Source organism: Misgurnus anguillicaudatus, chromosome 1, assembly GCF_027580225.2.
Source record: "Misgurnus anguillicaudatus chromosome 1, ASM2758022v2, whole genome shotgun sequence".
Lineage (NCBI taxonomy): Eukaryota > Metazoa > Chordata > Actinopteri > Cypriniformes > Cobitidae > Misgurnus > Misgurnus anguillicaudatus.
Window position 1 is genome coordinate 28,240,137 of NC_073337.2, and position 114,558 is coordinate 28,354,694.

The window sequence follows — 114,558 nt, forward strand, 5'->3', positions numbered from 1 at the left end:
CCTTCGCAATTTATCATCTACAATGTCTCGGCATCATGTTGACCACTTCTGGTGTCAATCGCATGAATCCCATACGAGGAGTATTTAAAGGTTCACAGCATGTAACTGTCAGCCTTAAATATGTGTAAAAATGAAAGTAAAGTTTGATGCATTGCCATGGGAACAGCGTTTGAGATATCAAAAATCCCTTCGCAATTTATCATCTACAATGTCTCGGCATCATGTTGACCACTTCTCGTGTCAATCGCATGAAAATCCTAGAAGGAGTATTGAAAAGTTAACTGTATGCAACTGAAAGGCTTAAATATGCCTTTAAAATGAAAGTAAAGTTTGACAGGTTGCCATGGGAATACCGTTTGAGATATCAAAAATCCCTTCGCAATTTATCATCTACAGTGTCTCGGCATTATGTTGACCACTTATGGTGTCAATCGCATGAAAATCCTAGAAGGAGTATTTAAAAGTTAACTGTATAAAACTGAAAGGCTTAAATATGCCTTTAAAATGAAAGTAAAGTTTGACGCGTTGCCATGGGAATACCGTTTGAGATATCAAAAATCCCTTCGCAATTTATCATCTACAATGTCTCGGCATCATGGTGACCACTTTTGGTGTCAATCGTATGAAAATCCTAGAAGGAGTATTTAAAAGAACATTGCATGGAACTTTCAAAAAAATCCAGCTTTGTGACTGACACACTTCCTGGCGCCTGCTGGTGGCGCTATACCCGGGAGTCACAATAGGCACATCGATGCGATCGGAATCTTCAGATGAACAAACACCCCGCGTGTCATTACAATAAGACATTTTTTGCCTTAGATATTAGACACTTCCTGTTTCTCTGATTTCGCCACAACTTTGTCGGCTCGCCATGGCAGAACCGTTTGAGATATCAAAAATCCCTTCGCAATTTAGCAAGTCCAATGTCTCGACATCATGTTCACCACGTTTGGTGTCAATCGCATGAATCCCCTGGGAGGAGTATATAAAAGTTCAACGCATGCATTTTTTAAACAATCCAAAATAGCCGACTTCCTGTTGGGTGGAGCTTAAATGTTAGAGGGCGAAAGTTGTTCGGGTCGATAAGATCTATAAGCGTACCAAGTCTCGTACATGTGCGTACATTTTTGCCCGATCTGTGCATCAATGGTTTTTTTTGCATTACAGGGGGCGCTACAGAGCCCCCGTGCCACGCCCGTGTTCCAGCCTTTGTCCGTTCGCAATGACGGACGACTCTGGCGTTTGTGCCAAATTTCAAGAGTTTTCGAGTATGTTAAGGCACCCAAAATGCCCAAAAGTGTTAAAAAAAAATAAAATTAAAAAAAAAAAATAATAAATTCGAGCAAAACCAATAGGGCTTCGCACCTTTCGGTGCAGGCCATTCTGGCCTGCTCCTCGGTGCTCGGGCCCTAAAAATATAGCTGCAAGCAGCGATGGCGGGCCCTCGCACGTTTATGTACCGCTACACGGTGCCTTCGAGGAAAACGATGCATGGTGGGCAAGTGCATCAAGTGGGTAAATATCTGTGGAGTATTTCATGTTGCTACTGACCTATTTAGGTACTGTAGGTAAAAGAAACCCCACATTTTAGACAATCGGGGGCGCTAGTGAGCCACTAAATAGACACGCCTTTATCTGACCTTTTTGTCAACACTTAACAGCCGACAACTCTGATGTGTGTGCCAAATTTAAAGTTAATCTAAGCAGGCCAAGAGCCTTAAATATGCCTGAAATAAAAGTAAAATTTGACGCGTTGCCATGGGAACAACGTTTGAGATATTAAAAATTCCTTCGCAATTTATCATCTACAATGTCTCAGCATCATGTTGACCAATTTTGGTGTCAATCTGATAAAAATCCTAGAAGGAGTATTTAAAAGAACATCGCATGGAACTGTCAAAAAATCCACCTTTGTGACTGACACACTTCCTGGCGCCTGGTGGTGGCGCTATACACGAGACTCACAATAGGCACATTGATGCGATCGGAATCTTCAGACAAACAAACAACCCGCGTGTCATCACAATAAGACATTCTTTGGCTTAGATATTACACACTTCCTGTTTCTTTGATTTTCCATGAATTTGTTGCTTCACCATGGCAGAATCGTTCGAGATATCAAAAATCCCTTCGCAATTTAGCAAGTCCAATGTCTCGGCATAATGATCACCACGTTTGGTGTCATTCGCATGAATCCCCTAGGAGGAGTATTTAAAAGTTCATTGCATGCATTTTTGAAACAATCCAAAATGGCTGACTTCCTGTTGGGCGGAGCTAATATGTTTGAGTGCGAAAGATGTTTGGGTCGATGAGATCTATATGTGTACCAACTTTCATACATGTGTGTACATGTTTGCCCGATCTGTGCCCCAATGTTTGTTTTTGCATTACAGGGGGCGCTACAGAGCTCCCTTGCCACGCATGTGGTCCAGCCTTTGCCCAGTCCTAATGGCCGATGACTCTGATATCTGTGCCAAATTTCAAGAGTTTTCGAGTATATTAAGGCACCCAAAGTGCATGACAAGAGCTTAAATATGCCTGAAAATGAAAGTAAAGTTTTACGTGTTTTCATGGGAGCAGCATTCGAGATATCAAAAATCCCTTCGCAATTTATCATCTACAATGCCTCAGCATCATGTTGACCACTTTTGGTGTCAATCGCATGAAAATCCTAGGAGGAGTATTTAAAAGAACATCGAATGGAACTGTCAAAAAATCCACCTTTTGTGACTGCCACACTTCCTGGTGCCTGTTGGTGGCGCTATACCCGTTACTCACAATAGGCACATCGATGCGATCGGAATCCTTGGCCGAACATACACACTGCGTTTCATCCCAATAAGACATTTTTTGCTTTAGATATTAGACATTTCTTGTTTCTCTGAATTCACCATAAATTTGTCGCTTCACCATGGCAACACCGTTCGAGATATCAAAAATCCCTTCGCAATTTAGCAAGTCCAATGTCTCAGCATCATGTTCACCACTTTTGGTGTCAATTGTATGAATTTCCTAGGAGAAGTATTTAAAAGTTCATGACTGACACATTTCCTGGCACCTGGTGGTGGCGCTACCCGGGAGTCACAATAGGCACATCGATGCGATCGGAATCTTCAGACAAACAATCACCCCGCATGGCATCCCAATAAGACATTTTTTGCCTTAGATATTAGACACTTCCTGTTTCTCTGATTTCGCCACAACTTTGTCGCCTCGCCATGGCAGAACCGTTCGAGATATCAAAAATCCCTTCGCAATTTAGCAAGTCCAATGTCTTGACATCATGATCACCACGTTTGGTGTCAATCCCATGAATCCCCTAGAAGGAGTATTTAAAAGTTCACTGCATGCATTTTTTAAACAATCCAAAATGGCTGACTTCCTGTTGGGCGGAGCTAATAGGTTTGAGTGCAAAAGTTGTTCGGATCGATGAGATCTATATGCGTACCAACTCTCGTACATGTGCGTACATGTTTGCACGATCTGTGCACCAATGTTTTTTCTTGCATTACAGGGGGCGCTACAGAACTCTGACGTCTGTGCCAAATTTCAAGAGTTTTCGAGTATGTTAAGGCACCCAAAATGCCCAAAACTGTTAAAAAAAAAAAATAAAAAAAATAATAATAATAATAAATTCGAGCAAAAACAATAGGGCTTCGCACCTTTCGGTGCAGGCCATTCTGGCCTGCTCCTCGGTGCTCGGGCCCTAATTAAAGCTGCAAGCAGCGATGGAAGGGCCCTCGCACGCATGTGCACCGCCGCCCTATGACATTAGTAAAGCAGTGAACCAGGGGGATATGAATTAAAGTGGGTAAATATAGGTGGATATTCAAAGGGAAACTGTTGTGCCACACCGCCTGTGTGCAGCAGGTGGCGCTATGACTGTAACTGATTGTTGTTATATTGATGTGTTCAGGCCAGGACCCTTGTAAAACATATGAAGTCTGTGACAGGTCGGACAGTGCATGCCTGAGTTACAACAGCTTTCTCATAGTGAAACATCAAACTTTGCCAGGCCGCTACTGACACGCCCTTTAATGAAAAATCCAGATCTTCACAATTTATCATTTTAAAGTCCTTAAGTTCAGACTGACCAAATATAATGATGATCTTAATATATTTTAATGAGCAGCCAGTAATTGTTAAACATGGCAATTCCTGCTGCCAGCAGGTGGCGCTATTGCCATGTTGATGTGTTCAGGCCAGGACACTTATCAAACATGTGAAGCGAGGGTCAGATTGGACGGTTTAAGCCTGAGTTAGAACAACATCCTGTTTCATTGTGAAATACAGAATTTGGCAGGGAACCACAGACACACTCTCCAACAAAAACTCAAGATCTCCGCAATTTAGCATCGCAAAGGCCTTTACATGACACACACCAAATATGGTGATGATCTGATTAAATTTCTAGGAGGAGTTTGTTAAAGTATGAAGGCCAGAAATGACAAAATTTGCCCTCAAATTTCAGAGAAAATTCAAAATGGCTGACTTTCTGTCGGGTTTAGAGCTTTGCTCCAAGATACTTTTTTGTAGGTCTTGGGGCGCTACATGATCCTACCGCATTTTGTATCTGTTCGTTTAATGTAGCTGGCGGGCTGCTGTTTTGAATTTTTGAAGGTGGTGCTATTGAGCCTTTTTTACACCCCCAGGTCTGAAGCCTATATCAAATGAAAATATTCACCACATTTGACACGTGTGCACATGTGTCATGACTTTTTAAGCTTGTGTAGGCTGTCAAATTTGCAATTAGTTTAGCCATACTTTGCCAGGCCGCCATGGGCACGCCCTTTAACGAAAAGTCAAGGTTGTCGCTATTTCTCATAACAAAAGGCCTCAAGATTAGTCTGACCAAATATGACGTTTATATAGTTAAATCTCTAAGAGCCGTAAATCACAACTTAAAACATGGTATTTCCTGCTGCCACTAGGTGGCGCTATGGCTGCTACTGAATATAATCATGGAAATGTGTTTAGGCCACGACCCTTATCAAATGTGTGAAGTCTGGGGCAGATCGGACAATGTATGCCTGAATTGCAACCGATTCCTGTTTCATGGCAAAACATCACACTTTGCCAGGCCGCCACGGACACACCCTTCAACGAAAAGTCAAGATCTTTGCAATTTATCACCGCAAAGGGCTTAACATCAGTCTGACAAAATATGATGATGATTTGATTAAATCTCTAAGAGCAGTAAATCACAGCGTAAAACATGGCATTTCCTGCTACCTCTAGGTGGCGCTATGACTGAAGCTGAATTTTGACATTGAAATCTGTTCAGGCAAAGACCCTTTTCAAATATGTGATGCATGGGGCACATTGAACATTGTATGCCTGAATTATAACAACTTCCTGTTTCATGCGAAAATGGTGAAATTTGTCAGGCCGCCATGGACACACCCTCCAACGAAAAGTCAAAAGCTCCGCAATTTAACATCGCAACGGTCTTTAGATGATACTGACCAAATATGATGATGTTCTGATTAAATCTCTAGGAGGAGTTTGTTAAAGTCCGAAGCCTGAAAATGCCAAAATTTGCCCAGAAATCACAGCGAAAATTCAAAATGGCAGACTTCCTGTGGGGTTTAGAGCTTGGTTCCAAGGGACTTTTTTGTAGGTCTTGGGGTGATAGATGACCCAACCAAATTTCATATCTGTACGTTTTTCGTAGCGGGAAAGCTGTTCTCTTGAAATTTTGCAGGTGGCGCTGTAGAGTAATTTCTACATGCCCACTTCTGACACCTGCACCACATGTAAATTTTCGTCACTTCTGACGCGTGTGCAAAGTTTCATGAGTTTTCGAGCATGTTTAAGCCCTCAAAAATGCGATTCATTTTGGAGAAGAAAAGAAAAAGAAACTGAGCAAAAACAATAGGGCTTTGCACCCACGGTGCAGGCCATTCTGGCCTGCTCCTTGGTGCTCGGGCCCTAATAATAATCCGAGCAAAAACAATAGGGCTTCGCACCTTTCGGTGCAGGCCATTCTGGCCTGCTCCTCGGTGCTCGGGCCCTAATAATGTAATACTTCATTCATCCTCTAGATGGCAGAGTTGTCAATCAAATCATCAGTAAATGTTGTCATATATGAAGACTCTTCACTGTGCTTTAGTTTATGTTTTGACTTTGTTCCCAATGTAAAAATTAAAGTCTGAATTCACTGCACTTTTATTTTGAGGTCAAATTATTCTCACTGAACACAACACTGACCTACAATACTCACAACCTTCCTCAGACTTTGGTTTTAACTCAATTTCTTAAATCCAGAAGAAAGCACAGGGGCTCACTTTACTATAATAATTGCACGAGGAGACAAATCTCACCACAATCACCTCAATATATTTTAACATCTTACCTGTTTGACTGCATGGTCAAACTCATCGACCTGATACTGCACTCGTGCTTCTGTCCTAATCACAGCCAATCCGACAGAGAGCCATAATACACTCCGATATTACTTATATAACATCTACGACATAACATAAATCAGTGTGAGATTGATTTATCCTCTACTGCCACCATGCGGTCATGACTGAAATAACAGCAAACACTCCTCTGATCTCACACATGAGCGCGCTCCAAACATCACGCGCGCGTCAAAGACCACTGTGTGTTTAAATATAACTGTTTATTAAAACAGAATATAGGAAAATGTTGTGTTTTTGAAGCGAAGTCATTGATTGTTGACATATATTGTGAATTTAAGACGTGAGGAGTTAAATCGATGTTTAATTTTGATTATTAATGCCTGAAGTCACTCTTACGTCATCATTAGTGGTCCATTACTAGTCAGACGGCTCTGTTGTTGTTGTGGGAGCTCAACTGAGGTAAATCTTAAATAATTCTTTAAAAAATTTAATTAAACTTAACGTCCGATGAAAGTAAACATGTTTAAAGTGATGCTGCATATGAGGGTTCATCATATAATGTTCAAAGATGTTTCTGTTAATAGTTAAAGAGGGTGGGTAACGTTAGACGATTGCTTGTTTTTGTGCTTCAAATACTAAAAACATTAATATCAGGAATATATTAATATTCCATAAAACAAGATTACGAAATAAGCCAGACTTACAGTCGATTCGGTTCCATTAAGCAAACTTGACAAAGTTGGAACTCAGGTACTATGGCAACTTATACTTGGAAACTAGCCTGGTCCAGGGAAGGCTAACTGCCAGGCTAAGCATCAGTTGTTGCTAAACTAGACTTCCACTAACACTGAACTGTAAGTGCCATGATATTACCGCTAACTCTCTGACAATTTATTTGACTTTATAAATCAGTGTAAAAATTAACTTATATACTAAATTTAACACAATTTGTTAAAAAATAATAATTAATATAATATAGACAGTGTTTAACTATATGATATGTGATAGGCCTCTCAAATGTTTAGACCAATGCATTATACATTTTATTATAATTAGTTTTCTGTACGTTGTATTTATTTTCTCCTTTATGTGAAGCACTTTGGCTCCAAGCCTTCGTCAGGGAGTAAACACATTAAAAACAATCTCTTCCTGTTTTTTGATATGTGTTTGCTCCCTGATGAAGGCTTGTTCGTCAAAACGCGTTGGATTTACCATGTCCGAAGTTTTTAATTAGGTTTATTATGACCAATCCATATCAATAAAGTTTTTTACTTTTTTAAGAGAGTGCCTTTTAGTTTTTTGGTTTGTTAAACTTTATATATAAAAAACAGCTAATAAATGAAACATCTGCATTGTACAATGTTGTTAACAGAAACGAGTGTATTTGAATCAGTTCTGCTTAAATCTTCTCTAATATCTGTCTCATATTTCCTCAGGAGATTTACTTTACAAGACGAAGAGATAAAACATGAATATGACAAACTACTTTACAAGAAAAGACGGATTTGTAACAATCAACAGTTCAGTTAGAGGAAAATCCCGAGCATCCGAAACATCTTTACCTGACTGAAAATAAACGATTAGATGAAGAAGAAGAGATGAAAAGAGAGAGCAGTGAATGAAGAGAAGAAACTCAAACACAACACCTGACATCTCTGCTGACCAAACTCATTCATGTCATGAAGCAGAAATCACAACACAATCTGAAAGATAAACCTCACAAAATTATGACTGTTTATTATCATCTGTTTTTCATTTGTATTGTTTTAAAATTGTGTTTTGTGTTTTATTGTTGTGTAGCTTTATTGAATGAACACACAGAAGATAATGAGAAGATAAAGGAGGAGCTGAGAGGATAAAGAGAGGTGAGGAGAGAAGAAACTGACCATGATAACATCCAGTAGATGTGTGATATAACAAAGATATTACATTATAATAACACACAGACAGATTCATCACACAACTGCACAGAAATACATGTTATTAAGATGAAGTTGTGTTATTTGTTTTCTGTAGTTTCCTCAATCCTTTAATTTTATGATGAATCTTTTATGTCAGACATAAATCACTGATGTTTGATTTATTTTACCTGCAGAAATTCAAGACAAAACTCCAAGAAGAGTGAACTCGAGCTCAATCTACAGATGAATCTGTTACTGCAGAAGATCCAAACTCAACACAAATCATTCAATAGCAGTAAGACTCAAAACCCTCAGCTTTAAATTGTTTAAAACATTGTGATGTTGAAATGCACTTTCAGGGCCGGCCCGAGGCATAAGCGAACCAAGCGGCTGCTTAGGGCCCCGCTGGCCACCAGGGGGCCCCCGCCCCAATCGTTTTTTTAATTTTTTTTTTTATACAATTAAATAACTTAAACAGGTAATATAAATGGATAAATGAATGAATACGAATTTATAAATGAATAATTAAAGACAAGAAAATTTTGATTTGCAGACAACTATGTGTCTGCAGTGCTAGCGTTTTAGTCAGGCGCAACATAGACACCTGCGCCACCTGCGCCACCTGCGCGTCGGCGCGCAAGTGCACTACGTCGTCACTCACTGTAAACAATGATGAGCCATTTGGCATGTCACAAAAAAGGATATATCCCTCTGGGGCCGAAAAGAGAACAAAGAAAAGGACCGAGGATGAGAAAAAAGAGCAAGATAAAGGTATGTTTGCATGATTATATACAGTATGTTTAATTTGTGTTAGTGGTGTGACAGATCGACGTTAATCCGTGACCGTGATCGACCCACGGTTCGGCTCGTATGCGCTTAAATAGTGAAAGTTTATCATTTGCACGTGTTTCAAAGGCTTGCAAAAGTTAACATTTCAAGTGATTTTAAACAATTTATCCCGCAAAAAGGCGCTAAAGTGAGCAGTATTCTGCATGCCCATGCGGTTTAAATTGTCCAGCCCAGCTCCCTTCAGAGATCAGAACACTAACACTTGATGTTTAAACTTTAGAGAGAGTTACGCTATTTTGTGTCATACTGTAGTCCATTAACATATTTGAGGAATAGAGCACTGAAAACAACTTTATGCTCTGCCGTCTGTATTTCCGTCTGTGTGAGCGCGCCGCGTATAAGTGCACTTAGTAGGGCACACATGGAGAGACGAACATAAAATCTTTCTGTTCTTGACAGGGCACATACAAACAAAATGATCTCCACAGTACTCTTTTCCAATAAAAACATTTGTTTATGTCTTTGGACGGTTTATGTATAGATTAGGCAGAAACCAGGTCCGTGCTTCTCTTAAAGAGACAGCAACCTTAATTAACCTACTTAAGTCTGTGTCATTAATGTTAATCAAACCTTCCAAGACAAAGAGAAAATCACTTCTGTAGCTCTAAAAAAAAAAGAATTATATTTAATTCATACAATAAAGTGTTATGATTCATTTGATTTGATTTCTGTACCTAATGCTAATATTAGCCCTTACTTAATGTGCAACTTTGTTCTTTTTATAAATGTTTGTAAGTAATTTCCTCATTTTTTATTAGTTTTTCCAACCCCTTATTCTGCTGATTCGAAAAATTATCAGATCTGTGCCTCAAAAACCATAATGTGATCAGAACCGTGAGTTTTGTGATCCATCACACCCCTAGCTAGCATTGCTGTATGTGTTGAAGTGAACGTTCCAACATCGGTAATGTTCCAGCTTCATAGGCAAAGCACATGCGCTCTCTGTCTAAGATCTTTGGTAAGAGATGGTATTGGACTTTATGAGAATATATACCAATACCATGTTGGGTAGGGAGATTTTTGTGATGAAAATAGACTTCAATCTTATTTATATGGTGGGTAGTGATGTAACAGTGCTATCCTCATATTTATTTATTTATTGCTTGTTGTGTAAGTAATAAAAAATTAGCAAAATAAACTAATTCTACTCGCTCAACTATGCACTTATCCAATGCTATTTTTTTCAGGAACACTGTTGAAGTACTTTGGAGCACAACCAACTCTACCCGCCCCTGATGTTTCATCAAGTGTCAGTGCCTCCACAGCTGATGATGCAGCAGATGAGGTTTTTCTTGTTGGCCAATGTTAACATTCCATAGCCTGTTAATATGACATGACACATTGAAGAATAAAGTCTTTTATTTAAGTATAGATTTTTTTCATTATTTAACCTCACTGTATTCATTTATAATGTAACATTAGAGCATGACATTTGTGTCCGCGTGGTGGGAGGGGGGCCCCCAAACACATTCTGCTTAGGGCCCCGAAGAGGCTCAGGCCGGCACTGTGCACCTTCACACAAGAAACTGTGCTGTTTAGATGGCCGTTTAAATAAAACCACATTGTACAGTATGATGCTCTCTGATATTTTATTTATACTCTTGTCCAACCAGCCATAAAAATAAAGTACATTTCTACCTTTTCTATAAAAGCAAAGCATGTTATATTCAATAAAAAACTATTTGAAATATTAATAAAACATTAGACACTGTAGTTTTAGTAGCAAAACTATTACTATCACTTATATGATTGTAAGTTGTAATATGATTTCATGACATGAGACAGTGGGTGTGTTCTGTTCTTAACAATAAGAATAGAAACAAGAAAAATATAAATAAGCATAGTTTAGTTTCAGAATATAAACATGCTTCCTTTACTCAGCATTTCTTCATTCTAAAATGTTCTAGGAATATGCATTTCCTTTTGTTTATATTTAGGTCATGAACCATGGTCATTTTAAGATCGCGCTGTTCTTTTTGTCCTATTGCGTGATCCGTAGTTGAGAAGTAATCTCTCATGCTTTCATTTGCGTTCCCGCAGTTCTCCTCTAGTGCGTTACATTCACGGTGCTTCTTTCTTGTCTATCCTCTTCTCATGTCTGACGTAGCATCGTCGGTATGTATCATTTGTTTTGTGACATTATTCCGGAAGTATTATGTTGTTTTTGATGATAATTTACGTGTGTAAAGTGTAATCTGAGGATGTTTTGAAAGTGCGTGAATTACGTATACGCTAGCTCTCACGTGTTTATTTGTTAACGAGCTGCACGGTAAAGATGTTATAATGTCGTGAATGTAGTTCACGTTAGTATTTATTTTAGTACTTCGTTTAGTATTTTCATATGTATCTCTTTTTAGTTTTAAAATGAGTACAAACGGAAAAACAACAGTTATTGTGCAATTTGCTTTTATTTTTGGGTAATTTGTCATTGCTTTTTTGTGTGTTGCAGTTTTACTATTTTCCTTGTAACTCCATTAAACCTGTGGAATTAAATCAAGCTTCAGAGTCATGGGGTTGGGAAAAAGTTTAGCTGGCTGTCAAGATATAAAGTAGACATATCGAGGACGGCACAGTAAAACGACGTCTATCAAGCAAGCGAGGTGAAAGATATCAAGTTGGAAGCTAGCCAAACATGTCTTCTCACGCATCCAGGGGACGGTCAACAGACCATACTCTACAGCCAAGTGCTACTGCAGCAACGCACGCCACAGAGCTACACGCTGCAGAACAGAGTCTGCATGGAAATATAGCAGCACAAGAGAACCCATACAGTGCATCAATAAGGACACGCTCACAAGCATGTTGTTCAGTGAGATCCAGTTCATCATCAGTGGGGTCTGCAGCAGTCAGAGCAAGAGCGAAGGCTGAGGCAGCAAAGGCACGCCTATGCTATGCTGAAGAGGAAGCAAATCTGAGGCTACAACAAGCTAAGTTGGAAGTGTCTATAGAAATGCTAAAACATAAAAAAGAGACTGCAGCAGCCATTGCTGAAGCAGAGGCATTCGAAGCAGCTGCTGATGTAAAGAGTGAGAAACATAGTTGTGACCTGAACAAAGACTCTGTTCCTTTAGAAGCCTCACAACGTACAAAGCAGTATGTGCTTGATCAACTAAAAGAAAGGGATTCAGAACTTAAGTCATGTGAAAACGGTGACGCATCAGCAAAGAGAGAGTCGGTCACTAACCACAACGTGTCACCTCCACCACTAAAGCCTGAATCCAGTCCCTTCTATCCGCAACAGAACAATACTGCTTCTCATCATCTCACCTCACAGCAGCCTTACATCAGCACATACGAGGGCAGTCACAAGCCATTTAACAGGACTCCTGAAGACGTTCGTCTATCTCACATCAAGTCCAGTGGTGAGCATGCTTCTCCTACACACCACTTTAGAAAACAAAATCACGACATCCAGCCTCCTTCCGCACAACATGCCATACGGACAGATTTCTATGACTGCAGCTCATACATAAATGATGGCGGCTCACACGTAAATGACTTTGTCAGGTATCTAGCTCGCCGTGAGCTTGTGGCTACAGGCCTGCTTCAATTCAATGACAAACCCCAAAATTACAGAGCATGGAAGCGTTCCTTTTTGACTGCCGTCAGAGGCCTTAACCTGGAGCCGAGTGAGGAGATGGATCTTCTGTTAAAGTGGCTTGGAAAGGAGTCAGCAGAACATATTGAGCAGATAAGAGCAATACATGTTAATCGGCCAGAAGCAGGACTTGCCATGGCATGGGAAAGACTAGACCTTACGTATGGCTCAGCTGAAGCAGTAGAAAATGCTCTGTTCAAACGCATTGACAGTTTTCCAAAAATAATAAACCGAGATGGACCTAAGCTGACAAAGCTGGGTGATCTACTAATGGAACTGCAGGCCGCTAAGGCTGAAGGGGACTTACCAGGCCTGGCTTTCCTTGACACAGCAAGAGGTGTCAACCCGATCGTACAGAAACTCCCGTTTCGTCTACAGGAAAAGTGGGTGGTAGCTGGTGCAGCATACAAGCATCAAAACCAGGTGAACTATCCTCCCTTTTGCTTCTTTGTCGATTTTGTCATCCAGCAGGCTCGTATTGCCAATGATCCAAGCTTTAGCCTCAGCACCAATACAGACATAGCCCCCAGGACAGAGAGGATAGCGTGGAAGCCGAACAGGCAACGGGAGGTCGCCGTCCACAAGACAGAGGTATCACCCAGAGCCACATTTGACACGGGTGAGTCTCCAACAAAACCTGACGGCAGCGAAAAACTGTGTTTGTTACATAAAAAGCCACACCCTCTTCGGAAGTGCCGGGCGTTCAGAGAGAAGCCCATTGACGAGCGCAAAACACTCCTCAAAGAAAACAACGTGTGCTTTAAATGTCTGTCTTCCTCGTCTCACATAGCAAAGAACTGCAAACTCAATGTCCAGTGTTTCGAATGTAAAAGCAACAGGCACAACACCGCGCTCCACCCTGGTCCCGCGCCCTGGCAGCAGGAAGCTGGCCCTGCTTCTGAGCACGGCGGGGAGGGAGATGAAGCTTCAGCGCAGTCTCAGGTCACCAACAAATGCACAAAAGTCTGCGGAGGTGAACTCACAGATCGCTCCTGCTCGAAAATATGCCTTGTTAAGGTGTTCCCAGCTGGCCACAGAGAAAAAGCCATGACGTTGTATGCAGTTATGGACGAGCAAAGCAATAGGTCACTGGTTCGCTCACAGTTCTTCGAAATGTTCCATGACCAAAGCCCAAGTGCTCCTTACACACTGAGAACATGCGCTGGAGTGAAGCAATCAGCAGGGAGAAGGGCCAGTGGCTATGAGGTGGAGTCTCTAGATGGAGCTGTTCGCATCCCATTGCCAAGCCTCATAGAATGTAACGACATACCGAACAACAGAGAGGAGATACCAACCCCCGAAGTAGCTCTTCATCACGTTCATCTAAGGTCAGTTGCACACCTCATCCCAGACATTGATCCGCAAGCCCCTATCATGCTTCTCTTAGGACGGGACATTATCAGAGTGCACAAAGTCCGCAAACAGGTGAATGGCCCTCACAACCTGCCTTACGCACAGAAGTTAGACCTGGGGTGGGTCATTGTTGGAAATGTATGCCTAGGTAATGTTCACAGGCCACTGACAATTAGCACGTTCCACACAAACATTACAGAGCGGCAACGACCCACTCTCTTTAATGCATGCCCCAATGTGTTCCATGTGAAGGAGAGGTTCAGTGACACCCAAGCCACCAGTGATCCCTCAGCATATCTTGCGGACCAGCCTATCTGCGAAACCGACCACCTTGGATGCACAGTGTTCAGGCGGAACAAGGACGACAACCAGGTGGCTCCCTCCATTCAAGATACAAAGTTCATGGAGATAATGGATGAGGGACTGCAAAAAGACTCAAATAACAGTTGGGTGGCTCCATTACCCTTTAAGAACCCACGTCCACGGCTCCCAGACAACAGACAACAGGCGCTGAGGCGTCTCATGTCTCTGAAACGTAACTTTGATAAAAAGCCTGAGATGAGAGACCACTTTCTCTCCTTCATGGACAACATGTTTCGGAACGGTCATGCAGAGTTGGCCCCCCCTCTCAGCTCGGATGAAGAAAGGTGGTACTTACCAACATTTGGGGTGTATCATCCGAAAAAGCCTAAGAAAATCCGTGTGGTGTTCGATTCCAGCGCCCAATACAATGGCGTATCACTCAACAACGTGTTGTTAACTGGACCTGACCTCAATAACACACTACTGGGAGTGCTGATGCGGTTCAGAAGAGAGGCCATCGCAGTCACAGCCGACATAGAACAGATGTTCTATTGCTTCCGGGTAAGAGAAAAGGACCGTAACTTCTTACGTTTTCTTTGGTTCGAGAACAACGACCTCTCAAAAGCCATCGTGGATTACCGCATGAATGTCCACGTCTTTGGCAATAGCCCGTCACCAGCAGTGGCTATTCATGGTCTACACAAGTCTGTCCAAGGAAACGAATTCCATGTCGACCCAGATGTGCAGCACTTTGTGTTGCATGACTTCTATGTCGATGATGGGCTGAAGTCCCTGCCCACTGCTCAAGCTGCTATCAGCCTGTTAAAAAGGACACAGGATGTGCTCTCTAAATCAAATCTGAGACTTCACAAGATTGCAGCGAACAACAAAGAGGTCATGGACTCCTTTCCATCCAGTGACCACGCGAGTGACCTCAAAGACCTTGACCTCGATGCAGACGCACTGCCATTGCAGCGCAGCCTCGGGCTTGATTGGAATCTCAAGACAGACTGTTTCCTTTTTAATGTCTCAAGTGAAATCAAGCCCTACACACGGCGGGGTGTCCTGTCCACGATCAATAGTCTCTATGACCCGCTAGGATTCGTTGCGCCCGTCACAGTCCAAGGCAAGGCTATCCTGCGAGAGCTCACGACGGAGAACGGTGACTGGGACGCACCCTTACCTCCTGCAATGAAAGATGCCTGGACGTCATGGAGAGCCTCTCTGTCTGAGCTTGCCAAGCTTTCCATTCCAAGGTGCTACACAGAAGCCTCACCATCAGCAGCGGTAAGAAGAGAACTGTGTGTGTTCTGTGATGCGTCAGTCAAAGCTATCGGTGCTGTGTGCTATCTAAAAGTGACAGACAGTAATGGCAACAACCAGATTGGATTTGTAATGGGGAAAGCCAAGCTGGCCCCCCGCCCTGAACACACAGTGCCAAGACTTGAACTCTGCGCTGCAGTGCTTGCTGTTGAGTTAGCAGACCTGGTCTCAACAGAACTAGATCTACAGCTTGATGCTGTAACCTACTACTCGGACAGTAAAGTAGTCCTGGGCTATATTTGCAATGAGACTAGGCGCTTTTATGTCTATGTCAGCAACCGAGTGTTACGCATCCGAAGATCATGCCGTCCAGACCAGTGGCGTTACGTGCCTACAGACATGAACCCTGCAGATCACGCAACACGTTCCGTCCCTGCTAGCCAATTGAAACACACCAACTGGTTAAGTGGGCCCAAATTTCTCTCCAAGCCAGAGCCCAGCATTTCTGAGAGCACTTATGACCTTGTGGACCCAAGCTCAGACCCAGAAATCCGCCCCCTGGTGTCTGCCTTAAGCACTGCAGCCTCAAACCAGCAACTGGATTCACAACGCTTTGCAAAGTTCTCTACCTGGAAGTCATTAACTCGTGCATTCACTCGCCTCATTCACATAGTTTGTCATTTCAAGACAGCTCACAGAGAGAACACAGCATGCAAAGGCTGGCATTACTGCAAAGCTGAATTTACAGTTGAGGAATCTGAGAAAGCGTCAGCTGTAATCATCCAAGCAGTTCAAAAGGAAGTCTACAGCCAAGAGATAAAGTGCATTCAAAAACATGAAAGGATGCCAAAAACAAGCCCTCTCAGAAATCTGGATCCGTTCATTGACACACTTGGCTTTCTCAGAGTTGGAGGCCGGCTTCATTATTCAAGTGTTGATCAGGGTGAAAAGACTCCTCTTATTATTCCTGGCCAGCATCACATCGCCACTTTGCTTATCAAACACCACCACAAACAAGTCCAGCATCAAGGCCGTCACTTCACTGAAGGGGCAGTCCGTTCTGCTGGCCTTTGGATAGTTGGAGGAAAGAAAAAAGTAAGCAGCATCATTCACCACTGTATAACATGCAGAAGGCTCAGAGCTCCTCTCGGTATCCAGAAAATGGCTAATATGCCAGCTGATCGTCTTTCAACAGATCCTCCATTCTCTAATGTAGGTCTTGATGTGTTCGGCCCATGGATTGTCTCCTCGCGGAAAACCAGAGGCGGCTGCGCTCAAAGTAAAAGGTGGGCAGTGATTTTTACGTGCATGAGCATAAGAGCTGTGCACATTGAAGTCATAGAATCCCTCGACACATCTAGCTTCATCAACGCGCTACGGCGTTTCCTTTCAGTGCGTGGGCCGGTCAAAAACATTCGTTCCGACCGCGGCACGAACTTTATTGGTGCCTGTAAGGAACTGAAGATAACCTCAAACATTGACAGCACTGCCGTAAAGACTTTTCTCTCAGACAAGGGTTGCATCTGGTCTTTTAATCCCCCACATGCATCCCATTGGGGTGGATCATGGGAGAGAATGATAGGGCTGGCAAGAAGGATTCTGGATGCAATGTTTCTCCAGCTGAAAGACAAGCTCACCCACGAGGTGCTAGTGACTTTCATGGCAGAAGTCGCAGCGATCATCAACGCCAGGCCACTTGTTCCAGTGACTATGGACCCTGATGACTCGTTTGTTCTCACGCCAGCTGCTCTTCTCACACAAAAGACAAACAGTGTGCCTGCTCCTGCTGGTGAGTTTGGAGTTTCAGACCTCTACAAGTCCCAGTGGAGGCAGGTTCAGCAGCTCTCCAACACCTTCTGGGACCGTTGGAGGAAACAATTCCTCCCAACACTGCAGGCCCGCAAGAAATGGCAGTCCACTCAGCCAAACATTCAGCCTGGAAGCGTTGTTCTCCTTAAGAACATTCAAGCACCTAGGAATGAATGGCCTCTTGGACTGATTACTCAGGCCTTCCCTAGCAAGGATGGAAAAGTACGCCAGGTTGAGGTAAAGATTATCAAACCAGGAGGGTCTAGCCTCTTTCTCAGGCCAGTCAATGAAATTGTTCTCCTTCTGCCTCCAGAGGCACAGTAAATGGACTGTTTAGTAAATGGACTGTTTAAAAAAAAAAAAAAACTGTGCATGGACTGTTGGGTGACGTGTGTCCACGTCAGACGGGGAGTGTTCTGTTCTTAACAATAAGAATAGAAACAAGAAAAATATAAATAAGCATAGTTTAGTTTCAGAATATAAACATGCTTCCTTTACTCAGCATTTCTTCATTCTAAAATGTTCTAGGAATATGCATTTCCTTTTGTTTATATTTAGGTCATGAACCATGGTCATTTTAAGATCGCGCTGTTCTTTTTGTCCTATTGCGTGATCCGTAGTTGAGAAGTAATCTCTCATGCTTTCATTTGCGTTCCCGCAGTTCTCCTCTAGTGCGTTACATTCACGGTGCTTCTTTCTTGTCTATCCTCTTCTCATGTCTGACGTAGCATCGTCGGTATGTATCATTTGTTTTGTGACATTATTCCGGAAGTATTATGTTGTTTTTGATGATAATTTACGTGTGTAAAGTGTAATCTGAGGATGTTTTGAAAGTGCGTGAATTACGTATACGCTAGCTCTCACGTGTTTATTTGTTAACGAGCTGCACGGTAAAGATGTTATAATGTCGTGAATGTAGTTCACGTTAGTATTTATTTTAGTACTTCGTTTAGTATTTTCATATGTATCTCTTTTTAGTTTTAAAATGAGTACAAACGGAAAAACAACAGTTATTGTGCAATTTGCTTTTATTTTTGGGTAATTTGTCATTGCTTTTTTGTGTGTTGCAGTTTTACTATTTTCCTTGTAACTCCATTAAACCTGTGGAATTAAATCAAGCTTCAGAGTCATGGGGTTGGGAAAAAGTTTAGCTGGCTGTCAAGATATAAAGTAGACATATCGAGGACGGCACAGGGTGTGATTATTGAGTCACACAGTCCCTCCCACTTTGTTTGGCTCCTCCCCCACATCATCATAATCTGTTGTGTAAAACAAAAGCACATTCATATTCTTTTATTAATTGTATGAAGCTTTTAAACTGAACTATTTAAATAGATAATATATAAAGATCAAATATATTATAATATACATCTTTAAATGAGATCTAGAGGTTAATAATCTACCTAACAGGTTTGTCACATCTTCACTGTCATTCTTCACATCATCATACTCCTCCTGAACTCTCTCTGATGAAGTCACATGACAAACAACTCATATTGTGATTTGTAATACATCATGTCTCATGTCATAGACACATTTCTCTTTCTGACACTAACTGATAACAGCTGATAAAGTCACAATAACTGGATTAATGCTATAATAGACATAAATAAGAAACTTAGATGTACTGCTTGATAAATGTGCACTTCTGTGTAACTCACCTATTACACCTTTAAAGTTCTGTCCATTGATGATGACATCATCATAACTCTCTGTTGTGTTCACATACATAAGAGATAAACAACAAATCGCATCAGAATGACAAAGAGTCAGTAAACTTACATTTATCTGTACTGAGCGTCACTTTAAATAGATGTTACGTTACAAAAACAGACTAGAAATGAAGTAAAATCACCCTTTAGAAGATCAGAGTTTTGTCCTGTGGTGATGATGACATCATCATACTTCTCAAGTGTGTCTTCTACAAATATAACATGAGACACACGTCATCACACTCATAGACATATAAAGTATATTTTCTCTTCATGTACAGATCTTATATTTCATCTTAATACAGAATAACAGAAGTGCACCTGTCTCACTGTCTGCTTTTAGTCCATCAGTGATGACATCATCATAATATTCTGCTGGGACTTTATTCACCATCTCTTCTACATCAACACATAACATGTTTGAAACAAAATACAAAATATCTGTCTGTACATTATGACACCATGAAGTCTGATCAGTCAATAAAGTCACAAACCTTTCAGGTCACTGCCATTAGAGACATCATCATAATATTCAATCTTGTAGTCTTTTGCTATAAAGATAAGAGATTCAGAAACTTTAGTGTTGTGAATTGTAATGTGTATATTTGTCAAGTTTGTCAAAAATTATCAAATAATTTGTCTTAATTTGCTTCAAATCCTAAATATTGATTTCAGTCCTCTAACCTGAGAGAAGCTCATCAGCATCTTCATATCCAGAATGCTGTTCTTCAGAGATGAGACTCGCTGTTAAAGTGAAGCAGAAGATTCAGAAACATGTTGATCATTACAAACAACCTGAACCTACATTTACATCACAGAGCACAAAAATATCACATCAAGCTATTTTATCTAGATTTATATTAAAACATTATTTAGACATTAAAAATATAAGTTAACTTCATTCTGCAAACACGCACCTGTATCCTGACATGAACTCATCTCTCACCGGATTCAAGACAAACAGACAGGAAGAAGCGCACACACACACACACACCTGCATATAAACTTACAAGCATATGAACCCCCCTCCCCATTAACCTCCAAAAAATAATAACACACACACACACACACACACACACACACACACACAGCTCTGTGGAGGAATTGTGTGGTTTGAAGCCGGAGTTTTAACAGGACTAATAATAGACGAACATCAGCTCAACTCACAAACATCAGACTGACTTTAATATTTCTACATCTGATTTGATTGAATAAGACAGAAGTCTCACCTCTCTGAGTGAAGTGTTTGTGTGTGTTTGTGTGTCTGTGATCAATCTCTTCATAAACTGCTTCAGTCTGAGTCCTGTGTCTCCTCTTAGAGAGAGCTGTGAGTGTAGACACACAAACACAACACATGACTGATGATACACTGAACAAGAGTGTAGTAAGATTGATGTTGATGTAGTTCAATATGTCAGATGTGTACTTGTATGTGATGTGTGGATCTCTGTACCTCTCCTCATCTCTCTGTTGTGTTGAATCAGTATCAGCAGCGGCACTAAGAGCAGTAAGAGCAAAACTCCCAGTACAATCACAACCACTGGAGGATTGAAGAGAGGAGGAGTTTGTGGAGGAGTCACTGATCTCCTGTTTGTCTGAGAAACTGAAGGAGAAGCTGATGTTGTTGTGGCAGGAGTTGTAGACACTGACAAGTCTGTAAAATAAAACACACATATTAAAGAAAGTGCTGAAATGATAATGAATTGATCTCTTAGTGTTTCTCTCTCACTTGCACAGATGAGTCTAACTTGTTCTTTGTGTGAGCAGTCAGTGTGATTTTTCAGGACATGAGGACAGTCCCACAGGTGAATCTCAGTCCCTCTGCACTCGACTCTGTTCATCCACACAACACCTTCACCAGCACCAAACGCTTCATTCCCATCAACACTCAATGCTGCTCCACAACCCAGCTGCCTGCAGACCACCTGAGCATCTCTGATGTCCCACAGATCATCACAGACTGAACCCCACACAGAGTTATGATAAACCTCCAGTCTCCCCGAACACAAACCCTTCCCTCCACTCAGTCTGAGAGGAAGATGATCTACATCACACACATCAAACAACATTTACAACAACACACTCAAACACAAACTGTGATTTAAATGTTGAGTACACATAGATGGAACATGTCTTTATACAATTTTATACAGATGTAATTGTTTTATATGTAAGGAATAATTGACAACGGGTCGTTAAATTATTTAAAAATAATGCACACCTAAGCTGGTAATGTGGCACAACGCGAAGTCAGTTATTCCACTTATACCTTGGTCACCACAAACATTGCTCTGGTGCCTTTTTTTAAGACATTTTGACAGGTTAGGTGTGCGGTTACAGAAAAATAATCAACATCCATGGAACATTTCTCAGCCAATCAAAATAAAGCATTCAACAGCCCTGTATAAACATACTTGAACATTGTCTCTGATGAGGAGATGGTGAGGTAGAACATGACAGATGACTCCGAGGAACTTCATTAATCATTGTCTCTGAAATCATTAATAAATATATTCACATAATATATCTATCAATGAGAAAATGTCAAATATATATATTTTTTTAAATTTCAGCAATGTACTCTTAAAAACCCTTTAGATAATACATACAAACTGTACCCAAAATACTTAGAAATATCATAAGACTGTTATTTTAATTTTATCTCACCAGAGCAGATAATGTTGGCCACTTCATCTCTACTATAGTAATTCTGTCCCCAAGGTGAAGATGGACACTGCCAGATAGTGAAGTCATGTGATCGACAATTAAAGTAATCCAACCAATTCTGAGACCTCAGTCCATCTGAAGAAACGGGTTCACTGGCAGATCTTCCACAGTTCAGCTCTTGACAGATCAGACTCGCTGTGTCTCTGTTCATCTGATTGTAGCAAACATTACCCCAGGATCCATTGTAGAAAACCTCCACATTCCCTTTACAGCCTTCAGTTAACCTGAACTCTTTAAACTCTAGATTGAAAAGACAACTTACAACAATCACAGTCAGTACTTTAAATTTGCTAATTAAACATTTTACAATGAATGTATCTGATCAAAACATTTAAATATATTTAACCACAATCACTTCATACAGTAAATACAGCTTTCTGTTTACCTGAGCACACGACTCCTACATCCTCCTTGTGTTTACAGTCATGATCTCCCCAGACCCGTGAAGAGCAGCTCCACAGTGACGTCTCATTCCCCTCACAGTTCACATCATCCAGCCATATGGGTCCAGAACCAGGACCAAACCAGGCTGATACTGGTTGATTACTGAGAGCCACTCCACACTGCAGCTGTCTACACACCACATGAGCATCTTTAATATCCCAGAAGTCATCACACACTGTACCCCATGAGCCTTTGTGAAAAACCTCCAGCCTCCCTGCACAATCTCCACCAGAACCCACCAACCTGATGGACCTCTGACCTGTGAGTTCAAATATACAAGGAGAAAACAATGCTTGTACAAATACAGTATTGACTACTGACAAATGATGAATACGGTCAGTTATGCTCACTTTGGCAGGTGATTTTCAGCTGTTGTGTTGCGCTGCAGTTGAGAGTTTGTGGAGATCTGCAGTTCCTCAGATGATCTTCAGTCCCAGAGCACTGGAAGCCCATCACACACTCATAACTGTGTTCATCACTGGATGAAGAGGAGTTAGTGAAGTTCAGCACAGAGCCACAGCCCAGCTGTCTGCAGACCACAGAGGATTCAGTGAGACTCCAGGAGTCCAGCAGAACTCTCCTCCAAACCTGATGAATGTAAACTTCCACCTCACCCTCACACTCTCTCTCTCCAGACAACCTCACTCGACCATCATGAAGAGACAGAGAGGAATCTGGAGAAAGGATTTGACATTTTCAGATTGATTACGATCACACTACAGTAACTTCATGTTAATGACAGAGTGAAGTTCACTCACTAGAACAAATGACTCCAACATCTTGTTTATGAGAGGATTCAGCTCGACTCCATGAAGAGATTGAACATTCTGAGAGTTTTGTTTCATTCCCCTGACAATCAAACACATCAGCCCAGATTTCACCAGATCCCTCTCCAAACCAGTCCACTCCCACAACAGACACAGCAATCCCACAATTCAGCTCTCTACAGAGAACATTGGCAGCTCTCATATCCCAGCATGCATCACAAACTGTTCCCCACTCATTAAGGTATCGAACTTCAACTCGACCAGAGCAGATATCAGGACCGTTCATCAGTCTGTGGTCAAAGTAACCTGCACAGAGATCTCAGAGGTTAATGAAACAGAATATAACAAAAATACAGACAGAAGAGATTTAATATAGAGATAGATATTTATCTTAGCACTACAAAATCTGGGCAAAGATCTCAGATTACTAAAACACAGAACAGCTCATAACAAGAGATTGACATCAAAATGTATTTAAAATAAAAAAATACTTCAGATAAAATGTATTCAAATAAATATCAAGAACCTTGTAAATGCAATAAAAAACAAACAGGAGCTCTTTGTATTTTAATTCTTAATAGAGAAAATACAAGAAATTAATCAATTACTGAAATATCATCATTAGGCTGAAGTCCATCTAAACCTTAACCTATAATAAGTTTCACTTTCTATTTTTCCTCTGTGCTCTTCATCTTAATTGATATCAAATCTTAATGTTGTTTAGTTTTAATAATATTATCAAATCTTGAACATCTTTATTTTTAAGAGTATAGTTGTCGTAGAGCTGCAGCTCTTGTATTAAAGTTGGGGAGCATCGCTGAACTGTTGATACAGAAAAACCAGCAAGAGACTGATTGGAACAAAGAATTTTATGTAAATACAAAATTACTTTTTTAATTTTAAAAGTTTTGCATTTTGAATATTAACAATATGATTTGCTTAAACTAATATTAGATTTATTTATATAGTTTCAGAATTTGTATTTACCAGAACATGTGAGTCCCACATCATTGTCATGGGAGCAGGTTACTTTATGTGAAGCATATGAACATAATCGACTTAGTGATTCGTCTCCTCTACATTGAATCTCTTGTGTCCACACCTGCCCCTCTCCTTTACCAAAAGTATCTGCACCCAGCAGCTGTACAGGAACCCCACAATTCAGCTCTCTACACACAACCTCTGCATCCTGATCATCAAACACAGCATCACACACTGACATCCAGGTGTTCCCACGAAGCACCTCGACTCTTCCAGAACACAGATGAGGTCCATCAACAAGTCTTGCAAACCTTCCATAGTTTATGATTTCTGATTATATGGACAAAGTGAACAGTACAGAACATTATAACTGGATTTGATAAGACAAGATCATACAAAGTTCTTATCAAAAAGAACCTTAAAGTAAACAGACTGTGTGACTTTTTTTTTTTATAAATAATTAAAAACTGCATAAATGCCTGTTTCTTGGTAAATTATATTATTGTCACTGTATATGTAAAACATATGATAAATGATAATACTTCAAGTTCAAATGCATTGTATAAAAATACACAAGGATAGATTTTGTACTTTGAATCTAAATGCAGAAATATACAATCATACTTCATGACAGTTCTGATTAAATACAATGAATAATTCTCATTTAATAACAATATAATATTTAGAGACGCTCACCTGAGCAGATCACACCAGCATCGTGAATATGCTGACAGTCATGATCACCCCACTTATTTGATCTACAGTTCTTCAGTGTGGACTCTAATCCACTACAGCTCACTTCATCCATCCAGATCTGTCCTGATCCTTGTCCAAAGCGACCATACTGTGGTGCATCTACAGCCTCTCCACAGCTCAGCTCTCTACACACCACTGAAGCATCTGTCAGATCCCAGCTGTCACCACACACTGTTCCCCACTGACCATCATGAAGAACCTCAACTCTACCAGCACAACGACTGTCACCATTCACCAACCTCACATTCAGATCTGATACAGATCGAGAAAACATCACTTTAAAAATAAATAACAGCATGAATTATTTAAAATGTCAAATTTGTTTCAGAACCAAGTGTGCACTTACCAGCAGTAATGATCATTACTACAGAGGAGAGTAAAATGAGTGTGAGACAGATCTCCATAATCCTCTACTGTACACACAGACTGATAGATAATAATGAGAAGTCAATGTAAAGAGAGAGAGAGAGAGAGACAGAGAGAGAGAGAGAGACCAATCACGCTCTCTGTTACCTTATTAGAAATAAGAAAGGAAATCATCAAACAACTTGAGTGACAAATCAGAAGAGATATTTGTGATTTTCTCCATATATATCAGCAGAACGTCAGCGCTGATGAACGACGCTCCTCCCTCCATGTTCAGAGGAGACAAACACCTGCAAGAGTCAAGATAAATTTACATCAAATAAATGAAACACTTCAGTATCTATTCAGCATCAAATCCTGTTGTGTGCAGATGTACAGGAAACTTTATAATCACTTCAAACACACTCATACACTTTAATATAAACACAGAGATATCCAGAGGTGTAAAGTACTCAAATATTTTTACTTTACTCAAGTATTTTATTTCAAACCTGTTTTTCACCAGAGTGCTTTTTGTTTTACTCCAATAGTTTTCATATTAAACTTCATTTAATACTTAATTACTTTTACTTGAGAGTATATATAAGATAGTACTACATTTATTGTACTTAAGTATTAAAGGTAAAATAACTTGTATTTATGAAATGTAGAGAAGTAAAAGTTTTTTATACAAGAGAGTAAAACTGATAAAGTACAGATAGTTGAGTAGTGAGTAAAAATACTTTACTACTTCACACCTCTTAATATATCTCTGTATAAAACTATTAAATACATTGACCAATAAAATAAATTAAAATCACATTATCTGTTGTAAAACCTGAATAAAAATAAAATCTGTTGCAGAATATAAAACTTGTCTACATTAAATCAATCAGTAAATCAATCAATATATCTACAAAATATAACATTCATACAGCAGCATCTCAGGTCATGTAATATTGTAATGCTTTATTTATCCACTAGATGTCAGTCACAGATCTGTCAATCAAAGTATCAGTAAATGTTGAAGAATCTTCACTGTGGCTCATGATGTCTGATTTTACTGCACTTTGATTTTGATGAAGATTTTTTGATGAAGATTTTTGCTGTAAACAATCAATGATAAACATCAATACACAAGCTTTGAAGGGGCACCCTTGGCTATAAGGCTTCACAATCCAGGGTGTTACAGAAAACCCACCAATGTTTATTGATTTTTAAATTCATAGGCCCTTTACCTATTATCTAAAAACAAGGCTCTTGAACTGTGAGGGCTTCTTGAAACTTCAGTTACTATCGAGCCCTGAAGGCCCCAAAGCTTCTTTGTTACATCAAATTAAATTTATTTGAACCACTGCTTGAAGCCTGAACAAGAATTATTAAATAGCATTAGTTTTAGTATAACAATTGTACAGCCACACACAGCTCCAACGTCACAGTCAAATTTGCAGATGACACAATGGTTTTAGGATCACAAACAACAATGAAACACAGAGGAGGTGCACACTCTGACAAAATGATGCCAGGATAACCACCTCTAACTAAACATTGACAAAACCAAAGAGCTAGTCATTGATTTTAGGAGACGGAGCACAGAACGTACCATTTTCATGGATGGGAAACAGGTTCCTCAGCGTCCACATCGATCTCACATGGTCGGCTCACACAGATGCAGTGAGATGAAGGCACACCAACGCCTCTTCTTCCAGAGGTGGCTGAGGAAGTTTGTGATGAGGTCAGACATCCACAGATCATTCAACATCTGCACTGTAAAGATCATCTTGACCGGCTACATCACTGACTGGTTCGAGAACAACACTGCAGGCAGCCATAAAGCTCTGCAGAGAGTTGTGTGAACTCCCCACCACATTGTAAGAGGTGAGCTTCCCTTCCTCCAGGACATCTACACCAGGTGGTGTGTGAGGAAAGCCAGAAAGATCATGAGCTACAGCAGACACCCATCAAACGGATCTGCTGCCCTCAGGCAGACATCTCCGCAGCATCTGGTCCTGTACGAGCCGACTGAGAGACAGTTTCTTTCCGTAGTCGTTGTGACTCCTGAACAGCCAGAACTGATAAATCCCCACACATATCCCACAACATTCACTACACCCCAAACCAAAACACAAACATCTGGACTATATTGTAAAGCACCTTAATATAATAATCTACAATGCCACCATCAGGCCAGGGGACTATTTACGGGCTGTGGGTAATATCATTGCGCCTCCTGCAGTCACTGCTTAAACAACTGCAGATACTATAAGCTGTAAACATCTGATATAAGCTACATACTGTAAATGTAAAAATTTTACTTTACTAGAAAGAAATGTTTTTCCTGCACACCCAGTATACAGCATGACATCTCCATTCAACTGGGCAACACAACCATTACTCCTCCAAAACTGCCAGAAACCTCAGTGTAGTCTTTGATGACAAAATATCCTTCACTGATTACATAGCAAAGACAGCGCGATCATGCCGTTTTGCGTTATACAATATCAGAAAGATAAACTCATTCCTTATGGAGCATGCTGCACAACTCCTGATCCAGGCCCTCATAATCTCCAGGCTGGACTACTGTAAGGCTCTTCTTGCTGGCCTTCCTGCACAGCCTATCAAACCACTCCAATTGGTTCATCTTCCAAAAGCCTAAAAGGTCTCATGTGACGCTGCTCTTCATCTCTCTCCATTGGCTACCAATTGAAGTGCATGTCAGGAAGGAAGTCACTACTGCTCACCTACAGAACTTTCACTGGCACTGCACCGGCATACTTTCACACTTTCCTGCATTCCTACACCCCATCCAAAACGTTACGTTCAGCAAATGACCGGCGCTTTGTCATAACTTCACAAAAGGGCACAAAATCACGTTCCCCCTCATTTTCCTTTATTACTCCCTGCTGGTGGAAGGATATTCCTATAGGAGTCCAGTCAGCCAGATCTCTTGCTACATTTAAAAAAAACAACAAAAACTTATCTCTTCTAAAAATACTTTCTCTTAACACGTATTGTTCTGGAATAGTGAAAGCTTGTGACTTGGTATAAGCACTCCCTATGACAAATCACTTTATTGTTTCCTTATCTTTGCAAGTCACTTTGAATAAAAGCATCTGCTAAATGCCTAAATGTAAACATCTTTAAAAATCCATTCATGTCATGGTACTTCTTACCTGAGCACACAACTCCTACATCCTTCTTGTATTTTTTAAGACAGATAGACAGATTTTAACGTTAATGTAACCACATAATGTTTAGTTTTAAATGTGCAATAAATTCTATTTAATAAATCTGCATATGAAGTTATTAACTAAAAGTTATTGCACATTTAAAACTAAACATTATTTGGTTACATCACAGTTAAAATCTGTCCTTTAAGTAAATAAATAAATAGAGCACATAAACATATACAGTTTAAAAATTACCTATAAATTATCATATCAATATATAATAAATATCTATTGCTAAATCTATAAATACAACAAGTCCTAATAAAAACATTTGTACATTTAATAAATAAACAATTTAATACATCTACTGAATATATAATTCTCAATATGCAGTACTTACAGCATTTAATAATGTAATACTTCATTTATCCACTAGATGGCAGAACTGTCAATCAAATCATCAGTAAATGTTGTCATACATGAAGAATCTTCACTGTGCTTTAGTTTATGTTTTGACTTTGTTCCCAATGTAAAAATTAAAGTCTGATTTCACTGCACTTTTATTTTGAGGTCAAATTATTCTCACTGAACACAACACTGACCTACAATACTCACAACCTTCCTCAGACTTTGTGTTTTAACTCAATTTCCTAAATCCAGAAGAAAACACAGGGGCTCACTTTACTATAATAATTGCACGATGCACGAGGATACAAATCTCACCACAATCACCTCAATATTATTTTAACATCTTACCTGTTTGACTACATGGTCAAACTCATCGACCTCTGATACTGCACTCGTGCTTCTGTCCTAATCACAGACAATCCGACAGAGAGCCATAACACACTCATATGCGACCGATATTACTTTTATAACATCTAAAACATTTTAAGTAACGTTAATCAGTGTGAGATTGATTTATCTTCTACTGCCACCATGCGGTCATGACTGAAACAACAGCAAACACTCCTCTGATCTCACACATGAGCGCGCTCCAAACATCACGCGCGCGTCAAAGACCACTGTGTGTTTAAATATAACTGTTTATTAAAACAGAATATAGGAAAATGTTGTGTTTTTGAAGCGAAGTCATTGATTGTTGACATATATTGTGAATTTAAGACGTGAGGAGTCAAATCGATGTTTAATTTTGATTATTAATGCCTGAAGTCATTCTTACGTCATCATTAGTGGTCCTTTACTCGTCAAACGGCTCTGTTGTTGTTGTGGGAGCACAACTGAGGTAAATCTTACACGATTCTTTAAAAATGTAGTTAAACTGAACGTCTGATAAAAGAAAACGTGTTTAAAGTGATGCTGCATATGAGGATTCATCATATAATGTTCAAAGATGTTTCTGATAATAGTTAAAGAGGGTGGGTAGACGAACGCTTGTTTTTGTGCTTCAAATACTAAAAACATTAATATCAGAGGGCTGTTCCATAAAACAAGATTACGAAATAAGCCAGACTTATTGTCAATCGATTCGGTTCCATTAAGCAAACTTGGAAAACTTGGAACTTAGGTACTATGGCAACTTATACTTGGAAACTAGCCTGGTCTGGAGCAGGCTAACTGCCAGGCTAAGCATCAGTTGTTGCTTAACTAGACTTCCTCTAACACTGAACTGTAAATGCCATGATATTACCGCTAACTCTCTGTCAGTTTATTTGCCTTAATAAATCAGTGTAAAAATTAACTTATATACTAAATCTAACACAATTTGTTAAAATAATAATTAATACAATATAGACCGTGTTTAATTATATGATATGTGATCTCAAATGTTTAGACCAATGCATTATACATTTTATTATAATTAGTTTTCTGTACGTTGTATTTATTTTCTCCTTTATGTGAAGCACTTTGGCTCCAAGCCTTCGTCAGGGAGTAAACACATTAAAAACAATCTCTTCCTGTTTTTTGATATGTGTTTACTCCTTGACGAAGGCTTGTTCATCAAAACGCGTTGGATTTACCATGTCCGAAGTTTTTAATTAGGTTTATTATGACCAATCCAAATCACTAAGTTTTTTTTTACTTTTTTAAGAGAGTACCTTGCAGTTTTTTTGGTTTGTTAAACTTTATATACAAACAAACACAGCTGATAAACGAAAAATATGCCTTGTTCAATGTTGTTAACAGAAACGAGTGTATTTGAATCAGTTCTGCTTAAATCTTCTCTAATATCTGTCTCATATTTCCTCAGGAGATTTACTTTACAAGACGAAGAGATAAAACATGAATATGACAAACTACTTTACAAGAAAAGACGGATTTGTAACAGTCAACAGTTCAGTTAGAGGAGGAAAATCACAATCATCTGAAACATCTTTACCTGACTGAAAAGAAACGATTAGATGAAGAAGAAGAAGAGGAGAGAAAGAAGAAGAGATGGAAAGAGAGAGCAGTGGATGAAGAGAAGAAACTCAAACACAACACCTGACATCTCTGCTGACCAAACTCATTCATGTCATGAAGCAGAAATCACAACACAATCTGAAAGATAAACCTCACAAAATTATGACTGTTTATTATCATCTGTTTTTCATTTGTATTATTTTAAAATTGTGTTTTGTGTTTTATTGTTGTGTAGCTTTATTGAATGAACACACAGAAGATAATGAGAAGATAAAGGAGGAGCTGAGAGGATAAAGAGAGTTGAGGAGAGAAGAAACTGACCATGATAACATCCAGTAGATGTGTGATATAACAAATATATTACATTATAACAACACACAGACAGATTCATCACACAACTACACAGAAATACACATGTTATTAAGATGAAGTTGTGTTATTTGTTTTCTGTAGTTTTCTCAATCCTTTAATTTTATGATGAATCTTTTATGTCAGACACAAATCACTGATGTTTGATTTATTTTACCTGCAGGAATTCAAGACAAAACTCCAAGAAGAGTGAACTCGAGCTCAATCTACAGATGAATCTGTTACTGCAGAAGATCCAAACTCAACACAAATCATTCAATAGCAGTAAGACTCAAAACCCTCAGCTTTAAATTGTTTAAAACATTGTGATGTTGAAATGCACCTTCACACAAGAAACTGTGCTGTTTAGACGGCCGTTTAAATAAAACCACATTTGTGTACAGTATGATGCTCTCTGATATTTTATTTATACTCTTGTCCAACCAGACATAAAAAATAAAGTACATTTGTAACTTCTCTATAAAAGCAAAGCATGTGATATTCAATAAAAAACTATTTGAAATATCAATAAAACATCAGGCACTGTAGCTTTAGTAGCAAAATTTGATCACTTATATGATTTTAAGCTGTAATATGATTTCATGACATGAGACAGTGGGTGTGGTTATTGAGTCACACAGTCCCTCCCACTTTGTTTGGCTCCTCCCCCACATCATCATAATCTGTTGTGTAAAACAAAAGCACATTCATATTCTTTTGTTAATTGTATGAAGATTTGAAACTGAACTATTTAAGCAGATAATATATTTTATAATATAAATCTTTAAATAAGATCTAGAGGTTAATAACATACCTAACAGGTTTGTCACATCTTCACTGTCATTCTTCACATCATCATACTCCTCCTGAACTCTCTCTGATGAAGTCACATGACAAACAACTCATATTGTGATTTGTAATACATCATGTCTCATGTCATAGACACATTTCTCTTTCTGACACTCACTGATAACAGCTGATAAAGTCACAATGACTGAATTAATGCTATAATAGACATACATAAGAAACTTAGATGTACTGCTTGATAAATGTGCACTTCTGTGTAACTCACCTATTACACCTTGAAAGTTCTGTCCATTGATGATGACATCATCATAACTCTCTGTTGTGTTCACATACATAAGAGATAAACAACAAATCCCATCAGAATGACAAAGAGTCAGTAAACCTACATTATATCTGTACTGAGCGTCACTTTAAATAGATGTTACGTTACAAAAACAGCCTAGAAATGAAGTAAAATCACCTTTTTGAAGATCAGAGTTTTGTCCTGTGGGGATGACATCATCATACTTCTCAAGTGTGTCTTCTACAAATATAACATGAGACACACGTCATCACACCCATAGAGATATAAAGTATATTTTCTCTTCATGTACAGATCTTATATTTCATCTTAATACAGAATAACAGAAGTGCACCTGTCTCACTGTCTGCTTTTAGTCCATCAGTGATGACATCATCATAGTATTCTGCTGGGACTTTATTCACCATCTCTTCTACATCAACACAAAACATGTTTGAAGACAAAATACAAAATGTCTGTTTGTACATTATGACACCATGAAGTCTGATCAGTCAATAAAGTCACAAACCTTTCAGGTCACTGCCATTGGAGACATCATCATAATATTCAATCTTGTAGTCTTTTGCTATAAAGAGACTTAGACACTTTAGTTGTGAATTGTAATGTGTATATTTGTTAAGTTTGTCAAGGATTATCAAATAATTTGTCTTAATTTGAGTCAAAACCTAAATATTCAGTCTAACCTGAGAGAAGCTCATCAGCATCTTCATATCCAGAATGCTGTTCTTCAGAGATGAGACTCGCTGTTAAAGTGAAGCAGAAGATTCAGAAACATGTTGATCATTACAAACAACCTCAACCTACATTTACATCTCAGAGCACAATAATATCACATCAACCTATTTTATCTAGATTTATATTAAAACATTATTTAGACATTAAAAATATAAGTTAACTTCATTCTGCAAACACACACCTGTATCCTGACATGAACTCATCTCTCACCGGATTCAAGACAAACAGACAGGAAGAAGCGCACACACACCTGCATATAAACTTACAAGCATATGAACCCCCCTCCCCATTAACCTCCAAAAATAATCACACACACACACACACACACACACACCTGCAGCTCTGTGGAGGAATTGTGTGGTTTGAAGCCGGAGGTTTAACAGGACTAATAATAGACGAACATCATCTCAACTCACAAACATCAGACTGACTTTAATATTTCTACATCTGATTTGATTGAATAAGACAGAAGTCTCACCTCTCTGAGTGAAGTGTTTGTGTGTGTTTGTGTGTCTGTGATCAATCTCTTCATAAACTGCTTCAGTCTGAGTCCTGTGTCTCCTCTTAGAGAGAGCTGTGAGTGTAGACACACAAACACAACACATGACTGATGATACACTGAACAAGACTGTAGTGAGATTGATGTTGATGTAGTTCAATATGTCAGATGTGTACTTGTATGTGATGTGTGGATCTCTGTACCTCTCCTCATCTCTCTGTTGTGTTGAATCAGTATCAGCAGCGGCACTAAGAGCAGTAAGAGCAAAACTCCCAGTACAATCACAACCACTGGAGGATTGAAGAGAGGAGGAGTTTGTGGAGGAGTCACTGATCTCCTGTTTGTCTGAGAAACTGAAGGAGAAGCTGATGTTGTTGTTGTTGTGGCAGGAGTTGTAGACACTGACAAGTCTGTAAAATAAGAAAAACACACATATTAAAGAAACTGTTAATTACAATGAATTGATCTCTCATTGTTTTCTCTCTCACTTGCACAGATGAGTGTAACTTGTTCTTTGTGTGAGCAGTCAGTGTGATTTTTCAGGACATGAGGACAGTCCCACAGGTGAATCTCAGTCCCTCTGCACTCGACTCTGTTCATCCACACAACACCTTCACCAGCACCAAACGCTTCATTCCCATCAACACTCAATGCTGCTCCACAACCCAGCTGCCTGCAGACCACCTGAGCATCTCTGATGTCCCACAGATCATCACAGACTGAACCCCACACAGAGTTATGATAAACCTCCAGTCTCCCCGAACACAAACCCTTCCCTCCACTCAGTCTGAGAGGAAGATGATCTACATCACACACATCAAACAACATTTACAACAACACACTCAAACACAAACTGTGATTTAAATGGTTGAGTACACATAGATGGAACATGTCTTTATACAATTTTATACAGATGTAATTGTTTTATATGTAAGGAATAATTGACAACGGGCCGTTAAATTATTTAAAAATAATGCACACCTAAGGTGGTAATGCGGCACAACGCGAAGTCAGTTATTCCACTTATACCTTGGTCACCACAAACATTGCTCTGGTGCCTTTTTTTAAGACATTTTGACAGGTTAGGTGTGCGGTTACAGAAAAATAATCAACATCCATGGAACATTTCTCAGCCAATCAAAATAAAGCATTCAACAGCCCTGTGGTATAAACATACTTGAACATTGTCTCTGATGAGGAGATGGTGATGTAGAACATGACAGACGACTCCGAGGAACTTCATTAATCCCTTTATCTGAAATCATAACATGAGAAAATGTCAAATATATATATTTTTTTAAATTTCAGCAATGTACTCTTAAAAACCCTTTAGATAATACATACAAACTGTACCCAAAATACTTAGAAATATCATAAGACTGTTATTTTAATTTTATCTCACCAGAGCAGATAATGTTGGCCACTTCATCTCTACTATAGTAATCCTGTCCCCAAGCTGAAGATGGACACTGCCATATAGTGGAGTCATGTGATCGACATTTAAAGTAATCCAACCAATTCTGAGACCTCAGTCCATCTGAATAATTGGGTTCACTGGCAGATCTTCCACAGTTCAGCTCTTGACAGATCAGACTCGCTGTGTCTCTGTTCATCTGATTGTAGCAAACATTACCCCAAGATCCATTGTAGAAAACCTCCACATTCCCTTCACAACCTTCAGTTAACCTGAACTCTTTAAACTCTAGATTGAAAAGACAACTTATATCAATCACAGTCAGTACTTTAAATTTGCTAATTAAACATTTTACAATTAATGTATCTGATCAAAACATTTAAATATATTTAACCACAATCACTTCATAACTGCAGCTTTCTGTTTACCTGAGCACACGACTCCTACATCCTCCTTGTGTTTACAGTCATGATCTCCCCAGACCCGTGAAGAGCAGCTCCACAGTGACGTCTCATTCCCCTCACAGTTCACATCATCCAGCCATATGGGTCCAGAACCAGGACCAAACCAGGCTGGTACTGGCTGATTACTGAGAGCCACTCCACACTGCAGCTGTCTGCACACCACATGAGCATCTTTAATATCCCAGAAGTCATCACACACTGTACCCCATGAGCCTTTGTGAAAAACCTCCAGCCTTCCTGCACAATCTCCACCAGAACCCACCAACCTGATGGACCTCTGACCTAAGATCAGACAAATAGTTAACCATGTAAACCCATTTTAATGATGATCATATGGATAGATATTGTGATTCTGACCAAGGCAGGTGATTGTCAGCTGTTGTGTTGCGCTGCAGTTGAGAGTTTGTGGAGAGCTGCAGTTCCTCAGATGATCTTCAGTCCCAGAGCACTGGAAGCCCATCACACACTCATAACTGTGTTCATCACTGGATGAAGAGGAGTTAGTGAAGTTCAGCACAGAGCCACAGCCCAGCTGTCTGCAGACCACAGAGGATTCAGTGAGACTCCAGGAGTCCAGCAGAACTCTCCTCCAAACCTGATGAATGTAAACTTCCACCTCACCCTCACACTCTCTCTCTCCAGACAACCTCACTCGACCATCATGAAGAGACAGAGAGGAATCTGGAGAAAGGATTTGACATTTTCAGATTGATTATGATCACATTACAGTAACTTCATGTTAATGACAGAGTGAAGTTCACTCACTAGAACAAATGACTCCAACATCTTGTTTATGAGAGGATTCAGCTCGACTCCATGAAGAGATTGAACATTCTGAGAGTTTTGTTTCATTCCCCTGACAATCAAACACATCAGCCCAGATTTCACCAGATCCCTCTCCAAACCAGTCCACTCCCACAACAGACACAGCAATCCCACAATTCAGCTCTCTACAGAGAACATTGGCAGCTCTCATATTCATGCACTCATCACACACTGAGCCCCATTTACTGAAATACTGACGCTCAACTCGACCAGAACAGATATCAGAGCCGTTCACCAGTCTGAGGTCAGAGTAACCTGGACAGAGAACTGAATTCAAAACACATATTCTCAGAAGACAGTATGCTTAAATGAATATTAGTTTTATTTTAAATGTATATTATACTTCAGCATGATATTTACCAGAACATGTGAGTCCCACATCATTGTCATGAGAGCAGGTTACTTTATTTATAGTAGATGATGATGAACATGATTGAATGTTTGATTCATCTCCTCTACATTGAATCTCTTGTGTCCACACCTGCCCCTCTCCTTTACCAAAAGTATCTGCACCCAGCAGCTGTACAGGAACCCCACAGTTCAGCTCTCTACACACAACCTCTGCATCCTGATCATCAAACACAGCATCACACACTGTGCCCCATCTTCCTCCAAAATACATCTCGACTCTTCCAGAGCACAAGTGAGACCCAGCAACAAGACTTGCACTGCTGTAGTTTTTATCACCTGATTATATAGACAAAATATTAGATCACAATTAAATCCAGTTTTTCACAGAAAGAACCTGAAATCTTGTAGAATATGAGTGAAACCCAAAGGCAAGTTTGGGAACTCCATGACATGCTTTTTAATTATAGATGAAAATGAAAAATTTTATACTATTTCATGCATTATATACAGTATTGTTCAAAATAATAGCAGTACAATGTGACTAACCAGAATAATCAAGGTTTTTAGTATTTTTTTACTGCTACGTGGCAAAGAAGTTACCAGTAGGTTCAGTAGATTCTCAGAAAACAAAAAAGACCCAGCATTCATGATATGCACGCTCTTAAGGCTGTGCAATTGGGCAATTAGTTGAATTAGTTGAAAGGGGTGTGTTAAAAAAAATAGCAGTGTGGCATTCAATCACTGAGGTCATCAATTTTGTGAAGAAACAGGTGTGAATCAGGTGGCCCCTATTTAAGGATGAAGCCAACACTTGTTGAACATGCATTTGAAAGCTGAGGAAAATGGGTCGTTCAAGACATTGTTCAGAAGAACAGCGTACTTTAATTAAAAAGTTGATTGGAGAGGGGAAAACCTAGTGATGGGCAGAGCGAGGCTTCGTGAAACACTGAAACAGTTGAATCAATTGTGTCGAGGCTTCGAAACATGGTTCGAAACCGCCTCCACAGTGACATCTAGTGGTCAATCGCACGTATTACCATAGAGCAGCCTTGACAAGGTTAAAGACGAGCGCTGACAAATTGTATCCCACCTGTTGATTGATTAACACAAGTGATCAGGTGGGAGAGTGGATAGTGTCCTCGACTCTCATGCAAAAAACCCTTGGATCGAACCCCGGAAAATGCGTTATTATTACCGTTGTCACAATGAAGTTACATATTTTTTGTTGTTGTTTTAACATCTGTTTGACAACTACATGAGCTTTTAGGCTCATTATTGTCAATAACTGTGAGATGGTCTATTAAATAAATAAATAAATACCACATAAAACAATAAGAAATTAATAAAATATATCAAGCCACCATGTCACATATAAATATCTGCTGTGTGTGGAAGGAATTAGCCTACTTCTTTTTTTACAGATAATTTCTCCAGCCTTTAAAAAACTCCTCTCACAAAAACCCACAAGGTCAATATGCGTTTATTTCACTTTTATACAGATGTGCGATGGTGTTGTCTGTTCCCGACCGTGCCAAGGCTGATTCGGCAGACCACACCTGATGAAACACTTAGTGAAACACTTCGAGGCTTCATTTGGTCATAGTCACGTGACATGGGTGTTTTGAATCACGCTTCGGATCAGTGTTTCGACACATCTGCGCTTCGGGATCTCGCAAAGCTTCGGAACGACTGTTTCGCGTCAGCCATCCCTAGGAAAACCTATAAAGAGGTGCAAAAAATGATAGGCTGTTCAGCTAAAATGATCTCCAATGCCTTAAAATACAGAGAACAACCAGAGAGACGTGGAAGAAAACGGAAGACAACCATCAAAATGGATAGAAGAATAACCAGAATGGCAAAGGCTCAGCCAATGATCACCTCCAGGATGATCAAAGACAGTCTGGAGTTAGAATCCACCGCAAAGTCCCTCTGTTAAAAAAAGGCATGTGCAGAAGAGGTTACAATTTGCCAAAGAACACATCAACTGGCCTAAAGAGAAATGGAGGAACATTTTGTGGACTGATGAGAGTAAAATTGTTCTTTTTGGGTCCAAGGTCCACAGGCAGTTTTTGAGACGACCCCCAAACTCTGAATTCAAGCCACATTACACAGTGAAGACAGTGAAGCATGGAGGTGCAAGCATCATGATATGGGCATGTTTCTCCTACTATGGTGTTGGGCCTATTTATCGCATACCAGGGATCATGGATCAGTTTGCATATGTTAAAATACTTGAAGAGGTCATGTTGCCCTATGCTGAAGAGGACATGCCCTTGAAATGGTTGTTTCAACAAGACAATGACCCAAAACACACTAGTAAACGGGCAAAGTCTTCGTTCCAAACCAACAAAATTAATGTTATGGAGTGGCCAGCCCAATCTCCAGACCTTAATCCAATTGAGAACTTGTGGGGTGATATCAAAAATGCGGTTTCTGAAGCAAAACCAAGAAATGTGAATGAATTGTGGAATGTTGTTAAAGAATCATGGAGTGGAATAACAGCTGAGAGGTGCAAGTTGGTTGACTCCATGCCACACAGATGTCAAGCAGTTTTAAAAAACTGTGGTCATACAACTAAATATTAGTTTAGTGATTCACAGGATTGCTAAATAAAAAATGTTTGTACAAAATAGTTTTGTACAGTCAAAGGTAGACACTGCTATTTTTTTGAACACACCCCCTTCAACCAACTGCCCAACTGCACAGCCTCAAGAGCGCGCACACCATGAATGCTGGGTCTTGTTTGTTTTCTGAGAATCTACTGAACCTACTGGTAACTTGTTTGCCACGTAGCAATAAAAAATATACTAAAAACCTTGATTATTCTGGTTAGTCACATTGTACTGCTATTATTTTGAACAATACTGTATATATATCACATAGATGTCACTCATAATGTTGGATAATATATTAACTTCAAATTCATTGTATAGACTTGCAATGGACTTTGCACTTTGTATCCAAGATACAAATCTACACTAAAATATAATGATCTAATTATCAGCTATTCAAACTATTTTCATTTGTATATCCTGTGACCGAATGATGTTGTTATTAGTCATGAATTAACAGGAAAATATTAAGAGAAGCTCACCTGAGCAGCTCACACTAGCACCACCAGAACGAGAAATATACTGAGAAAACGTTTCGTCTGTTTTACAGTTCTTCAGTGAGTACTCTGATCCACTACAACTCACATCAAACATTGTGATTGGTCCTGATCCTCTTCCAAATTTACCCCCACCCAGAGCCTCTACAGCCTCTCCACAGCCCAGCTCTCTACACACCACTGCAGCATCTGTCAGATCCCAATTATCACCAGACACTGTTCCCCACTGACCATCATGAAGAACCTCAACTCTACCAGAACAACGACTGCCACCCTTCACCAACCTCACATTAAAATCTGAAACATAGGCTAAGAGACAGATGCAAAGGAGAACAAACATGAAAAAGCTAAAAAAAACCAAACACATTATAATAAAGTAATATATATATCAAATCTATTTTTGCACCGCAAGTGTGTACTTACCAGCAGTAATGATCATTACTACAGAGGAGAGTAAAATGAGTGTGAGACCGATCTCCATAATCCTCTTCTGTACACACAGACTGATAGAGAATAATGAGAAGTCAATGTAAAGAGAGAGAGAGAGAGAGAGAGAGAGACCAATCACGCTCTCTGTTACCTTATTAGAAATAAGAAAGGAAATCATCAAACAACTTGAGTGACAAATCAGAAGAGATATTTTTGATTTTCTCCATATATATCAGCAGAACGTCAGCGCTGATGAACGACGCTCCTCCCTCCATGTTCAGAGGAGACAAACACCTGCAAGAGTCAAGATAAATTTACATCAAATAAATGAAACACTTCAGTATCTATTCAGCATCAAATCCTGTTGTGTGCAGATGTACAGGAAACTATAAGATCACTTCACACTCATACACTTTAATACAAACACAGAGATATCCAGAGGTGTAAAGTACACAAATATTTTTACTTTACTCAAATACATTTTTTATCTGTTCATAATGAACTTCATTTAATACTTAATGACATTAAATATCTAGTACTTAATTACATTTACTCGAGTATAAATAAGAGAGTACTACATTTATTGTACTTAAGTATTAAAGGTAAAAATAATATTGCAGTGAAAAGTACAATATTATGCATCAGAATGTGGTAAAGTTTTTTATATAAGAGAGTAAAACTGATAAAAGTACAGATAGTTGAGTAGTGAGTAAAAATACTTTACTACTTCACACCTCTGAATATATCTCTGTATAAATATATGAAATACATTGAACATTGAAATTAAAATATTTAATGTACATTTCTACTCAGTTTATTTAAACAAAAAAGACCAAACGTCCAATAAAATAAAAATCAATTAAAATCACATTATCTGTTGAAAACCTGAATAAAAATAAAATCTGTTGCAGAATATAAAACATGTCTACATTAAATCAATCAATATATCTACTAGGGGTATCGCGATTCTCCAAATCCTCGATTCGATTACATTTTCGATTCTGATGTCACGATTCAATTCGATTCTCGATTTTTAAATGAATTTTTTTAAAGACAAAAAAATTATATGCCTTTATTATTATTATTATTATAGTTTCACATTAACATGCACATTGCATGCTTTTCCTCACATGGAGGTTTGTGGGCTTTACTTTACGCGAGAGAGCTTGTAGAGAGAGAATTCCTTCTTGCACTCTGTCCGAAGGCAGATCACTAGGTAGTAACCCTGTTTATGATATGCATTTCAAGGAGTTGTAGCAATACATCCCTCGTGTTTAAAATATAAATCGCGTTCCGCTGGATGGATGTTTTTAAAGGCACTTCTGAGAGTTTATTTTCCCCCGCTTGGCAAGCCGACCGGACGTGACATGGGGGCGTGGCAGCATCGGCGATCCCATTTTTTAATTCGAAGTTCTAGGTTGTGACTTAATTTCGATCGATTTAGATTTAAAATCAAAATCGTGACACCCTTAATAACTACAGAATATAACATTCATACAGCAGCATCTCAGGTCATGTAATATTGTAATGCTTTATTTATCCACTAGATGTCAGTCACAGATCTGTCAATCAAAGCATCAGTAAATGTTGATGAATCTTCACTGTGGCTCATGTTTTGATGTCTAATTTCACTGCACTTTGATTTTGAAGAGTAATGAAGATTTTTGCTGTAAACAATCACTGATAAATATACATACACAAGTCATGAAGGTGAGCCCTGGGCTATAAGGCTCAACAATCCAGGATGTTAGAGAAAAGCCACCGATGTTTATTGATTTTTAAATTCATGGGCCCTTCACCTATTACCTCCAACACAAGGCTCTTGGACTGTGAGGGATTCATGAAACTTCAGTGACTATCAAGGCCTGAAGCCCCAAACCTTCTAATAGGATCTTTGTTACATCAAATTATATTTATTTAAACCACTGTTTGAAGCCAGAACATGAATCATTAAATAGCATTAGTTTTAGTACAGCCACACACAGCTCCAATGTCATTGTCGTCAGCCATAAAGCTCTGCAGAGAGTTGTGTGAACTGCCCGCCACATTGTAGTAGGTGAGCTTCCCTTCCTCCAGGACATCTACACCAGGCGGTATGCGAGGAAAGCCAGAAAGATCATGAGCGACACCAGCCACTCGTCAAATGGATCTGCTGCCCTCAGGCAGACATCTCCGCAGCATCTGGTCCTGTACGAGCCGACTGAGAGACAGTTTCTTTCCGTAGTCCATCAGACTCCTGAACAGCCAGAACTGATAAATCCCCACACATATCCCACAACATTCACTACACCCCAAACCAAAACACAAACATCTGCTCTATATTGTAAAGCACCTTAATAATCTACAATGCCACCATCATGCCAGGAGACTATTTACGGGCAGTGTGTAATATCATTGTGCCTCCTGCAGTCACTGTTTAAACATCTGCAGATACTATAAGCTGTAAATATCTGATATAAGCTTCACACTGTAAATGTAAAAATATTACTTGACTAGAAAGAAATATTTTTCCTGCACAACCCAGTATACAGCATGACATCTCCATTCAACTGGGCAATACAACCATTACTCCTCCAAAACTGTCAGAAACCTCAGTGTAGTCTTTGATGACAAAATATTCTTCATGATTACATTTCAAGGAGAGCGCAATCATGCCGATTTGCGTTATACAATATCATAAAGATAAACTCATTCCTTACGGAGCATTCTGCACAACTCCTGATCCAGGCCCCCATAATCTCCAGGCTGGACTACTGTAATGCTCTCCTTGCTGGCCTTCCTGCACAGCTTATCAAACCACTCCAATTGTTTCATCTTCCAAAAGCCTAAAAGGTCTCATGTGACGCCGCTCTTCATCTCTCTCCACTAGCTACCAATTGAAGCGCATGTCAGGAAGGAAGTCACTACTGCTCACCTACAGAACTTTCACTGGCACTGCACCGGCATACTTTCACACTTTCCTGCATTCCTACACCCCATCCAAAACGTTACGTTCAGCAAATGACCGGCGCTTTGTCATACCTTCACAAAAGGGCACAAAATCACGTTCCACCTCATTTTCCTTTATTACTCCCTGCTGCCTTACTGGCTGATTACTAAGAGTCACTCCACAGGTAGACGCTGTCTGTAAAAAATCACATCAACGTATGTTTTTTTACCGTAAACTTAGGAATTTTAATGTTGATAATACTTTTATGAGGATGTTTTACTGTTGTTTGATTGAATCCATTATTTCATTTGCTCTTGTGAGTTGGTTCGGGTCCCTTTCACTTAAAAACAAGAGCAGGCTTCAAAACATAGTGAAGGTGTGCGGCAAAATTTCCCACAATTCTTTGCCTGGTTTAAACAATTTATATGAGATTAGGACTGTTAAAAAGGCACATTCAATCTTAGCTGATCCATGCCACCCATTGTACGGCTGTTTTATTTTGTTGCCGTCAGGTCGTAGATTCAAACTGCCTAAATGCAGTACCAACAGACACAAACATTCCTTTGTTCCCGCTGCTATAGGTGGTCTTAACAAGTTAATGTGAGTTGCGGACTTTTGTGTTGTATGTATTGAATTTATTCCTGTTGATTGTATGGTCGTTGTTTTGTGTAATGTGAATTGTATGCTGCTGCACAACAAATTGCCCCTCGGGGATAATAAAGTTTCTTGAACTTGAACTCCAAACTGCATCTGTCTGACATAAGCATCATTAATATCTCAGGAGTCATCACACACTGTACCCTATGAACATACAGTATAAAAATGACCAATAAATTATCCTATCAGTATAAACATCTATTTCTAAATCTATAAATACAACAAGTGCCCTAATAAAAACATTCGTACATTTAATAAATAAACAATCTAATACATCTACTGAATATATAATTCTCAATATACAGTACTTACAGCATTTAATAATGTAATACTTCATTCATCCACTAGATGGCAGAACTGTCAATCAAATCATCAGTAAACGTTGTCATATATGAAGACTCTTCACTGTGCTTTAGTTTATGTTTTGACTTTGTTCCCAATGTAAAAATTAAAGTCTGATTTCACTGCACTTTTATTTTGAGGTCAAATTATTCTCACTGAACACAACACTGACCTACAATACTCAAAACCTTCCCAGACTTTGTTTTAACTCAATTTCTTAAATCCAGAAGAAAACACAGGGGCTAATTTTACTATAATAATTGCACAAGGAGACAAATCTCACCACAATCATCTCAATATTATTTTAACATCTTACCTGTTTGACTACATGGTCAAACTCATCGACCTCTGATACTGCACTCGTGCTTCTGTCCTAATCACAGCCAATCCGACAGAGAGCCATAACACACTCATATGCGACCGATATTAGGCTACTTTTATAACATTTACGACTGGTTAAAAATGTTTAAGTAACATAAACCAGTGTGAGGTTGATTTATCTTCTACTGACACCATGCGGTCATGACTGAAACAACAGCAAACACTCCTCTGATCTCACACATGAGCGCGCTCCAAACATCACGCGCGCGTCAAAGACCACTGTGTGTTTAAATATAACTGTTTATTAAAACATAATAGGCTATAGGAAAATGTTGTGTTTTTGAAGCAAAGTCATTGATTGTTGACATAAATTGTGAATTTAAGACGTGAGGAGTCAAATCGATGTTTAATTTTGATTATTAATGCCTGAAGTCATTACGTCATCATTGGTGGTCCTTCACTCGTCAGACGGCTCTGTTGTTGTTGTGGGAGCGCAACTGAGGCAAATCTTACATAATTCTTTAAAAATGTAATTAAAGTGAATGTCTGATAAAAGTAAACATGTTTAAAGTGATGCTGCATATGAGGGTTCATCATATAATGTTCAAAGATGTTTCTAATAATAGTTAAAGAGGGTGTGTAGACGATTGCTTGTTTTTGTGCTTCAAATACTAAAAACATTAATATCAGAGATAAAACAAGTTTACGAAATAAGCCAGACTTATTGTCAGTCGATTCGGTTCCATTAAGCAAACTTGGAACTCAGGTACTATAACTTATACTTGGAAACTAGCTTGGTCCGGGGAAGGCTAACTGCCAAGCATCAGTTGTTGCTAAACTAGACTTCCACTAACACTGAACTGTAAATGCCATGATATTACCGGTAACTCTCTGACATTTTATTTGACTTTATAAATCAGTGTAAAAATTAACTTTTATACTAAATTTAACACAATTTGTTAAAAAATAATAATTAATACAATATAGACATGTTTAATTATATGATATGTGATCTCAAATGTTTAGACCAATGCATTATACATTTTATTATAATTAGTTTTCTGTACGTTGTATTTATTTTCTCCTTTATGTGAAGCACTTTGGCTCCAAGCCTTCGTCAGGGAGTAAACACATTAAAAACAATCTCTTCCTGTTTTTTGATGTGTGTTTACTCCCTGACGAAGGCTTGTTCGTCGAAACGCATTGGATTTATTTACCATGTCCAAAGTTTTTAATTAGGTTTATTATGACCAATCCATATCAATAATTATTATTTTTTACTTTTTTAAGAGAGTGCCTTGGAGTTTTTTTTTGGTTTGTTAAACTTTATATATAAAAACAGCTGATAAACGAAACATCTGCATTATGTTAACAGAAACGAGTGTATTTGAATCAGTTCTGCTGAAATCTTCTCTAATATCTGTCTCATATTTCCTCAGGAGATTTACTTTACGAGACGAAGAGATAAAACATGAATATGACAAACTACTTTACAAGAAAAGATGGATTTGTAACAGTCAACAGTTCAGTTAGAGGAAAATCCCGAGCATCCGAAACATCTTTACCTGACTGAAAAGAAACGATTAGAAGAAGAAGAAGAGGAGAGAAAGAAGAAGAGATGGAAAGAGAGAGCAGTGAATGAAGAGAAGAAACTCAAACACAACACCTGACATCTCTGCTGACCAAACTCATTCATGTCATGAAGCAGAAATCACAACACAATCTGAAAGATAAACCTCACAAAATTATGACTGTTTATTATCATCTGTTTTTCATTTGTATTATTTTAAAATTGTGTTTTGTGTTTTATTGTTGTGTAGCTTTATTGAATGAACACATAGAAGATAATGAGAAGATAAAGGAGGAGCTGAGAGGATAAAGAGAGGTGAGGAGAGAAGAAACTGACCATGATAACATCCAGTAGATGTGTGATATAACAAAGATATTACATTATAACAACACACAGACAGATTCATCACACAACTACACACAAATACACATGTTATTAAGATGAAGTTGTGTTATTTGTTTTCTGTAGTTTCCTCAATCCTTTAATTTTATGATGAATCTTTTATGTCAGACACAAATCACTGATGTTTGATTTATTTTACCTGCAGGAATTCAAGACAAAACTCCAAGAAGAGTGAAGTCGAGCTCAATCTACAGATGAATCTGTTACTGCAGAAGATCCAAACTCAACACAAATCATTCAATAGCAGTAAGACTCAAATCCCTCAGCTTTAAATTGTTTAAAACATTGATGTTGAAATGCACCTTCACACAAGAAACTGTGCTGTTTAGACGGCCGTTTAAATAAAACCACATTTGTGTACAGTATGATCCTCTCTGATATTTTATTTATACTCTTGTCAAACCAGACATAAAAATAAAAATGTACCTTTTCTATCAAAGCAAAGCATGTGATATTCAATAAAACACTATTAAAATATCAATAAAACATCAGGCACTGTAGCTTTAGTAGCAAAATTTGATCACTTATTTGATTTTAAGCCGTAATATGATTTCATGACATGAGACAGTGGGTGTGGTTATTGAGTCACACAGTCCCTCCCACTTTGTTTGGCTCCTCCCCCACATCATCATAATCTGTTGTGTAAAACAGAAGCACATTTATATTGTTTTATTAATTGTATGAAGATTTTAAACTGAAAAATGTAAATAGATAATATATAAAGATAAAATATATTATAATATACATCTTTAAATGAGATCTAGAGGTTAATAATCTACCTAACAGGTTTGTCACATCTTCGCTGTCATTCTTCACATCATCATACTCCTCCTGAACTCTCTCTGATGAAGTCACATGACAAACAACTCATATTGTGATTTGTAATACATCATGTCATAGACATATTTCTCTTTCTAAAAACTAACTGATAACAGCTGATAAAGTCACAATGACTGAATTAATGCTATAATAGACATACATAAGAAACTTAGATGTACTGCTTGATAAATGTGCAGTTCTGTGTAACTCACCTATTACACCTTGAAAGTTCTGTCCATTGATGATGACATCATCATAACTCTCTGTTGTGTTCACATACATAAGAGATAAACAACAAATCCCATCAGAATGACAAAGAGCCAGTAAACCTACATTATATCTGTACTGAGCGTCACTTTAAATAGATGTTACGTTACAAAAACAGCCTAGAAATGAAGTAAAATCACCTTTTTGAAGATCAGAGTTTTGTCCTGTGGTGATGACATCATCATACTTCTCAAGTGTGTCTTCTACAAATATAACATGAAACACACGTCATCACACCCATAGAGATATAAAGTATATTTTCTCTTCATGTACAGATCTTATATTTCATCTTAATACAGAATAACAGAAGTGCACCTGTCTCACTGTCTGCTTTTAGTCCATCAGTGATGACATCATCATAGTATTCTGCTGGGACTTTATTCACCATCTCTTCTACATCAACACAAAACAGTTTGAAAACAAAATACAAAATGTCTCTTTATATACCATCTGATCAGTCAATAAAGTCACAAACCTTTCAGGTCACTGCCATTGGAGACATCATCATAATATTCAATGTTGTAGTCTTTTGCTATAAGAGACTCAGAAACTTTAGTATTGTGAATTGTAATGTGTATATTTGTCAAGGATTATCAAATAATTTGTCTTAATTTGAGTCAAAACCTAAATATTGACGTTCAGTCGTCTAACCTGAGAGAAGCTCATCAGCATCTTCATATCCAGAATGCTGTTCTTCAGAGATGAGACTCCCTGTTAAAGTGAAGCAGAAGAGTCAGAAACATGTTGATCATTACAAACAACCTCAACCTACATTTACATCACAGAGCACAAAAATATCACATCAACCTATTTTATCTAGATTTATATTAAAACATTATTTAGACATTAAAAATATAAGTTAACTTCATTCTGCAAACACACACCTGTATCCTGACATGAACTCATCTCTCACCGGATTCAAGACAAACAGACAGGAAGAAGCGCACACACACCTGCATATAAACTTACAAGCATATGAACCCCCCTCCCCATTAACCTCCAAAAATAATCACACACACACACACACACACCTGCAGCTCTGTGGAGGAATTGTGTGGTTTGAAGCCGGAGGTTTAACAGGACTAATAATAGACAAACATCAGCTCAACTCACAAACATCAGACTGACTTTAATATTTCTACATCTGATTTGATTGAATAAGACAGAAGTCTCACCTCTCTGAGTGAAGTGTTTGTGTGTGTTTGTGTGTCTGTGATCAATCTCTTCATAAACTGCTTCAGTCTGAGTCCTGTGTCTCCTCTTAGAGAGAGCTGTGAGTGTAGACACACAAACACAACACATGACTGATGATACACTGAACAAGACTGTAGTAAGATTGATGTTGATGTAGTTCAATATGTCAGATGTGTACTTGTATGTGATGTGTGGATCTCTGTACCTCTCCTCATCTCTCTGTTGTGTTGAATCAGTATCAGCAGCGGCACTAAGAGCAGTAAGAGCAAAACTCCCAGTACAATCACAACCACTGGAGGATTGAAGAGAGGAGGAGTTTGTGGAGGAGTCACTGATCTCCTGTTTGTCTGAGAAACTGAAGGAGAAGCTGATGTTGTTGTTGTGGCAGGAGTTGTAGACACTGACGAGTCTGTAAAATAAAAAAAAACACACATATTAAAGAAAGTGCTGAAATGATAATGAATTCATCTCTCAGTGTTTTCCTCTCACCTGCACAGATGAGTCTAACTTGTTCTTTGTGTGAGCAGTCAGTGTGATTTTTCAGGACATGAGGACAGTCCCACAGGTGAATCTCAGTCCCTCTGCACTCGACTCTGTTCATCCACACAACACCTTCACCAGCACCAAACGCTTCATTCCCATCAACACTCAATGCTGCTCCACAACCCAGCTGCCTGCAGACCACCTGAGCATCTCTGATGTCCCACAGATCATCACAGACTGAACCCCACACAGAGTTATGATAAACCTCCAGTCTCCCCGAACACAAACCCTTCCCTCCACTCAGTCTGAGAGGAAGATGATCTACATCACACACATCAAACAACATTTACAACAACACAGGATTGAAACTAAAATTGGGGTTTAAAAGTAAAATTTACATATATAGCAAATGTATTTATCATTTCTGTGTAAAATATTGGGTTTTATTTATATTCAGATTTAAATGTGGAATACAAATATTTACTGTTAATACAGATATTTATCATTTGTAATGTTTAAGAAAACACAAGCTTAGAGTATTTTTTTTATGTTTTGTTATCATAAAAGCATACTTAAACATTGTCTCTGATGAGGACGTGCTGATGCAGAACATGACAGACGACTCCGAGGAACTTCATGAATCACCTTATCTAAGATCATAACATGAGAAAATGTAATTACACATTGAACACAACAAAAAACTCACTAAACTCACTAAATAGTTTCTTAAATTTCATCTCACCAGAGCAGATAATATTGGCCACTTCATCTTCACTACAGTGATTCTGTCCCCAGGGTGCAGATGGACACTGCCACAGATTTGAGTCGTGTGGTCGACATTTAAAGTAATCCAACCAATTCTGAGACCTCAATCCATCTGAAGAACTGAGTTCACTGGCAGATCTTCCACAGTTCAGCTCTTGACAGATCAAACTCGCTGTGTCACTTTCCATCTGATTCCAGCAAACATTACCCCAGGATCCATTGTAGAAAACCTCCACATTCCCTTCACAGCCTTCAGTTAACCTGAACTCTTTAAACTCTAGATTGAAAAGTTGGATTAAGAATGAGTTTAAGATGAATTTAAGCTGCCATAAGAAAGCAAATAACTCAAAACAAATTTTTCTTCATTAATTAGATGCAGCTGCACATCATTCACATATACAATTAACTGAGAGACAAAACATTTTCTACATTTCAACTCCTTACTTGAGCACACGACTCCTACATCCTCCTTGTGTTTACAGTCATGATCTCCCCAGACCCGTGAAGAGCAGCTCCACAGTGACGTCTCATTCCCCTCACAGTTCACATCATCCAGCCATATGGGTCCAGAACCAGGACCAAACCAGGCTGGTACTGGCTGATTACTGAGAGACACTCCACACTGCAGCTGTCTGCACACCACATGAGCATCTTTAATATCCCAGAAGTCATCACACACTGTACCCCATGAGCCTTTGTGAAAAACCTCCAGCCTTCCTGCACAATCTCCACCAGAACCCACCAACCTGACGGAGTTCTGACCTGAGATCAGACAAAGAGTTAACTACAGACTATGTGAACCCATTTTAATTAATCATATGGATAGATATTATAATTCTGACCAAGGCAGGTGATTGACAGCTGTTGTCTGGAGCTGCAGTTGAGAGTTTGTGGAGATCTGCAGTTCCTCAGATGATCTTCAGTCCCAGAGCACTGGAAGCCCATCACACACTCATAACTGTGTTCATCACTGGATGAAGAGGAGTTAGTGAAGTTCAGCACAGAGCCACAGCCCAGCTGTCTGCAGACCACAGAGGATTCAGTGAGACTCCAGGAGTCCAGCAGAACTCTCCTCCAAACCTGATGAATGTAAACTTCCACCTCACCCTCACACTCTCTCTCTCCAGACAACCTCACTCGACCATCATGAAGAGACAGAGAGGAATCTGGAGAAAGGATTTGACATTTTCAGATTGATTACGATCACACTACAGTAACTTCATGTTAATGACAGATTGAAGTTCACTCACTAGAACAAATGACTCCAACATCTTGTTTATGAGAGGATTCAGCTCGACTCCATGAAGAGATTGAACATTCTGAGAGTTTTGTTTCATTCCCCTGACAATCAAACACATCAGCCCAGATTTCACCAGATCCCTCTCCAAACCAGTCCACTCCCACAACAGACACAGCAATCCCACAATTCAGCTCTCTACAGAGAACATTGGCAGCTCTCATATTCATGCACTCATCACACACTGAGCCCCATTTACTGAAATACTGACGCTCAACTCGACCAGAGCAGATATCAGAGCCGTTCATCAGTCTTACTGCTGTGTAACCTGGACAAAGATTTCAAAGATTATTAAAAACACATAGACAAGAGAATAGAAATTTAATAAAGATGTATGTTTTGAACACCACATTAACTAGTTAAAGATCTCAAAGCTTATTGAAACAGTTTAAACCAATTTTCTCTCAAGATGGATTTGCTTAAACAAATACTAGATTCAAATGCTTCTTTAAAAAAGGGTTCAGCACTGATATTTACCAGAACATGTGAGTCCCACATCATTGTCATGAGAGCAGGTTACTTTAGTTATAGTTGATGATGAACATGATCGAATTAGTGATTCGTCTCCTCTACATTGAATCTCTTGTGTCCACACCTGCTCCTCTCCTTTACCAAAAGTATCTGCACCCAGCAGCTGTACAGGAACCCCACAGTTCATCTCTCTACACACAACCTCTGCATCCTGATCATCAAACACAGCATCACACACTGTTCCCCATCTTCCTCCAAAATACATCTCAACTCTCCCAGAGCACAAATGAGAACCAGCAACAAGACTTGCACTGCCATAGTGTTTATCACCTGTTTATACAGACAGAATGAACAGCACAGAAAATGAGATCACAATGAAATCACAGAAATAACCTGGACTCTCCTAGAACATCTGTGAAACCCAAACAAAAGTCTGGGAACTTCATGACATGCTTTTTAAATTATAGATAAAAATAAAACATTTTATATTAGTTTATGCATTATATATATTACATAGATGTCACTCATGATATTGGATAATATTTTAACAGCAAATTCATTGTTTAGACTTAAAATGGACTTTGTACTTTGAATCCATGATCAAAAATCTACACTAGAACATAATTCTCACAGCTATTCAAACTATTTTAATTTGTATATCATGCGACAAAATTATGTTGTTATTATTCATGAATTAACAGGAAAATATTTATAGAAGCTCACCTGAGCAGATCACACCAGCATCATCAGAATGAGGACAGTTAGATTTTTGTGATCTGCAGTCCATCAGTGAGGCCTCTGATCCACTACAGCCCACATCAGACATTGTGATTGGTCCTGATCCTTGTCCAAACTGACCATAGTGTGCACTTACAGCCTCTCCACAGCCCACCTCTCTACACACCACTGCAGCATCTTTCAGATCCCAATCCCAAGACCACACACTGTTCCCCACTGACGATCTTTAAGAACCTCAACTCTACCAGCACAAGGACTGCCACCATTCACCAACCTCACATTAAAATCTGATAGATGAAAAAAGCAAAAACGATATTAACTATATTGATGCTCATTAAAGTAATTCGTATAAAATAATTAATATAATTTAATCAATATTATTACTTACCAGCAGTAATGTTGATTACTACAGAGGAGAGTAAAATGAGTGTGAGACAGATCTCCATAATCCTCTACTGTACACACAGACTGATAGAGAATAATGAGAAGTCAATGTAAAGAGAGAGAGAGAGAGAGAGAGAGAGAGAGACCAATCACGCTCTCTGTTACCTTATTAGAAATAAGAAAGGAAATCATCAAACAACTTGAGTGACAAATCAGAAGAGATATTTTTGATTTTCTCCATATATATCAGCAGAACGGCAGCGCTGATGAACGACGCTCCTCCCTCCATGTTCAGAGGAGACAAACACCTGCAAGAGTGAAGATAAATTTACATCAAATAAATGAAACACTTCAGTATCTATTCAGCATCAAATCCTGTTGTGTGCAGATGTACAGGAAACTTTATGATCACTTCAAACACACTCATACACTTTAATATAAACTCACACATACACTCACAAATATATCCATTTCGTAAATGTGAAATGAAATATATTGAACATCTATAATTAAAGTATTAAATGGACATTTCTATTCTGTTTAATCAATCAAAAATAGGACAGAACATAAATTATTAGTTATTGATAACAATGTATATAACAAAATTACAACATCTGTTGCATAACTTAAAAATGTTGCAGAACAAAAAAAACTCTACATTACATTTATCAGTAAATTATTAAATATATCCACATAATATAATATATCTATCAATATGTTTGCAGCAGCATGTTTGTCTACTTAATATTGTGATACTTTATTTATCCACTAGATGGCAGCAACAGACTGTCAATCAAAGCATCAGTAAATGTGACTGTAAAGAATCTTCACTGTGGCTCACATTTTGACGTTTTATGTTCCCACTGATTTCACTGCACTTTTATTTAGTGTAATGAAGATGTTTACTCTTAACCTTTACTGAGAAACATCTATGAATAAGCAATGAATTCTGAAACTTTAAAAAACATGAGCCCTTTACAAGTGATAATCTGCTCCTAGGTTTGCAAATACTAACAGTTTCCTACAAAGGGGAGAGTGAAATACAACTTTGTTATTATAAAATGTCTTACCTGTTTGACAGTATTCAGTTTGACAGATCAATGATTGCCTCCATCTCATGAGTCATCTTTCAATTCATAATCATATCAGGCCCATAAATCTTGTTTGATGTCTCTCCTATGCACAGTATAAAAATAAAACAATTTTGTATAAAAATGTGATTTTATATTACAACAAATATATAACAACAATGCTCCTAATGTAAGGTCCACACTCTCAGCATTCTCAGTGATGCATGAATATAATTTGTGCTGTCAGCTTGTATAATTTATTTGTTGCATTGCAGAAACAAATTTTGTTTTCATTCTATAGCAGCAGATGCAATGAATAACTAACGCGATTGTTAAAATAACATAAGCAGCATTAATCACAGTGTGAGATTGATTTATTCTCTACTGCCACCATGCGGTCATGACTGAAACAACAGCCACACCACTCGAAACAACTAAATATGGCGCCATCTGCTGGTGAAAATGTTGTAAAGCAACAAGATCTCAGTCCAAACATTTGACAGTTTTTATAAAATATATATAATAAAAGGTTTATCTAAAAATATGTTTAAAAAAATAAATTATTTAACTTAATTAAGACATATGTAAAAGTTAATGTTTTTAGTTTTATTTATTAGGCTAAAAAGATCTTTAACACTTTAATCCCTTTTTAATTATGCACATTTTTGTCATTAAATATGTCAATAAACAAAAGTAGCAAAATGGTAGTGTTATCAGTCAGAAGGATAATGTTTTATGAACTTGCATAATAAAACTGACCCGAGTTCACCTAACCATATTACACTGGTCATTTGTGATCAACTCCCCCTGGTGGTGAACCATCGGATTTTCAAAACTGTTATTACGTATTGAAGCATCGTTTGCTAAAATCACGTCACTTGGCCAGTTTGAAACACGCTCCGAATCACTGATTCGAAACAAAAGATTCATAAATATTTCGAGGCTTCTAGAAGCAATCGCCTATCACTAAACACACACGTGCTTTGGTAATACATTGAACAAGTGTACCTTATTCCTACCGAGATTAGACTGTTGATGCATAACGAGCAGAGGGACATTTAATTATATGTTAAAAACATTGATTTCTATTTAAAATATATTGTTTTTAACACGAAGGCATGTGCGCCTGTGGAAGTGCAATACAGTGTCTATCCAGAAGATGGCAGTACAACACTTACAAACCGGTCACATCCTTGGCTTACCACATGATGGAGCTCTTTAGGATGACAGCCCAAATCTTTCAAGAGGGTTTGTTGTTGTGGGAGCTCAACTGAGCTAAATCTTACATGATTCTTTAAAAATGTAATTAAACTGAACGTCTGATAAAAGTAAACATGTTTAAAGTGATGCTGCATATGAGGGTTCATCATATAATGTTCAAAGATGTTTCTGATAATAGTTAAAGAGTTATTAGTTAAATGTTTTTGTGCTTCAAATACTAAAAGCATTAATAGCAGGTTATCAATAGTCAAACAAACTTTATATATAAACAAACAGTTGTACAATGTTGTTAACAGAAACGAGTGTATTTGAATCAGTTCTGCTTAAATCTTCTCTAATATCTGTCTCATATTTCCTCAGGAGATTTACTTTACAAGACGAAGAGATAAAACATGAATATGACAAACTACTTTACAAGAAAAGACGGATTTGTAACAGTCAACAGTTCAGTTAGAGGAGGAAAATCCCGAGCATCTGAAACACCTTTACCTGACTGAAAAGAAACTATTATTAGAAGAAGAAGAAGAAGAAGAGACGGAAAGAAAGAGCAGTGAATGAAGAGAAGAAACTCAAACACAACACCTGACATCTCTGCTGACCAAACTCATTCATGTCATGAAGCAGAAATCACAACACAATCTGAAAGATAAACCTCACAAAATTATGACTGTTTATTATCATCTGTTTTTCATTTGTATTGTTTTAAAATTGTGAAGATAAAGGAGGAGCTGAGAGGATAAAGAGAGGTGAGGAGAGAAGAAACTGACCATGATAACATCCAGTAGATGTGTGATATAACAAAGATATTACATTATAACAACACACAGACAGATTCATCACACAACTACACAGAAATACACATGTTATTAAGATGAAGTTGTGTTATTTGTTTTCTGTAGTTTCCTCAATCCTTTAATTTTATGATGAATCTTTAATATCAGACACAAATCACTGATGTTTGATTTATTTTACCTGCAGGAATTCAAGACAAAACTCCAAGAAGAGTGAACTCGAGCTCAATCTACAGATGAATCTGTTACTGCAGAAGATCCAAACTCAACACAAATCATTCAATAGCAGTAAGACTCAAAACCCTCAGCTTTAAATTGTTTAAAATATTGTGATGTTGAAATGCACCTTCACACAAGAAACTGTGCTGTTTAGACGGCCGTTTAAATAAAACCACATTTATATACAGTATGATGCTCTCTGATATTTTATTTATACTCTTGTCCAACCAGACATGAAAAAAAAGAAAGAATTGTAACTTCTCTATAAAAGCAAAGCATTTGATATTCAATAAAAACTATTAAAATATCAATAAAACATTAGGCACTGTAGATTTAGTAGCAAAATTTGATCACTTATATGATTTTAAGCTGTAATAATTTCATGACACGAGACAGTGGGTGTGGTTATTGAGTCACACAGTCCCTCCCACTTTGTTTGGCTCCTCCCCCACATCATCATAATCTGTTGTGTAAAACAAAAGCACATTTATATTCTTTTATTATTGTATGAAGATTTTAAACTGAACTATAATAGATAATATATATTATAATATACATCTTTAAATGAGATCTAGAGGTTAATAATCTACCTAACAGGTTTGTCACATCTTCACTGTCATTCTTCACATCATCATACTCCTCCTGAACTCTCTCTGATGAAGTCACATGACAAACAACTCATATTGTGATTTGTAATACATCATGTCTCATGTCATAGACACATTTCTCTTTCCGACACTAACTAATAACAGCTGATAAAGTCACAATGACTGAATTAATGCTATAATAGACATACATAAGAAACTTAGATGTACTGCTTGATAAATGTGCTCTTATGTGTATCTCACATATTACACCTTGAAAGTTCTGTCCATTGATGATGACATCATCATAACTCTCTGTTGTGTTCACATACATAAGAGATAAACAACAAATCCCATCAGAATGACAAAGAGTCAGTAAACCTACATTATATCTGTACTGAGCGTCACTTTAAATAGATGTTACGTTACAAAAACAGCCTAGAAATGAAGTAAAATCACCTTTTTGAAGATCAGAGTTTTGTCCTGTGGTGATGACATCATCATACTTCTCAAGTGTGTCTTCTACAAATATAACATGAAACACACGTCATCACACCCATAGAGATATAAAGTATATTTTCTCTTCATGTACAGATCTTATATTTCATCTTAATACAGAATAACAGAAGTGCACCTGTCTCACTGTCTGCTTTTAGTCCATCAGTGATGACATCATCATAGTATTCTGCTGGGACTTTATTCACCATCTCTTCTACATCAACACAAAACAGTTTGAAAACAAAATACAAAATATCTGTTTGTACATTATGACACATGAAGTCTGATCAGTCAATAAAGTCACAAACCTTTCAGGTCACTGCCATTGGAGACATCATCATAATATTCAATCTTGTAGTCTTTTGCTATAAAGAGACTCAGACACTTTAGTTGTGAATTGTAATGTGTATATTTGTTAAGTTTGTCAAGGATTATCAAATAATGTGTCTTGATTTCAGTCTTCTAACCTGAGAGAAGCTCATCAGCATCTTCATATCCAGAATGCTGTTCTTCAGAGATGAGACTCGCTGTTAAAGTGAAGCAGAAGATTCAGAAACATGTTGATCATTACAAACAACCTCAACCTACATTTACATCACAGAGCACAAAAATATCACATCAACCTATTTTATCTAGATTTATATTAAAACATTATTTAGACATTAAAAATATAAGTTAACTTCATTCTGCAAACACACACCTGTATCCTGACATGAACTCATCTCTCACCGGATTCAAGACAAACAGACAGGAAGAAGCGCACACACACCTGCATATAAACTTACAAGCATATGAACCCCCCTCCCCATTAACCTCCAAAAATAATCACACCCACACACACACACACACACCTGCAGCTCTGTGGAGGAATTGTGTGGTTTGAAGCCGGAGGTTTAACAGGACTAATAATAGACGAACATCAGCTCAACTCACAAACATCAGACTGACTTTAATATTTCTACATCTGATTTGATTGAATAAGACAGAAGTCTCACCTCTCTGAGTGAAGTGTTTGTGTGTGTTTGTGTGTCTGTGATCAATCTCTTCATAAACTGCTTCAGTCTGAGTCCTGTGTCTCCTCTTAGAGAGAGCTGTGAGTGTAGACACACAAACACAACACATGACTGATGATACACTGAACAAGACTGTAGTAAGATTGATGTTGATGTAGTTCAATATGTCAGATGTGTACTTGTATGTGATGTGTGGATCTCTGTACCTCTCCTCATCTCTCTGTTGTGTTGAATCAGTATCAGCAGCGGCACTAAGAGCAGTAAGAGCAAAACTCCCAGTACAATCACAACCACTGGAGGATTGAAGAGAGGAGGAGTTTGTGGAGGAGTCACTGATCTCCTGTTTGTCTGAGAAACTGAAGGAGAAGCTGTTGTTGTTGTTGTGGCAGGAGTTGTAGACACTGACAAGTCTGTAAAATAAAAACACATATTAAGGAAACTGCTGAAATGATAATGAATTGATCTCTCAGTGTTTCATTCTCACCTGCACAGATGAGTCTAACTTGTTCTTTGTGTGAGCAGTCAGTGTGATTTTTCAGGACATGAGGACAGTCCCACAGGTGAATCTCAGTCCCTCTGCACTCGACTCTGTTCATCCACACAACACCTTCACCAGCACCAAACGCTTCATTCCCATCAACACTCAATGCTGCTCCACAACCCAGCTGCCTGCAGACCACCTGAGCATCTCTGATGTCCCACAGATCATCACAGACTGAACCCCACACAGAGTTATGATAAACCTCCAGTCTCCCCGAACACAAACCCTTCCCTCCACTCAGTCTGAGAGGAAGATGATCTACATCACACACATCAAACAACATTTACAACAACACACTGAAACACAAACTGAGATTTAAATGGTGGGTACATGTAGATTGAACACAGATATTTGTACAATTTTATACAGTTTTATTTGTCACATAAATATACTTGAACATTGTCTCTGATGAGGAGATGCTGTAAAACATGACAGACCACTCCGAGGAACTTCATTTATCTCTGTTTCTGAAATTATTACATGAGAAAATGTCAATCACGTAATAAATAATTGATGATAGTATTTTTTGAAAATAATGCACACCAAAGGTGGTAGCGAGTTATGATGCAAAGCATTATTTTCAAATAATTCGAAGAACAGGAGTCATTTATTATGCTTATACCACGGTTACCACAAACATCATTCTGGTGGTTATTTTAAAACATTTGACAGGCCAGGTGTGCGTTTTACAGAAAAATAATCAACATTATTTTAATGCTTCTTATGAAATCCAGGAAGACCGGCATAATTTGTGTAGTTAGGGGTTGCCATAATAGCTGATAAAAACACTGTAAATCTCTACAAAACATTTATTTTGACCATAATACACGCACAACAGTTGAATGTGTATGTGGCGCACGTGCACCCATGATATCCACATCTTTCCAGTAAAACCTTTAATAGAAACTGCCAATGAACAATAAATACAATAATTGTTTAAAAACAACTAATATTATGCTGATAAAAATATGCTGATTTAGCTGATTTATTTATTCTGCTACTATATATATATATTATTACAAAAATGCAATTACAGTTCATAATATATACGACATAAACTGCTTATTAGTTAATGTTTATAATAGTTCTTAATGTGTTTGCATATACTTTTGTCTAAATTGCAGTTTAAAAAAAACAGTTACAGTTGTAACATTTTAAACCATCGCCTAAACAATCTATTCCTTGTACAAACACCCGACTGACTTTCCCATTTTAAAGATACTGATATGCTTCTGTGCTATTATAGTTGCACATTGAAGACATGTCACTCTTGAGCAACAACACGAAATGATTGAATTTATTTTCATATTAAATATCAGGCCACTTCTTAATTTCATCCTCTCACTGGGTCATACATGGTAGTTGTAGTAAATATTTACCATAACTGTTTAAATCAGGTTTTATGTGTGCTCCCACGACCAGTCGGCTATTAAAACGGACGTCTCAAACAAAAAAGGGAAATACGTCACATCACTTACTTCCACGTTTGAAATTGTATCATTTCAGCAATATACTATCACAAACTCTAAAGTTTACTGAATACATTACACACAAAATAATTAGAAATCTCACAAGACAGTAACTTAAATTTCATCTCACCAGAGCAGATAATGTTGGCCACTTCATCTGTACTATAGGAATCCTGTCCCCAAGCTGAAGATGGACACTGCCATATAGTGGAGTCATCTGATCGACATTTAAAGTAATCCAACCAATTCTGAGACCTCAATCCATCTGAATAATTGGGTTCACTGGCAGATTTTCCACAGTTCAGCTCTTGACAGATCAGACTCGCTGTGTCTCTGTTCATCTGATTGTAGCAAACATTACCCCAAGATCCATTGTAGAAAACCTCCACATTCCCTTCACAGCCTTCAGTTAACCTGAACTCTTTAAACTCTAGATTGAAAAGACAACTTATATCAATCACAGTCTGATACTTTAAATTTGCTAATAAAATATTTTACAATAAATGTATCTGATCAAAACATTTAAATATATTTAACCACAATCACTTCATAACTGCAGGTTTGTGTTTACCTGAGCACACGACTCCTACATCCTCCTTGTGTTTACAGTCATGATCTCCCCAGACCCGTGAAGAGCAGCTCCACAGTGACGTCTCATTCCCCTCACAGTTCACATCATCCAGCCATATGGGTCCAGAACCAGGACCAAACCAGGCCGGTACTGGCTGATTACTGAGAGCCACTCCACACTGCAGCTGTCTGCACACCACATGAGCATCTTTAATATCCCAGGAGTCATCACACACTGTACCCCATGAGCCTTTGTGAAAAACCTCCAGCCTTCCTGCACAATCTCCACCAGAACCCACCAACCTGATGGACTTCTGACCTGAGATCAGATACAGAAAGAGGAACATTTAGTGCTCATGAAGCAATACATTTACAAATACATTAAGATATTATAAGTCTGACCAAGGCAAGTGATTGACAGCTGTTGTGTTGCGCTGCAGTTGAGAGTTTGTGGAGAGCTGCAGTTCCTCAGATGATCTTCAGTCCCAGAGCACTGGAAGCCCATCACACACTCATAACTGTGTTCATCACTGGATGAAGAGGAGTTAGTGAAGTTCAGCACAGAGCCACAGCCCAGCTGTCTGCAGACCACAGAGGATTCAGTGAGACTCCAGGAGTCCAGCAGAACTCTCCTCCAAACCTGATGAATGTAAACTTCCACCTCACCCTCACACTCTCTCTCTCCAGACAACCTCACTCGACCATCATGAAGAGACAGAGAGGAATCTGGAGAAAGGATTTGACATTTTCAGATTGATTACGATCACACTACAGTAACTTCATGTTAATGACAGAGTGAAGTTCACTCACTAGAACAAATGACTCCAACATCTTGTTTATGAGAGGATTCAGCTCGACTCCATGAAGAGATTGAACATTCTGAGAGTTTTGTTTCATTCCCCTGACAATCAAACACATCAGCCCAGATTTCACCAGATCCCTCTCCAAACCAGTCCACTCCCACAACAGACACAGCAATCCCACAATTCAGCTCTCTACAGAGGACATTGGCAGCTCTTATATTCATGCACTCATCACACACTGAGCCCCATTTACTGAAATACTGACGCTCAACTCGACCAGAGCAGATATCAGAGCCGTTCATCAGTCTTGGTGCTGTGTAACCTGAAAAGATAAATATCAGTTAATTTATAGAGTATGAAATTAAAGGAGTAAAAAGACACATTTCAGTTTAATCATTTGTATATAAAAGATCAAAAGAGAAAATCAAATTTTTATACTCAACCAGAGCAAATCAGTCCCACATCATTATCATGGGAACAGTTGTTCTTGTTTGAAGATTTTTGTGGACAGAAGTTTATTTGAGATTCATTTCCTCTACATTGAATCTCTTGTGTCCACACCTGCTCCTCTCCTTTACCAAAAGTATCTGCACCCAGCAGCTGTACAGGAACCCCACAGTTCAGCTCTCTACACACAACCTCTGCATCCTGATCATCAAACACAGCATCACACACTGTGCCCCATCTTCCTCCAAAATACATCTCCACCCTTCCAGAGCACAGGTGAGACCCACGAACAAGTCTTGACCATCCATCATTTATGCCATCTGATTATACAGAACGAATAAATATCACACAATTATATACACAGTTCCTCTCATGAAGAACTTTAATTCTCACAACACGAGTCACATTTATTAACAAATCTTGGAACTTTGTGACTTTTTATATGAAAAATAGATCAAGCATGAAACTTACACATATAATTGTCTCTTACTTTATACTGTCATCATTGTTGTCATTATTTAAACAGTAACATTAAATAATTATTTGAATGCCAATTTATTTATTAGATCTGAAAAATGAATTATGCATTTTTAACACAAAATGTAAGAAGTTGATGCTTACTAATAACATACTGGTCATAACTATTACAATTATTTGCATTTGTATATCATGTGAAAGTATGATTAAAATACATATGTATACTTGAAGTAATAACAGGCTTATATTTAGAGAAGTTCACCTGAGCAAATGACTCCAGCATCTTCTCTATGTTCACAGTTATTAACACCCCATCCACTTGATCTACAGTCCTCCAGTGTGGACTCTGATCCCATACAGTCCATATCATCCAGCCAGATCTGTCCTGATCCTTCTCCAAAGTAAGCAACAAGCATAGCCTGTACAGCCTCTCCACAGTTCACCTCTCTACACACCACTGCAGCATGTCTCAGATCCCAGTTATCATCACACACTGTTCCCCATTGACCATCATGAAGAACCTCAACTCTACCAGCACAAGGACTTTTATCACTTACCAACCTCACACTCAAATCTAAAACATATGAAACACAGATAAAGCATTAATCTTTGAGATAAATGGTTCATAAAAAGCATAAAATATTTCATTATCAATATGTAATATTTGTTTTGACCCCAGTTGTGTACTTACCAGCAATAATGTTCATTACTACAGAGGAGAGTAAAATGAGTGTAAGACAGATCTCCATAATCCTCTACTGTACACACAGACTGATAGAGAATAATGAGAAGTCAATGTAAAGAGAGAGAGAGAGAGAGAGAGAGAGAGAGAGAGAGAGAGAGAGAGAGAGAGAGAGAGACCAATCACGCTCTCTGTTACCTTATTAGAAATAAGAAAGGAAATCATCAAACAACTTGAGTGACAAATCAGAAGAGATATTTTTGATTTTCTCCATATATATCAGCAGAACGTCAGCGCTGATGAACGACGCTCCTCCCTCCATGTTCAGAGGAGACAAACACCTGCAAGAGTGAAGATAAATTTACATCAAATAAATGAAACACTTCAGTATATATTCAGCATCAAATCCTGTTGTGTGCAGATGTACAGGAAACTTTATGATCACTTCAAACACACTCATACACTTTAATATAAACACAGAGATATCCAGAGGTGTAAAGTACTCAAATAAAATTACTTTACTCAAATACAATTTTTTTAATTGTTCTTCATCAGAGTGTTTTTCTTTCACTTACACTAGTTTTCATAATAAACAGATACTTAATTACATTTACTTGAGTATATATATAAGAGAGTACTACATTTATTGTACTTAAGTAATAAAGATTAAAAATATCTTATTTATGAAATGTATTGTAGTGAAAAGTACTATATTAAACATCAGAATGTGGTAAAGTAAACGTTAAAGAGAGTAAAACTGATAAAGTACAGATAGTTGAGTAGTGAGTAAAAATACTTTACTACTTCACACCTCTGAATATATCCCTGTATAAATATGTGAAATACATTGAACATTTAAATTATAATATTTCTACTCAGTTTATTTAAACAAAAAAGACAAAACGTCCAATAAAATAAAAATAAATTAAAATCACATTATCTGTTGTAAAACCTGAATAAAAATAAAATATGTTGCAGCATATAAAACATGTCTACATTAAATTAATCAGTAAATTAATCAATATATCTACAGAATATAACATTCTTACAGCAGCATCTCAGGTCATTTAATATTGTAATGCTTTATTTATCCACTAGATGTCAGTCACAGATCTGTCAATCAAAGCGTCAGTAAATGTTGATGAATCTTCACTGTGGCTCATGTTTTGATGTTTTGATGTCTGATTTCACTGCACTTTGATTTTTGAAGTGTAATGAAGATTTTTGCTCTAAACAATCACTGATAAATATCCATACACAAGTCATGAAGGTGAGCCCTGGGCTATACGACTGGTTAAAAATAACATCTACGACATAACATAAATCAGTGTGAGATTGATTTATCTTCTACTGCCACCATGCGGTCATGACTGAAACAACAACACTCAACACTCCTCTGATCTCACACATGAACGCGCTCCAAACATCACGCGCGTGTCAAACACCACTGTGTGTTTAACTGTTTATTAAAACAGAATATAGGAAAACTTTGTGTTTGTGAAGTGAATTCATTGATTATTGACATAAATTGTGAATTTAAGACGAGAGGAGTTAAATCGATGTTTAATTTAGATTATTAATGCCTGAAGTCATTCTTACGTCATCATTGGTGGTCCTTTACTCGTCAAACGGCTCTGTTGTTGTTTTGGGAGCACAACTGAGGTAAATCTTACCTAATTCTTTAAAAATGTGATTAAAATTAACGTCTGATAAAAGTAAACATGTTTAAAGTGATGCTGCATATGAGGGTTCATCATATAATGTTCAAAGATGTTTCTGATAATAGATAAAGAGGGTGGGTAGACGATTGATTGTTTTTGTGCTTCAAATACTAAAAACATTAATATCAGAGAGCTGTTCCATAAAACAAGATTACGAAATAAGCCAGACTTATTGTCAGTCGATTCAGTTCCATTAAGCAAACTTGAAAAAGTTGGAACTTGGGTACTATGGCAACTTATACTTGGAAACTAACCTGGTCCGGGGCAGGCTAACTCCCAGGCTAAGCATTAGTTGTTGCTAAACTAGACTTCCACTAACACTGATCTGTAAATGCCATGATATTACCGGTAACTCTCTGACATTTTATTTGACTTTATAATTCAGTGTAAAAATTAACTAAATTTAACACAATTTGTAAAAAAATAATAATTAATACAATATAGACATGTTTAATGATATGATATGTGATAGGCCTCTCAAATGTTTAGACCAATGCATTATACATTTTATTATAATTAGTTTTCTGTACGTTGTATTTATTTTCTCCTTTATGTGAAGCACTTTGGCTCCAAGCCTTCGTCAGGGAGTAAACACATTAAAAACAATCTCTTCCTGTTTTTTGATATGTGTTTACTCCCTGACGAAGGCTTGTTTGTCGAAACGCGTTGGATTTACCATGTCCGAAGTTTTTAATTAAGTTTATTATGACCAATTCATATCAATAAAGTTTTTTTTTTACTTTTTTAAGAGAGTGCCTTGCAGTTTCTTTGGTTTGTTAAACTTAATATATAAAAAACAGCTGATAAACGAAACATCTGTGTTGTACAATGTTGTTAACAGAAACGAGTGTATTTGAATCAGTTCTGCTTAAATCTTCTCTAATATCTGTCTCATATTTCCTCAGGAGATTTGCTTTACAAGACGAAGAGATAAAACATGAATATGACAAACTACTTTACAAGAAAAGATGGATTTGTAACAGTCAACAGTTCAGTTAGAGAAGAAAAGTCACGAGCATCTGAAACATCTTTACCTGGCTGAAAATAAATGATTAGATGAAGAAGAAGAAGAAGAGAGAAAGAAGAAGAGATGGAAAGAGAGAGCAGTGAATGAAGAGAAGAAACTCAAACACAACACCTGACATCTCTGCTGACCAAACTCATTCATGTCATGAAGCAGAAATCACAACACAATCTGAAAGATAAACCTCACAAAATTATGACTGTTTATTATCATCTGTTTTTCATTTGTATTATTTTAAAATTGTGTTTTATTGTTGTGTAGCTTTATTGAATGAACACATAGAAGATAATGAGAAGATAAAGGAGGAGCTGAGAGGATAAAGAGAGGTGAGGAGAGAAGAAACTGACCATGATAACATCCAGTAGATGTGTGATATAACAAAGATATTACATTATAACAACACACAGACAGATTCATCACACAACTGCACAGAAATACACATGTTATTAAGATGAAGTTGTGTTATTTGTTTTCTGTAGTTTCCTCAATCCTTTAATTTTATGATGAATCTTTAATATCAGACACAAATCACTGATGTTTGATTTATTTTACCTGCAGGAATTCAAGACAAAACTCCAAGAAGAGTGAACTCGAGCTCAATCTACAGATGAATCTGTTACTGCAGAAGATCCAAACTCAACACAAATCATTCAATAGCAGTAAGACTCAAAACCCTCAGCTTTAAATTGTTTAAAACATTGTGATGTTGAAATGCACCTTCACACAAGAAACTGTGCTGTTTAGACGGCCATTAAAATAAAACCACATTTGTGTACAGTATGATGCTCTCTGATATTTCATTTATACTCTTGACCAACCAGACATAAAAATAAAGTACATTTGTAACTTCTCTATAAAAGCAAAGCTTGTGATATTCAATAAAAACCTATTTGAAATATCAATAAAACATTAGACACTGTAGTTTTAGTAGCAAAATTTGATCACTTATATGATTTTAAGCCTTAATATGATTTCATGACATGAGACAGTGGGTGTGGTTATTAAGTCACACAGTCCCTCCCACTTTGTTTGGTTCCTCCCCCACATCATCATAATCTGTAAAACAAAAGCACATTCATATTCTTTTATTAATTGTATGAATAATTTAAACTGAACTATTTAAATAGATAATATATAAAGATAAAATATATTATAATATACATCTTTAAATGAGATCTAGAGGTTAATAATCTACCTAACAGGTTTGTCACATCTTCACTGTCATTCTTCACATCATCATACTCCTCCTGAACTCTCTCTGATGAAGTCACATGACAAACAACTCATATTGTGATTTGTAATACATCATGTCTCATGTCATAGACACATTTCTCTTTCTGACACTAACTAATAACAGCTGATAAAGTCACAATGACTGAATTAATGCTATAATAGACATACATAAGAAACTTAGATGTACTGCTTGATAAATATACACTTCTGTGTTACTCACCTATTACACCTTGAAAGTTCTGTCCATTGATGATGACATCATCATAACTCTCTGTTGTGTTCACATACATAAGAGATAAACAACAAATCCCATCAGAATGACAAAGAATCAGTAAACCTACATTATATCTGTACTGAGCGTCACTTTAAATAGATGTTACGTTACAAAAACAGCTTAGAAATGAAGTAAAATCACCTTTTTGAAGATCAGAGTTTTGTCCTGTGGTGATGACATCATCATACTTCTCAAGTGTGTCTTTTACAAATATAACATGAGACACACGTCATCACACCCATAGAGATATAAAGTATATTTTCTCTTCATGTACAGATCTTATATTTCATCTTAATACAGAATAACAGAAGTGCACCTGTCTCACTGTCTGCTTTTAGTCCATCAGTGATGACATCATCATAGTATTCTGCTGGGACTTTATTCACCATCTCTTCTACATCAACACAAAACATGTTTGAAAACAAAATACAAAATATCTGTTTGTACATTATGACACCATGAAGTCTGATCAGTCAATAAAGTCACAAACCTTTCAGGTCACTGCCATTGGAGACATCATCATAATATTCAATGTTGTAGTCTTTTTCTATAAAGATAAGAGACTCAGAAACTTTAGTATTGTAAAGTGAATGTGTATATTTGCCAATTTTGTAAAAGATTATCAAATAATTTGTCTTAAATTGAGTCAAAACCTAAATATTAACGTTCAGTCTTCTAACCTGAGAGAAGCTCATCAGCATCTTCATATCCAGAATGCTGTTCTTCAGAGATGAGACTCCCTGTTAAAGTGAAGCAGAAGATTCAGAAACATGTTGATCATTACAAACAACCTCAACCTACATTTACATCACAGAGCACAAAAATATCACATCAACCTATTTTATTTAGATTTATATTAAAACATTATTTAGACATTAAAAATATAAGTTAACTTCATTCTGCAAACACACACCTGTATCCTGACATGAACTCATCTCTCACCGGATTCAAGACAAACAGACAGGAAGAAGCGCACACACACCTGCATATAAACTTACAAGCATATGAACCCCCCTCCCCATTAACCTCCAAAAATAATCACACACACACACACACACACACACCTGCAGGAGGAATTGTGTGGTTTGAAGCCGGAGGTTTAACAGGACTAATAATAGACGAACATCAGCTCAACTCACAAACATCAGACTGACTTTAATATTTCTACATCTGATTTGATTGAATAAGACAGAAGTCTCACCTCTCTGAGTGACGTGTTTGTGTGTGTTTGTGTGTCTGTGATCAATCTCTTCATAAACTGCTTCAGTCTGAGTCCTGTGTCTCCTCTTAGAGAGAGCTATGAGTGTAGACACACAAACACAACACATGACTGATGATACACTGAACAAGAGTGTAGTAAGATTGATGTTGATGTAGTTCAATATGTCAGATGTGTACTTGTATGTGATGTGTGGATCTCTGTACCTCTCCTCATCTCTCTGTTGTGTTGAATCAGTATCAGCAGCGGCACTAAGAGCAGTAAGAGCAAAACTCCCAGTACAATCACAACCACTGGAGGATTGAAGAGAGGAGGAGTTTGTGGAGGAGTCACTGATCTCCTGTTTGTCTGAGAAACTGAAGGAGAAGCTGATGTTGTTGTTGTTGTTGCAGGAGTTGTAGACACTGATGAGTCTGTAAAATAAAACACATATATTAAGGAAACTGCTGAAATGATAATGAATTGATCTCTCAGTGTTTCTCTCTCACCTGCACAGATGAGTCTAACTTGTTCTTTGTGTGAGCAGTCAGTGTGATTTTTCAGGACATGAGGACAGTCCCACAGGTGAATCTCAGTCCCTCTGCACTCGACTCTGTTCATCCACACAACACCTTCACCAGCACCAAACGCTTCATTCCCATCAACACTCAATGCTGCTCCACAACCCAGCTGCCTGCAGACCACCTGAGCATCTCTGATGTCCCACAGATCATCACAGACTGAACCCCACACAGAGTTATGATAAACCTCCAGTCTCCCCGAACACAAACCCTTCCCTCCACTCAGTCTGAGAGGAAGATGATCTACATCACACACATCAAACAACATTTACAACAACACACTCAAACACAGACTGAGATTTAAATGTGAAATTGAAAGAGATATTTATCATTTATAATGAATTAAGTAGTAATTATAATTTTAACCTGTTCGATATCATACAGTGTAAACGTACTTGAACATTGTTTCTGGTGATGAGATGCTGAGGTAGAACATGACAGACGACTTCGATGTGACTCATTTATCTCATCTGAGATCATAAAACAACATTTTCTTTACCAATGAACAGAACAGGAATTCATTAAATCTCTGCTATATAATTTTACCTCACAAACCTTTCAGGGGCAGTTTCCCAGAGAGGGTTTATATTAATCCAGGACTAGGCCTTGGTTATTTTAGGAAACTTAGTTTGTTTTTAAAAACATACCTTACAAAGAATACTGTTATGCATCTTGAGACAAAACAATGACACTGATGTATTTTAAGATGTGACACTGCAAGCTGATGTTAGGACATCTCAAACAAGCATTTTAGTCTTGGACTAGGCTTGAGCCCTTTCCCGGAAACCCATTAGATTTAAAACATTTTCAATATATTACACAGGAAAATGAACAGAAAATTAAAAACAAGACATATTTTAAAATTTGATCTTACCAGAACAGGTGATATGAGCCACCTCAGTTTGACCACAGTGATTCTGTCCCCAGGGTGAAGTCGGGCACTGCCACAGATTTGAGTCGTGTGGTCGACATTTAACATTATCCAACCAGTTATGAGCTGATGGCACTCTTGATGTTGAATCAGACAGACTGGCAGATCTTCCACAGTTCAGCTCTTGACAGATCAGACTCGCTGTTTCACTTTCCATTTGATTCCAGCAAATATTACCCCAAGATCCATTGTAGAAAACCTCCACATTCCCTTCACAGCCTTCAGTTAACTTGAGCTTTTTAAACTCTAGATTGAAAAGTTGGATTAAGAATGAGTTTAAGATGAATTTAAGCTGCCATAAGAAAGCAAATAACTCAAAACAAATTTTTCTTCATTAATTAGATGCAGCTGCACATCATTCACATATACAATTAACTGAGAGACAAAACATTTTCTACATTTCAACTCCTTACTTGAGCACACGACTCCTACATCCTCCTTGTGTTTACAGTCATGATGTCCCCAGACCCGTGAAGAGCAGCTCCACAGTGACGTCTCATTCCCCTCACAGTTCACATCATCCAGCCATATGGGTCCAGAACCAGGACCAAACCAGGCTGGTACTGGCTGATTACTGAGAGACACTCCACACTGCAGCTGTCTGCACACCACATGAGCATCTTTAATATCCCAGAAGTCATCACACACTGTACCCCATGAGCCTTTGTGAAAAACCTCCAGCCTTCCTGCACAATCTCCACCAGAACCCACCAACCTGACGGAGTTCTGACCTAAGTTCAGACAAAGAGTTAACTACAGACTATGTGAACCCATTTTAATTAATCATATGGATAGATATTATAATTCTGACCAAGGCAGGTGATTGACAGTTGTTGTCTGGAGCTGCAGTTGAGAGTTTGTGGAGAGCTGCAGTTCCTCAGATGATCTTCAGTCCCAGAACACTGGAAGCCCATCACACACTCATAACTGTGTTCATCACTGGATGAAGAGGAGTTAGTGAAGTTCAGCACAGAGCCACAGCCCAGCTGTCTGCAGACCACAGAGGATTCAGTGAGACTCCAGGAGTCCAGCAGAACTCTCCTCCAAACCTGATGAATGTAAACTTCCACCTCACCCTCACACTCTCTCTCTCCAGACAACCTCACTCGACCATCATGAAGAGACAGAGAGGAATCTGGAGAAAGGATTTGACATTTTCAGATTGATTACGATCACACTACAGTAACTTCATGTTAATGACAGATTGAAGTTCACTCACTAGAACAAATGACTCCAACATCTTGTTTATGAGAGGATTCAGCTCGACTCCATGAAGAGATTGAACATTCTGAGAGTTTTGTTTCATTCCCCTGACAATCAAACACATCAGCCCAGATTTCACCAGATCCCTCTCCAAACCAGTCCACTCCCACAACAGACACAGCAATCCCACAATTCAGCTCTCTACAGAGAACATTGGCAGCTCTCATATTCATGCACTCATCACACACTGAGCCCAATTTACTGAAATACTGACGCTCAACTCGACCAGAGCAGATATCAGAGCCGTTCATCAGTCTTACTGCTGTGTAACCTGGACAAAGATTTCAAAGATTATTAAAAACACATAGACAAGAGAATAGAAATTTAATAAAGATGTATGTTTTGAACACCACATTAACTAGTTAAAGATCTCAAAGCTTATTGAAACAGTTTAAACCAATTTTCTCTCAAGATGGATTTGCTTAAACAAATACTAGATTCAAATGCTTCTTTAAAAAAGGGTTCAGCACTGATATTTACCAGAACATATGAGTCCCACATTATTGTCATGAGAGCAGGTTTCTTTAGTTATAGTTGATGAACATGATTGAATATGTGATTCATCTCCTCTACATTGAATCTCTTGTGTCCACACCTGCTCCTCTCCTTTACCAAAAGTATCTGCACCCAGCAGCTGTACAGGAACCCCACAGTTCAGCTCTCTACACACAACCTCTGCATCCTGATCATCAAACACAGCACCACACACTGTACCCCATCTTCCTCCAAAATACATTTCGACTCTTCCAGAGCACAAATGAGAAACAGCAACAAGACTTGCACTGCTGTAGTGTTTATCACCTGTTTATACAGACAGAATGAACAGCACAGAAAATGAGATCACAATGAAATCACAGAAATAACCTGGACTCTCCTAGAACATCTGTGAAACCCAAACAAAAGTCTGGGAACTTCATGACATGCTTTTTAAATTATAGATAAAAATAAAACATTTTATATTAGTTTATGCATTATATATATTACATAGATGTCACTCATGATATTGGATAATATTTTAACAGCAAATTCATTGTTTAGACTTAAAATGGACTTTGTACTTTGAATCCATGATCAAAAATCTACACTAGAACATAATTCTCACAGCTATTCAAACCTTTTTCATTAGTATATCCTGTGACAGAATGATGTTGTTATTAATCATGAATTCACAGGAAAATATTTAGAGAAGCTCACCTGAGCAGATCACACCAGCATCATAAGAATGAGAACAGCGCTGAACATACGAGTCATATGATCTACAGTTCTTCAGTGAGGACTCTGATCCACTACACTCCACATAAGCCATTGTGATTGGTCCTGATCCTTCTCCAAACTGACCATAGTGTGCACCTACACCCTTTCCACAGCCCAACTCTCTACACACCACTGCAGCATCGTTCAGATCCCAATCCCAACGACCACACACTGTTCCTCACTGACGACCTTTAAGAACCTCAACTCTACCAGCACAAGGACTGCCACCATTCACCAACCTCACATTAAAATCTGATAGATGAAAAAAGCAAAAACGATATTAACTATATTGATGCTCATTAATAATTCGTATAAAATATTTGAATTTTAATCAATATTATTACTTACCAGCAGTAATGTTGATTACTACAGAGGAGAGTAAAATGAGTGTGAGACAGATCTCCATAATCCTCTACTGTACACACAGACTGATAGAGAATAATGAGAAGTCAATGTAAAGAGAGAGAGAGAGAGAGACCAATCACGCTCTCTGTTACCTTATTAGAAATAAGAAAGGAAATCATCAAACAACTTGAGTGACAAATCAGAAGAGATATTTTTGATTTTCTCCATATATATCAGCAGAACGTCAGCGCTGATGAACGACGCTCCTCCCTCCATGTTCAGAGGAGACAAACACCTGCAAGAGTGAAGATAAATTTACATCAAATAAATGAAACACTTCAGTATCTATTCAGCATCAAATCCTGTTGTGTGCAGATGTACAGGAAACTATATGATCACTTCAAACACACTCATACACTTTAATATAAACACACACATACACTCACAAATATATCCATTTCATCAATGTGAAATGAAATATATTGAACATCTATAATTAAAGTATTAAATTGACATTTCTATTATGTTCAATCAATCAAAAATGAAACAGAACATAAATTATTAGTTATTGATAACAATGTATATAACAAAATTACAATATCTGCTGCATAACTTAAAAATAAAATGTTTTGGAAAACTAAAAAAATTCTACATTACATTTATTAGTAAATTATTAAATATATCCACATAATATATCAATCAATATATTAGCAGCAGCATTTTTGTCTACTTAATATTGTGATACTTTATTTATCCACTAGATGGCAGCAACATCCTGTCAATCAATGCATCAGTAAATGTGACTGTAAAGAATCTTCACTGTGGCTCACATTTTGACGTTTTATGCTCCCACTGATTTCACTGCACTTTTATTTAGTGTATTGAAGATGTTTACTCTTAACCTTTACTGAGAAACATCTATGAATAAGCAATGAATTTTGAAACTTTAAAAACATGAGCCCTTTGCAAGTGATAATCTGCTCCTAGCTGTGCAATTACTAACAGTTTCCTACAAAGGGAGAGTGAAATACAACTTTGTTATTATAAAATGTCTTACCTGTTTGACAATATTCAGTTTGACAGATCAATTATTGCCTCCATCTCATGAGTCATCTTACAATTCATAATCAAATCAGGTACAGAAATCTTGTTTGATGTCTTGTTTGATGTACAGTATAAAAATAAAACAATTTTGTATAAAAATGTGATTTTATATTACAACAATTAGATAACAACAATGCTCCTAATGTACAAAGGTCCACACTGTCAGCATTCTCAGTGATGCATAAATATAATTTGTGCTGTCAGCTTGTGTAATTTCTTTGTTGCATTGCAGAATTTTTGTTTTCATTCTATAGCAGCAGATGCAATGAATAACTAATACGATTGGTAAAATAACATAAGCAGCATTAATCACAGTGTGAGATTGATTGATTCTCTACTGCCACCATGCGGTCATGACTGAAACAACAACAGTCAACACTCCTCTGCGCTCGAAACAACTAAATATGGTGCCATCTACTGGTGAACACGTTGTAAAAGCAAAAGATATCTGTCCAAACATTTTACAATTTTTATAAAATAATTGCAAAGAAAAATGCTTTTAAGAAAAATAAATTATTTAACTTAATTCAGCCATCTAGTAAAAGTGTATTTTGTGTTTTATTTTTATTTATGGCAGATCATTAATACTTAATTACATTTACTTGAGTACAAAAAAAGATCTACATTTATTGTACTTAAGTATTAAAGGTAAAAAATAACTTGTATTTATGAAATAAGAAGAGGACACAGCATTGGTGGATTGTGTGAAGATATTCAGTACTCTGGACATTTATTTAAACTTTGCTCATTTCTTCACAGTCTGGATGGAGGAGAGTTTATTCAGATCAATGTAAGCAAAGCTAAAGAGATGTGTTATGTGTATGTGGAGAGTTTTAAAACAGTTAAGAGAGTAAGAGTTTTATCTTAATGTAATCTCCTCCAACACAGAGACATAAAATGTAGTATGTAGTACATTTGTTACTTATATCTGTAATATATAAATGCAAAAATATGTCTAAGATCAGGACTCCTCCGACATGTGAGGGCACGCATCTCTGATAGACTTGAATATTAGTCAGTTGTATAGTCTACTGTATTACCAGTCAGGTCCAAGATAAAATCGTACTTGGAAGAAACTGATCTTACATCAAAGTCTGCCACCTGCACCCAGAAGATACAGGCACTGATGATTGACACTAATTCATATATAAAGATATCCTCTTCACTAATGATAATAAATTAAAAAAATTAACTTTATCATTGTCTAACATTTTTTTAAGTCCATTATATTAAATACATTTTATTCATCTTGTCTGATGATTTACAGTGTTTACAATTAAACCGAATGTTCTACTTCATAGAATAAATAAGACTTTTATTAAACAGAGGGATGTTTTGTTTAAATACGTAAATTAAAACCTACATTTGTTAATTAATATATTTAACGTAACATAAAAGCATGTGCAGATGTTGATATAAAACTGTAATGCGTTATTTATCCAGAAGATGGCAGTACAACACAAGCAGAGGAAGTTTTGAGCTTAGGTTAACTAACACACGAGGGCACTACTCATTGTTTTTAGGACAGTAAACGATCAGTCCTTTCTTACAGATATAGTGGACATCAATAAATTAGAAATGTTGCTATGGTTAAATATTTACATAGATTTCTATCAACGTGAGTGAGATTTTATGAGGCTTGCAAAAATAATCCAAAAGTATAGACCCCTTCACGGTTCACGTCACAGGCGGTTCCCACTGCGCATGTCGGGATCAGAAAAGTCATTACAGCAGATTGAGTTGCGTATTATTCGGTATCGTCAAAAATGCCTACTTACGTCGTGGGCTGTGAAAATTGCACCTGGTCTTCCGTTAAGTTTTCGCGATTCATGCAGAATCTCAAAAGCAAAAAAATACAACATCTGCGTCTGCAAGCAATTAACGTGCAGACTGGGACAATGCAAATATCAAAGAGGCTTGTGTTTGTAGTGCTCATTTCATTTGAGGTAAGTCATCATTTTTCAGCCCTGTTAGATTAAATTATTAAGCCTAAATGGTATGAACAGTTTGACACCATGCTGCGCGCGAACACGATCGTCATTCAATGTTTACAAACCTTGAAGGGGTCTATATGCTTTCATTTTTATGTTCCTATTATATAATATATTCTCTACAAAATCAGCTGTCTGTCTCTCTCTCAATATTTTTTTTACTCCTAGGTCTTTTTTCTCCTGACTAAAAAGCCAGGAGTAGTCATTGGCTTAACTTAGCACCCTCTTTTATATGTTACATTATTACTACGCTCGCTAGTACGGTTTCATCTTAGCCGCTGTACTCTTCTGCTTATGTTGTCCATTGCATTTTTCTGTACATAAATAAAATTGAACCAAGTAATTTAAAAAGCTTAAAATATCAGCAACCACCACAGGATATTCTGCTGCACAATTATCCCTCAGCTTCACAGACAAGGCTTAAGATTAGACTTCCATAGTTGGAATAAAAAATATGATGGAATTTAATAGGTATTGTCAACTGTGTGCTTACCGTCATTTATCAAAATATCTTCTTGATCATTCAGTGTGGTTGGGGCATCAGTGGCTCATGTAGGTTGTTTTCAAATCGGAAGGTTGGTGTTCAATCCCCAGCTCCACCTGACGAAGTGTTGAGGTGTCCTTGAGCAAGACACCTAACCCCAACTGCCCCAGACGAGCTGGATGGCACCTTGCATGGCTGACACCGCCGTCGGTATGTGAATGGGTGAATGTGAGGCACAATTGTAAAGCGCTTTGGATGGCCATAGGTCTGTTAAAAGCGCTATATAAATGCAGTCCATTTATCACAATACTTACAAAATATTTTTTCCTACTATGGAAGTCAATGGTCACTATCTGCCGTGTGTTTACCATAATTTCTCAAAATATCTTCTTTTGTGTTCATCAGATAAAAGAAATTCAAACAGGTTTAGAACAACATGAGAATGAGTAAATGATGACAGAATTTTCATTTTAAGGTGAACTATCCCTTTAAACATCTTAACTAAAGTCTAGTCCTGGCTTACCTGACCTGCATTTATGACACACTTCTTTGTGTACTGTTCTGTGTTATTTATGGGAATTAATATTTTCCCCCAAATGTACACTTTTTGGTTATTTGTGTTATGATAATGTGTTTACTTGCATCTAGTTTCTGAATGCTACATATATCTTAATGTTACAGAGGAAGACCATTTATGTAAAGCATACACACTTTCATCACCCTTTACATTTTTGGCAAATAACTGATGTATGATTTATATGAATTCTTGAAAAACAAAGCTATAAAAAATACAACAAAAAGAAAATGGCCACATATCAATTGCTGAAAAGCAAAGCAAAGAAGGCCAAACTAAACCTACAGATGGAGCTGTTGCTTCAGAAGATTCAATCTGCAAATAAATCAAACCATAAATTGAAACTCCAGGGGCCTCATGTACAAAGGCTTGCGTTGAATTCATACTAAAACATTGCGTAGGGGAAAAGCAGTAAATGTGCGTACGTACGCACCAAAAAATACAGATGTATGAATCTTTGCGTACGTAGGATTCCACGTACATTCTCTTTGTACATCCCAATTAACGCAAAATTGAGCGCACATGCACGAGCACATCACCACACCTCCTCCCTCAATTAAATTAATATAAATATGGTAATTAGTCCAATTCGGCAAAATAAACCAGCAAGAACATGGCTAAAGCAAGCAAGAAGCAAAATTTTACTGAAAATGAATTAGAGGTGCTATTATCAGAGGTAGAAACCAGAAAAAATGTTTTATTTGGAACTTTGTCCTCTGGCATAAATAACAAAAGAAAGAAAAAAGAGTGGGACAGTGTGTCTGATGCCGTCAACGCGGTGGGATCTGAGAGTCGCACCGTTAATGAATTGAAAAAGAAATGGTCTGACATAAAGGTGGAAGTTAAACGGAGAGCTGCTGCGCACCGACAAAGTGTGGGCAGAACAGGCGGTGGTACAGGGGCCGATGAACTTACACCCTTTGATCAAAGAGTTGCCTCTATTGTAGGAGACACGTTAATCTCAGGAATCGTATCCGCTGATGTGGGAGACTCAGATACTTTACAGGACTGCCAGGAAGGTGAGTAATTTAAAAGATATTTCTTAACTTTGAGACGTATAGCCTACCAACCACCATTTAATTTTAAAATGCATGCAATATAGCAAAAAGTACACCAGAGATTTTACGTATCCACTGCTTTTATTGCAATTGCGTGTATACCCATTAATTATGAACAGAGTCAAATTACTGTTAACATGTGCCTGTGTTTATTTAGACTTGGGAACAACAGCAGGAACATCCACTGGCACGCACTCAGAGTCCGCACCACCCGAGCAGCCAGAGCCCATTCAGCCCAGCGTCTCCGGTGTCTCTAATGCACCCCCCAGTGCTGAAGCCCGTCCATCTGGCCGCGTCTTGACGAATGCTGTTCTGGAGTCACAACAGCAAATTGTTAGGGCCATTGGGGAAATTAACAGTCACCTGAAAAATGTCAGTGACGCACTCACAGAAATAAGCAATTCATTAAAGGAATTGGTCAAAAAATAAACTTTGTGTCTGAGTACCATTTTATATTGTCGCAATTACACGTTGACGGGCCTGAATGGCTTGTTGATTGTGTTGCACATATACTGGTCCTGGGTCAGGGTCATCTGGCAGTGCCCTTACCTCACCAAGGGGTATGCCATGCAAGTGCGCGACATTGTGCAGTACTCCACAGGCCAGTATGATGCGGCAAACCTTGTCAGGGCGGTATAACAGCATCCCCACGGTCCGGTCAAGGCAGCGCCATCGACATTTCAGCTGCCCAATCGCCCGCTCCACAACTGACCGAGTGCGACAATGGGCATCATTGTATCTGCGCTCTCGATCAGTTTGTGGGTTGGTGAGGGGGGTTAACAGCCACGTCTTTAGTGGATAACCACTGTCGCCTGAGGGGCAGTTGAATAATTACACACAAAAAGATTAAACTTTTAGATAGAACCATACATGTAAATGCATAACTTACCAAGTAGCCACCCATCGCGCACCCTGCCAGCTTGGAGTCTCATCCCAACCATGCTGTTTGTAAGGATATATGAATCATGGGTTGCCCCAGGCCACCTTGCCACAATATTTGTTAGGCGCATTTGTGCATCACATATAATCTGCACATTTATTGAATGAAAATGTTTCCGATTCACATATGCAAATTCTTCTTCAGATGGCGCCTTTATAGCAATATGTGTGCAGTCGATCGCTCCGATTACATTAGAAAAACCGGCTATCGCTGCAAATTGCGCTTTAATGTTTGGCTGGTCACCTGCATCGTATGGGAATGTTATATACCTGGTAGACAAGCGGATGATCCCGTCCCATACAGCTGGCATTGCACGGCTCAAACACGACTGGCTTATTCCCGAGCGGTCTGCCAGTTCTCTTTGGAAAGAACCAGTTGCCAGGAAACCAAGTGTAGTAAGCACCTGTATAGGAACAGGTAATGCGTGGCTCCTCGCTGTCTCTCTTTCCAAATTCGGACCCAACTCAGCGTAGAGCTCCAAGAGTATAGCCCTTGGAAATCTGAAACGGCTGATAAGCCAGTCATCATCGTGGGCCAGAAAATCATTGTGGTCCCTAAAAACTCGTTCTCTCCGGATTTGCCCATTGAAAATGTCCTCTAATAAAGCCAACGCTGCCATTGCTAGACGGGTTGTATCAATTTGCACATGCTTTTTATATGTTCTTACTTAATTGCATAATTAATAGAATATTTAAGACTCTTGTGACAATAATATGTAAATTAATTTATCAATTACAATTTATAAGCAATATCTGACAGCTGGTGGTGCGATAGAACAATTCTGTTTGCCACTTCACTTTATGGCCTCTATGAGTCGCCAACGGACAAAAAACACCACAAATGTATGTACGCCAGGCATGAAGTTTACATGGAGTAACGCACATTCTTACGTTTATTTCACTGTTAGTACATCTGACCGTGAACGTGAAAGCTGGCGTACGCCGCGTTTTTGTGCGTACGCAGTGTTGATACATGAGGCCCCTGATCTTTTTCAATTTAGGTTGAAATGTTCCATAACTCAAAAACTGTGACATTGGATGGGTGTGGATTGGTTGCAGATCACTTTATTTATTAATATTTGTTGTAAATAAAACCAAAAATGAAATAATGAATCTTTGGTTTGTTTATAAGATCAAAGAGCACAAAAAATAGGCTGATACCAAAAAATGGAAATGTATTATAAGCCAATATAATCAAGATTAAAACGTATTATAAGCCGATACGTTGAATAAAATGTATTATAAGCCGATATACTACAAGTTATTCTTGGTAAAAACATTTGATATGGCAGTAAAAACAAGGCACTGAAGATTTAGTAGCAATATCAAATCACTTAAATGTCAGACACTTGATATGATTTTGATAAAAATTGGCGGTGGCTGTGGTAATTGAGTCAAATAGATCCTCCCTTTTTATTAGTCTTCTTTCTCATAGTCTGTTTAAAAGAAAATTAAATGTATTACTACAATCACATAAAGATTAAAACAAATGATCACATTATATTTTCAATGCATTGTTGTCTCATGACATCATGTCTTTCCCTTATGACGGTCTCAAACTAAATGACACTTGAGAAGTCTATTGGTTTAAATGCAGTTTAATTTAGTAACATAAGCACAGTGATTACAGTTCAACTCACCATCTTGAATGTTCTGTCTAATAATTATGACATCATCATAATTCTCTGGCACGTCCACTACAAACATATTAAAATATAAGACCATAAACATAACAAATAATCAAAAAGAATAATATTAACTTTAACAAACATGAATTTTTAAAAGGCAGTTTAAAATTAGACCTATCACATATCACTTCATTGACGATCACTTTAAGTCTGATCTTAAAACATTCTTCTTTAACATAGCATTCACATAAAATGTCAAGTAAATGTACTTATCCCGCAATAGTTAGTTTGTCCAGAACATAGCATTCACATAATTCATCTGGGTAATATACTTATGCCGCAATAGTTAAGGCGGGCGTACACGGTGCGATTTTTGCTGTCGTAGGAGCTCGCATGCGATTTTTTTTTTCTCGGGACAAGTAATAGTTCATGCTCGTGGCTCGCACCATGTGAGAGGAATTACGAGCCGAGCAGGTTACGAGCACCTTACGACCTCCCGATAATTTTTAAACATGTCAAAAAAGTTCGGGAGCTGTCGGTATAAATTCGTAGTGTTGGTGTGGGTGAACGAGACGACCTGGAAAAGCGCTTGAAGTTGACCAATCAGAATGTACAAAACACAGAAGAAGAAAGACAAATGTGGCACTGCTACCTCAAATCTGGACGACAACTCTATAGCTGGATATGTTTCGCGCACACACACACTCCAATGACCGGACATCATGACAAATATGACAGGTCCTTTCAGTGACGACCTCTTGATCAGCTTATTTGCCTGAAAAACCTGTCATACGTGTTTTTGTGATGTCCGGTCACAGCTTTGGATGTGTGCGCAAACAGGAGAGAGTGTAGATTAGGCTATAAGGGCTACCACAATGCATAAAACGAAGGCTACTTTTTGATATTAAAACTTTTTTGTTTGACTTTATAATACTGTTGATTTTTCTTTACTTGTTAATATGTTTTATCATTATTTACAATCTAAACATAAAATAAGCCAACTAAAATATGTAATAAATAAATATAAAAATTATTAGACTCCGTGCAGAGACCACTGGTTTAAAGGCGGAGTCCATGATGTTTGAAAGCCACTGTTGATATTTGAAATCACCTAAACAAACACGCCCCTACCCCAATAGAATCTGGACCTTCTGTTGATAGACCCGCCCCACACATACGCAACCCGGCATTTGATTTGATTGGCTATAAGTGTGTTTTGGTAGTCGGCCCGTCTCCTTCTCCAAACCGTTTTTCAAACATCGTGGACTCCGCCTTTAAACAGTACAGGATGGACAAAGAATGTCGCAATTTTTATGTAATCCAAGCTGTGCCAAGTCGCTGTAGTACAGTTTCATAAATGAATGGATATTAAAAGGGCTGTCACGACAGAGAATAGAAAGCAACGGAGTGTCCATGTTTAATAGGCTATAAGATATGCATTTATTGTTTTACACTTCATACACGTATAATAAATGCAAAATAAATTGTCAACGAACAAAAGAGTACATTTAACATGATGATCATACGCGGAGACGACGTTTTCCACATTATTATGGAGCTTCTGCTTTAACAAGTGAGCTTAAATGTTTTTGTTCGGTATTTTTTACCCACATATATATATATATATATATATATATATATATATATATATATATATATATATATATATATATATATATATATATATATTTTTTTTACATATTTTCGACCAAAAGAACACATAATATATAGCGCAATGTACGTTGTTATGGTAGCCTTAGCTTGTTCTGAAATGATGAGAATATTTAAATGACTAAAAATTTAGGCTATCTCTGAAACTTTATTTAAAGGCGGAGTCCACGTTGTTTGAAAAACGGTTTGGAAAAGGAGACGGGCCGACTACCAAAACACACTTATAGCCAATCAAATCAAATCAAATGCCGGGTTGCGTATGTGTGGAGCGAGTCTATCAACAGAAGGTCCAGATTCTATTGGGGTAGGGGCGTGTTTGTTTAGGTGATTTCAAATATCAACATTGGCTTTCAAACATCATGGACTTTAAATAATGATTGATTGTTTTCATACTATATTTGTATTGCTATGTATTAATTTACATAGGCCTACTGTGAAAATGCCCTATATTAATTATATTATTTTGTGCAGTTACAAAGGCACAAATGCTGCGGGCTCACTTTTACTTCAAGACACCGCATTGACCGAGGGTCCGCGTACATTTGCACTAGACAATGCAAACAAGCCTAGACAATGTGCTTTATATTAAATTAAATGATTTTCGTTTTACAAATTAATATTTGCTGTAGATGTATTGTCTTAATAATTTAATCATAAAGGGAAAGACGTGTTACGTTATCTTACCTTGCGTTTTACCTCATTGCTCCTCATTATGGATTTACAAATAAATAAATAGGCCCACTGAATTAGTTTTTTTAAACGGTCATATTTATAAAAAAGCAATAATATATGTAACATTAATAATAGCAATATAGATATTTACTTGGCACTACAATCATGATATATTAACACGGTAAAACCGCATATGCGCTAGCACGAACAACCACTGCCAGAGAAATTCCTTCACCGCCACAGCACTAGACCTATATTGCAATTTCGGAATGCATAAACAGAAATACAAAAGAACAGAAATTCCAGGCTGTTTTCTGCACTCAAGCCAATATCTTTGCTGTATTCTTCTTGTTTTATTTTTTGTACATTCTGCCACTCACAGGTGCGAAAATGCTTACGTCAGAATTCCTCAAGTCCTACAGTAAAATCTTGTCGTGTGTGACTGCGTACGAATTATTTTCGTATAAACTCACTTGTGTCGTGTGCGAGAGCTCACGACATTCCGACCGTCAGAATTCGCACTGTGTACGCCCAGCTTTAGCCTGTCTGGAACTGAGCTGATTTAAACAACAATACTGTATGACACTTGCATTAATGCAAACGACCCCTACGCTAAAAGGATTATTTTTCTCTCTCCCTGTCTTGTCCTCGACCCCGTGGAGAATGAGACAAACTGACCCAATTCCTGCTGCTCTGAAGGTCACCACTGATCTACTGGCTGCCCTTCAACTTGATGCCCAGCCGATGCCTGACCAACGACCACCGGCTGAACCAGTTTAATCGTTTACCCGTTTCATATCCCTATCGTGTTTATATATGAAGAGTTTCACTGCAAAACGAGATAAATCCATTTTTTTACATTTTTGACAAAACATGTTTATTATTATGTTATCATGTTATTATTTTGTTTTATGGTGCTACTTAGCTGTACTTTTTAAGTTATGAAGGTTTAAATCAAAACAAACCAACTGCAGTTGCATTGAAATTAATTGGAATACACTACCAAAAAACGAGATTTCTGAACAATTAAAAAAATGGTGGTTATCTTGTTTTGCAACGAAACTCTTCATATATATAAATATCTTTCAAGGGTTTTTCTGCTCCTAGGAATTTTCCCACTGGCTTTTTCTCCTAGGGTTTTTTTCATCCCCTGAAGAGTCAGCCAACATTGGCTGAACTTAGCACTTTACTGTATACGTTACATTATTACTATGCTCGCTTGTACGGTTTATTCTTAGCCGCGGTATTCTGCTTCTTAAATTATCTATTGATTATTCTGTGTTTTCCCCTACATCTATTCATGTAAAGCTGCTTTGAAACAGTTAGCAATTGTGAAAAGCGCTATATAAATAAAAGTGAATTGAATATCTACAAGGGAATTTCCCCCATAGGCATATATCATGTATATAGAGCACAATTTGAAGGAACCACCATGTGTAGTGGTGTTATTAAGTGCACAGATTAAGTCCCACAATGCACCGTTATGAAGTCATTATCTTGGCAAAACATGGTGCCTGCAGCCAGGGGCGAAAATCTCATCTAAATGTTGGGGGGGACAATAAACATAAAATTTTTCAAGAACAATTTTTGAAGGGGACACCAATAATACAGGCAAAATTGTACTTGCAAGGAAATGTGTACAGATAGAAAACGTTTCTCTCTATGAACGGACACAAATGTAATTTTAATACACATAAATTCAGAGGTGGAAAGAGTAATAAAATATTCAAGTAAAGTTACTTTAATAATATTTTACTTAAGTAAAAGTAAAGTTACTGGTCTAAAAATACTCATGTAAAAGTAAAAAGTAAGTCATTTTAATTTTACTCAGAGTAAAAAGTTACTTTTTTTACAGCGGGGAGAGGTTTACTTCAAAAAAGACTCAAACTAGTTGTTTTTTATTGTAGGAACATCTTTACAATTAAAGTGCAATAACAAAAAGTTAATAACATAAAAAGCTTTTTTATAACTAAGAAACAGTTATGGAATTATTTAATGATTTTTACAGGTGAGTTATGCACTTTTGAAGCAAAAATAATATGAGGTCAGCAGCTAGTAAATACAATCATTATAGTAAGGTTGTAATTGATGTATTGCTGGTAACATACATTATTTTATTAAACTATATACCTAGTTTAAATGAGCATATCATGAGATGAGTGCCAAAATATACTTTTATCCTTTACACGTTTATTGTAGCTTCCCTGATCTGTGTACCTGATGTCTTTCAATCTCTCTCTCTCTCGCTCGCTCTCTCTCTCGTCTAATTACCTGCGCATTCCCGAGGACGTTCTTAAGTTGTTTGACTTGACGCGAAGCTGCTAGACCTCGAAGGATGCGCATGTAGTAAAAACGCGTCGTGCAAATTAGCGCTAAAAACCCGGTCGGCAATTCAAGAGCTTGAAACAATCGCTTCGCGTCAACGGCCAGAGGTTTCTAAGAATTGAATTGAGGGTCTGCATTAGCCCGCGCCTGTCTCGTCCCTCTCCATGGCTCTTTCTGCGCGTTCCCCCGCCCATCAATCAATCATCCGTGGCGCTTCTTGCTTTTTTGTTTTATTTTTACTCAGTAACGGATATGATTTAAAATGTAGCGAAGTAGCCTACAATACTTTAAACAAAACATACTTAAGTTAAAGTAAAAGTACAGATTTTAAAAACTACTAAAAAAGTAAAAGTACACACAAAAAACCCCAATTACAGCAACGTGAGTAAATGTAATTTGTTACTTTCAGCTCTGCCTCACCTCTTCATGAATGCATAACAAGTTTTCTTGTTCGTTTATCTGCTTCTGTTCTCATAAAACGAAATATGTTCATGTTTATATGTCCAAATAGACCAGTTTTAACACATGTGGATAAACTGATAAGTGGTGGGAAACGTTGGTTTGTAGGTATATAGCTGATTAACGCGTCGGCTTCGTACACTTCTCAACCACCCTACTGTGTGGCGCTGGCAGTGGAACAAACCACTGTGAGGCAAGGGAGGGGGAATCCAAATGTTTACAACGTTTTTTGTTGTTGCTCCGTTTGCATTTGTATTGTTTTACTTCTTACACAACTATTTTAAGTATTATAAATCATTAAATTATTTTCAATACATATATTTTAATGATATTTTAGGGGGGGACAACCCTCAGATGGGGGGGTCCTGTCCCCCCCGACCCCCCCGGGATTTCCGCCTATGCCTGCAGCGCTCACTTGTTTTAATTTACTCCTTCAAGTGGACTACACTAATGAAGTAATATTAGTAGCAGTAATATAAGTTAGGGTATGGGGGTTATTTCAGACAGTTTAGGGCTGTCATCTGTATAACTTTAAATATGGCATCACATTAAACACTGAAGTATCTTATTTTCCCTTTATTTATATTTAGACTCAAATATCTTAAAGGTGCTCTAAGCGAATTCACGTGTTTTAGACCATAAAACATTTTTTGTTACATACAGCAAACATCTCCTCACTATCTGCTTGCTTGCTGCCTGCCTGTCTGCTTCAAAACATAATGTAAACTTCATCTTACAGGTCCATATGTTTTTAATTAAATAGCAATGAAATCGCGTTATATCAACTAACAAGATTACTGACCTTGTATGCCGCTACCAATGGGGACATCATTGTCATAAACTTTTATGAGGAAAAAATGTGCATGTGATTCATTTGAGTACTTTGCAGCATTTCTGCCTTTTGCAGAATTTATTAATTTCACTTAAGTGTATAAAGCAGGTAAAATAAGTATTAAACACGGTTTCTCACTAAATATATTTCTAAAGTTGCTATTTCGGCCGCTTGTCTCACCTCATCACAAGCCGCCGCGCGTGCCAGGGGGGTTTTCGGACGCACGTTCAAACCAACTTAAACTTGAAACAAAATAGGATCTTCTATCCTTCTAAATAAGCTACAACTTAAATATCTAATTCAAAAATGGTGTATGCATATCAGTGTAAATGAAAACAAAAGGTTTCAATTTTTCTTTTACTATCTGTTTGCGTGAATTTGTGGTCAAAAAACTATATCGCTCCCAACTGTGGCAAGCGCTTCCTTTCTAATGCCATCCCCCCTGGCTTCACTTCCTGTCTCCATATATGGATTTCCTGGAGGTGTCAATGCAAAATAAAAGTGCCAGAAAGGGGGGTAAATTTAAATTAGGGATGCACCGAATCCAGGATTCGGTTTCGGATTCGGCCGAATACTGGGCTTTTTGGCGGGGTTCGGGTTCGGCCGAATCCTAGATTTTTTTTCCACCGAACCGAACCCTAGGCTTGCGCTACGCTGGTCGACGTCACGCAGCCGTTGATTACACACATCGGGTGCTGACGTGGAGATGAGCTTTTTCTTTCGGTCAGCTGGACACACCAAAACTTTTAAACACCGCTGAAAACGCCTTGAGGACCCCAAATGCCAGCTGTTTTTAAGCCGAGCGCTTGGTAGCTGTGATGCTTCAGCTGTGAGCCGGTTGGTTGCTGTGGTAATGTCCCGCCCCTCCTCCACTGTAAATGGACGGCCGTGTGAAGACTGTGACATTGACGAGCGGAGCTTCTCACTCAAAGTTAAATATAGTTTTCAGCGCGGAGCTGCTTGCTTATTGGAAAAACGAGCGTGTCGCAACGCATCGCTTTCATTATGCATAGGCTTATGGTAATTGTCAAAATAGTTTTTCCAACTTGTCATCCTGGCATAATGTACAGTTAAAATTAAATAAAATGAAAAATACACTGCTGTGGACGTTTATTACTTCATTAATGTGTTTTACTGTGTTGGAATAAGGATGCGAGTAGGATTCGGTATTCGGTTTCGGATTCGGCCGAATCTTAAACGGTGGATTCGGGATTCGGCCGAACCTAAAAAATCTGGATTCGGTGCATCCCTAATTGAAATAAAATAAACTGAAGTTTAAAATGGCCCTAACATACCGGCCCCTAATTGTGAGCCAACATGGATAACAATTACGAAAAAAAAAAATTGTTAGGTGTCAATGTACTGTCTTATTTTATTTGTGATCTTCTGCTTCCATCTTCTGCCTCCATAAGTAGGCATAGTTTACTCACTGGCCTTTCAAGAATGTTTGCTTTGGTCTTCACTAAAACACTTCGCACTAGACCTTTTGATCCAGGCAGAGATTTGACCACTCTGCCCAGCTGCCAGGAATTCCTAGGGGCAGTTTCATCTACAATCACAACAAGGTCTCCAGTGGTTAAGTTTCTCCTGGGTCTGTTCCATTTGATTCTCTCCTGCATGAGCGGCAAGTATTCCTTTATCCATCTCCGCCAAAAAAGGTCTGATATGTATTGTACTTGTCTCCATCTTCGCTGGGAGTACAAATCTCTTTTCTGGAAGAGTCCTGGTGGCATGACAGGTTTTGATTTCAACTGGAGAAGATGGTTCGGGGTAAGAGGTTCCAGATCGTTTGGGTCACTAGTCACTGTGGTGATGGGTCGATCATTCATGATGGCCTCGACTTCACACAGTGCTGTTTGGAGAGCCTCGTCGTCCAAGCGCTGTTCTTTCAGAACAGAATAAAGAATCTTTTTCACGAGACGAATCAACCTTTCCCATGTTCCTCCATAATGTGCACCTGAAGGGGGATTAAAAGTCCACTTAACTCCTTCCTTGAGTATTGCATGTTGGATTTTGGAGTGATCAATTTCTTTCAAGGCTTCTTGTAACTCTCTGTTTGCACCAATGAAGTTAGTGCCACAATCGGATCTGATGCTTAGCACGGGACCTCTGCGGCAAATGAATCTGCGCAAAGCATTGATGCACGAGTCAGTGTTCAAGTAACTCGCCACTTCAAGGTGCACTGCACGGCAAACAAGACAAGTGAAGATCACTCCGTAACGTTTTACTTGTGACCGGCCCCGCTTTATCTCTATAGGTCCAAAGTAATCTACCCCCACATGGGTGAATGGAGGTTCATCTGGGGTTATGCGGTCCTGTGGCAAATCTGCCATCTTCTGCTGTTCCGCCTTAGCTTGATATCTTCGGCAGAAAATGCACCTTTTAATGGTTTTTCTAGCCATGGCATGAGCACAAGGTAGCCAGAATCTTTCTCGCAGCTTAGCTAGCATATGACTTCGTCCTGAGTGCCCTACTTGCAGATGGATTTGCTGTAGGATCAGTCTAGAAATGTGAGAGTTCTTTGGCAAAATTACTGGATTCTTCATTTCGCTTGGTAAGGCCGCTTTGTTGAGCCTACCTCCTACTCTCAAAATACCCTGGTCCAGGATTGGGTCCAGCTTGCGGAGAGTGCTTATTTTGGCGCATGGCTGCCTTTGTCTGAGTGAGTTAATCTCATGCTGGAAAGCTTTTCTTTGTTCAAAGTGGATAATACAATCTTCCGCTTCCTGCAGGTCTTCTACGGTAAGTCCTACTTTTGCTTTCAGCTTTAGGTTGGTCTGAGTGGTTCTAGTGACTCTACGTAGTTTCTGTTCTTGTAGAAATTCCCGAAACTTCAACATCCATGCTACAGCTCTCTTGAGTCTGTTCCAGTTTGAGTAATACTCAATTAACTTGCTTAGTGGATTCTTTGCTTCTACAATCAAACTGTTGACTATCATTTTACCTTTTACCTCAGGATCGTTTGACTCGATGGATGGAGAATCTTTTAGCGTATTTGGCCATTCAGTGTCTGGTTTAGCAAGAAACTCTGGTCCTTGGAACCATCTTTTGGACTTTAGGAAAGCTTCAATGTTCAGACCACGTGAAGCATCATCAGCTGGATTTTCTTTAGAGCTGATGTTCCGCCACTGGTCTTTGTCTGATAGTTCACGAATGTCTGAAATCCTATTGGCCACATAAGTTTTGAATCTTCTGTTCTCATTTCTTATGTATTTCAGCACAGATTCGCTGTCAGTCCAAAAGGCTGAGGGTTCTAACTCCAATTCCAGTTCTAACCTCAGCAGTCGATCCATCTTGACTGCAAGGGTTGCTGCGGCTAGCTCTAATCTTGGGATAGTTATTTGTTTCAGCGGTGTCACTCTGGATTTTCCCAGTACAAGTGTTACATGTATTTCACCTGCTTTGTTGGTCAGTCTTAGGTAGCTTACACTGCCAAAGCCATTTTCGCTTGCGTCGCAAAAGTGATGCATTTGTGCCTTTTCAACTTGGCCAAAGTTCTTGGGCTTTATACATCTGTTGATTTTAACGTTAGACAGTTGCTCCAGTTCAGTAAGCCACTTCTTCCAAGTTGTAAGGCAAGTCTCCGAAATGTCATCATCCCATCCACACTTCATTTTGCAGAGGTCTTGAAGGATCTGCTTTGCTTTTAGAGTGAATGGTGCCAGGAATCCTAAAGGATCATAAATTGAGCTAACGATTGATAGAATACCCCGACGTGTCTGCGGTCTGTCCTGGGGAGTGACACAAAAAATTAAGGTGTCCTTTTCAATGTTCCATTGAACTCCAAGAGCTCTCTCTAGTGGAAGCTTCTCTCTGTCTAGATTCAGCTCTTTGATCTGCTTTGCCTTGTACTCATCGGGGATGGAAGCAAGCACAGAGCGGCTGTTACTAATCCACTTTGTGAGCTTGAATCCGCCCAGAGCGCAGAGGTCTCTGAGGTCTTTGCAGAGGGTAACAGCCTGGTCTTCTGTTGCCACGGACTTTAGACAGTCATCGACATAGAAGTTGCATTTGATCGTCCTGCTCACCTCTTCAGCATAGCCATGACCATGGTCATCTGCTGTCTTGCGCAGTGCGACGTTGGCACATGTAGGAGAGGATATTGCTCCAAATAGGTGGACAGTCATCCGAAACTCCTCAAGGTTCTTTGACATGTCGCCGTCTGGCCACCACAGAAATCTCAACAGGTCTCTGTCATCTTCATGGACACAAACTTGATGAAACATCCCCTCTATATCTGCCATCATAGCAATGGGTTCTTTACGAAATCTTAACAGGACTGCGAGGAGTGAGTTAGCCAGGTCAGGCACTTGCAGTAGTTTATCGTTGAGGGATGTTTTTTGGAATGTTGATGAACAATCAAATACCACTCTTAGAGTTTTCTTCCTTTTGTGATACACTGCATGATGTGGAATGTACCACACTTTTCCATCTTGCCTCTGAAGCCTGTCCTGTGGCACCTTCTCTGCATAGCCTTTCTGGATGACCTCAGTCATAAAGTTCCTGTAGTCCAGAGCATAAGTTGGATCTGATTTGAACTTCCTAATTAGGTTCAGGGCTCGTTGCTTGGCAACATCACGATTGTTCGGCATCATCGTGTTTTGGTCACGCAATGGAAGTGACATGTAATAATGTCCGTTCTTGAACATTACTGAGCTTTTGGCACTCTCCATGAACTTGTGATCTTCAGCAGACATCTCTTTCTTCTCATTATACTTCCTCTCGGGAAAATCATGATTGTACTGCTGTACTAATAGATCCTTTAACTCTGTCACAGAGATGTGGTTTGTGGTTAAAGTCTGCAATCTTAAAGACTCCTCAGCACTACAAGAGTTGAGTGGTCCATTGATTACCCATCCGAACACAGTCTTGACTGCATAAGGGCCACTATCTTTGGCATTAATAATCTGCCATGGTTCGAGGGCTCTTGGGGCATTGGCTCCTATCAGAAGATCAATGTCCGCATCAATCTCATTTAGCTTGACCTCCTTCAAGTATGGCCAGTTTGAGATGTCCTCCTTAGTGGCAACGTTCTCTTTGGTCACTGGGATGGCATCTTGCGTGTAGACCTTTGGGAGTTCCAAGAAGGTGTTCCCATCCAGGTTGCCTACTTCCAGTCCAGAAATCTCATAACTTGAGACAGTCTTGATCTGCCCCATCGTCCGTAGGAGAATCTCGGTCTTACGACCTCTAGCGTTCAACCGTCTTCTCAGTCTCTCCGTACAGAACGTCCCTGAACTTCCTGGATCCAGAAAGGCATAGGTCAGCAAGACCTTGCTTCCCTTAGTGACTTTTACTTGCACCGGCACAATTGACAGAGCACAGTCTTTGCCGGCCCTGGTTACTCCACCAGCTTCAAGGGTGACATGACCGCTGTTGATGGAGTTCTCTTGCTGTTTTACTGACTCAGTCGGCTTGACTTTGTCTAAATGCAAGATGGTCGGATGCCTACCTTGACATTTCTCACATGTCATTCTCCTCTTGCAATCTTTACTCATGTGTCCTCTCAAAAGACATCCAAAACAGAAACCTTTTGTTTTAAGAAACTCAACGGTGGCTACTTGTGGCTGTGTCTTTAACTTCTGGCAATCCTTCAGGTGATGTTTGCCTTCACAGAATTCACAGGCGGCACAAGGGTCAGGGATTCTTTGACATTTGAATGTATGATCTTTAGCACATGTTCTGATGTCGCAGTCATCAGTCAACACTGCTACCGTAGTAGCAAAGCTACTACCTTTGCCCCTTATTGAGTTTGGCTGTTTGGAAATGGCTGAGATCTTGATCCTGTTGATGTCTTGAATGTCACCGAACAGAGGGTCCAACAGAATCTTAGCCTGCTTCTCCATAAAAGCTACAAGGTTATGAAAACGGGCTCTGCGACCTGTATTTTCCAGGATATTGGCTGCCGTGGATCTCCACTTCTCTCTCAGTTTATAGGGCAATTTGGTTATAATCATTTTCATGTTGGAGGGTAAATCTAATTCTTCCATGATCTTTAAGTCTTGCATTGCGTTACAGCAGCCTCTAAGATACAGTGCATAGTTCTGTAGTTCCTTTCCATTATCAGACTTGATATTTGTCCATTTCAGGGCCTTATCCATGTATGCCATTGTAACTTTCAGGTCATCCCCAAAGTTCTCCTGTAGGAGTCTTTTAGCTTCACAATATCCTCTTGAGGGATCCATATGGAAACAGCTTCGGACATGTTCTCTGGGTTGTCCTGTCGTATACTGCTCAAGATAGTAAAGGCGATCTTGATTATTTGATGTTTTGTCTTCAATGCTATATTCGAAGGCACGCATGAATGTTGTAAAACTTAATGGATCGCCATGAAAGGTAGGTATTTCTCTAACAGGTAATAGTGCTTGCTTATGTTGCAGTACAAGTAAATCAACAATGTCATTTTGTCGTTGCATGACAGAAGACAAATCATCATAGTCTGAACTTGAGTCAGGTTTTTGACCACCACCTTTTCGATCCTTATCCTGTTTGATCTTAAAAGACATTGGTGTCTTTGCAATCGTGACAGACTGCTTTAAAGTTGAGACTGTGCTCTTTGGCATTGTCTGCTGTTGCGTAGGTAAAACTCTAGCAGGTCTGGGCTGTTGCAGGATTTTTTTGCAGTGGGGTTTTAGGGACTGTAAATATTCTAGCAAACTCCACTGGTGACTGTTTTTGACTTGATGCATGTAAAAATGGTCTTTGGCTTTCTAAATAGGAGTTCATGCCGTCTTCAGATTTTCCTGACTGTAATTCAAAGCTTTCCAGAACCTTTATCTTGGCATCTGATGCAGCAATTTCTGCTTCGAGTTCTGCATTTTCAATCTTTGAGTCCAAAATCATTCTCTGTTGCTCAAGTTCATGCTTAGCATTCAATGCTTCTCTACGTGACAACAATGCAGCCTTCTCAGCAAGGGCCTTCCTATGTTCAGATGTCACTGAAGATGATTTAGATTTACTAACATTAGAAATACTATCATTTGGACCTACAGAATCTTGCAGATCTCTTGACTCTGGTGGATATAATATAACCTCTTCATGCTCTGATGCAGCCTCTGGTTCAACGGACTCCCGTTCTTCTACAGGAAATTCCTGTTCACCCAATTCACCTTGCTGTGCTTTTAATACCTCCCATTCTTGTACCTCTTCCAGGAAATCTTCAAATGGTTCTATCCTAGATTCATACCATTCAACTTTATCTTTTTGCTTTTCCTGTTCTGGTAATGCATTTTGTACATAATTATGGGCATTATTAAATTCTTCACAAAGTGATTGGAAAATGATAAAATGTTGTTTCACAGCATTAATATCTTTTTGTTGCATCATCCCTTTAATCTCATTCATTTTGCGTGTGCATTTTGCTAATTTGCCTTTTCTGACCTTCTTTAGTTCCTTCAATTCCTTAATATGTTCATCCATAGTGGCCATTAATAGTCGTAGGCTTGAAGGACACGGTTTAATGGGTCTTTAAATGCAATTTGATTTAAACAAATAAACAGGTCTCCTTTGTTAAATGTTCCCAAATTGTTGACTACAAAGTCAGTCAACTATTTATACAGTCCAATAAACACTGTTATGATTCCTTTACGCAGAGATGCGTGAGCTTTATATTTTAGCGCTACGGCCAACCTCTTCAGGCATGACGGAATGCATATAGAGCCCGGAATGCATATAAAGCACAATGTTAAAACGTTACAGTCTCAAAATGTAAACGTTTTAATTCAAAGCACGCTGTATCTAACTTTCTGGACTTTATCAAGCATAAGCATTCAATCAAAGAGTCAACATCATGCTATGAGGCTTGTCCACATAAATAGTCATAGTTCTGGGTTTATCGCGTTACTCACGACTCGATGAAAGTTTTCACCATCAGCAGCTTTCTCCAATGCAGCAGGTGTCCTGATAACAGCGATGAATCCGCGTGCTTTATCTTGCGTTGTCCATAATCCAAAACGGAATGTTTTTCCTAATCCTTGACGAAGTTTTTTGACTTTTGTTTTGGCCGCTTGTCTCACCTCATCACAAGCCGCCGCGCGTGCCAGCTATGGGGAGGGGGGTTTTCGGACGCACGTTCAAACCAACTTAAACTTGAAACAAAATAGGATCTTCTATCCTTCTAAATAAGCTACAACTTAAATATCTAATTCAAAAATGGTGTATGCATATCAGTGTAAATGAAAACAAAAGGTTTCAATTTTTCTTTTACTATCTGTTTGCGTGAATTTGTGGTCAAAAAACTATATCGCTCCCAACTGTGGCAAGCGCTTCCTTTCTAATGCCATCCCCCCTGGCTTCACTTCCTGTCTCCATATATGGATTTCCTGGAGGTGTCAATGCAAAATAAAAGTGCCAGAAAGGGGGGTAAATTTAAATAAAATAAACTGAAGTTTAAAATGGCCCTAACAGTTGCTATTGACATGAAATTTTACCAGATGTTGGTAACAACTCATGCAATCACAAAGAAATCATAGATGTCCTCAAATGAAGTTATGTTTAATCATGGAAAGACACAGGGAAGAAGTAACGAACACGCTTACTGAAATGTTATTTCAATTATTTGTACAAAAGAGTTTGTTGGTATTGAAGGCTTAAAGATGTGTCCTGTATGGATAAAGTAGTTGCATGCATTGCTCAGGTGTGATTTTGACTCTTTCACACAAACACTCTTCACATCTTGAAGGTTCTGTGGCTTTGTCTATGAACTCTGAGTCTGACCTTTAGTTCTTTCCAAGGATTTTTTATTGGAATGAAGTCAGGTGATTGGGTGGGCCTGGGTCGTTATTTTCTATCTGGCTGTGTGTTTGGATCAGTGTTTACCCATCATGAGATGTTTCTTGAATGACACCTGAGACTGAACCAGCTGTTATTATTTGCACTGATAAGTGCCAGGGTTGCTTGTTTATTACTGACTGTCGTGGCTTTCCATGCCATTTTACACCGCCTTTTCTTCAGGGGTCCAATACTTTTCCCTGTGTCATTCTACATGATTACACATCACATTTATGGACATCTATGGTTTGATTTCTTTGCATGTGTGGATTGCAGCTTCTGGTAAAACTTTCATGTCAGTAGCACCCTAAGGGCGGAGTGCACAATGTTTGAAAGCCAATGTTGATATTTGAAATCACTTAAACAAACACGCCTCTACCCCAATAGAATCTGGACCTTCTTTTGATAGACCCACCCCACATACGCAACCCCGGCAAGGATGTCGGTTAGTAGACACGTCTCTTACTGCCGATTGGCTACCGACTCACTTTTCCAAAGCGTTTTTCAAACATTGTGCACTCCGCCTTTAAGTGTATATTTACAAAAAAATGGTGACAAAAATGGTGACATGTTTGTTACATGTGACGTGTTTCTTACAGGCTGTATTTATTAATGTTATTATGTTTTTTTTTATTTAATATTGATTTATTAAATATTCACTTCAGTCCTCAAACCTGTTTCATCAGCATCTTCATATCCAGAATGCTGTTCTTCAGAGATGAGACTCCCTGTTAAAGTGAAGCAGAAGAGTCAAGTTGTTGTTTACTGAACATTCATTTCTTTAAATCAAATATTTTATAACTCCTGCAGTTTCTTGTGAGACTGCTTGTGTGATAAATACACTAACTGCAGTCTGCAAACACACACAGACGTCCTCACACTCCTGCACCTTATCCCCCCTTACTACTGTATTAACCTCCAAAAATAATCTCACTAACACACATCTGTAAAGATACACCTGCAGCTCTGTGGTTTGAAGCCGGAGGTTTAACAGGACTAATAATAGACGAACATCAGCTGTCTGATAGACTCTAATCTACAGATTCACCTAAATACACAAACATACACTAATGAGAGCTCAGGCTTTCATATTTTTATATACGATTTGTTTATTTAAATCTACAGTAACTCAAATCAACCGCACTGATGTGTCCAGTTATTTGAGATATTAGGAGGACATATTTAAACCTTTAAAAAACATTATGAATGAAGTCTCACCTCTCTGTGTGTTTGTGTGTCTGTGATCAATCTCTTCATAAACTGCTTCAGTCTGAGTCCTGTGTCTCCTCTTAGAGAGAGCTGTGAGTGTAGACACACAAACACAACACATGACTGATGATACACTGAACAAGACTGTAGTAAGATTGATGTTGATGTAGTTCAATATGTCAGATGTGTACTTGTATGTGATGTGTGGATCTCTGTACAAGAGGTCTTCACGGGTCCACTTAGATCCGAAAACCCGAGGTCCGACCCGAGACCCGATCGGGTTCGGATCTAAAAGTTTCACATGTGCCTCGGACACGGGTCGGGTACAATAATAGCGGCATCGGGTCTCGGGTAATTTAAAAATGAATGTGTTTTTTCTGAACGGACCCGAGAAGACCCGAACTCTCTCGCCTGTGTGCGTCAATGTCCTTTTCAAACCTCTCATCTGTTTGCCAAGAGCGCTTGCGACATTGTGTGGTTGTCGGAAGGTTCATTTTCGTTGAAACAAACATGTCAGTCAATTATAAATGTACATTTTAGCGGTTACGTTGGTGTCGTCGTCAGATAACAAAGTAAAACGAATGGAGCAGCTCGCCAAATTGGTTGCAAGGCCACCAGAGTTTCTTTCTGTCTGACTGCTGCGTGTGGGTCTGCAGAATGCCCACACGTCAGTGCCGTTTACATTCGGTTCCAGTTGGGTTAAAAAAATTTTTTTACTAGTTCGGATCGGACTCGGGTCTAATTTTCTCGGGTTTGTCTCGGGTCGGGTCTTTCTTTAAAAAAAATGTTTATTTATGCACATCGGGTTCGGGTATGAAGTGATTCGGGTCATTTCGAGTCGGGTACATTTCCTTGGACCCGAGAAGACCTCTACTCTGTACCTCTCCTCATCTCTCTGTTGTGTTGAATCAGTATCAGCAGCGGCACTAAGAGCAGTAAGAGCAAAACTCCCAGTACAATCACAACCACTGGAGGATTGAAGAGAGGAGGAGTTTGTGGAGGAGTCACTGATCTCCTGTTTGTCTGAGAAACTGAAGGAGAAGCTGATGTTGTTGTTGTGGCAGGAGTTGTAGACACTGAAAAGTCTGTAATAAAACACACATATTAAAGAAACTGCTGAAATGATAATGAATTGATCTCTCAGTGTTTTCTTCTCACCTGCACAGATGAGTCTTGCTTGTTCTTTGTGTGAGCAGTCAGTGTGATTTTTCAGGACATGAGGACAGTCCCACAGGTGAATCTCAGTCCCTCTGCACTCGACTCTGTTCATCCACACAACACCTTCACCAGCACCAAACGCTTCATTCCCATCAACACTCAATGCTGCTCCACAACCCAGCTGCCTGCAGACCACCTGAGCATCTCTGATGTCCCACAGATCATCACAGACTGAACCCCACACAGAGTTATGATAAACCTCCAGTCTCCCCGAACACAAACCCTTCCCTCCACTCAGTCTGAGAGGAAGATGATCTACATCACACACATCAAACAACATTTACAACAACACACTCAAACACAAACTGTGATTTAAATGTTGAGTACACATAGATTGAACATGTCTTTTTACAATTTTATACAGATGTAATTGTTTTATATGTAAGGAATAATTGACAACGGGCCATTAAATTATTTAAAAATAATGCAACACCTAAGGTGGTAATGCGGCACAACGCGAAGTCAGTTATTCCACTTATACCTTGGTCACCACAAACATTGCTCTGGTGCCTTTTTTTAAGACATTTTGACAGGTTAGGTGTGCGGTTACAGAAAAATAATCAACACTCATGGAACATTTCTCAGCCAATCAAAATAAAGCATTCAACAGCCCTGTGGTATAAATATACTTGAACATTGTCTCTGATGAGGAGATGGTGATGTAGAACATGACAGACGACTCCGAGGAACTTCATCAATCATCGTCTCTAAAATTATAACATGAGAAAATGTCAAATATATATATTTTTTATAATTTCAGCAATGTACTCTTAAAAACCCTTTAGATAATACATACAAACTGTACCCAAAATACTTAGAAACATCATAAGACTGTTATTTTAATTTATCTCACCAGAGCAGATAATGTTTGCCACTTCATCTCTACTATAGTAATTCTGTCCCCAAGGTGAAGATGGACACTGCCATAAAGAGGAGTCATCTGATCGACATTTAAAGTAATCCAACCAATTCTGAGACCTCAATCCATCTGAATAATTGGGTTCACTGGCAGATCTTCCACAGTTCAGCTCTTGACAGATCAGACTCGCTGTGTCTCTGTTCATCTGATTGTAGCAAACATTACCCCAAGATCCATTGTAGAAAACCTCCACATTACCTTTACAGCCTTCAGTTAACCTGAACTCTTTAAACTCTAGATTGAAAAGACAACTTATATCAATCACAGTCTGGTACTTTAAATTTGCTAATTAAAATTTTTACAATGAATGTATCTGATCAAAACATTTAAATATATTTAACCACAATCACTTCATAACTGCAGCTTTCTGTTTACCTGAGCACACGACTCCTACATCCTCCTTGTGTTTACAGTCATGATCTCCCCAGACCTGTGAAGAGCAGCTCCACAGTGACGTCTCATTCCCCTCACAGTTCACATCATCCAGCCATATGGGTCCAGAACCAGGACCAAACCAGGCTGGTACTGGCTGATTACTGAGAGCCACTCCACACTGCAGCTGTCTGCACACCACATGAGCATCCTTAATATCCCAGAAGTCATCACACACTGTACCCCTTGAGCCTTTGTGAAAAACCTCCAGCCTTCCTGCACAAACTCCACCAGAACCCACCAACCTGATGGAGTTCTGACCTGAGATCAGACAAAGAGTTAACAAAAGACTACGTAAACACATTTTAATTAATCATCTGGACAGATATTGTAATTCTGACCAAGGCAGGTGATTGTCAGCTGTTGTGCTGCGCTGCAGTTGAGAGTTTGTGGAGAGCTGCAGTTCCTCAGATGATCTTCAGTCCCAGAGCACTGGAAGCCCATCACACACTCAAAACTGTGTTCATCACTGGATGAAGAGGAGTTAGTGAAGTTCAGCACAGAGCCACAGCCCAGCTGTCTGCAGACCACAGAGGATTCAGTGAGACTCCAGGAGTCCAGCAGAACTCTCCTCCAAACCTGATGAATGTAAACTTCCACCTCACCCTCACACTCTCTCTCTCCAGACAACCTCACTCGACCATCATGAAGAGACAGAGAGGAATCTGGAGAAAGGATTTGACATTTTCAGATTGATTACGATCACACTACAGTAACTTCATGTTAATGACAGAGTGAAGTTCACTCACTAGAACAAATGACTCCAACATCTTGTTTATGAGAGGATTCAGCTCGACTCCATGAAGAGATTGAACATTCTGAGAGTTTTGTTTCATTCCCCTGACAATCAAACACATCAGCCCAGATTTCACCAGATCCCTCTCCAAACCAGTCCACTCCCACAACAGACACAGCAATCCCACAATTCAGCTCTCTACAGAGAACATTGGCAGCTCTCATATTCATGCACTCATCACACACTGAGCCCCATTTACTGAAATACTGACGCTCAACTCGACCAGAGCAGATATCAGAGCCGTTCATCAGTCGGAGGTCAGAGTAACCTGGACAAAGATTTCAAAGATTACTAAACACATAGAGAATAGAAGTTTAATAGAGATGTAGCTGTTGAAGATACGTCTAAACACCACATAAACTGGTTAAAGATCTCAAAGCTTATTGAAACACAGCACAGTTTTAAACTCATTTTCTCTCAAGATGGATTTGCTTAAACAAATACTAGATTCAATACTTCTTTATAAAAAGGTTTAGCATTGATATTTACCAGAACATGTGAGTCCCACATCATTGTCATGAGAGCAGGTTACTTTAGTTATAGTAGATGATGAACATGATCGAATGAGTGATTCATTTCCTCTACATTCAATCTCTTGTGTCCACACCTGCCCCTCTCCTTTACCAAAAGTATCTGCACCCAGCAGCTGTACAGGAACCCCACAATTCAGCTCTCTACACACAACCTCTGCATCCTGATCATCAAACATAGCATCACACACTGTACCCCGTCTTCCTCCAAAATACATCTCCACTCTCCCAGAGCACAGGTGAGGTCCATTAACAAGTCTTGACCTGCTGTAGTGTTCATCACCTGTTTATATAGACAGAAAGAACAGCCCAGAAGATGAGATCACAATGAAATCACAGAAATAACCTGGACTCTCCTAGAACATGAGTGAAACCCAAACAAAAGTCTGGGAACTCCATGACAAACTTTTTTAATTATAGATAAAAATGAAACATGAATCTCATTATATATATTACATAGATGTCACTCATGATATTGGATAATACTTTAACAGCAAATTCATTGTATAGACTTAAGATTGACTTTACTTTGAAATCAAGAAAAAAGATTTACACTAGAACATAATTATCACAGCTATTCAAATTATTTTCATTTTTATATCCTGTGACAGAATGATGTTATTTGTCATGAATTAACAGGAAAATATTTAGAGAAGCTCACCTGAGCAGATCACACCAGCATCATAAGAATGAGAACAGAACTGAATATACTGGTTGTCTGATGTACAGTTCTTCAGTGAGGACTCTGATCCACTACAGCGCACATAAGCCATTGTGATTGGTCCTGATCCTCGTCCAAAGTGAGCCCCACCCGGAAACTGTAAAGCCTTCCCACAGCCCAGCTCTCTACACACCACTGCAGCAGCTGTCAGATCCCAGTCAAAATGACACACTGTTCCCCACTGACGACCTTTAAGAACCTCAACTCTACCAGAACAACGACTGCCACCATTCACCAACCTCACATTCAATTCTGACACATACAGTATGAGAGAGATGCAAAGGAGATCAAACATGAGAAACAACAACAAAAAAGTAATATTGATAAAATGATTAATATAATTTAACCTTAATTTTTACAGTACTTACCAGCAGTAATGTTCATTACTGTAGAGGAGAGTAAAATGAGTGTGAGACAGATCTCCATAATCCTCTACTGTACACACAGACTGATAGAGAATAATGAGAAGTCAATGTAAAGAGAGAGAGAGAGAGAGAGAGAGAGAGAGAGAGAGAGAGACCAATCACGCGCTCTGTTACCTTATTAGAAATAAGAAAGGAAATCATCAAACAACTTGAGTGACAAATCAGAAGAGATATTTTTGATTTTCTCCATATATATCAGCAGAACGTCAGCGCTGATGAACGACGCTCCTCCCTCCATGTTCAGAGGAGACAAACACCTGCAAGAGTGAAGATACATTTACATCAAATAAATGAAACACTTCAGTATCTATTCAGCATCAAATCCTGTTGTGTGCAGATGTACAGGAAACTTTATGATCACTTCAAACACACTCATACACTTTAATATAAACACAGAGATATTCAGAGGTGAAAAGTTCTCAAATATTTTTACTTTACTCAAATACATTTTTTTAATCTGTTCGTCATCAGTGTTTTTCTTTTCACTTACACTAGTTTTCATAATAAACTTCATTTAATACTTAATTACATTAAATATCTAGTACTTAATTACATTAAATATCTAGTACTTAATTACTTTTACTCGAGTATATACAAAATACATTTATTGTTTATTATTGTACTTAAGTATTAAAGATTAAAAATATCTTGTATTTATGAAATGTATAGTGAAAAGTACAATATTAGGCATCAGAATGTGGTAAAGTAAACGTTAAAGAGAATAAAACTGATAAAGTACAGATAGTTGAGTAGTGAGTAAAAATACTTTACTACTTCACACCTCTGAATAGATCCCTGTATAAATATGTGAAATACATTTAACATCAAAATTATAATATTTACTGTACATTTCTACTCAGTTTATTTAAACAAAAAGGACAAAACGTCCAATAAAATAAAAATAAATTAAAATCACATTATCTGTTGTAAACCCTAAATAAAAATAAAATCTGGTGCATTAAATCAATCAGTAAATTAATCAATATATCTACAGAATATAACATTCATACAGCAGCATCTCAGGTCATTTAATATTGTAATGCTTTATTTATCCACTAGATGTCAGTCACAGATCTGTCAATCAAAGCATCAGTAAATGTTGATGTATCTTCACTGTGACTCATGTTTTGATGTCTGATTTCACTGCACTTTGATTTTGAAGATTGTTACGTTTCCCCCATGGTCTAGGGGTTGGGGAAGGTAACTGTTTTTGGTGAAGAGAGAGAGACCTCTGGCTCTAGGTCCCAAGGCACACACTCAGTTAAAAGAAAACACAAGTCAGGATTAAAGCCCAAATTAATTTTTTTATTTTCTTAGGTATTCAGGGCTTAAAGCAAAACTTGAAGGATACAGCCAAAATAACAAACAAAAAAAAAGAGTCTTCCTAATTTTAAACCTCTGCCTTCCCTTTAGAACAAAAATAAATTAACACAAACAAAAAAACAATGTACTTCCCTAACTCCCTCTCTAAAAATTAAACAGGAGAAAAGGATTAAAACTAAAAGTGAATGGCTTCTCCCTCCTTCAATAGGGTCAAGTCCTTGTTAAACAGTACAAAGTATAATTCCTAAACAGAAGCAAACAAACAAAATGATAACTATTCTGAATCACAACTGTTTTCAGGCTCACCAGCCCTTTTACACAACTTTTAGCACTTTAGGGTAATGCTGCACATGGTAAACATGAAATTCACACAACTCTTCAAGTTAGGATCACCTACTACTACTACTACTACTCCTACTACTACTACTACTACTACTACTACTACGTTTATACAACACTGAAGTAAACCACTGCTTTTGCGTTGGGACCTCAGAGTGCAGACCAGGAACACCTCCAGCCTTTCTCTCTCTCACACTCTGGGCCTGGAGAACTCAGGATTAAATAGTCTCCTTAACGAGCACACTGATGATTTTCAGGTGGCACTGCTTACCCTGCAAGCAGACAGTGGGAGGAGTGGAAAACAGGCAGGAGAAAACAGCACATTATTAATGATAAAATAAAAACACCACCTTTAACAATATAATAAACGTCTTCAAGGACGTAACACCCCCACCATTAAGTGTTTTTGTTTCATCGTCAAAAACAGGATCAAAAAGAAAAAAGACATGTCATCTGACCAACAGTATATTGTACTCAAGTTACTTTTCAGCACCCTCAACACGGGACAGGGCATCAGCGATCACATTCTCTGATCCTTTTACATGGTGTATATCAACATTATATTCTTGAATAATTAAAGCCCAACGCATCAAGCGCTGGTTTGAATTTGACATCTGGGATAAGAACGTCAAAGGGTTGTGATCAGTATAAACAAGGAGAGGAGTAGCACTACCTCCTAGATACACATCAAAATGTTGTAACGCTAGCAGAAGTGCAAGAGCTTCTTTCTCAATCGTACTATAGCGTTTCTGACACTTTGAAAACTTCTTTGAGAAGTAAGCAACTGGGTGATCAATTTTGTATTTATCCTCCTGTAATAAAACTGCCCCTACACCCGTAGCGCTGGCATCGACTTGTAGTTTAAAAGGTTTGTCAAAGGAGAGGACAGGAGCATTGCTTAAAAAGATCTTTAGCTGCATCAAAAGCGAGCGAGCATTCGCTACTCCATTTAAACTTCCTAGACGTACTTAGAAGATCTGTGAGGGGAGATACTATTACAGAGAAGTTTTTACAAAATGCCCGATAATATCCCGCCATTCCAAGGAATCGGCGTAGCTCTCGTTTGTTAGTGGGTGGTGGAAACTGTAGAATTGCTTCCACTTGTGCCGTGACAGGTTTTACACATCCCTGTCCTACACATTTTCCCAGATAAGTTACTATCGCCTTTCCAAATTCACACTTTTCCACATTCAGAGTTAGCGAGGCTGCTTCTAACCTTCCGAACACTTCATCAAGCGTCTTCAAATGAGCTTCCCAACTGTGGGAGTAGATAACGACATCATCGATGTAGATCTCACAATTCGTAATACCAGCTAGGACTTTTTGCATTAGACGCTGGAAAGTTGCGGGTGCGTTACGCATGCCAAAAGCTAAAACTTTATATTGCATGAAATGGTCTGGTGTCACAAAGGCGGATATTTCAGAGGCACGGGTGGTTAGAGGCACTTGCCAATACCCTTTGAGAAGATCTAGTTTGGTTACATAATTTGCAGAACCCACCCGGTCTACACAATCTTCCATGCGTGGCAAGGGAAATGAATCAGCCTTAGTTACTTTATTTACCTTACGGTAGTCAGTGCAAAAACGAAATGAAGAATTTGGCTTAGGCACAAGGAGACAAGGCGAACTCCATGGGCTATGACTAGGAATAGCAAGATCATGCTGTAACATATACTCAACCTCGTCCTGCATTATTTTGCGTTTTTGAGGATTAACCCTGTATGCATGTTGCTTTATTGGTGTAGAATTACCAACATCAATATCGTGGGTTAACACAGAAGTTCTCCCTGGTAAGTCAGAAAAGACAGAGGGATATTTGTAGATGCACTGTAATAGCTCATTACGATGACAATCAGTTAAATGTGAAATTATTTCGGGTAACTTTTGCAAGCTGGCAGAGTTTTTGAGTTTTACCTCTAAGCTAGTTGGGAGTTTATCTCTTAAACCATCCTCAATAGGACAATAAGTAGCAATGGAGGCAGGAACAGCAGCAGTGGGAGCAACACTCGAACCCGTTTCACTCGCTTTCACACTACGAGTTAAGTACCGCTTCATCATGTTAACGTGACACACACGTTTTCGCCTCTGCCTGTCTGGTGTAATGATTACATAGTCAGTTTCTCTTAACTTTTTTTCAACGGTGTAGGGTCCTGAAAATTTTGCATCAAACACTGAACCTGGAACTGGTAGAAGGTCAAGAACATGATCACCAGGACTAAATGTTCGATTAACACTTTTCTTGTCATAGCGTGATTTCATTTTCGTCTGGGTAGTCTGTAACTGCTTCTTGGCAACCTCCCAGGCCTTATGAAGACGTTCTCGAAAAGAACTGACATAATCTGTAACCAATACAGGTGCCCGTTTAACTGACAGCATTTGCTCGCTTAAGAACTTTAACGGACCACGAATTGCATGCCCAAAAACAAGGTCAGCTGGACTGAATCCAGTCGATTCCTGCACAGCCTCTCGTACTGCGAACATGAGGAAAGGAAGCCCTTCATCCCATTCCTTTCCTGTCTCAAGACAATATGCACGAATCATGCTCTTTAAAGTTTGATGATGTCGCTCGAGCGCGCCTTGTGATTCAGGATGGTATGCGCTCGACATACGGTGAGACACACCCATTGCAGCTAAAGTTTGCGCAAACGCTTTAGATGTAAAATTAGACCCTTGGTCTGTCTGGATCTCTTTTGGCAGACCAAACGTGGTGCAGAACTTTACAAGCGCTTTAACAACAGCATGTGATTTAATCGTGCGCAGGGGAACTGCTTCGGGAAATCTAGTGGCTGTGCACATAATAGTTAACACATACTGGAAACCAGTCTTTGTTTTGGGCAATGGGCCCACACAATCTAAAACTAACCTTTCAAAAGGCTCATCCATTACCGGCACAGGGTGTAAAGGAGCAATTGGGACCTTTTGATTCGGTTTACCGGCTTTTTGACATACAGTACATGTTCTACAAAACTCTACAACAGAAGCTTTGCAACCTGGCCAAAAGAAGTATTTGGTTACACGGCGAAAGGTTTTGTTAACCCCCAAGTGACCAGCGAGCGGATTTTCGTGAGCAAGCTGAAGCACCTGCTGACGATACACCGAAGGCAGCACTATTTGACGGACCTCGCCATACTCAGCAGCATCATCACCGACAGGTCTCCACTTTCGCATAAGTACGCCATCTTCACAAAAATAGGCTATTCTTTCACCAGATAATTGCTTGTAATCAACTGCAGCTTCAAAACAGGAAACTAGCGTAGGATCGGATTTCTGTGCCTCACCTAATTGATCCTTACCAAAATAAAGCTTCTCCTGTATGGTTTCAATTTTGTCACTGGACTGGGCAATCTCAGGCTTAACTAGCAACTCGCAAGTGACAGGTTCATTAGGACTTTGCATAAATGAGTCCGCAAGATCGATAACATCCTCTAATTTCTTTGCTTGGGCACGGGTTACAGCGCATGCAGGAAAGGTGGTTGTCAAATGTGGTAAATTAGAGACATTCACAGAGTTTTGGTTAATCACAATAGGTCTAGGGAAAACTTGGCCTCCTGCTAAATCGTTACCCATTATTAGACCTATCCCTTCTACTGGTAACTGGGAACGTACCCCAAGGTTAACAATTCCATTCACAAGATCAGATTTCAGATTTACTCGATGGAGAGGAACACTTTCACATCCCATTTCAATGCCTCGTATAAGGACGTCTGTACCAGTATATGAACTCTGCGAAAACGGAAGCAAATCCTGAAGGATAAATGATTGTGCTGACCCAGTGTCGCGTAAGATTACTATAGGGAGATGTTCAGTATCAGGTAAAGATACGGACCCAGAAAAAAGAAAAGGCAATATTGATTTATCCTTTACTGCTGACATGGTCTGCACAAGTGCGACTTTCTTAGTTCTGCTCTCAGCATTTTTTGTTCTTCCACGCCTGACAGTCAACAATTAAATGTCCTGGATCAAGGCAATAGAAACAAACCCGTTTATCTTTACCACTTAAAGGAACGGGTTTACCGTCTGCACGAGTACTCTCTTTAGACGTGCGAGAAAACCCACGTGTAAACTCTCGTGTCACCGGATTTCGAAGAGGGGCATTAGGTGAACGGGCAGAAGGAAAAACATTTTTGTGCGTCAGGACAAATTCGTCCGCCACTATAGCAGCATCTACTAACGCCAGTACCTTCTGTTCATTAAGGTGTACAACTACTGCCTCCGGTAGACATCCTTTAAAGTCTTCTAGCAAGACCAACTCCTGCAATTGTTCAAAAGTATTAACTTTGCTAGAGAAACACCACTTCTCAAACAATACGCGTTTCTCTCGCGCAAATTCAACATATGTCTGTCTTGAGGTTTTCACATGCTTACGAAACTTTTGCCGGTACGCCTCAGGGACCAGTTCGTATGCTCGCAGAACTGCCGCTTTAACGACATCATAATCGAGACTCTGTTCAATTGGCAGAGACGCACAGATTTCTTGCGCTTTTCCGGATAAAGTACATTGCAGCAGCAATGCCCACATGTCGACTGGCCATCTTAGCTTTGAAGCAACGCGCTCAAAGGCTGTAAAATATGCATCTACTTCTGACTCTCTAAAAGGAGGTACAAGCTTAATGTACTTGCTAACGTCAAAGTCAGCATGACCTCCTACAGGAGCAGAGTTAGGACTAGGAATTATAGGTTTACCCATCTCTTCCGCCTGTAATTGTAAAGCGCGAAGTCTATCTCGCTCAGTTTCTGCTTCCAGAACTCTGAGTTTTAAATGCAGGTTTTCATTTTCCTTGGCTTTAAGTTTTAGCAAGATTTCTAGCTCTTTCAAACGCATTGGGTCACTGGGTTCTTTACCGTCACCCCCTTTAGGGGAACTCAGCCCAGATGCAGCTCCCTCCACCTCTTCAGCTGATTCGTCCTCATCATCTCCAGGCAGAATTTGAGCACGTACCAACTGATCATAGAGAGATTCTTTGATTACCTTCTTTTTCGCCTCCTTCGCAACTCTTAAGTTATAGAAATCAGCGATTACAAGTAAATCTTTCTTTCTACACTTTTGAAAGACTTCAATACTAGGGGAAAGAGTAAATGATACTAGATCAAATTCCATCTTAACACTTCAAAGACATTGACTACCTCCTCCTGCGCACAAGTGTGAAAACATCAAAACAGACGTTATGCGAGAAAAGAGAATTGTACTCACCACATCGCATAAACGTTAGCAACGTATGACGAATGTTTCAAGAGAATGGACGAGCCCCCAATTGTTACGTTTCCCCCTATGGTCTAGGGCTTGGGGAAGGTAACTGTTTTTGGTGAAGAGAGAGAGAGACCTCTGGCTCTAGGTCCCAAGGCACACACTCAGTTAAAAGAAAACACAAGTCAGGATTAAAGCCCAAATTGATTTTTTTTATTTTTTTAGGTATTCAGGGCTTAAAGCAAAACTTGAAGGATACAGCCAAAATAACAAACAAAAAAGGAGTCTTCCTAATTTTAAACCTCTGCCTTCCCTTTAGAACAAAAATAAATTAACACAAACAAAAAAACAATGTACTTCCCTGACTCCCTCTCTAAAAATTAAACAGGAGAAAAGGATTAAAACTAAAAGTGAATGGCTTCTCCCTCCTTCAATAGGGTCAAGTCTTTGTTAAACAGTACAAAGTATAGTTCCTAAACAGAAGCAAACAAACAAAAATGATAACTATTCTGAATCACAACTATTTTCAGGCTCACCAGCCCTTTTACACAACTTTTAGCACTTTAGGGTAATGCTGCACATGGTAAACATGAAATTCACACAACTCTTTAAGTTAGGATCACCTACTACTAGTGATGTTACATTTGAAGCGAGGCTTCGGAGCTTGTGTCGAGCAAAAGTGGGCGTGCCAGATGAAGCTTTGATTCGAAGCTTGTGTTGTTAACGTTGAAATCACGTGACCAATGACAAACGAAGCTTCACTTTCTGCTTAGTCACGTGCGCGCTTCGCTTTGCGTGTCAGAAGGTTCGAACCCTAGAGGTTTTTTGATGAGTAATTTGCCTTATTCACATTTGGTCCCACATAATACTGTATATATAATATTCTATTTATTTATAGTTGTGTGCGCGTCTGTTATTATATGCATGTGAACATTATTCTGTACAATACAGTATTGAATCATGTGAATATTAACTCATACTGGAATTTATTGCCACCCTTTAATGACTAAATAAATGTATTATATTGACCATTCACACACATGTTGTCTAAGCTTTATTTGTAAACATAATATTAATATTCATCTGAATTTCATCAGCTTGTTGCTTCATTGACGGAGCTTTTTCCAGAAGCAACTGCTATATGTTTTATTAACCAAAAGATGGCGCTGTTTTCGACCCCTCGTTGAGGCTTGCGTTGGGACCTCAGAGTGCAGACCAGGAACACCTCCAGCCTTTCTCTCTCTCACACTCTGGGCCTGGAGAACTCAGGATTAAATAGTCTCCTTAACGAGCACACTGATGATTTTCAGGTGGCACTGCTTACCCTGCAAGCAGACAGTGGGAGGAGTGGAAAACAGGCAGGAGAAAACAGCACATTATTAATGATAAAATAAAAACACCACCTTTAACAATATAATAAACGTCTTCAAGGACGTAACAAGAGTAATGAAGATTTTTACTGTAAACAATCACTGATAAACATCTGTGCAAAGTCATGAAGGTGAGCCCTGGGCTATAAGGCTCAACAATCCAGGGTGTTAAAGAAAACCCATTGATGTTCATTGATTTTTAATGGGCCATTCGCCTATCACCTCTTAAAACAAAGCTCTTGGACTATGAGGGCTTCATTAAACTCCAGCCCTGAAGGCCCCAAACCTTCTAACAGGATCTTTGTTACATCAAATTATATTTATTTGAACCACTTATTTAATAGCATTAGTTTTAGTACAGACACACGCAGCTCCAATTTCATTGTCAAATTTGCAGATGACACAACAGTTGTAGGCCTGATCACTGACAATGATGAAACACAAAGGAGGTGCACACTCGGACAAAACGGTGCCAGGAGAACCACCTCTCACTAAACATTGACAAAACCAAAGAGCTAGTCATTGATTTTAGGAGATGGAGCACAGAACGTACCATTACCATTGACAGGAAACAGGTGGAACGAGACAGCTTTAAGTTCCTCAGCATCCAGATTGATCTCACATGGTCGGCTCACACAGATGCAGTGAGATGAAGGCACACCAATGCCTCTTATTCCTGAGGTGGCTGAGGAAGTTTGTGATGAGGTCAGACATCCACAGATCATTCAACACCTGCACTGTGAAGAGCATCTTGACCGGCTGCATCACTGCCTGGTTCAGGAACAGCACTGCAGGTAACCGTAAAGCTCTGCAGAGAGTTGTGTGAACTGCCAACCACATTGTAGGAGGTGAGCTTCCCTTCCTCCAGGACATCTACACCAGGCGATGTGCGAGGAAAGCTAGAAAGATCATGAGCTACAGCAGACACCCATCAAACGGATCTGCTGCCCTCAGGCAGACGTCTCCGCAGCATCTGGTCCTGTACGAGCCGACTGAGAGACAGTTTCTTTTCACTGTCCATCAGACTCCTGAACAGCCAGAACTGATAAATCCCCACACATATCCCACAACATTCACAAACTCTACTCCACACCAAAACACAAACATCTGGACTATATTGTAAAGCACCTTAATATAATAAGCTGCAATGCCACCATCATTCCAGGGGACTATTTACGGGCAGTGTGTAATATCATTGCACCTCCTGCAGTCACTGCTTAAACAACTGCAGATACTATAAGCTGTAAACATCTGATATAAGCTACAGACTGTAAATGTAAAAATATTACTTGACTAGAAAGAAATGTTTTTCCTGCACAACCCAGTATACAGCATGACATCTCCATTCAACTGGGCAACACAACCATTACTCCTCCAAAACTGGCAGAAACCTCAGTGTAGTCTTTGATGACAAAATATCCTTCATGATTACATTGCAAAAGACAGCGCCATCATGCCGTTTTGTGTTATACAATATCAGAAAGATAAACCCATTCCTTTCGGAGCATGCTGCACAACTCCTGATCCAGGCCCTCATAATCTCCAGGCTGGTCTACTGTAATGCTCTCCTTGCTGGCCTTCCTGCACAGCCTATCAAACCACTCCAATTGGCTCATCTTCCAAAAGCCTAAAAGGTCTCATGTGACGCTGCTCTTCATCTCTCTCCATTGGCTACTAATTGAAGAGCGTGTCAGGAAGTCACTACTGCTCACCTAGAGAACTTTCACTGGCACTGCACCGGCATACTTTCACACTTTTCTGCATTCCTACACCCCATCCAAAACGTTACGTTCAGCAAATGACCGGCGCTTTGTCATACCTTCACAAAAGGGCACAAAATCATGTTCCACCTCATTTTCCTTTATTACTCTCTGCTGGTGGAAGAATATTCCTATAGGAGTCAGCCAGATCTCTTGCTACATTTAAAAAAAAAAAAACTTATGTCTTGCAAAAATACGTGAACTTAAAAAAAATGACAAAAGAAGAATTTGGTTCCAAAACCCGATAAACGCCATTTTTGAAAAAAATGAGTTACTGCCAAAATCAGTATTATATCAGGTCAGTAGTTAAAAGTAAATTCTTAATTTTACGCAAAATCCAATATCCGCCGTGTTATTCTGTCATCTTTTCTCCCTTTTTTCCCAAAATGCGATAAACGCCACTGCTCCTTTTTTACAGAACGCAATAAATCCATTTCTGATATTACAGCCCACCAGTCACGCAATGTAAACAAACAATGGCGGACGCGCTGAGTCCACGGAGTCCTAGTTTTCCTCATCTACTTTGTACTTCGTGATCAACAAACAAAACAAAATAATACTTTAATTGCATCGCTAAACCTGTGATGGCTTTCTGTGATGGGAAAGAAACGTAAGCCATCAGCATCTAATATTTTCCCTGAGAGGCACTCGGGAGACGGGTGCTTGTTCTCCCGACAGCAAGCTTCTCATGCTAACACATTGACCCCAGAGGATCTTATGAAAAACTTTCCATAATTTTACTCAAAGTCAACGAAAATCGAGCAGAACCAAAAACATTTTACAGCTGATCTCTGTGAAAGACGTTAAGCGAGGACGTCAAGTAACCGCAATGACAGTGATCTTAATATGACAAAGTAAGTGTTTTGATTAATGACATTAATGTTTATATTTTTAATTAGTGTGTGCAACTAGTCAACTAAATGAATATAACATGGCAAAGATGAATGCACATTTATATAGGCTATTGATGCAATAGATTTATAGCATTTTGAATAAAAACTTGTCATGGATTTATTGCATTTTGTGGAAAAAATTATCCGTTTTTATAATAAATCTTTGAAAATCAACTTATGGATTTGAATTTTTTATGTTTTTATAACCTAAAGATGCTGTGTGAAAGTTTGTAACAGAAAATAGTTGTTTTCATCTTGCCACTTTCTTGGTATAGAAAACACGTTTTTACTAGGGCTGCACGATAATGAGAAAATATGCGATATGCGATAGTTCTGTTGGTGGGTGCGATGGCGATATGCCTTGCGATATGTCTTACTTAGAGAAATTATGTTTTAATTTGCTTTTATTTTAGCATTTAGATGTGTAATGAAATAAAGAGGTAATGCATATTCTAAAGATGTAATTAAACTACGCTATACATGTGACAAAAAACTAGTAATGTGTGACCATAACGCAGTACTTTGATTTATTGAATATTTATATTAATTTCATAAATCCAACCACTCCAAACTCTCTTTCCTTTCTCTATGACATGAACAAAGCTGAATGAACTTGTGAATATGACCCCATTTTAAGGGATTTATTAACATTGTGAGAGGTGTAAAAAAGACTAACTTTATACAATAAAATGTATAGTATATTAATGATAGACAATGCAGGTCTATGGATTATAAATAGATCTAAAGATTATAAGGTTGATAGGTTCGTGTAGAAGCAGTAAAAATGCCTCTCATTCTATTCCTCTGTTGCAGATCAAAAGAGCTTAATCCGTCATTTTTTAGATTCAAAAGTATACTCTATATAAAGTATGTAGATTCAGCTTACATAATGACTGTTTGACAGTTTGAGCTGCTCGTTCAGTACAATGGGCTTGGCAAAGACATTGGATATTTGCTACCATCTTTGTACCAAACATTTTAGATATAAAAAGACGGTTCATTTATAATACTATAAACATGGGAGAAAGAACATGCAGCGGACGTGACTTTATATAAACAAGAGTCAGTTTTCATCGCCATAGAAACCGAAGGCACGCTTGACACTGCACATGCGCTATAGTGCGTTAGCGCTGACTGACTCTTCACGGCTGTTCTCTGATCAACTTGGGTTTAAACAGACCCGGTACCTGAAGTAATTAAAATGGGACCGACTCGGACCCAACTGACCTTTCAAAATATAGACTTGTGTTCTTCCGTGAAGACCTCTAATGGATACAACTATGATCAAGTTCAGGAACATGGAAGGATACAATGTGACACTGAGCTTTGCGTCGCACCTAATTCATTGAGAATTAGAAAGCACGCGAACCAACAGCAAACTCATCAGAAAAGACACGACGTGCTTGCACGCATAATGTCATTATCACGGACAAAAAAAGGACAAAATTTGATGCTAAATATACGTGGGCAGTTGTTAATATACTTGAGAGAGCCGCCCAATAAAGTAAGTGTGTGGGAACCACCTTTTGATCGGTGTAATTTGGACGATCTAAGCATGCAACACACAAATGATAGACACGTAAAATAAGTGCATGTTATCGCAGCTCCCCGCGATATGCATATCGCATACACAGTTATCGCGATGGCGATACATTTTCGATATATCGTGCAGCCCTAGTTTTTACCAAAATTTGTCAAAATGGATTTATTGCGTTTTGGAACCAAACTCTTCAAATTTTCTTCCTCTCCAAACAGGGACCAAACCAGGCTGGTACTGATTACTAAGAGACACTCCACACTGCAGCTGTCTGCACACCACATGAGCATCTTTAATATCCCAGAAGTCATCACACACTGTACCCCATGAACATATACAGTATAAAAATGACCTATAAATTATCATATAAATAAATAGCCTATCTATTGCTAAATCTATAAATACAACAATTGTCATAATAAAAACCATTTGTACATTTAATAAATAAACAATTGAATACATCTACTGATTATATATTTCTCAATATGCAGTACTTGCAGCATTTAATAATGTAACTGGCAGAACTGGCAGAATAATGGCAGAACTGTCAATCAA

At 38.6% G+C, this 114,558-nt stretch overlaps 4 protein-coding genes and 5 long non-coding RNA genes across 9 annotated transcripts; 5 read left to right on the top strand and 4 right to left on the bottom strand.

Moving 5' to 3' along the window:
* The first annotated feature begins 6,525 nt into the window (after window positions 1-6,525).
* LOC141364887 (uncharacterized) lies at window positions 6,526-8,628 on the top strand. Its single transcript, XR_012370311.1, has 3 exons — window positions 6,526-6,827; window positions 7,805-8,233; window positions 8,464-8,628. It is a non-coding gene; the product is annotated as an uncharacterized lncRNA (long non-coding RNA).
* A 2,288-nt stretch (window positions 8,629-10,916) lies between these two features.
* On the top strand, window positions 10,917-17,768 carry LOC141365391 (uncharacterized). Its single transcript, XM_073869897.1, has 2 exons — window positions 10,917-11,233; window positions 11,568-17,768. Exon 2 carries the CDS (start codon window positions 11,751-11,753, stop codon window positions 17,766-17,768), a length of 6,018 nt encoding a protein of 2,005 aa, XP_073725998.1. The 5' UTR covers window positions 10,917-11,233; window positions 11,568-11,750.
* An 885-nt stretch (window positions 17,769-18,653) lies between these two features.
* Window positions 18,654-52,513, bottom strand: LOC129432121 (scavenger receptor cysteine-rich type 1 protein M160-like). The gene is given in 34 exon segments (XM_073869950.1): window positions 18,654-18,703; window positions 18,848-18,910; window positions 19,106-19,156; window positions 19,300-19,365; window positions 19,478-19,555; window positions 19,651-19,707; window positions 19,841-19,900; window positions 20,386-20,481; window positions 20,610-20,810; window positions 20,886-21,200; window positions 21,571-21,581; window positions 21,748-22,123; window positions 22,269-22,586; window positions 22,678-23,001; window positions 23,086-23,400; window positions 24,082-24,405; window positions 24,772-25,083; window positions 33,889-34,203; window positions 34,578-34,588; window positions 34,727-35,102; window positions 35,243-35,560; window positions 35,636-35,959; window positions 36,044-36,358; window positions 36,464-36,766; window positions 39,543-39,860; window positions 48,983-49,297; window positions 49,549-49,575; window positions 49,683-50,018; window positions 50,186-50,503; window positions 50,584-50,907; window positions 50,992-51,297; window positions 51,522-51,814; window positions 52,229-52,440; window positions 52,442-52,513. Coding segments are annotated over 34 exon segments (7,500 nt in total).
* LOC141364879 (uncharacterized) lies at window positions 29,288-30,723 on the top strand. Its single transcript, XR_012370310.1, has 2 exons — window positions 29,288-29,592; window positions 30,559-30,723. It is a non-coding gene; the product is annotated as an uncharacterized lncRNA (long non-coding RNA).
* LOC141365046 (uncharacterized) lies at window positions 31,465-32,269 on the bottom strand. Its single transcript, XR_012370334.1, has 3 exons — window positions 32,131-32,269; window positions 31,873-31,935; window positions 31,465-31,741 (listed from the first exon to the last, which is right to left on the bottom strand). It is a non-coding gene; the product is annotated as an uncharacterized lncRNA (long non-coding RNA).
* On the top strand, window positions 44,674-46,625 carry LOC129432463 (uncharacterized). The gene is made up of 3 exons (XR_012370313.1): window positions 44,674-44,743; window positions 45,681-46,126; window positions 46,359-46,625. It is a non-coding gene; the product is annotated as an uncharacterized lncRNA (long non-coding RNA).
* Window positions 52,514-56,693: 4,180 nt separating the features above from the next.
* LOC129432127 (scavenger receptor cysteine-rich type 1 protein M130-like) lies at window positions 56,694-72,689 on the bottom strand. The gene is made up of 32 exons (XM_073869991.1): window positions 72,442-72,689; window positions 71,722-72,042; window positions 71,198-71,512; window positions 70,790-71,113; window positions 70,392-70,709; window positions 69,922-70,224; window positions 69,443-69,517; window positions 68,976-69,311; window positions 68,694-68,900; window positions 68,470-68,565; window positions 67,949-68,008; window positions 67,759-67,815; window positions 67,585-67,662; window positions 67,410-67,469; window positions 67,215-67,265; window positions 66,957-67,019; window positions 63,026-63,043; window positions 62,597-62,914; window positions 61,854-62,177; window positions 61,418-61,732; window positions 61,010-61,333; window positions 60,609-60,926; window positions 60,105-60,467; window positions 58,512-58,826; window positions 58,234-58,437; window positions 58,010-58,105; window positions 57,482-57,541; window positions 57,323-57,379; window positions 57,151-57,228; window positions 56,976-57,038; window positions 56,781-56,831; window positions 56,694-56,713 (listed from the first exon to the last, which is right to left on the bottom strand). The coding sequence occupies exons 1-32, from the start codon at window positions 72,545-72,547 to the stop codon at window positions 56,694-56,696; spliced, it is 5,694 nt and encodes a 1,897-aa protein (XP_073726092.1). The 5' UTR covers window positions 72,548-72,689.
* On the top strand, window positions 64,380-66,538 carry LOC141364895 (uncharacterized). Its single transcript, XR_012370312.1, has 3 exons — window positions 64,380-64,678; window positions 65,643-66,087; window positions 66,320-66,538. It is a non-coding gene; the product is annotated as an uncharacterized lncRNA (long non-coding RNA).
* A 20,476-nt stretch (window positions 72,690-93,165) lies between the features above and the next one.
* LOC141349242 (scavenger receptor cysteine-rich type 1 protein M130-like) lies at window positions 93,166-101,330 on the bottom strand. The gene is made up of 11 exons (XM_073870047.1): window positions 101,118-101,330; window positions 100,410-100,733; window positions 99,874-100,188; window positions 99,466-99,789; window positions 99,068-99,385; window positions 98,627-98,926; window positions 97,714-98,028; window positions 97,437-97,640; window positions 96,565-96,645; window positions 96,021-96,074; window positions 93,166-93,794 (listed from the first exon to the last, which is right to left on the bottom strand). The coding sequence occupies exons 1-11, from the start codon at window positions 101,221-101,223 to the stop codon at window positions 93,166-93,168; spliced, it is 2,970 nt and encodes a 989-aa protein (XP_073726148.1). The 5' UTR covers window positions 101,224-101,330.
* Between the last annotated feature and the right edge of the window lie 13,228 nt (window positions 101,331-114,558).

What these genes read in the sequence shown, in the direction of transcription:
- LOC141365391 (XM_073869897.1), top strand. Translation starts at nt 11,751, where the DNA reads ATGTCTTCTCACGCATCCAGGGGACGGTCAACAGACCATACTCTACAG.
- LOC129432127 (XM_073869991.1), bottom strand. Translation starts at nt 72,547, where the DNA reads ATGGCTTATGTGGAGTGTAGTGGATCAGAGTCCTCACTGAAGAACTGT. An exon ending in TGTAGGAGTCGTGTGCTCAG is followed by an intron (nt 60,468 to 60,608) that starts GTAAACACAAAC and finishes TTTTCAATCTAG; the next exon opens with AGTTTAAAGAGTTCAGGTTA. An exon ending in CAACAGAGAGATGAGGAGAG is followed by an intron (nt 58,106 to 58,233) that starts GTACAGAGATCC and finishes CTACACTCACAG; the next exon opens with CTCTCTCTAAGAGGAGACAC.
- LOC141349242 (XM_073870047.1), bottom strand. Translation starts at nt 101,223, where the DNA reads ATGGCTTATGTGCGCTGTAGTGGATCAGAGTCCTCACTGAAGAACTGT. An exon ending in TGTTGGAGTCATTTGTTCTA is followed by an intron (nt 99,790 to 99,873) that starts GTGAGTGAACTT and finishes TCCTTTCTCCAG; the next exon opens with ATTCCTCTCTGTCTCTTCAT. An exon ending in AGCAAGACTCATCTGTGCAG is followed by an intron (nt 97,641 to 97,713) that starts GTGAGAAGAAAA and finishes GTTTTATTACAG; the next exon opens with ACTTTTCAGTGTCTACAACT.